The following is a 109,777-nucleotide window of genomic DNA, read 5'->3' as shown; positions in this document are numbered from 1 at the left end:
TAGCTTCTTATGTCTGGCGATTAAAATTAGGCTTCAAAAATCCTGAAAGTGGTGTTCATTTGTAAATATTATCTTGCTAAATAAAACATGTAAATTTACCACAGAGTTTATTTTCTGCAGTGATCCAAAATCCAATAGAAAAATCCCATAAGCTTTTTGAGGAGGGAACCAGGGCGACATTAGCTTCGAGGTTGGCCTACAGAAAAACGTCGTCCCTGGGGCGCCCTATTCAGATTCTAAAACTGGGTGAAAACATCCAATTGTAGATTCTCATAAAAAATGATGATTCTTTTCTTTGTTATTAAAAACATTTTGTAGGTATGTGTTTTTCCTCCAACATCAGCTGTGTCCTGTAATTGCCACACAGAAAGAAGGAGCCTGTGGCGTTTGTGGTTCCAACAGCAGCAGATTTAACCAACACACTATAAATACACACAGGCCATCTGGGCACTTGCAGGGTACAGATAACTCGCTGGCAACTGCTGCTGGTCTCTCTTTATGCCTGTTAACATTAGTATATTATTAATGTTTTCACCATTTTACAGTCTGCTGAGCTAATAATGGGGCCGAGGTGGGCTGCATGAGGAGCCCCTATAAGACAAACTGAGCGAGTTAAGAGTTTAATTTGGTTTTTATATGACAACCTTTTTTGTACTATTTGGTTTCCGGTTTTAAAAGTGATCTCACAGGTAGTCAGCCAAGTCCAGTTGATGGCAGCTGTGTGTTGGCTCTTTTCAATGTGTGCTGGCATCTGTAAACCAAATGTGGCTGTGTTCTGGCTAAAGTTGGATTACCAAGGGGACATCTGTACCAGGTTCACTTTGTGTCATTTGGTTTTTCAATCAAGAGCCACAGTTTTGATTATTAATTCTAGAGGGGTCATGTGCCAAAATATAGTTATTAAACCTTAGATTCTTTTTGTATTTAATTTTATTTTTTGCTTATGTTGTTCTTAAATGTTGCATAACCTCAAAAAAGTCATATTTAATCGAATTACTACAAGTTAACACCACACCGAAAATTACCACAAAGGCATATCTAAAACAAAAACATAAAGACACAAAAAGACTAAAAAAACAGCTGCAAACAGTGACAAAAGTGACAAGTGACAAAACAAACAAAAAGAGACACAAAATTACCACAAAGAGATGCAAAATTATTACAAAGAGATCCAGAGCAACTAAAAAGAGGCACAAAATGACTACAACAAGATATAAAGCAACTACAGAGACACAAAATGACCACCAAGACACACAAAATTACTACAGAGAGATGCAAAGCAGCTAAAAAGAGGCATAAAATAACAACAAAAAGCAACACATTGACTATCAAGATATGTAAAGAACTGAAGAGACACAAAATGACTACAAAGAGATGCAAAGTAACTAAAAAGAGACACAAAATGGCCACCCAATGGCTACAAAAATTGACAAAACAAGCACAAAGAAACTCAAAATAATTACAAAGATGCAGAGCAACTAAAAGGAGGCACTAAATGTCTACAAAGAAATGCAAAGCAGCTAAAAATAGACACAACATGACCACTTAGAGACACAAAAAGACTACAAAGTGATGCAAGGCAGCTGCAAAGAGACTCAAAGAGGCGAAAGAACCCCGGTCTACATGTCTAATGTTGTAGAGGTGGTGGTGGGTGTCTCATAATCCGCCCACCATCACTGATTAAAAGACTAACAGCTGGTATTCCAGCTGAGGAACAGTGGCTGTTTCCTCTCTGGGCAAAACTTAATGAAACTGCCATCTATATTATGTGCACGGTACATGATGGGAACTTGGAGGCAATAAGAAGCCCAACAATACATTTGCAACAGGGGCTCCAAACAGGTTAATCCAACCACAGTTTCACCACAAGTAGCCATCTGATTTGGACTGAATTTAGAGTTCCTGACTTGACTCAGTTAGCTGCTTGCATCTGCAGCTAACTCACCAAGCACCATGAAGCAAGCTAACATTGAGGAGCTGATGAGGACGCCATTAATGTTTAAATCTTGTGCTGTCAAAAGCTCAAGCCTCTCGTCCATGAGTAGATGCATGCTTCCCTCTGTGCAGTGATGCAGTTTGTGGGTGTATTGTCGTACAAAAAAAAGTAGTTGTTACATGAGACTGCTCATAACAAGGTCTGTGGATTACCTTAAGTAACTGAGTCGTGATTTCTGGTCAGAGAAATTGACATTGCTGTTGAGTTTTTTCAAGTGCATTTTTTGGCACTTTGAGCACCACGAGCTGAGTGCCAACTAGTTCCATTATATTTGGCAGAAGTCAGACATCTCTACGGCCAATATTTCCAGCACTCGTCAGCTCAAACCAAGGCAAGTAATCTAGCTCTGCAAGCAAGTGATTTTGGGGTAAACTGTCCCTTTAAGGGTAGGTGTGTGCCTGCGTCGACTCTGATTACAGATTCTGAGGTGTAATTCAACTTAATTTAGGAAACGTTCTGAGTATATTTGCCTACCTGGAATATCTTTACAGTGGCCACCTGCATCTTTGTGAGTTTCAAAACGATGATTTTCGTCATCGACTGCTCTTGGAAACATCACACCGTGAAGAGGACCATCGCATCAAGTCAGCTGCAGACTCTGAGGAGAAAACAGAAAAATGTGTTACTTACAAAATTAGTGTAGGATAAAATAATGGACTTGTGAAAAGGCATTTACTTTGTAGATATGTGCAACAGAAAACAAACAAAAAAAAAACTTTTCATTTGTGTTTTTTCTCTTTACTGAAACTGACAGTTCTTAAACCTTCAACAAAACCTACATAACAAGCAACGCTGTGGATTCTGGTAGGAAAACCTGTGTTGACACTCCACAGGAAAACAGAGGTTTTTCCCAAGTAGCTGCTTTGATGTGAGGGGGATGCCACATGTGATGGAAGGAAGATTTGAGAGAAAAGGGGAGAGGGGGCCAATATGTGGAGGGGGTGGGGTTGGTGAGGGGTGCTCCCGGGGCAGAATGATGAAAGGACCCTTCGAAGGACAGATGGGAATGAGATTCCCAAATCAATACCATCCAAGGGTGTTTTGTTATTAACGCATACAGCGAGGAGCCCACGTTCGATACTCCTCACCTGACTGCTCTGGCACAAGACCCCTCACACACATGCGCGCACACACACACACACACACACACACACTTTTCCTGTGCTTTCATCTCCCTTTCTTCCCTCAGTCACATTTCTTCTTTCATTTTTTTTGACAGTCGAAACCAGTTTTCAAAATACCCACAGTGCAAAGTGGAAATCTGCCGGGGACCCTACATCCCCAGGGGCCCCAAAAGCCTCAGGATCATTTGTAACTTTTCAAAACAATAAAGAACCATTTAATGGCAAAGCAGCAATCTTATGATAGAAACAGTGAATGTTAGTGTAGATGAGTTTAACTTCTGTTTATAGCAACAGTTTTCAGTAATTCTAACACTTTATTATTGAGACAACACTGTTGCTGCCAGCAGAGCTTTAAAATGCCTGCATGCATATACTGAAGCCCAACAAGACTTTATTTATTTATTTTCTTTATTCGTTTATCTATTTTACTGAGTTTACTGGGCTGTAAGAGTCAAGACTCGAAATTCAGTGCAGAATGTGCACAATTGTTTTTGTCTCAATGTTGGTTTGTTTCGCCGTTATCTATTTGTTATTCTGACAGTAAACCAAACAGCGGCTCCGAAAATGAAAATGGGTTTTATGTATGGAGTAATAACCTAAATGGATTTCTCTCTCTCTGTCTCTCTCTGCAGCACTCGGGGAGCCTGTGGCCATTTATCTGCCAGTGTCTAATTATTCATTAGTGAACACAGAGAATGGAAAACATAGTTGTGCATTCGCCGTAGCAAACCAGCATTAGTCTACAAACTCATGCTCCTCCTATTTGTTTCACACTATGTGGCCACAGGGGTCAACAATTTAACATTTTTTAAAATACAGCATGTTGTAGATGTACTGAAGTAAATTTACTAACAACACTTTGTATCACATGCAGTCAGATCAGTCAGTGACTCCAAATACCACATATAATGCAAGCCAGGGTGTTTACCTTGAGACAAGTTCAAATTGTCTGAGGTGGATTGATAAACCCTAAAGTCAGAAACTGTCTCTGTTAACCAAGACTTCCTGCTTCAGAGCGCCTTCACAGAAAACGAGCAAATGACTTTTTCAGCGCGTCATTTGACACTTTTAAGTTATCGATCACGTGCCGCCTACTTCCGCCTTTGAAGAATATAAAAATGTGTCACAGCACATAGCAGCACTGCTTCAGTTCAGACAAGAGCTGACAAAATGACGTATAGTGAATGCACAAGTTAATATAGGCTATCTATTACGGCTGTTATAGCACTCCATTATTTCTAATGTGACAGCTGTACATCCTGCAGCTCTGAAACTTACACATTTACGCAATCAAGAACTACAGACTATTTAGGTTTTATACTGTCCTGTGGGCCTAATGAAGGAGATAAGTACATCACTTTACTTTCTGGACAAATCAAAGTAAAATCATATCGTTGATAAATACCAACAGACTAATCTATCAGCTGTAATATACCAGCAGTTTATTAACAGAATTCGGCAAATCAGAACCAAGCATATAAACATTATAAGTGTAAATTACGGTATGATTTGAAGAAATTATATCGCATTAAAAGTGAAATTGACATAATCCTGACTGCAAATATATATTGACCTGTTAATGTATAATTCGATTTTTGGTTTTAAAGAAGTTTCTTTTAGAGCCACTGTGGGCAGATTGACCAGAAAACACCACACACACATTCAGTATTTCAGTGAGAGTCACAATCTTATGCATGAGGTAAACAAGATTCTTGCTCGGATTTTCTGCATCACTGATGAACGGTAGGTTGCTGTGTTAAAAATAAATATATATTTTTTAAAAGTTTCCATTTATGTCGCATTACTGCTCAACAAGTTGTGTAAAGTAACGCTTTCTCTGAGCTGACCGTTTGTATGGTTCATATGTAGACACTGATTATAAGGCAGAAACTCAAAACGTGGCCTTCTCCCGACCAGTTTCATTGTGCAGCATTAAAAGGCCAGCCATGGTGATCTGGCCAGGTTAAAAAAGAGCCACCTTCACAGTACAGTACCTCGCTCAGGCACTAATCTCGCCTCTTGGTTCACCCCTCAGGTGTTGCTGTCAGCAGTTGTTTGGACCACAAATCAACATAAATCACCTGTAACTGAGCAGAAAAGACAAAACACTGTTGAGTCTAATTAGGCAGCATCAAGACTAATCCTGTTCAGGTTTGGCAGAGAGGGTGCAGTGCTCTTGCCTAATGTTATCCACACAAGTGGCCAGCAGAGGACACTGTCTGCACAGTGGCACGCAAATCGAAATATAAGACAGCGCCTGATGTATATACGCACACACACAAAATATTGTTCTGTTTATAAGTTTAATACATTTAACTGAAATTAAAATATACATGAAAACAGCCGGTACATTTTAAACCAGATGCATATCCTTGTACAGACGATGGTTCGGATTGGTACTTCAGACTGTGTTTAAAACTCCAAATATTGCAGCAGTCACCCATAACAGCATGCAGCTACTGGGTCCCACTGTCAGCTATACAGTATATTGGGTCAAACAAATGTCAGTCATGTACAATATTGTATACTTGCTTATGGCATTTGTTTGACAAGACTGTCATCTAGTGGTGCTGTCTGTGCTGCACACATCTGCCTCAATGTGAATGGAGTGTCTTTCTACATAAGCAGCCTAAACAGTATTATGTAGTCGTTTAATTTCCCAGTTTGAAATACTGGCTGCTGGATAGATTCTATTTGGCCCTTTCAGTCCAATTGGGTTTTTTTCTAATGTCATCTTCATTCTTCTATGAATGTTTTTAGTGCTACGGTGCACTGAGGACATCACAGTATCGACTCAACTCCAACATCTTACAAAAATAATGCTACAAAATATGTGCTGGGACTGGTCCCACCAAGAAATTGTTGGTTGCATGGATGTTCACTTTGTGCAGATCTATACTATTTGTGTTTTAAATGTGAAATGGCAGGATATAAGTTAGCATTGAAATATTTAAAAAAACATATTTTGAGCCACCGCAGCAGCAAAGTTTCAGTTTGTATGCTGACTCTCAGCCAGTCAGTGTTAAGCATTTAATTGGAGCTGTAACAATAGTTGGATAAACTGTGTGGTGCTGGCATTATTTGGCCTGCAGGTGGCGCCACTGCTCTTTGGAAATGCTGAGCTTTCTCTGGCGGTTGTGAAATCTCTGAGTGCGTCTGTGTTGTGGGCTCAATACATCCAGTACAACCAGCAGCAAAAACGCGACCAGTCGAACATCGCTATAAACAGAATAATGTTATTTCAGTTTTAATGGAGGGAGAATTCATACTGGATTTGTAGATTTACAAGAAAAATAAGCTGTGGTCGCTTTCCTACCATCACCTTGCACGGCCCATATATTTCCTTATGATACATGGATGTGGACGTTTTTACATTTTGGATTTGATAATGTGGAAATAGCTAAATAAAACAGTTAAACCCTCTTAGGAAAAATCAGCCTAACTTTGAATTCCTTTACCTGTTTAATTATCTCAAACTGAAATGAATGAGCTTAAACTTTACACCTTTTTTGTTCCTGGGTTGTCATTGTGGTAGCTTGGCAATTTATTCGATTTGCATAATCAGCTTCTTCATGGATAAGATAGTTTATCTAAATTAGTAACGAAGATTTATCTAATAATCGGATTTAATTTAAATAGATAAATAAAAAGGATGTACAAATTACAAATTCAAAGGGCCTTCGGGTGGCCACCCGGCTGCTTATAAAAGTATTAAAAACTTCTGTTAAAAGGGGTTATTTATTTATTTGTTTGTTTGTTTGTTTATTCAATCTATTTGATTAAATGTTTTAATGCCAAAAGAAACGCAGTCAATTAAAACTTGAGCTATGTAATATCTCGCTTCCGTGTGCTGATGATACAAAAACCTCAAAATGCATCTGTAAATTTTATGTTTTTCTACTTCACTCTGATTCTGTAGAATAGACAAATAATACTGCAGCAATTCATGTGCATTTTTGTAACTATCTATCTATTTATCTATCTATCTATCTATCTACCCATGTATCCTTATTATTGCCTGATTTTATTACCTGAAACGCTCATTTCCTGCAGTAGGCTTTTGTGGATTTGCTGTCCAAAGAGATTTACACACCACAGGCCAAAATATCTAACTCATTTGAAAGGTTTTCAGTTTGTGCGAGTTGAATTTTTGATGCTCTCTTCACAAAATAAAATGTGTTGCATGTGGATGGTTTTGTCTTCAGTTAGTCTCAACACAAAATAATTATACTCTCCCCAATTTCTTTAAAATAACATTTATTTCCAGCATATTCACACAATGTGACAGCACAGCGTGTAACATTTTGAAGATGAATTGACTTGATCCAGCACGTTGTCACAAAAATATCTGAGCTGACTAACGGATAAATGAAAGGTCAAATATAGCATAGCGTTTCATATTACCAAATGCGATATATAATACAGGCAGTTGGAAATGAACTAAACAAAGAGGTGAGATAAGTGAAATCATACATAAGAGGAAAAAAGGGGGATGGCATTTATACATCATTAGTTCAACTTGTACATCAGGAGATAGGGTTAACATCCGTAATCTACATGTTATAATAACTTAATTTAGCCTCATTTAATATTCCATGTTTGGGTGAGAAAGAAATGCATATTTCAGAGTTGATTTGAGCATCATATGCACTTTAGTTTCACCAACCAGCTGAAAATGTGATGGGCTAAGAAGTCATAACTGATAAATCATTTCTTCGCTCTTTTATTTAAAATCCTGCAGAAATGACATAAAATTCAGCAATAAACGCTCGTTTTTTGCAGCTGTTTTTACTATCTCATTATGACTTATTTTTGGAATGTATAAATATCTTCTTTTTTCAGCTTTGTTATTTTATTGATCCTGTCCATACGTGGGGAATGTCATCCAAACGTTCTTAGTCAAACATATAAAATCATTTTTGAAAATTACACTTAAGTGAGTTTAGTTTTTTTTCCCCTCTCAGACCATTTGACTACAAGCCAGATAATCCTATTATATACAGCAGCCTGCAGCCAAAACACATCACAGATTTTCGCCAGAACATTCAACACTTGTGGCTACAAATACAACGCAATGTGTCTCTGCGCTCAGTCCACCGGCCTCACTGTTTCTCCGGCGTGTTGTTGACCAGAGGCCCGTACAGGCCGCTGGCATAGCCCTGCTCCTTGTGTAACATCGTCCTGTCCCTTATCAGGTCGCTAAAGGCGTAGTCCATCGGAGGTCTGAAGCCCAGGGTGGGCATCAGCCCGGTGGTGGAGTAGGGCGTCATGAAAGCCAGTCCCCGGCTGTGCGCAGAGTAGGCCAGGCGCAGCGGGTTCAGTCCCAGGTGGGTGCCCAGAGGATAGGTGCTGGGGTCGGCGCCAAAGTGCGGGGAGTTTGGCTGCAGAGGAGAAAACGCAGAGCGGTTGCTGAGCGTCATGGCGCCGGGTAACATGGGCCTCGTCGGGGCGGTGGTGGATGCGGAAGACGGCGGAGGCTGCTGCGCGCTCTGGAGCACCCTCTCTGCCGTCCACGTCTCATCCGTCCCGGTCTTGTTGGGGCCCTGAGCGCCGCTGTTGTTGAGGATCTGCTCGATGGCCTGCACCACATCTTTGCCGCAGCCCTGCAGGACGAGCTCCAGGACGCTGCGCTTGTGGCTCGGGAACACTCGGGTCAGGATGTCGATGGCGTTCATGTGGCGGGAGGCCGCGGAGGACGGGGAGGGCTCCTGCTCGTCTTTGTCGGTCTCAGAACCGGAGTCAGAGCCGATGGAGCTGACGGAGCCGGGAGTTTCTCCTCCGTCTTTTAGAGGCTTGGACACCGGTGAGTTGATGAAGGACTCGCTGTCTCCGTTCTCTGAACCCGAGCCTCCGTGCCGTCCGTCTGGGGAGGAGATGCCCGGGGCCGAGTCACTCTCGGTGGAGGCCGGTTTCACAGTCTGCTGCGGGGTGGCGGAGCCGGACAGCTGGCTCTTTGGAAACAGGTCATACTTCTGGATGCTCGAATCTGTTTATCAGAACATAGCCGTGTGTAAGATTTTTATGCCAAATATGCCAACATAGTAGCCTATAAATGTTTTTAGGCTGAATGTCCAGTAGCCTAAATCAATCAGCAACAGAGGTGTGGAATTTCAAACTACATCACAAAGGCCTTTAAAGAGGCAGCAGCTATAAGACGTCTATACTAACCCTCAGAAAATATTAGGAGGAGGCAATGATTGACAAGACATGGTACAAAACTTAGCAAGAAATTAATTTAAAAATAAAACAAACAGGAAAATGTCCTGAAAATAGAAAAAAAATCCATATAAAGCATAAAAACAAACAAGAAAAGTATATACATTTAAAAATTAAATAACATAAACATACATACACACATATATACACACACACACATATATATATATATACATTCCTCTAACATAATTTATAGGCTACACTTTTCCTCTCACCTTTTGCTAATTTGTTTTGCCAAGTTGCTCACTGCCATCTCAACGTTGCCACATGTTTTCGTTCCCTTTCATGTTTTCAAAAAGAAATCAAACCTATCTGCTCGGGTTTAAACGGGTTGAATAGCTTGTGCAAACTGTTTGAACGCATTAGGAAACAGGTTCAAAGGGTTAAACATTTACCCCCAAACTGCAAAAGTGGCAACGTAAAATACCTGATAAATTAAAACAACATAATATTAATATTAAATAAATTAATAAGCAAAAACAAACCATGATTCTAGTCACTGAGTCTCCTAGCAAAGCTCGCCAAACAGGCCATAATAGCATGGACAGAAAAATCATATTCAGGCCTATTTATTGAGATCTGATTTAATCTTGATTTTAGAACTCAAGTCTGCCAGATTTTAGACTTCTCTATCTGCTCTAATAAAATAAATAATTACACTTCTTATTCTTTATATGACTGATCATCAGCTCCACTCACCTGAGTTACTCTCGCTGTTGACAGAGGTGAACACCTCGTAGTTTGGCCGCGGTGGGATGATGCCGTTAGCCGCAGCCAGCGCGAGTCCCTCCGCCGTGCCGTACAGCAGCTGCAGCTCTCGCGCTTCGTTCTCCTCCTGCGCCTGCTGCCGCCGCAGAGCCACCTGCGCCGCCATCACCCGCTGCCTCTCTGCGATCAGGGTGCATTTGGCGCACATACAGTCCTTCCAGCGGCAGTAGCGTTTGTGGCCCTTGAGCGCGGACACCACGCCGTGGTTCCTGCAGCGGGCACACTTCGGGGTGCGAGGGTACTTGTCGGCGGCGCGCAGGAGGAGCGGAGGGCCGCGCAGGAGGTTGCTGGCCATGGACACCGGGATGGAGGCTGCCGCGGCCGCTGCTGCCGCTCCGGGGTGGACTTGAGAGGCAGAGGAGACTGTGGGGAGCTCCGGTCTCAGATCCATGCCCGCGTTGATGTTACTGAACTATAAACACGAAAAATGCGTTTTTTTTCTGACTTATCTGATTTGGTTTAACGAGTATTGAGCCGCTCACATCTGCTCAGCGGTGCTAAACATCTCTGGGCAACAGGTGAAGGCAACGGTGTCTGTCTACTGATGAGATTATCGTGCAAAACTCTATGATCGAAACTCTAACGTTAACTGTTCAACGAATGTACAGAAAAACCACAAATGCGAAGATAGTGTCGAGTTTAAATCCGAAAAGAGCAGGAGCGCAGAGGAGCGATCATTCCTCCCCGAGAGAAAGTTCAAACTGTCCAGGAGGAGCCGAGGTTGTTACTCGCCGCAGCCTGAGACACTAACTTCCTCCAGAGATTGTCAGTGGATACAGATCCCTCTCTCCCCTCTCTATTGTTGCTCCTACGTTTTCATTAGACAAATTTGACAACAATGTGGCGTCTGTCATTGGCCAAAGGGGGAAGGAGCAATCTGATTGGCTTGCTTCTTTTTTCAACTGTGTCCACCTGAGCTCTTATTCCAAATATCAAGTGTTAAGAATCTGAAGGGAGTTCCCGGAAAGCTAAAATCGATGCAGTGTATTTTAAAAAAAGATTTTTTTTAAATAGATTTAAAACAATAGCCTGTGTTATACCATTTATTCAGTTTTATCATGGAGCGAGATGCTTCCAAACAGGACACTAAAAGATCAAATAACAGCCCTAAATGAAGGAAAATGTTCATCCCTTCCAAGAACTTTCTTTATATTTCTCAAGAAATATTCTGTATCATTTGGCGACATGCATGTTGGGGTGTGAAGTCTCCATTCTGGCGTCTAGGTGTGTTCAGGCTGCTAATTATAGCCTAGTTTATATTTCCCCAAAATAAAGATGATGCTGACTGTAATCTCGTCAACCGGGAAGGTAAGTATCATTTATTTTATTGGTACAAGAGGAGGCGGAAAATGATTTGTCAGAAAAAGAGTCGATATTTGCAGTTATTGACTGCAGAGAGTGAAGCCATCGATGATGCTGAACGGTAAACGTGCTCGGTTCACTCGCTTCAGGAAAACGACGGAGGGTTTAACCCTGTCCAAATTATAATGTGGTCTCGTGTTAGCTTCAAAACATCGAACGAAATCTGTTTTAATTATACTTACATTTTCATTGATAACAGTTTAAACATTTAATTCATGAAGTCTGTTGAGGCAAAAAGAAAAAAAAAGCGTAGTGACACAGTAGTAGTAATACAATTTTACTTTTCGTTAATTAACTATTATTATATCCTACATCCTAAATATTATTTTTTTATGTATTAGGCCTATACATTGTTTAGAAATACTTTTTTAAAATACATCTCTTAAATTAAAAATTAAATGATTTTTGTTGAATGGAGTCTTGGATTAAATGGGCATGCAAAACCACAAGTTTCCTGTGTTTTTATTTCTTTTCCTTTTTTTCAAATTTGATAGTATCTTACATTAAACTGATCCATATTAACGATTTTTCGCTTTTACGCCTTTCAAGAACGCTTTGAAAAAAAGTTGCTCATTTTTCGATTATCCATCCCATCAGTCTGACACGCCGTGCCGCACAAGAAGACAATGTTTGTTAGTTGTTGTTGTTGTTGTTTTTTTTTATATATAACAAATTAGTTGGCTCTATTTTGGCGCACGATTGTGCACGTTTAATCATTTTAATCTTTACAGTAATATATTTTTAAAATCACGTTTTAATTGTATAACTATTATTATTATTTTTTAAAGCATATACAGATTATTCCAATTTGTTTTTTATTGTACAGTAAATATATGTAGGCCATATTTATTCTCATCCTAACTTTTATAATTATTTAATCTCAGCTAAACATTAAGCTTACGTTTTATAGCCTATACAGATTGAAAAAAAAAATAGGAGTGGGAATACGTTATATTATCTTTTGCATTATTATAATTGTTACTGTTGTTACAATTATTATTATTAACGAAAATAGTCTAATCAAAGTCTAATAAAAATCGAATTAAGTTAACTTTTCTCTTGCCGTCTAAAGGTTAGAATTAATTGCACTATAGGGATTTTATACAGGCTGTTGTTCACTTATTGTTATTTTTTAAACAAATTATCAGCAAATGAAATAAAAGGATTTGCCCATCATTTCCTCTGTCTTATCATTAAATTCTGCTGAATTAGTGTTTTGCCGCGGGGTGTCTCGTCCTCCCATCGCCTCCTATTAAGTGACTAACGATAATACTGTAATGCTTCCGGAGATTTAAGAAGTCCGCGACGCGCACAGCTATAAAAGGGCAACTCGCGCAAACCACCTGCTTCCTCACCTGTTCACTCAGGAGATAATTCATGCACGTATTTGAATTGAGATTAAAAAGTTATAGATGTTGTTGTTTTTTTTAAATCAACAATTGTAAGTCCCTTGGAGGACGATAACAACAGTCTTAGTGAGGAGGAACAACAACTTGAGAGCTGATGAAGAAAGAAATGGCTGCTCGGTGTGCAGCAGTGAGTCAGTGCGCGCAGCCCTGCCTCTCTCCCCTCCCAGGCTCATTGTTTACTTTCTGAATCACTGTAAGCAAATGCCATCTGTTTCCCTCGCCGCTGTCATCTGCACCTTAATTACCTAGCCAACAGGCTAATAGAGACGATATTAAAACTACATCTTTTTGACATTCAAAGTAATTATCTGTATGGGCGACGATCTCACTCGGATGAAAATTGCCCGTCCTGCGTGGTAAAGTGATAGTTGCAAACTGCAGAGAAGGCCCGGCGCTCAGTGGAGAGATTACAGGCGTCTGCTCTCACCTCAGGATGAATGATTGAAAAATAAAACAGCCTGTCCTTCTCATCATTAGTGTGGCTGCTCAGCACGTAAAGGCCGAGACAAAACAAAAAAAGAACAGTTAAAGACAAGTGACTGGAAGTACTTGCAGGGGCCAATTTACCAGCTCTTATCATCAGCTTCCAAGTGACAGAAGTGGATTTTAACTGATAATTACTTGGACTTAAAAGGCGTTTATTGCGCTAGCCTATATGGCTATATGTCCACAGAGAGCCACCGTGTTTAATATTATTACAAGTTAATAAGTCAGAAAGGTGTGCACTTAAATTAACAACAGTTCCGAATAAACTGATTTCATTCTACACTGTAAAATCTGAAAAAGTTGATTTTCCTTAAAAAAAAAAAAAAAATCTAGGAAACTGAAAATCTGAAGTAAATATCACTAGGCCTATAATTTTTTTAATTTATGTTTACTTTACATACAATCGTTAACTATAATACAAAATTTAGTTACATTTACCTAACATTGTGACACTGTTGCGACTTAAAAATGACAAGTTTAACTAAATCAATCTTTCTAAGTTTTTGTGACATCGGTAAACCAAGTTTACTGAGCTATATATCTGTATTCTGCTGCTGCAACACAGTCAGTCATAATTATTATATTATTAATATTTTGTTAAACACGTTAACAAAAAAGAACTGGCAGATCTTCTGCCTTTATCACTGGCAAAATCGTCTTCGTCATGTACATTTTAAGTCAGACTAACTTGGTTTACTGAAGTTGCTAATACTTAAAAAGAACAAGGTAATTCCACTTGTCATTTTGAAGTAGCAACTACTTAAAAAATAAAGTAAATTAAGTAAATATAGCGAAATTTCGAATAGCGAAAGTTAACTTACCACTCTTTGGATATAAAGTAAACATAAAATAAGATTTGTAGTTATATTTGCTTTTCTTTTTCAAAGCAATCGGTTTCCAAGATAATTTAACTTAAAATCAACATATCAGATTTTACAGTGCAGGCGTGCAAACTTTGCTGCTTCACGGTTATATTTTGAGCCTAACGGAAAGTTCACTTTAAAAAAAATATGCATTATGATAGGGATTACGCTCACTATTATTCCCCTGGCCCAATTAAAAATGCCCCCCGCGCAATTAAAAGTGACTGTGAGCACTTAGAAAATCCAACATTCTTTTAACCACTTCATTAGGCCTATGCATCAAAAAAACCTCGCAATGCTTTCATTTCTTTAAGGAAGGCTACAGACGAGTGGGTTTTTAACACCCTTTTAAGATCACAACAAAGGCCATGCTTGACCCAACATATGTAGCAGCATGTTTCCGCTGCCCCTGCACCCCGGTGCGGCTTTCTAGCGGCCTCTCCCACTGCCGCTGCCCCGCCTGCAGCCCGGCTGGGCCCGGATCCCCTCCCGCGCTCTCCCGCTGCAGCAGCCGGCTCCGGCACACAGAGGCAGAGGTTAGAGTAGCAGTTAGACAAGGGGCCGCGGAGAAAAGAAACGCACGGGGTTTTTCACTGAAGTATTTACACGCTTGACAGGCACACCGAGTAGGCCCAGGCTTATAGACAAGAAGCTGTTAACCTGCCACTTCACACCAGCTCCACTGCGCAGGGGAATGGATCAAGCTAAATGCATTCCTTTAAGGGCTGCAGAGTCAGCGGACACACGGATGGGGGAGTTTATAGCCTGCTTTCCCTCTGACTTACAACAGTAACATCAATTAAAGCTTTCCTAAAGTTCATTTGTAATCATATTAGGCGATGATTACCTTAATGTGCCACAGTGTGCTGTTATTATTTTTCCACCACAGAATCCAATAATTGCACATGAGGTCTGCAGGAAGTCATTATCAACATTTAAACTAATTGTGCATCATGACAAGGCCCTTTTACTTGAGAATAAGTAATACCAGTATTCAAAATGTAAAATAAATAGATAATAGTAATGCAAGGTGAAAAATAAAAGAAAATACATGAAATAAAAATTATATATATATATAATAAAAGAAAATACACAAAACAAAAATTATATATATAAATAGATATATATATCTATATATATATATATATATATATATATATATATATATATATATATATATATATATATATATATATAGGGTCATGCATTTTTCCCAAGCATTCAAGTTCAAGGAAAAGCATCTGTAGCTTCGGGGAGGGTCATGATAAAAACCCTTAGTCATGCCCCAACTAACTCTTACTCTGATAAATAAAGTACAGTCCCTAATACCATAACGTATTCCAAATGTAGGTAAAATCACAAAAGTAGTGCCTGCAAAAATATCCAAAGAGTACACATTATGCAAAACGAATCACTATAGGAGTACATTATTATGTATGATGATGTATGATTATTTATGAGAGGGGAGGGGATTGTGCAAAACATGGGAGGCACATAAAACAATATTTTAAGCACTGAGGAGGGAGTTATCTTTTTAGATTTGGCCTTGGGAAATGGCATTCAGCTTTAAATGGTCATATTTTGCTGACATTTTATACATGCGTAGAACTCCGAAACCTACGAATGGGTTTGAAATGCATGTTTCTTAAAAATCTCCAAAATCACACCATTTATCACAGCCAGAAACTGTCAAAAATGGTTATTTGTGGTGCGGGGGGGAGGGCATATATTTTCCAAAGTCACTCAGGGAGACTCATGGAAAAACGTTTGTGGCTTCAGGAGGCTCATGATATATTAAAAAAAGAAAAAGAAAAAGTTACACCCCAACTACCCCCTACACTGATATATAAATCACAGTACCTAATACCAGAAAGTATTAAAACTTTGATAATCCAAACATGAGTGGACATTATGCATTACAATCGCCTCTGTGAATATGAGTGCAGTATTTATTAAGGTGGAGCAAATTTTCACTACTATACCTCTTGGCTAGTTTGATTTAACCAACACCATATAGGTGGTGGGGGATTTGGGGTCCACGACTAGGAAATTTTAAGTGTCAAAGACTTTGTGAATATTTGCCTTTTTCTGCATTTTTCTGCATGTATTTATGGCAGTTTCTTTAATTTTAGCACATTAAAGTTCACTGGCTGCTACAAACCTTACTTTTGTTTTTATTTTGCAGGAGGTGATATACATCCATACGTGCCCCCTGTGTCCCCCTGAAATCTACGCTTTGTCACTCAGTAACAGTCCAACATGTTATATAAAAGTCAACTATGTAACTAATAGAGTAAAAAGGGAGCACTGCATGTAAATACTAAGTAGAAGGATGTGCACTTGACTACAATATTTGAGTAACTGTACTTAGCACCACTAGAGAATAAACTCCAAAGATTCTGTAAAGTGGGATTGCTCTCAGCCTGCAGTCCAGCCTTGCACAAGTCAAAAAGACAAACAGCCATGCAGGCTAAATTACAGCAGGATTGACCGGGTAATAAGGCCATGTGCTGCAAACACTTGAGCTGAAGAGGCAGAGAGAGGTCTCTCAAGCATCACTCTTCAGCCGCTAGAATAACACTTATTTGTAAATGGGGGATAACCCTGCCATGGCGTATGAATATTTCAAAGATTTGAAGGGTCCCTCTCTGCCAAAGCTGTTGGCCAGCACTCAGGCAATCTCTCTCCCTCTCTTTCTCACTGACACTGACACTGACACACACACACACACACACACACACACACACACACACACACACACACACACACAGAGAGAGAGAGAGAGAGAGAGAGAGAGAGAGAGAGAGAGGGAGAGAGAAAATACCGTTTTTGTGCCCCCGAGGTAGGTTTGGCAGGGATTATCTTTGTTTAATGAATGGGCTACAAGTGTTCATCAACACACGGCGAGATTATTGGGCTCTCTCGCTCTCCCTTCTGCAAGCCCTATAGTGGCATATAACTCCAGTGTGAGTGTGTTTGCGTGTCTATGTGTGTGTGAGAAAGAGAAAAAAAAAAAGACAGAGACAGACCTACACACTGCAGCCAATTAAAATGCACTCTCCCCTGCTCTATCCCTCCACATCTGCCTCCTTTTCTCCACCAACGAATGGCGCAGAAAAGAAGGAAGCTCATGAATAGGCGCTCATTGAGATCACAGATGGAGTATGGCTTTCTTTTTGCTAGAAATTTGAGAAACACCATTGTCCCCAATCAAAACTCAATGTGTTCGCCTACAATGGTGCCGGCTTTGAGCTCCGCCGCTTCAATTGGCCTTGTTTTTGAAACTTGAAGTGTTCAGCACAAAGACTTGGCCCTCCTAGATGTCACCACCGCTTCGCTCCTGTGTGTGTGTGTGTGTGTGTGTGTGTGTGTGTGTGTGTGTGTGTGTGTGTATGTGACTATGTGCGCTTAGAAAAAAAAAAAGAAAAAACACAATTAATATGAAGCTGTAATTACTCCCCTTCACGCCACTGCACCCATTCAGGACCCCACTGGCCCATTTATTGCTTTATCCCATGCGGCTGATAATCCGAATACCACAGGTTTTTATAAAACCTCTGCAGCGTTAAGGAGACGGACCTGGAGGTGCGCGTGAGGAACATAGTACTATAAATGAACTGAGCAACAAGCCGTCTGAGGCCGCGAGGGCTGCAGTGATTACACTTTTATAGAGAAGTTAACAATTTAATAAATACATTAAGAACGATTTTTTTAGTCATATTTATTTAGGTCAATTTGTAGTTCCGCACTTTAATAGCGCATTCATATTTAGTGATAGGCCAAACGAATCACAGCTGTGTGTGCGCATTTAAGTGATTTGTTTTTACCAACCTTGTGGATCAATCAAGCTGATATCAGTACTGTATCAATTTACATTAAACCACAAACAAATATTAATAAAATCAGTATTCGCTTTTCTTTGCAATTGTGAAAAATTGAAATAAAATTATTTTGATTCTTTTGTTTTATTATTTGAACATGTTTCTTTATATAAATTTAAATGAGCTTTTTCATTTTATTAATGATTGCTGTTTTTTTTTTTTAAATTTCTCATCTGAAACAATTAGTGAGATCAGGTGTCACAGCGGAGACGCAATTTCTCCCCTTCAGCGCCCCCTGGTGCAGTCCGCGTAAGTACAATCAGCATTATCAAAAAATGCGTCATGGGGAGAGAAAAAAGGCAGATTTTCGTAGTGGAATGCAATGAACTGACAGAATAACAGTAACGCCTCTATCGGTGTGTGTGTGTACACACACATATATATATATATATATATATATATACTTTCACTTTCTTCATCTGAGGAATATAATATTTCCTTTAGCATCACATATGAACAACTGATTGCCAGATGGCTTTAAATACAAAATTAATTACTGAATAACGCGATGTGATATCGCACCCTAAAAATAGGCTCAGCAAAGCCTATGATCTCGGGTTTTTTTCCTCTATTGCACATTGGAATTCTTAAAATAATATATAAATAAAATGCATGGAAAGAAGGAGAGCACTTTTCACAGCAAAAACATAAAACAAAGAAAGCATAATACCTAATCTTAAACGCGACTATTTAAGATTACCTCAAATACAAAAACGAACTAAACCAAAAATATATGAAATTATTGATCAGTGTCGTAGTTTTCATATTGGTAGAAAAAAATCATTAGGAGATCTTTAGGTATAATTAGCTTTAAATGTGATTTCCGTTGAAGAATAAACATTAGATTGGCTTCGCATGGCTTATTTATTTATGTTTAGTTTTCATGTCTGTTTGTTTTTTGAAAACAGCACGAGGGAGAATCCACAGGTCGGCTGCACGGCCAATAAATGCTCATAGTACTTCAGTTAAGGGCTGCACGCGCCTCTCATTAAAATGTTAACCCAATAAAACTGCACTGACCTCCACAACTCACGTCAGACAGCACAGAGACACAAGGTCTGGCTGCTCAAACTTACTGTGTTATTTTTTCCCATTATAGAAGCAGAAAAAGCTTTAACAATTGCAATAGTCAAAGTAATTACAACAGGAGGTATAATTACATCAATTTACGTTCATTAGCTTTTTTTCTGCTATTATTTGTTTGATTGATTGATTAAATTAGGCCTGTATTTTCAAAGTTTCAAATAGACTGGCCACCATGGAGTAAAATACATTTAATTTGGCATTGTTTGTCAGAGTTATATGGAAATAAGAGTAAAAGCTAAAAGTGCTTCTAAGAATTTAGACCTATTTACAGCCACATGTAAATGAAAAATCACACATGGCTGCAAGGAAAATGTGTTTTGTTTTTCCAAGATAAAAACCAAAGTCTTTCCATGTCTATTGTATCATTAACAAACAGCACTGTGAACAGGGAGAGACAGAGAGAGATGACCCTCCTTTTGTGCCCACCCAACAGTTTAAGCTGCATAGATTCTGTTTCTTTGGGCAGGGCCGGCGTCTCTGAGAAAGTAAACTTGGGGTGACCCTCCAGGTTAGGCCAGTCTGGGATACGAGCGGAGATCCTGTGATTCAAGGAGCCGCCGTGCTCTGAGATCTCAGTGGGTCCCACATCAAAAGGAGGGAGGAGAGATCACTTGTGTCAGGAATTTTGTTCCCTCGCCAGTGGGCTGCATTCTTGACCCCGGCGGAGCTGGTTAAACATCATGGACGCTTTCCTCTTTTGTCGCCGGGGAATCAAGACAGCAACCTGATGTTGCCACCACTGAATCTGCGGCAGGGGAGCCGGCAGAGTAAGCTCATTACCACACAGACACTTTCTCATCCCCCTGTGTCACGTTTAAGGGGTGCTGCTCAGAAGGCTCTGATTAAGACATCCAGCCAAAAGTTGACTAATATGTCTAAAAAAAGAAAGAAAAAAAAAAACACTGATGCCTTTTCCTTCATAAAAAATACATTCTAGGTTTAAGTAAAAATTTTAAAACCTGACTTTTTGTAAATAAGTATTAGAAACAAATTAATGTAACCAGTAGCCCCCTCCAACTGTCTGTTTTCTACGTTTTGATTCAATTTCTTTGTTTAGACAACACATCTATTTGATTATTTATCAATTAGTTTTAAATTCTTATTTTATTTAATTCTTGTTTATTTAATGTATTATTATTTCACTTATTTGTTTTATTTAATTATTTTTAACTGTTTTTATTTTCCTGATTTTTTTTTAATTTGATTTCATTTTATTTGCACTTCATTTCTGAAAGGTCTTCATGTTCAGCTGGTTGTGGACTTGCATCACACTTCCATCTCAATATTTAGAATGCATGCATTTGTCCCCCCAAAAGATAAAAATATGAAAGTAGCAGAGGAATTTTGTTTTGATGAGACATTTACACTATTAACTGATGCAGAAAAGGAACAAATTGGTGCACAAAAAAAGATTTCTAGCAAAGGACACAACGTTGAAAGAAAACCTATGCCACTGCATTAAGAGGAGAGTCCATGGCATTAACAAATTATTTTACTCTCAGAAGGACCCTGACTGTGTCATTTTCAGTGAATTGTTTACTTGAAAAAGTGCTTCACTGCTGCCACCCAAAAACTGACGTCTCTTCCTCTGTTGTGTGAAGGGAAATTACAAATATTAAATGTTTGAGTTAATACTTCTGTGCTGTATTCAATCTTTGAATTGCAAAAGCGAAAAGTGCTAATTTATCAAATATGTCTACAAAACCCTGTTACACAACTGTCATACATCTCTCACTAACAGTTAAATTCCCTGATGAGTGAAACAAAAACAACTATTGACAAGTTTGGTCAGGTATGAAGAGGAATATCATTATGTCTCATTGGCGTTTCCGACCTTATCACCGTCACGAGCTGCAGCGGCACAGAGGAACATGCCTGTGCACATTACATTCAAAAAGCTGCGTGATAGAAACTGTAATCTCACACTTGAGAGGAGCTGCACTATGCAGACTGTTCCCCGAGGAAGACTCTGACTCTGACAGATGAGCAGAGGTGCACCTGTCTGTCTCCTGCATAAACGCACCGAGCTTCACGCTCACTGAGCTCCCTGCCCTGCTCTGCTGTGACCTCACCCTCGCCCCGAGCTGCACGAGCCGTACGGCCAACACACACACACACACACACGCACGCACACACGACTCTACAGCCAACTCAGTGATCTATCTGTACCCTGTAATACAAATGTCATCCACAGACATTTAACATTTGCTCTCAGAGCTTCACCAAAGTTCAGCATTTCCCTTGAACCAAACTGGGCGCCAGCTCTCACTTGTGAAATTCAAGGACTCCCCACTGACTCTCAAGGTCTTGTTTGGGAGAAATGAGGGACTCTACATTGCCGTATTTGGGGGGAAAGACAAGGTACTGATTAAAGACGTAAAGGCATGATGGTCAAATCACTTTTAAACTGAAACAGCTCAGTTATAACATAACTTAAGCCTTTTCCTCAGAATTAAAAAATTCAAGCTGGAATAGAGAAACATTCAGCCACTATCCATGTTTACATGATAGAAAAAGTATTGTGTTAGTCTGACTAAAACTGGTCTTTTAAAATACAGGTAAACAATCAGGAAATTGTACCAAGTCGACTTCTTTAAGTCAGACTAACACACCTAGATAATGCGGTTGGGGTGGATTTACTCTTTTATGTATACGCGTTAACTGGACATGACCAGGTCTAGGTGTTCTGCACATGCTCCATAGTCCTGCACCAAGTTTTCACCAGGAAGTCAAGCAGCATAAATCCGTAAAAGAAAGCCGAGAAAAACAAAGTAGAAGAAGAAGAAGGGAAGAAAACAAAACAAGACAAAGGTATCAATTGTGAGTCCTGGAGGAAAAACCATTCATGACGAAATATACAGTGACAAAAAGTTATCTATGTTTTCATCGTTCGACATGCAACCCGTTTGCCGCTTGCCGCTTGCTAACTTGTTTGGTATGTGACGTAATAGGTCGACTGGAAGAAGGTCCAATAGCAACTACCTGAAAGGCATAATGACACCTACTCCTGCGAAGTCCAACATACATCCGTCAACAGATCGATTCTCCCTCAGTGCTTGTTTACTTGGACAAGGACAGCAGTCCAATTAAATTACCTAATCGAGTTATAAGCGTAGCTTGACTTAACTGTGCATGTAAAAGTATTCTCTGCAAGATCACTGAGGGATATCTGAACCACATTACCTGTTATGTCTTCTTGATGCCGTTGAAGTGAACACTGCATCATCCTTCCATCTTTTCTACAGCCAGCCAGAGTCAAGGCCACGTCTATGGCTCCCCAGGGCGGTCTCCGAAAAGGCTGCAAAATTTGCCACAATACATGGAATTTATGGATGAGTCAATGCCAAAGATCTTTAATTTTAATTTTAAAAATAAAAATCTACATTTTGCTTACTTGTGTACATTGACTGAAGTATTTTCAAGGCTTTGTTCTCAAGTTTTAAGGTCTTTTCAAGGCTTTTTCGAGGCATGGAAAACCTAAATTTTTACCTAAGTCTTTGGTTTATATGGCCAAATGTTTTTCTACTGTTAATTCCACTTTGCAAATAGTTGAAAATCAAGATATTATATCACAAATCTTTTGCCATAGCTTGTTTCACAATAATGCTTAAGCTAAATATGTTTGAATTAATAGAGGAAGAGAGACAGAAAGCCGTAAGAATTTGTCCTGCAGTGTTTCTGTCTCACCCTCTCTGTCAGCGCCTCAAGCAAAGTCTCTTGTCTGGTCAAACCCTGGGAAGTGCGGCTGGCTGAGCACATCAGGACGACTCATTCCTCGCGTGAGAAACAAGACGAACACAAACTCACGCTCACAGTCGAGGAGGATGCTTGTGCGATATACTCACTGTGTGTATTACGCAAGTAGTACCAGTATTTTTAGAGTATAACTTGCACTTCCAAAGAGAACTACATGGTTGATAATGACCTTACAAAACATTTTAAGACTCCTATTTTCCAACAATAAACACCACAGAGTTTGATGGCAGTATTCACACAGAGGTTCATGAGATAATTGTCTATTTTACCCACAAGGATTAAGGTGAAGCTCACACAACTCCCATTTGAAACAAGACGAACTCAAAACAGCTTGAACAGACTTGGTTTCCTCTCCTCATTAGTCTAGATTCATCTAAGCTGGTTCACAAAGATTAAACTACTCGGAGACCAAACAGGGTCTTACAGTGTTCCCCAAAAGGGACAAAGTTCAGTTGTAGTCAAGTAAAGTATTTTCTTGAAGAAGTCAGAGTTCACAACCAATTACGTCTGACTCTGACATGTGTAAGAGATTAAAACTGATGTGGAAGAGGCAGGTGCTGAATTTCACTGTTAATAGCTGCTGTTAATGGCTACATTCAATATCAATTTAAAGACTAACATCAGCTTTGTTCAGTAGTTGTATTAATTAGAATTATTACATTTCAGCCATCTTTAATACATGTGATTAGCCCACCACAGCAGCAGAAGCAACAGATACAGTTTGTTGTGAAGCTCAGCATGATGTCTTTGATCGAGCTGGCAGTTCAGCCGGCAATATATCTTCATACAATAGCTCTATGATATTTTATGAAAAGTTAGGCACACAGTTCGAATGATACCTTAAGAATAGGTGCCTCTGCTGGTTAGGTTATTTTAAGGTAAAGAATCATGGCAAAGTGTGTCGTTATGAACATACTTAATTTAAAATAACTCAACACAAACTTTTAGTTTGACACGGGACACAAACACAGGTCTCCTGGGTCGAAGTCCTGTGTTTGTTTGACCCATCTACCACTCCAATCTTTCTCCCTCTGCTTTGTTACTCTTTATACTACATCACCTGATGCACCCATTATATGTTTGATAAAGCCTGAAGCACATGGGTCACACAATCTCAGCCTCCTGGCACACGGTTACGTGGGTTATATACAGATTGTAATGATCATTTTGGGATGATTTTTGCATTTAATGACAGGACAGCCACAGATCAACAGGAAATGTGGGAGAGGGAATGACGCGTAGCAAAGAGCTGCAGGCTGGAGTAAAACCCCAGGCCGCTGCAAAGGCCCCAACCCACATGGGATACACCAGACGAGCCAGAGGTCGCCCAATTATAGTGCATTACTTTTTGTAGGGATAAGAACAAACAGTGAATGAGAACAGCCTGATTAAAGTAGTTAATTGAATGTTTTCATTCATATGATGAATACTGAATGAAGTAAAAAGAAAAAAGTATCAAATTAAATACTCTGTTGGTATCCTCATCACTTTAAGGGTGCTAGTATTGGGACTAGTGTCATAATTTCAAAAATGATATCCAGCCCTAATATTCTTGTATTGTTTCTTTCCCCTAAAAGCAGTTTGTCTGTGATGCAAGCTCTGCTGGGGTTCTCAAACTTTGCCTTTAGCTGACAGAGGAGCCCTGCTACAGATGGAGGGCTAAGCCTGCGTGATCTCTCGTCGCTAAGGCAGGAAATTAGCTGCGGTGTGGCTGATATTACCAGGTGGCGTGTGAATGAGAATATTAAAACATTTGTTAAGAGAAGTATGTAAAAGGTCTGCCGGTGGTAACAGAGATGTGAAGATGCATATTTAATCTGTTTGAACTGAACATGGACAACCTGGGTGAGATTAGCACCGTGTTCAGGTTATTTTGTAATCAAACTTACATTAAACTGACTGCTCAGATATTAATAAGGAGATGAACATCGCTGGGAACAGTTAACATCACAATCTCTAAAAGCCTGCGTGATCCACGTCTTTTGACTCAGGTTTTGGTTTCTGGTGTCTCACCAATTTAAGGCAACCAACTCTCAAAGTCTGTAGAGGGGGATTTCTTGGCTTATCGTTTAAACTTTAGATTTGGTAATAATGTAATCTTCAAGTCAGATAACTGAGGTCTTCTGTCTGTTCCAGAGTCCAGGCTGAAGGACAGAGCTTTTGCAATCAGGGCCGTCAGGTCTGGAACGACAGTGCCCGAGGATATCAGGCTTTCTGAATCACTGTCTTTGTTAAAGTCTCGCCGAAAAACATACTTCGAAAAGCATATCCTGCTTTTATCTGAGCTGTAGGTTTTATTCCTATCTTACTGATCTTGCATCTTGGTTATTATCTTGATTTTAGTTTTGGCCTTCTTGTATTTTTATATTTTATGTCATTTTAGTTTGTTTCATTGTCGTGTTTTAAATGTGTTTCAATTTATTGTTAAGCACTTTGTAGCTGTGTTTTGAAATGTGCTATATAAATAAAGTTTATTATTATAATTCTTTTGGTGTGTTATTTTTCTTTTCTTCGCTTTGCTAAAAACTTCTATTAATTTAAGTGATTTTAAATAACAGGATCTACTCTAGATGCCCTAAAATAAAGATTTCTCAAACTTTTGCATAACTTCAGAGGTTTTAAAGAAAAACAAATCACGTTTAAATAATTTGAATTGGATAAAACTGATATGTGTATGTATATATGTGTCAGGGCTTGTTTCAACAGATTTCCGGGTGAGACGAATTGATGTTCATATTCATATATTTTATATAATGTATATCAAACTAAAACTAATACAGCATCAAACTTAAAAAGGATCAAGAAAAAAAAAAAAAAAAAAAAAAAAAAACTGAAAACTGAGCAATCCGTTGGCTTGTGGAGCAGTGGATGTTAAAACCAGGGGGAGCGGAGACAGAGGGAGGTGCTGCAGATGCTGCAGGTGTCCCGTCACGTCTCATCCCCGCGGCAGACAGCGGACGGAGGGGTGAAGGGGTGGAAGATAGGGGCAGGGGAGGGTGGGGAAGTGGAGTTTGGGAAAGTTTTGGGAGGAGATACAGGTGGAGATGAAACAGCCCAGACTTCTGCCAGGCAACATCTCTTCTTGCTGTTTATTTTATTTTTTAGCATTTTTTTGATTTCAAACACAAAAAAAACATGTTCTAAAAAAGCAGCCTTGGTGTTTTGAATGTGGAATCGAAGGGGCAGTCCATGTTTTATTTATTTATTTTCCTGTGACAAAGATTTTGTCTTCTTAGTCTCTCGAATGCTGTTATCGTACTGTTTTGTGTATTTGTGTTGTGAGAGAAAATCGTGACACAGCAGTTGGGAACGTGAAGTCGTGAACAGAGAGAGAGAGAAAGAGAGAGAGAGAAAGAGAAAGAGAGAGATGGTTGTTAGGGAGGTGAATGTTTGGCTGTGTGCTTGTGATACTGTCTTTGCTCCTCTGTGCAACACGTGTACACTGGGGATTCATGTGCCACGACCAGGCCGAGGGCAGAGAAGCTTACTTGCACTTGTGTGTCACTGGACGTGCATGCCAGTGTGTTTATGTACGTCTGTGTGTGTGTGTGTGTGTGTGTGTGTGTGTGTGTGTGTGTGTGTGTGGGTGTGTGTGGGTGTGTGTGTGTACTGTAGGCCCGGACTGGTGGGGCCCATGCTCGGTGACTAGTGTGTGTCCAGCCAGTTAATAAGTCAGTCAGTCCTCTCAGCTATCAGACGACCAGTTCCTATTCTTTAGCCTCCAGGAAGAGCGTCTCCTGCGGAAACAACTTGGCCTCCAGCAGAGTCGATCCTGGATCCAACTGGGTGATCTGAAAAGACACACAGTGGTGGGAAGCAGAAGGAATATATATTAGACCATTGCCAATCAAATGACTGCGACTAATGATTCTTTTCATGGATTTTCTCTGATTAATCAGTCAACAAATTGTCAGAACATACCTATCAAAACTTACCAGATGCCAAAGTGTCATCTTTAAATTCACTTTTAGTTCAACCAACAGTCTATAACCATCCTAAAAATTAAATTTACAGTGAAACAAAACAAAGAAAAGCAGCAAATCCTCACATTTGAGGAGACTGAACTAGCAATGTGGAACCAGCAAATGGTTTGTATTAAAAAAAGGAAAAACAATCAACAAATTTGTTGGCTTACAATTTTCTGCCAATGGACTAATCCATCAATTGACTAACTGTTTCCTCACTGCTTAATGCCTTGCATTTTTCCTCTGTTTTGGCCTTCTACACTGAACCGCTTTTTTGAAGAACAGTGAAAGAGATTTAAACCAAAGTGCTCAGCACACTGGACCAAAACACCAGTCTTAGTAAGAATAATGTTAGACAAACCTTTAGTTTACAGGACTGTGCCACACAAGCGGCTATGTTTGGAAATCTCCGGTTTCACACCAACACCATCTAAACCACTTAAAAGTCCTCGTAAGATTTACCCCTATTTGTGTGCAGGGTTCCTGCAGTTTAAAGCATAATTGAAGTGTCTTCCAACCCAGAAGCTTTTTTCCCATGTTTTTGTTTGAGTGACTAATGGGATCAACAATGAAATTGGTCCAATAGTGAGTGAGAGTGCTGCAACTAGCAGCTGTAAAATAGGCTGTAGTGTAACCACTCAGTGCATTTCAGCATCATCAATTTAGGTCCACTAAAAGTACTTTTTTTGCCATTGACAGGCTCAGATTATTATCATAAATGTCTGACCACATTATGAAAAGGATCCCTACAGAGATAGACCTTTATGTCAAACAGTAAGATCATTTTTGTTTAACCAGGAACAGCCCCAAAATGCCATTGCCAAACCCACCAGACTCCATATCAATCAACAGTAATTTAAGCATCTATAGAACCAGCACATTTTCACATCTTAATGGGTGAATTAAGGGTTTATTTTAACCAAACCAGAGTGGGTGATGGTTGTAACAGCGCACAGACGAACCTAATTATTTTTGTAAATTTTATTTTGTTTCTGTCGATTCTGAATGAAAACTTTTTTTATTATTGTTGCTAGTAATTAAATTTAAGACCAATTTTACAATAACCAAAGTTAAATACGAGCATGAACTGAAATCAGTTACTTAGGGTTAGGGACAGTTTTGCTCAAATGTTTTTCATAATGTAAAACATTACTTTTTGGGGAATCACGTGGTGTTCCTTGGTGAGTTTTCTGGGCTGTCATTGTTTTTAACTCCATTGACTTGATTCCCATCATGCAGTTTGGATATATTTTTTGTATAAAAAATACACTGAGCTTCGGTCGGGTTCAGCCATGCTGCGAAATCTAAGTAAATAGACTATTTTTGTTGCATTTGCACTTCCTCATGTTGACCAGGGTGCAACGACAGCTAGCTAGCAAACAGTTGATCCAAAATATGAGTGTTGCTGTTTTTGCTCTGCTGATCTGTGCAGTGTTAATGTGACAGACATTTGGTAAATTATAAGAAAAAAGATATTTCCAATTATTTTGAGATTTTACGATGGAACGTCAGAAAATGTGACTCATTAAAACTGCTTCTCATGTGTTTACTTTTGAAAAACTTTTGAAAATTTGATTTAAGACATTTTAATACAAATTAAGATATTATTTTTAGATTAATTAATTTAACACATTTTAACACTTTTTGAGTATCAGCGGCAACTCTGAGTGTAGACAAAGCCTCAGTCATTCTGCACTACTGTCTCTCCATATAAGCCCTGCGATCCAGCCGGGAGAACAGTGTAGCTTTACTGCTGGGTTCATTGAATGTGTGTGTGTGATTGTAAGAGAGTGTGTATTATTCTAACATCATGTTTTAAAAAAGTCTAGGCAGTAATCCGAGCTTCGCTTCCCTAAGAGGACCATCAAGTTTGTTTTTTTAAAAAGGCTCCAATCCAGAACAAACTGATGAAGGTTACAGCACAGGAGAGAAAGAGAGAGAGAGTGTGTGTGTGTGTGTGTGTGAGTGTGTGAGAGAGAGAGAGAGTAGCAGGGATTGAGAGGAAAACTGTGTGTTTTTGATGGCTAATAATGACTAATTTCAGCTGTGACAAAGGTCACACAGGAACGTAGCTGATGCTGTGGAGGAGAGAAACATTTATCTGCGTTCAGTACTCTGCATGACAGCTATTGTGTAAAAGCAGAGGAATAATGCAGTGCCACCCACAACGGAGCTGATCGAGTTAGCTGACATGAAGGGGGTCTGACCTATGTTTTTCTCTTAGCTTATGTGAGCTAATCACTGGAGGGGTTATGTTACATCGGGCCAATCTAACACCTGGGCTGAATGGGCGAGGTGGTGTGACACTGAGATGTGTCCGGGGCTTATCTGATGACTGCTGCGTCAGCCCCTCTGATTAGGGCTCCTATTCTAACCTCACAGCGGGATAATTAACTAGCTCCCTGTACCTGCTGTAGAAGGTCGGGGGGGCAAGCTCGCCTGGTAAAGGTCGACCTCACAACAAGCAGAGTGATAGCTCTGAGACAGACTATTGTAGGAAATGAAATGTGAACTCTGACCATGAACTGAACCACAACGTCCTGCAGACTATATAACAAGTTCCCTGTTAGTGCTAATAGTGTCCTAACAAACAAGCATTTTAGAAAGTATAAATCCATCTTTATACACAAATCCAATCATTTTTAGGAGGGCTACTTTTGAAATGTTAAAGATTTCTAGTTACCCTGTTAAAAATCAAGTTCTGCCATTATGTTAATTACTTAATCAATTACATTTGATTACTTTTTGATTACTTTTCTAACAAATATGTTCAAACTGAGCAACAAAGCTATAAAGTTCTAAAATGTTGAGTGCATAAGTGTTGCACCTCCTTGTCACAATGGCTTTACTAACCTACGCTGAAGAGAAATATGCCAAAAACAAGGCATTTCTGCATGGCGAAAAGATGCGAAGTAACAGAATGAATGTTATATTCTATTCTTCGTAACCCCCTTTATGATTACCAACATGTAAATTAGTAACTGTAATTAAATTACACATTTTTTCCCAGTAACTGTATCCAATTACAATTCTATGTAATGTCTTATCTAAATACATAATTCCATGACGTGTTACTACTGTGGTTACTCCTCAACACTGAACACACAAATACAAATCTAACTTGATTTTGGTCATTTTACTTTTTAACCTCTAAGTAAAGAGCTGCCACTCTTAACTATTTAAAAACTCGATGAGACATGGAATTGCTCTTTTCATATTTTTTTAGTCATAAAGTACTAGTAACTAGAAAATATGCTGATACACATCTAGATACCAACAGCCGTTGGGCTTAAATTAAGAACTGAATTTGTCATGGGGTTTTTTGCCCCCATAATAAGGTTTTCTGGGGGAGTTTTTCCTTTGTCGATGTGAGGGCTTACGGACAGAGGGATGTTGTATGCCATAAATGCCATCTGAGGCAAACTGTGATTTGTGAAATGGGCTTTATATATAAAATTGACTTGACTTTGATTTGTTACACGTAATGTTTGTTTGTTTGGTTGGTTGGTATTTTTGTTTGTATGGCTGGTTTTTTAAAATTATTTTGCACTTTTTATATTTTTAACTGTAAGAGACATCTGTGTTATTGCTGCACTAATTATCAAGTGAGGTGTATCAGATATAAGCTTGTTGGCCAATTCTGATATTTTATTTTGAAGCTGATATATGCCGATACCAGTGCCATGCTGATATTATCATGTATCCTGACTTTTTCTCGCTGACCTCCATGTCACCTGCTGTCCCCGCCCTGTCGGTAACCTCATGTTTTCTCTCTCTCCCTTTATGTCCATATTCTGAACTCACCAGAGTGAACAATAAAAGTAATATTATTGGTAAGTGGTGCTTCTTGCCATTATGTTAATGATATGAATGACTAATCATTTCTCATCTGAAAGGCAATGATTATGATTATTATATGAAGAAACATTGATTGCTGTTCTGTACCTATCCACAGCAGTCAAGCAATGGCTTCTGCTGAGCTACAGCAACACCATTCTGACAAACCACACACACTGCAGTACACCATAATACTAAAACCAGTTGTAATAATAACAATAATTGCAAATTGTTATGTTCATTTATGATCCTGATTAAATTTGCGAATGCTTATTCCGGACAGCGGTGCCTATCTTTTATTTAATCATTATATTTAGGGGGAGATATTGAACATCTGGGATATATGTCCCCCCCCAATATATATTTCATAATAACAGCCTATCAATCAACACATTTAAACTTTTGAGGGTGTTTAAGGACTTAGAGAAAAACGTAAGGAAAAAAAAGAATGCAAGTAAATTGGGGGAAGGTAAGGAAGACACATCAGCATCAGACAACCAATCTATCACCCATGGGTGTTTGGAAATGTCACACCGTGTGCACGTCGGCGGTCTTTGACTCCACGTCTTTCATCTCCTTGTCCTCATTTCAACGTGTCATTAAGACTCTTGACTTTTCAGCAGGGTCCCTGGAAGCCCAGTGTGGGCAGGGAGGGGCTGCCACATCAACCTTATGCCCCTCACCTAGTCAGCTGCCTCATAGCACAGCAGGGGAGCGAGATGAAGGAGGTAAAATGGTGTGTGTGTGTGTGTCTTTATGTGTGTGCTGCAAACATATTCCATCCCAACGGTGGGGAAAACGACCAACAGGGCTGCTGCGTTCATTTTCCCACCTCAGGAGCAGCGCGTCGCAAATGGCTGCCATGCTAATGAACCCGACAGGCTGTTATGACACCACAGCATCAGGTAGGAGTAAATGAGGCTTTGGGGTGGAGCAGGTGTGTGTGTGTGTGTAGTTGTGTGTCTGTGGTCTACATATAAGCTGTGTGTGCGTGTGCTCTTAGTAAATTCGGGATGAGAGTTTGTGCTCGTCGTGCACCAGGGAGAGACGATGGGGGGAGAGCAGCATCTGAGTCTGAAAAAGAAAGTAGGGAAACAAGATGCCACACTGACACAGGAGACGGGCGCCATCGGTGATTGTTTACATTGTTATCCAATTAACAGACCATAAGCATGGAGGCATCTGTCAACAAACAAAGCTGTTGTTTTTCCTCTGCTCTGCCTAAGCCATTTTCTCTCCTCCTGTGCCTACACAGCCATGCATACATTCATACATACATAACATACATACATAAGACAGACACAATCTCCGCTTTGCAGTTTGTTTTTAACCTTGAGTCAATATAATTTCCATCAGCCAGTTTAGATCAAACCAATCAGCTAAATTAGGGGCCGACTATTTTTAAAGATGAAATTAATTTTCAAAGATTTTCATCTCACTAAATAGCATTTGTGGAAAAAAAGGTTTTCCAGTTGTTAATTAAAAATACACAAATGAAAAGAATAAAACTGAACTGAAAAAAATGGAATTGAACAAAAGCAGAATTTAAATAGATAATACAATATCTGGAGGCTCAGCATTAAAAAGCCTAAAACTGGAACCAATTAAAAAGACAGATGGTGCTTCTCGGCAATCTTTGATATTTTGTCTTCATTTCCCTATGAAAAATTGTATGACATAAAATAATCAGCTAATATCAACCTCATGTATTTGGCATTATCAAGCAGCAGATTTCAACGGTCAAAACCACATAATTAGCACTTAACGCGAAGTTTAAAATAAATACCACAATTGTAAGTCACTTGATTCAAATGAATAAAACACACTGATAACAGGGGAGGCGACACTAAGCAACGCTCCGCCGTGAAAGAAAAGAAAGGGAAAATAAACACAGGCCCTCAAGATGTCCGTTTCCAACATAATCAAACGTGCAGCTGAAATAACGCATTTTTAATGAAGCCATTACAGGCCCTACTATGTTAATTAAAACCAAATAACTTGTCTGTTTTAAACTAGTGTTGTCAAGTGTTTATTTGACCAATTACAAAAGCAGTGGGAGATCATTATCTGCTGCCAGGAGCGTTGACAGCACGTAGCGCTGGGGCGTGAACAGAAAAGAACAGAGCCGAATACGAACTTCAAAGGGAGTAATGCACCGCACAAGCTGGACGAGGGGCAAAACTGAGGGAAAAACTGAGAATGTGGAGGAAGAGAAAAGGAGAGAGTGGGCAAAATAAAGGCATAAGAATAAATAGTTTTTGCTTAAAAATAAATGTTAAATGGGTATTTTTGAAAAGGTAGAGAAAGAAGGATTTTGGAGGGTAAGAGTGAGAGGGCATATGGAGAAGGATACAAAGGCTGGAGAGCAAAACAAAAGTATAATTAAGGAGGGAGGTAGAGAGGCAGGGATAGAAGGAAAGAGGAGGGAAAAGGGAGACAGAGGGAGGGAAAGCTGGAAGGACGAGGAGACGGAAAGGGCTAAAAGTGAGGAGGGGGTTGAGATCCTGGGGGTAAAACTCAAACTCTTTTAATACTAAAGATTTACCCTTCAAATGTTTCAAAATGTATAAAAAATGCTTTGCTATGAATCATTGATTGTGTCTGGTATAGTTTTTCCACAAAAAATTCAATTACCTTCTCAAAAATTACTCAAATCTTAATCTTTTTCCCTCCTTGAAAAATCCAGTATCTACAAATATGCAAGGGGATGACATGAAGCAAAGGGACAAGGACTGAAATCGAGCCCGGGCCGCTGCAAAGACCTGAGTCTTTATAGGGCAAACACTCAACCAGGTGAGCTAGAAGTCGCCTCCATTTCATAAATTTAACAGCTGAATGCAACACATCTGCTTCATTAAAGAGTTCATTCTCAGTATTGGAGCAGTGGAGGTTTCATGTTTCATACCGGACCACGATGGAGTTCAAAACTAGTTGTGACATAAAATCATCTCGTACGAACATGTCATTGACAGCCTTCTGGTGTCAAACTGTGCATATACATCATGCTGCTCAAACATCCAAGAAAACTAACAAAAAGCAAAACATATTTTTAAGTGAAAGAGGACTTTAAGAGATCAGGGAGATACCAGCCTGTAGACGTGGCCTAAGATAGAGCCACATTTCACATTCAGAGCTCACGCAGACTGCCATGCAGCTCCCTGAAGCTGTGGGTTTGTGTTATGTTCAGAGAGAATATTATAAGAGCAATCCTGTGGAAGCAACTTTGAGTGAAACTGCTTTTTAAATAAACCGCCGCGGCTCTTCCTGTGAATACGATTCTTTCGTGATAGCAGGACAAGAAAAACAAAACACACCAGTACAACAGATGTAAAATCTATTTCAGTATAACACACAGCTTCTTCTGTGCCACTGTTTATTAGTCCTGCATCTCAGGTTTTGTCTAAGAATCATTGGGGCGAATTCACTGACAGAGCTGGAAGACGGATTAAGAGGAGGTGAAATAGAGTACAGTATCACAGTGAGAAAACTAATACACTGCTTTGACAGTGTTTGGGTATCTATGAACAGCCGGGCAGGAAGAGCCGACTGCCGATTATTATACCGGCAGTCTAAACATGTTCACCGCGAGCTGAGGGAAGAAGACCTCAGGCCTTTCAGCAGTGGTTTGTGCTCAACAAGTATCAAAGAAAAAGGAGGAAATTCTTGAATGGAAAGCTGAAAACTGAAACACTAAAAGTCTCCCCCTCCTTCCTCAAACTCGCTGACAGTCATAGAAACGGAGAAAGGGTTAGTTCCCTGAGCACGGCTAAGCCTAGTACAAATGATGCCAGTGTAAGGCCTGCTGTAGTGCTGAAGAGATAAGCCACTGATACCAAATGTTGGGGAAGAGACTGAGTCCAAAAATTGGAGACTAATAGACGGTTATCGGCAGAGAAATCCTGAATCAAAGACATCATCTGTCAAGGGCGTTTTATCTCAAATTGTCAAAAGTTGATTTATTATTAGGAATAAATCTGTGTTATCAGATTTACTTATTCGTAATATAGTACTTATTCTGGCCAATAATGTTGCGCTTTAGCCAAAAAAATATTCGACACAACTTGGGTTGTTTTACAGCAGAATGTACGTAACTGAAATAAAGCAGGCTGACGAGGAGGGAAATAGCAAAAGAAAGAGTGACACTGCACAAAGCTGCTGAAAACTAGAAAAGGGAAAGAAGGTTTCAACAGTTGTGCAGTATTACAAATGCAATAGTGGTCTATCCTCTATCCTCTGATCCTGGCAGAGCAACAGTGAGAGCGTCTGGACGGGATGGAGGCTTTCTATGCTCCCTCTCATTTAATTACAACACAGAGCTGCAGGATTAGACAGGGGCCTGTGTTCACAGCCTCATACTGGCACTACCACTGAGCTGCTTCTCTCCTCTCTTTCCCCAAATCTCTCGCCTTTCTGTTTTCTGGAATTATCTCCCATCTTCTTCTTTTTAATATCTTCCCCACTTGTCTTCTCTATCCTTTTCTCTTTCAGACTGTTTCTCTGATTAAATCTTTTCTTTGTTTAAGCTTTTGTCTTCTCTGTTCTCTTTTTCGACTAGTTTCTGCAGTCACCATCCTCTCCTCGCTTCTCTACCCCTCTAATCCTCCCATCCTGTTTTTGCCGGAATTTCATCTGCGATGCAGACACATCTTTATCTCTGTCTCAAACACATGTTTACTCTTGATTATAAAGAGACAACTGTGAATCCTTTAAGTGACAAAGTTGTGAGCGGGGCATGTGTTTGCTTGAAAATATTTGTGCATGTGTTGAAGTGTGTGATTGTGACGAAATGAAGAGTGTGAGCTACCCGTTAATGTGTGTGTTAGTTTGAGGTGTTTGTGCCCCGGCGGTCTCTACAGACTACGATGGCACACTGCCTGGGCAAGCCTACACACACACATACACACACACACCTCTATACAACCGCCACCACCCACCCCTCCTCATGCACTCCTCTCTTGATTAATGGAAATCCCATTTTTGTTTCCAGCAGCATGGCTAATTAAACTGGTAGTTAAAACAGCGCTCATTAGCTCTCTACCACAGAGCGCAGCGACCGAGACCCCTAATGACTGGATGAAGATGGCTGAGTGCTGCCGGGCGTCAGCAGAAGAGCCATAGAGAATACTACTGTTAGTGCTGACAACTGTATCCTACCACAGTCATAGTGTACTGTATTCACAATGGACTGATACTAATTAATATTCACTGAATAATACGTGAGCGCAGGTGGATGGATAAACAGTGGGCTTAACTTGCTCCATCACAGGTACGAGCAAACAAAAACGACGACACATCAGCGCTGCTGCAGCACACAAATTATGAAAACTGATGAGAAAATACAAAAGAAATCTAAATCATCAATCAGCCACAACAGATTGAATAACTATTGTCCCTGCTGCTTCTTCACTCACAGCCATCGCCTGAGGTTCAGCCCGGGCCTGAGCGGAAAAGCCAATTACAGCTGTGGATCTCTCCAGCTGAGATGTTAGCTGTGGCCGAGAACACTGCGTAACCTGCTGATACTCTTGTGCAGTGAGGATGAATTTAGTACTTGTTTGTGTAGGCAGAGAACTGTTATGAGAGGCATCACAAAGACAGAGGCTGGATAACAGGATGATTCAACTGCCTTCTGAGTGAGACGTCGTTTTCTCTACACTTTTGAATTTAACAGCTTCCATGTATTGGTCTTTTAAAAGGATAATTTGTTGATTTTCAGCCAGCTTTGTATCATAACAATGTGGTTAGTATGTTTAAAATAATTGTAGTAAACTTCCTTCCATTTTACCAGTGCTCACACCTCCCTGCTTATCTTTCTGCTGAAATTTTTGCTGGCTTTAGGGCTGTCACTCAAAGTACTTGCGCATTTTCGTATGACTGTACCACGGACATAAGGTATAAAAGCGTATCGAAAGAGATATCAGCCCCTGTTTCTGTCTCTCACTATCAAACTCAAACCAAACTATAAAACTGAGCAGTGCTAATCAAATATAAACCAAGGTTCTGTCACTATATTGATAATTTGTCCCCTTTCAATACCTTCAGAAGCATATTTTAGTGCACTGTTTGGCTGAATTTGTGAACAGGAAGTGGGCACATACTGTTTCCTGTATTGTAAAAATGGAGGCTGAAAAAACTGACAGCAAACGGTAAAACTGCGCATTGCTGATCAAATATGAATCAAGATTCTGTGACATTGTTGCCTATTGCGCTGCAAAAAATGTTTTCAGAAAAATATTCTAACTCACCTTTTCACTGTATTTTGATATTGTTCTTTAGCAGTCGGCCACCATACTGTTTTCCTTCCTGTGAAAAAATGGCCAAGCCCATATCCTGTCACGCACCAGCAGGAACGTCTACTGGTCTGGAGTGGCACAGAGTATTCTGGTAGTTGTAGGTGTTTTACTTACTGAGCAAAAAGAAATGCCACAACCCTTTTACCGTTTTCTCTTGTCATGTAACAACAACTTCAAAAGTTTTTGCATCTTTTTGCTGCAAAGACTGCCTAGTTTTATGAAAGGACTATCTCTCCAGCAGTGAAATACCTCTTTAAAGCCCTTTTGCCAGACATACATAAACAAAAAGGATTGGTTATTTTAACATGCAGACTTTCTAAGTAATAGAGTAAAATATACCACTGACATTTCTACGAGGGAAGGTGGTGAGGAGCTTGAACTCTTCAAAGGGGTATCCCTTGGAGGCCACAAAGTCGAAGAGGACCTGAAGCTTACAGCTGCCTAGGAAACGCCTCTCCAGAAACTCGCCACTTGGTGTGCGGATTCGCAGTTTGCTGATTTGCTCTCCTGAGTCCTCATCGGGCTCTGGTGGTAAGGCCTGCTCCAATGACAAGCGGATTGCCTGCAAGGGGAGGTAGAGAAAATCCAGTATTTTGGTCAGTACAGCACAACAACACCTCACAATCACTAGAAAACAAATACCACGAGAAAAGTCCAGAGTCCTATTTGGCACATGGTTGTAAATACAAACCAAGGACTCCTCAAACGCTTAAAAATATGACAATTTTTCCTCTCTTCACAAAATGATGCGTTCTCTATTCAATGAATACTAATCCATGAAAAATAATCAAAGAAATGAAAAGACTAACATTAAGTATGAACATCTCTTCCAGATAAAATGGTGAGTGTGTTGACTGAGGGCAGAGATGTTTACATACAGGTGCTGGTGGGATGCAGCTGTCATTACTGGTGCTGCAGTTCTTTTTCAAACCTATTAGCATTACAAAGTCTCTCTCTATTTTTTATTACCAGCCATGATAACACTGTGACAGCTGGTATTGTTTTTACCTTGTGAGTCTGTCTGTGTGTCATCATGGCAAAATGTGGAGACACCTATTATAGCAGGAACTACCACAGAAGCTGTTTTGAGCACTTCGCCAGGTGTTTTTATGTCTGTCTGTCTTTACGTGGACAGATTTTGTCACCGCATCAGCATCACAACCATGCAAGATTCAGAAACAAAACTCTACAGGTGTGTAGTTGAGATCACAATGAAAGCCAAGATGGAAGATGGGAATGATCCAAGCAAGGGGGGCTGAAGTAGGGGGGTGGGAAGTAGGAAAGGGGTCACTGCTTATTGATTCTAAATATTTGAAATGGTTTCAATGCTTACTTTCCACAGTATCAATACATCGGTACCAGCTGCACTCCCTTGCTCTCTCTTATTCTTAGTGTTTACTACAGTTTACAGCCGTTTTCTGCTATGAACCAGGATGAGATGAAGTTGTTGTTGTCATGTTATATTCCCTGTGATATTAATTATGGTATAAAATAAATATATTTTTCAAGATGTTGTGTCAGTTATGAGTTAGAAAGTGCAGTATCAAGACAACACTAGTTTGTTGACAGCAGCATCAGCAGCAAAGTAATGTTTTGACAAGAAGCAAACCTAAAAAACTTTATTAAAAATTACTGAAGGCATTTATGTAAATAATAAAATAAGTGGATAACTAAGTATTCAGGATGTTTACCTTCAACATCCTACATCCTGTAATTTAATTTATTCTTTTGACTGCACATTTAAAACACCATGGTAAGGGACACGCAATAACTGAGAGTAACTGAGTAAGTGCAGGAAAGACAGGAAACCAGAAAGCTTATACAAAGTCCCCTGGAAGACAAGTATAAGTTTTAGATTTAATAAAGTGTAACTATAAAAAAAAATATCAGCACTGGCTCTCTGTTTATAGTAAAATTTATACCAGAGATACGACAGTAACACTGGCAGTTCTGGAGATGACGACACACTATCCAAACAAGTACGAAAGACAAGCCAAGAAGTTGCTCCCAGAGTCTGATTGCAGAAGTGTTGCCTCACATTAATTAAAGGACCTTCTTGTCCTGAGAATGTTATTGAATTAGTTGCCCTGTGTCTCACCCTGTTCCCTATAGCTTGGTGGAGCTCAGAGGATTGCCAAGTAGTATATCAGTATGTTAAAACAGCCAAGTGTTTTCCTGGTGCTTTGAGGTTTTGTTTTTTTTTTTTTGCTGTTGCTGAGTCTGTTAGGAAAAGCTGAGATTGTGCCTATTGAATATCTCAGAGTCTACCACGGATAAAGCTAAGTTTTGTTCAGTAAGTGCTTATAGCTTTACAGACATGAGTAATAATAAAAATCAAATAATATTCAGCAATACTGTCAGCACCAGAGTATCTTATAGCACAAAGACAACTATCAACTGTCATCTTTCACAGCAAAGCTAATCAGCTCTCCTGTGCACCAAAAACTGCGCTTCAGACACTCCCTGGAGCCCTCCTCTTCTTTCTGCTCCTGCCCCTCACCTCCCTCCTCCCCCGGCTTGTTGTTCCTGTTTGGCCAGCCGGGGAGCATATGCTGTGACAACATGCCCCGGCTTTATTTACACACCATAATGCAATTATATTTCATAAGAGTGTACAACAGTAGCTCATTAGCAGCTTCTGGTGTTGGGTGGGCAGGGTAGCGCGCGTGCCGCTCCACCATCAGCTCCCTCAGGTATAAGAGCTGATGCTGACTGAGTTAAAGGGGCCCCCGAGGACAACCTTACACACAGACACACAAGTACGCAAAGAATAGACACGAGTGTGTGTGTGTGGTGGTGGACATACAAATGCAGACCGGCAGTCAACCACAGACACAAGCATAAACACCCGCACAAGTGAGAGGTAGCGTCCCTAAAGAAACCACAGGACACGCGTCTGGTCGAGCCTCGGGCCCAGGCTGCTCCACACAAATAATCACAAACATCTATCCGTCCATTTATCTGCCTCTCCTGCTCCGCTCAGCTAACCACAGAAAGCAAACAGATGACGGGTGGGAGTAGGGGGGTGGGGAGGTGCACCTGACAGCCACACAACTGTATGCTAAGACCCTCTGAAGGAGGTAAATAGTAATGTCAACCTACACACTGCACATGCACCACTCCCCTCAATTCACCAGCTCCTACTCTCATCTCACTCTTCTTTGCACAAAGGCACAAAATCACAGACAAAGCATTCCCTCTAGCATTGTCTGCTCTCAGGTGGCAACTAATGTTGTTGTCTGCAGTTTCTGTCACAGCACTAGGCTACTACCTCAAGACTCAAGTGAAAATAGTAAGCCAAAAAAGCAATAAAAATATATATCTTCAGTTGTAGGCTGGGTATCGGTACTTAAAACTCAGTGATGTAGTGGTAGTTTATGAAGTTGGTGCAGGATACCGTGGAGGAAGTGGGTATACTCTCCTTAATATTCCAATAGCTTCTTGGCTGATAGGTGGATATACTATAAACAGCCAGAAAAATAAATGGGTATACCCAGTATACCTGCTATCGACCAAAATAACCCATTACCAAGTAGTGAACCTGTGTTACCAGTATTGTATTGAATGCAGTAAAAAAAGGGTATCAAATGAGGTACTCTATTGGTATCAACATCACTTATACCGGTATGATCTATTTTATGTGTTTTTATGCTGTTCTGTTGATTGTTGAGAGCTTTTGGATGCAAGACATATTTCTGTGGAAACGGACAATAAAGTGTTATCATATCTTATCTTATTTTCTTAACAATACTCAACCCTTAAGTTCACAGGTACAGGTAACAGCTTACACAATGAGCTCTTTACCCTCTGAGGTTGAGGATTTAGAGTGCAACAACATTATAGTTTTATGATGTAAAAATATAAAAAAAACTAATCCTGGCACAGTCTTAAGATCTACTGATCTTTATTGGAGGATGTTCACAATAAGTGACAACATACTAAGTCAGGAAAGGTAAAATAAGCAGTTGCCACTATGAAGTGTTCAGATTAAGAGCATCATCTGTAATGCAAATGCTAAAATCCAATGCTAACTTGAATAGGAATATGCAAATGAAGACACTTTTTTAAAATTAAATAAAAACTTAAATAAAAAGCTATTGTAAAAAAAAAGTAATGTGTGATTCAAGCTGATGCGTGCAGCTAGTGCTTATTTGTTAACATTATTGGTATTCAAACTTTATGTGGTGTCCTATTGATACTCTTGTGTATGTTTGTTTTCTTTTGCCAGCCAAAAACTTTTCAGAAATGACACAACAATGGAAATACTTAAGAATTTGAATCAATGAAAAGAATTACTGCTGAAACTGAGAATGCCAATTCATAATAGTCTTTCAGTGGTTCAGATCCTGCTTAACACTTTAAGAAACCTAAGTTGCCATTGTCCAGATAAAGCAGCTGTTGTTGGCTCTAATATATATGGATATTTATTTATTTATTTACTTTGAAAAGGACAAATGCATAAAACATTGATTCATACTTCAAATACAAAGTAGATGTAAAGTATTCAGGTTTGTAGTCAAAGCTAATTTGCAGCACCTGTCCAGGTTCGGCTTTTAGAATTAAAATATGAAGTGTAGGAATACTGAGCTTGGAGTATTACAATACAAGAATACAACACAACATATACAACAAAATACAAGAAAAAACTAAGTGAAAGTGGAGACCAAAATAATAACAGAGACAAAAATATTTAACGTTTTATATCTAGACTATAGCACAAGCACAACAGTATGTTAGCACAGGAGACACCATGGAAACCACTGAGCTTGGGCAGAGAAAACTGATATAAGTAGGAAACACGAGGCCATAGTGGCTATTGTTGTTTAAAATACACAAGCGCACACACGCACTTTGGTTAGTGGACTACAGTGATATAATTAAGAAGGGCCGATCTGGGGCTCTTTTGTTGTTTTCTGTTTAACTTAAGTGACAAATCACCTGAGCGAGCCGAGTTACCCAATACCTCTCAGGGCCCTGAGGCTTCTCGGCTGTTGAGTAAACAACAATCAGCCAGGACTACACTGTGATACTATAGACTGTATTACAACATTGGTGCCATCCTCACAGACAATTATTGTTCTTCTTGCATGCGTGACAGTGCGTGTCTGCCTGTGTGTGTGTGTGTGTGTGTGTGTGCATTCGCCCCCTCTTCACATACAATAATTGTTTTCAGGTGAATGTGTGTTTACATAGGATGTGTGTGTGTGTTTGTGCACATGCCCCTGTACACGAATTGCCTCAGTCTTTTGTCCAATATGAGGCTGTGCGCTATACTAATGTAAAGCAGTCAAACAAAACAATAACTGTGTGCATGTTAGGTGACATTAACAGGGATGTGCATCACTGTAATTAGGATATTTCATTCTTCTGAAATGGCTGTATGCCTGTTCGCCCACGCTCCACACGCTCCACTGACTGGCAGGCTTCACCAAAACCACAATCTAATTGACTCATTATTGTGAAGTGAGAGCAAGACAGATAAAGAACGACAGCACAATGGCACAATCACTGTGTGCTGGCAAAACATATCACTGTTCAGCCTCGCACTGATCAAGTTGGAATATTAATTTAGGCAATTTGCATAATGTGAGTATGATGTGTGTATGGCTTTTCTTCTCACCTCCTTCTCCTCCTCCTGCTCCTTTCTCATCTGTTCCAGGCGAAACTGCTCGGCCTCTTCCCTCTCTTGGGCTTCCCTCTGAAAAAGAAATAAATAAACTTTATCATATGGGATGTAACAGCCAAAACAAAATCAAAATATGACATGCATTACTGCAGACTGCTACTAGAAAACAATGCACAACTATTTAAATTTCAGTGAAGCAAATGACCATAAATCAGAATTTATACCGTTTTGTCTCCATGAATGAGCACAGCATAGGTTACATTCATCTGAATGACTAACATTAGCTAAAGCACATAACAATAGTACTACACTCCGAATGTTAGCTTCATAATAACCTAACATTAGATGTCAGAGTACATAAATCTGAAAATATAAAGATATTGAATGATTATGCTCTTTTGTGACAATCAGTAGGTCATAAATCCCTCTCCTTTCACATTAGCACCTTGTTTTTACTTGGTGACTATTTTTGAATTTGGAAATTATTTATTTATTCATTCATGTATATTATGCACCATGGGGGATTTGCAATTTGGTTATATGCTTGTTCATATGATGACAAAGTTCTACTTCTATGAGGTGATGCCTGTTTAAGAAAAATAATGTAAAATCATAGTAGTGGTGCTAATGCTATTTCGGTAAAAACCTGTCCTGCTGCAGTGATTCAGGTGAAAAAGGTGTTTTTTTTAAAAATACCTTTTTACGGTCAGCCTCTAAAGACACACGGTAGGCCTCGTCCTGTTCTCTCTTCACCGTCTCTCTTGCCTCACGCTCGTCCTGGGTAGAGAGAGAGGGAGAAAGAAAGTGGGGCCCATTAACTAACAACATCATAAAAGGACACACAAGGACAAAACATCTAAGCTGAGGTGCCGGGTGTGGGAGCCAGAGAGAACTCAGCAAAAGAAAATGCAGCATGTCAAGTGTGGTTACGTACAAACACCAGGTATGAAAGAGTAGCACCAGAGGGGATTCATTGTGACCGGCCTGTCATTTACCATACCCTGAGCCTCTTTTATGTTTCCTCATCTCAGTTTCACCATCCCTTTCTCTTTCATTCACTCCGCCTCTCTCTTCCTGTTTGTACAGAGGGACGGGGACAGGCGGCCCTTCTCTTTCTACCTGCTGTGGCTACAAAGTGTTTTATAAAGACCGGGACTAAATACGAGTGTCCATTGTGTTAACAGTGCACAGCCATTAGTTTTCCATTTTCTGAAGGCCCACGCTGTGTGCCAGCCCGGATATGGCAAAGTAAGCTTATTGTGATGATCAGAGGGCTACTGTGCAGCTAAGCAAAAGGACAGTGTGTATTGTTGTATTCAATCAGAAAATGCAAAGGATACATTTGTGCTTTTGGCCCACAAAAAAGATGGACATTGAATGGAAACTGTAAAAGAATGGCAGAGAGGAACAAAAGCATCAAAGGTGGTCACCTTCAATGGACTGGCCCCGAGTCACGCAAACAAGTCGCACAGTAGTTCATGTTTGATACTCATTTGGTTGTAATGTGTTTTCAAATGCACCATCTGCCTTGAATGACCTGATGCGAGTAAAAGGCATGATGTGAAACGTTAATCTGCCATGTATCTGCTCAAACACAATGCAAATTTAAAGACCTTTTCTTTGGAGGAAAAACGAAACAGATTTTCCACATCTATATCTTGGCTACCCATCAAGTTGGCTAGACATGTGCTGTCTTATAGTAGTGCTAATAAACTCCCACTTCAGCGGTCAGAAGTCAGAAATGCAAGCTGTTACACATTTAATGTTTGCTCGCATAAGAAATAAGTGTTGCAAAAAAAAAACCCTTTTTTTAAATTTAGCTATTTTTAATTTTGGAACCAAGTGGCTGACTCAATTATTTGTTTTTGGAAGCACTGAGGCTCTGTCAATTCATAGCAACAAGGTCCATAATTAAATCTCAGCTCAAGTCCTTTCTGTGGACCTTGCATGCTCCTTTAATGTTAGGTTATATTTCCCCCCAGGTTTCCTCCAATATCAAAAGATACGCATGTTTGGCACTCCTAACCAAAACTGAACATTGGTTAGTTCTGGCAGCTCTTCACATGAAACACATGTGAAACGACCTAAGCTGAAAATAGCCTGTGATGCTGACAGACGCAGACCACAAAACCTGCAGTGAGTCGTCAGTCTGTTACTAACTACTAAGCTAAAACACAGACAACCGTAGGAATGACTGGCGAGTCAGTGAACTTGGTTGAAGGCACTATGTGGCTGTCCAGCTGCTCCGTTTCCAGACAGACACAAAAGTCACTGTCAAAGTGGAATGTCTGGTTTGGGTTGATGTCTATGTTCTTGTCTGAGTTTTTCTTTTAGGAGGTGAGGTGGAAAAAAAATGAAAAGAAGAAAAAAGGAAGGGAGCTAGGCAGAGAGAAAAACACCAATGCCTCGGAGCTGCGACAGTGAAGATGGGATTAGTCCAGTGTCAAGGCTGACTTCACCTTGGAGATGGGATAGGTCCCGTCAGATACAGGATATACTAAAATCCTGTGGTTATGAGTACTAATCATGAATAATCACACTTGAACATTATGCTTTCATCACCACTTATACTTTCTTCGATGTCTTTTTTTGACATTTTCACAAGCTATTTCCTTCTGGCTGGCACACTTTAATACCTGTCAGAACAGCTTTACTAAACTCTTATGCCATGGAAAATTCAATTTCTTAATTCTCCGACATATCTCAAGCCAGTTGTTGTAAAATATAACCTTTTTTTGTGCAGATGGCATAAAAATAAAAAAAACAAACAAATCTTATCAGTTTGTAAGAAAAGAAATGTAGATCATATTTTTTTAAGGGGTAGGCAGTTTCATTTTGCCGTCATTGGGTCAAAATCCCATAATAAACTTTGAGCATAACACACACACACACACACACACACACACACACACACTTTTTTTTTTTTTTTTTTTTTTTTTTTTTTTTTTTTTTTTTTTTTTTGACAGGTATATCAGACTGAGTTCTCGTGAGCCAAAGCTCTGGAGTCCAGAAAATGGTGTTCAGGACAGCCCTAACTGAAAGAAAACTAGAGCACCTCTCTGTGGTTCTGTTTTCAGGCTTTAGAAAATCTAGCCTGTGGCGGGAGACTTTGGCCAATCACAGGTCATTTCAGAGAGAAGGCATTCCTATTGGCCGTTCTATAAATGCAGATGTGCATACACGTCCCTTCATATGGTGAAAGCCTGATTTAATGGTGGAGAATTCTGCAGAGAAAGTTACTGCTCCTGCATTAGTAACAACTACCTGCACTGCAAAGCAACCCTAGAAAGTAAGACGCACTGATCAAAAATAGTCCTAAATACAGCCTGACAACAAACTAAATAAACAGGAGTTAATATACGAAAGGCCCAAGGCAACGGCTTCAAGTTTACAATTATGTAGCTAATGTCAGCGAGAGCCTCGAATCATAGTGTGTCCCCTGCCTCACACTTTCCATCACTTCAGACCATCTCGCGGGTAGAAGAATGGGTAGCTGCTCAGGTGCCGCTAAATCAACAGCTGTAGCAACCTGAATCCAGACAGCGCATATCCCTGACAGCCCCGACTCCTCACTGGATCTGCAAACTTTCTGTTGCTGCTGTTACCGAGGTTAGACCAGCTTTTCCACTGGCCACCAGCCAGCTGTGACATCCGGTGCTGGGGGGTTTGTGCTGGCCGTTTTTAACAGAGAGAGAACTCTACAATGAAATAAGATTGAATAAATCACTGTGTTAGAAACTCTGGGATAATGTATGGAGCGTGTGCATGTCCAGTCTTGCTGTTTTTTCCAGATTTCTGCCTACCCCATCTTAAATTTGTGTTCTCAAGATTATGTAAGCAAACATCTGCTACTATATTAAAATAATTCTAAAATAATGTTTCAATATTTACAGATACTTCTTAATAAGACACAATATAAGGTAGTAAACCATCTCAGTCATCCAGTGTAAATGTCAATGCTTTTTTGGTACCAAGCAAAATGTGTCTGTAACACAGATCATCAGAAACTGTCATGTAGAGAAAAGCTGGCGCAGAAAGTCTGCTCAAAGTCTTGTGTACTCAGTCTGTCATCAGCCTGGTCCTCATTTAAATGTAATTTTTAGACTGTATAATTTCAGCAAAGTTCTTGTACGGCAGCTTGTGTTTAGACAACATTTAACATTTGAGAACGTTGGCTTATATGTTAACTGAACTGAACAACATGAAAGAAAAACAAGCTTATATTAAAATAAGGTATTTAGACAAGTATCATTCTGGTATCTTTACTCAGGAATTGCATTGGCTCTAATATTAACGTGACTGAAATGATACACAGCCTGAAGTGTGAACCTTTAAAACACTTCATGACTCAGTCTGATGTGACGCATGAACTCTGAATACCTCTTGTCGTTTTTTGTCATTGATAATTATTTGAAGTGTGACAAATCCAAAACGAAGCCAGAGCATTGTAGCAATAATAACAACACGGAGTGAATAGCTGTCACTCATATTCAGTAACCCACCTGAGGTAGTCTAACCCTCGGGGAATGTGTGTGTGACAGCCACCGTTCCCACAACTGAAATGCTATGACTATCACATTAGCATTGTTGGAGAGGCTGTTTGGTTGACTGACTAGTTAAATTCATAATAAGGTGTGACATCTGTCATCTATAGATACAGTAGTTAAAAATGAGGCACAACACTGTAAGTGAGAGGCTGACAGAGGAGCGTGGGAATAAGAGAGACGATTTCATAGCTGACACAGACAAAAAAATATCTGTATGTGTGATATGATGGAAGAAGAACAGGGTCTTACACATGATCACACATCTACCTTAGCTACATAAATCCTTGTATTACTCATTAAAATACTTAAAATACTTAAAATGTTTGATCTCTGTTTTCTCTGCCTCCGTGTTCACTGTGCAGGAAGTAGTATGACACTATGGCGCCCAGTTCCTGTTAGCGAGGACAGAATTTAACTATGTTTCTGGAAACATTTTAGGAGATAAATAAGCAGTGCAGTAACAAAATCTTGATTTATAGTCGATCAGAACGGCCTATTTTTATTATTTGTTCGGATTTCGGTCTGAGAGAAAAAGCTAGAGAGGGTCAGGTAAGTCTTGATCAGCTGTATACTCCTCTTCTACACTGTTGGCGGCACGAGTCACGGGCAATACAAAAATGCGTAAGTACAGCCTGCAGTTCAAACAACCGCCCGAGAGCTGACTAAACTCCTCCATGTCATGTAAATTACATGATTTAGATACGTTTCGCTTCAGGGACAGAAAAGTTATCTAGGCATTGGTTACAAGGAGGAACGTTTAACACAGTTCATCTACACACAATATCCACATTGTTTTCATTCAGAGTTGGTTGAAAATCGGTGAAATATCCCTTTAAAGGAAAAGAGAAAAGAGAGGCTGGGAGGATTACTCTCATACTCAGCTGATTGAAAACCTGTGTAGACAAAAAACACATATTGTGTCATTCTTGTTTGATGAACTGAACTGAGTAAACACATCAGTAAGTGGTTAAGAGGTGAAAGTCTTTGACAGTGAGGGGACCTCCCCGTCATACTGTCCCAGATTCCTGTCTATGACATGAAAAGACTCCCTCCACTGTTCCCTCACTTTCTTGTATGTATGGAGTGTATCCCTCAATGGTGTTTGTCCACTTTGTATTGAGAGTAAAAGAGGTAGTCGACAGACACAGAGCAGCACAGTGAGTCTGAGTCGTGTATCTATTCAAAAACTAAACACTGTAGTTAGCACATTAAACTAGAACTAAAGGGCAATGAGGTGAAATGGTTGAGTATTCTCTGCTTGTCATTACAAGAATGCCACAGTTTAACAATGCTGTCAGATCTGTCTCAGCATGTTGTGATTTATTTCTTTAACAGGATGTAAAAGACCGCTCAACTGTCCCACCGGGGCCTTTGAATGTGGCAATAGTCAGAGGCTAAATAAAAGAAGGAAAAGACACTATAAAGATAAGCAGGTCTTTCATTTAAAGGCAAGAGGTTCCATTATAGATGAGTAAGTTTGGGGTAGTTAATTTTCAAAATTATCCAAAGCATTTTCTGCATGTTTAAAGGGACCCCAAAATCCTAAATACATATTTTTTTACTCTTGTAGTGCTATTTATCAATCTACAGTAATGTCTCTTTCCAGAAGTTATAGCCCGGTTACTCAGGATAATCCCCAGTGTGCAGTTTCATGTAGTAACTATCTTCTCTATTGAACTACATCTGCCAACTGTATCAATGCTCAGAGGAAAACGTGCATCTACTGCTAGCTCACTTTGCAGCACTGAGCCAGCTATCACCATTATACTGGAGAGAAGGCAGACATCTCTACGAAGGATATATCCAACACTCAGCGACTCACACCAAAACAATCTAGATTAATAAATAGCACTACAAGTAATAAGAAAATGGTATTTTTGATTTTGGGGGGAACTGCCCCTTCCAGAATCAGAATCTAACATTTGTGTTTCGCTGCAGTCAAAGGCGCCCTTATTGGACTCAAACCTCACCTCATCTTTGATGTCTTCTTGCTGTTGTGCTGTGAAGATCTCCATTGCTCCCATTAACCTCATCATCAGCTCGTCCACTGTCGTATTGCCTGAAATAAAACAGGATGAAATTTAATCTTCAAATTTTACATAACAACAAATGTTTCTATAGACATTATGTTAATAATGAAGTCGTAATTACCTTGAATAACATTTAGAACTTCATTGGATGTACGTTTTCCCATGACTATAAGGAGCAGGGGGAACTGGTCTGTCTTGTATGTCCGTATAGTCTGCGTCACCACACTGCCAAAGTGCCTCGTACACATGGTGAGTAGTCTGGAAGACAAAGAAATATTCAAATGTATCTTTTTATTCTAGTCAGTTCACCTCTTTTTCTTGAAACTGAATACACATTTTCGAAAGAATTTAGAATTGTAAAGCATTAATACACAAACACATGGATATACGCACAAATACTTTTACAACATATGGAGAAGGAGGCGTACACTCCATCTTTTCGAACTGCGGCAGAAAAGAGAAATACACACAACTCGTGGCATTAAGGACTTTAAATCCAATTCTGCATTTTCTTATTCCATCAGAGTGACATGCTATCTCAATTGGAACCGTAGGTGAATTAGTATTCCTCACCAGACACCTAGAATTGATAGGGCAAGAGAGGATTTCTTATTCCATTACAAAGACAGAACTTTTTAAATTAACATTTCAGAGAGGGAAAAGGGTAGCAGGCAGCCGGGGCCCCACCAAGCTCCCTGTAAATGTCATAATATTAATGAATTGCTATAGACTGAATGCAAATATAGATTAGCTTTTTTTCTCCTGCCTTTTAATAAGATCTACTTTAATAACTGGCTGGTAAAATAGAGAAGTAATGGAATGGGTGGAGGGACAGCGGGTCAAAAGAAGAAGATAGATGGAAGGTATGCTGTCTGTGAGGGGGTGTTACTCATTAAAACATGAAGCCAAAGCTGAGGGAGCTACTTGCAGACTTCTCAAACTGTCAAATATCGTGCTTGAGCTCACTTTGGTGCTTTTTTAAAGTAATAATCATACTAGTGCATGCTAAAAATATGGATGACAGACTGAAAGATGTGTGAAAAATATAAAAGCTACAGCACCTGAGGTCAAATAAATTTTAAGAAGCAGTGTTTAGGATTTAGTGGCTTCTAGGAGAAAGAATTGCAGATTGCAACCAGCTAAAACTTCTACCGTGTGTCAAGCATGAACTCCTGGTTAGGATTCCTTCATTGTTCAGGAGGTTTTTATCAGAAGATTAATTATGAACAGAGGTTTCCTCCTCTCCATGAAGAGGTGCCAGGTGATTAAGACTGGTAAAAACACTGAGCGAAACAGTTTAAAATGACAAATCGGGGTTATTTTGACATTGTTTGACTCGCCACAGACTGGTCACTCACCCAGCACCTGCTAATGTATGCTCACCTTTTTTTTCTGATAACTTAAGATCCAGACATTCAAGAGGTTTCACTGGTTGCAAAATTATCGACAGAGGTTTTCTCTCAAAAATAAACAATCCCAGTCACGTTAAATGCTAAAAACACTAAATAAAGAAGTTTCAAGTTTAAAATTGGTGTTTTTCAAATGCTTTTCAGCTTGTGGAAGGGCTTCTTGTAAGGCCAATGCAAAAATGCAAATGCCTCTATCAAGTAGCAGTGTTTTATTTGTCAGCTCTAGGCTGCAGCAGAGACATGCAGGTAGAGCATAGCTAGCTCCAAGGATGAGGACCCGCTACCTATGTAGATATAAATTGCTCATCCTACATTAACATAAACAGATTCTTTTTTTAAGGTGATTATACACTAAAGAAAACATACTTATTATATTATATTCAATTTCTACCATTTTATCCCACTGCATCCTACACACAGGACTTTTACAATGTTTTGAGACATGCTTCTAACACTTTTCAAAATGTTGAACTTTTAGTGACCCACATCTTGCAATGAAGAAGTTGGGTTCCCTAAATCCTACTGATCATTTTGTCCTGACATTTGTCTCCGTTCAGACCTCGACCCTGGAAGACTATTACAATAGGGCCACAGGGAAACTCTAACCTGTAATGAAAGGCCAGTGAACAATGGACACTAACTTGAAGGGTAACCTAATCTTAAATCTCCCATCAAACACAAGCCAACCAGCTTTGGTTTCTATCTCAAAACTGAGAAAGTCAGTCTCCCACAGTAAAAACGAAATCATCATCATGACATAAAAACTGCTCACCTTGTAACACAACCTTAACCTGAACATGTATCCACTGTAAAAATGACAGAAATGCTGTAAACGGGATATGAATGTACCTATAGAACAGGTATGAACACAACACTGAGGGCAAGAGGAAGTCAAGCTTGTGCAAGAACTAAGGTGAACAGTTCAGCAACGTCTCATCCAGCCATAACATAACACGGTAAAGAATGTCGGTACCAGACCTGAATGCCTTTAAAATCCTTTAGGGGTAACTACATGTAGAGGAAACACCTGCATGGAACTTGCAGCTAACGTGAGTTTAAGGACTCTGCTCCAGTGGTTAATGTGATTGACAGCTTCTAATTTGTCACCAATCCCATCTCCATCTCTCCACTAAACACCCAGACAGCTAAAATAGTTAATGTTACCCCGGACTGTCACATCACATTCCGTCAGATCAAAGTGGTGCGTGAAGATGCGAGTAGACTGGTTAGACCTGACATTTGCTCCACTGAGCAGCTGATGAGTCAGGCCAGTACAGTAGCACTGCAGGGAATATTTTTGCCAGCCACCTGTATGGGAGTTATGTATGAGAACCGGATGCTCCAATTGCTCACTGTGTCATACACACTTTGTTTCAGAGCAAACATGGACATGTTTTGATTTGAAAACGACATTTTGTTCTCCCTCTCAGCATTTATGTTTTCAGGTAGGAGGATGTCAAGAGGAGAAGTCAAGTGTGCAGAAAAGATTTGCATGTTGAGTTGTGCTCTTAGCAGTTAAGAGTACAACTTAAACTCAAAGTTCATTGTCATATTTTTGTGTCAGGCCCTTGTATGCTGTTGACAATTCAAATCTTTGTAAAAGATTTAGAAAAACAATAACGTCACTTTGACCCCCTTTAACCTTGCAATAAAATGAGTTTTGTGTGCTTAACCAAATGAAAGTACAGGTGTAAATGCACCCAAAATGCATTTAGGACAGACTGTGATCCAGTTGCCCAAACCACCTCTGGAGGTGGTGAGGGATGCATTATGAACATACGGAACACAAGCGTAAATGTAAGTGTGTTTCAATCCACATACAACAGCTACTAGGAATGGGAATCAAGAGGTGGTTCCAGTTGAAAACTGAAACTGAACTGAAACTTGCAACAAGAAGGAGTCATGGCAAACATTGTCCAAATCATGGCATCGTTTCAAGAAGAAAAATGAACTGCTGCTTGGTATGTCAGTATAATGATCATTTCAAATAAGGTTGAAACACCAGCAATATGCTAAAACATCTTTTCATTTAATATGGGCTTGAATTCCAGGACTGCCATATGTCTGACACTCTTTGCACGTGTGCAACTACTTTCCAACCGAGCAGAATGTCCCTTATTACGAGTACTATCATGTTAGAATAACATGACCAACACGCTGTTTGACATGCATGCCTTTTATCTCCTTTATTTCTACACTGTGTTCAGACTCAGAAATGATTAAACAGATGCACTGGTGCTGAAAATCTACATAGGCCTACATTTTTTTCCATGCAGGAAATTGATAAGGAATCAATAACATTAACATTGTCAGGTGGGGCAGGACCCACTTGGACTTCAGGGCCCCACTGCCATACCGGGACATGTCACAGTCAAGACGAGACCAATGGCTGCTTTCAATTTAGTTTGACAAAAGTAGAAATTTTGAACTGGACATGTGAGCTTGTTGGGGACACAGGAGACACGTAAAATCAGGTGTAAATATCACCAGGTTAAATCATATCTTGTTAAAATGTGGTTTCGATACATATTTTAAGGTGTAGAGGGGGTCTTAAGTTTACATTTTACAGGTGCTTGTACAGATATGTTAACATGGAATAAAGTGTGTAATAGATTTGAGGAAGCATGACCCTCACTGATAAAATGATCTACTTTCAGTGCGGTTATCTACTTGTAGTTTCAATATTTGCCATGTGCAATGACAGTACAGGGCCTGTACGATATATCAGATTCATTTCCCATGGGCGACAATTACACTGGCATCCAATCAGCGGAACTGCATTTATGCATAATTAATTATTTAACTGGAAGGCCTGTGAGAATACAGAGGGCTCAGCAACAGGCACATTCCAATATCAGCAGGTTCAACACCCGCGCAAGCGCACACACACACACACACACACACACACACACACACACACACACAACCAAAAAAAGAGAAAAAAATTCAGGATACCTTTCTAACAGCCTGTGTGATTGATGCCAATCACCAGTCACTTTGGATCAACCAGAGAGCGTGAGAATCCAGAGAAGCGGTGTATGTGTGAGTGAGCGAGTGAGCGAGTGTGCACATGTGCATGCATGCGTTAGCAGCAAAGCTGTGACTAGCTGTGTGTGATGAAAAGCTCCAGATGTTGCCTGCCTTTTAATGTGCAATAAAAAGGCTCAGCTGGGGCAAAAAGCAAAGGAGGCCAAAGGGAGAGAAAGGAGACTGGAATGAAGGAAGGAGTGAATTTCCTTAAAAGAAATAATGGAGGGGTGAGGTCAGGGTGCAAGTCTTTCTTAAATGGCTGCTACCAGAGGGCAGGCTTAACTCTGGAGTTTCTGGGGAGAGGGTTGAGGTAGTAGGATAAAGCGAGGGGAAATAAAGCGAGATGGATGGATCAGGAAGGAAAATATGTAACAGGAAGAAGGGGGGAAGAGGAAGAGAACACTGGGCACAACACTAATGAGCAAACCCAATCAAACCCTCAGCAGGTCCTCCTTTAGCTTCAACATGTCCATCATTTATTAAACAATGCTGACTGAATTTATTTTCAATTTAATTTCCAAGATTTTACTCCAAACTGTTCTATCCAGACAAAAATATCCATTCTAGTAGCAGGAGCTGTGTAATACACAGGTGCCGCATAGACCTGCCAGTTACAAACACAGACTGTTTGTGCGGCACCAAAACTTTGAGCGTGAATGGAGAGATAGAGATGTTTGGACTCTAAGGGAGTTCTTCGTCTCCCACTGACCCTCTATTCAGACAGCTTAGTCAAGATTGCCCAATCAGGGGCCTCACCGTGCAAACACAACGCCTTTTGTTAGCATGCAACCTCCGTGCTTCAAAAAGAGAATGAAGTAGAAGAGGGATTGAGGAGGCAGAAATGCAGGGTGTGAGCAATGGAGAGTTGAATGCCAGCAATTAAGGACATGTCCACACTAATGCGAATAGATTTGAAAAACGCTGTTTATGTGTCAAATGAGGCTTCCATCTACACTAACATTTTAGATCAATTTCTACAAGCTTGCTGTCGCAACTGAAATGACAAAACACAGATCTCATCTTCAGTCTTTGCAGGCTTAAAATATTAATAACTATATAAGTATCAAAAGTGATGATACTAAAACAAGATAACAGCTTCTTTAACAGGGTACTCTGGCAGTTTGCAGAGCCCTCTGCACACAATCAAGCTGCTCTCCCACTGAAATACATTCAATATCCTCTTTATTAGATACAACTCAGTATGCAAACAGTCCACTCCTCCAGACAGTAAGTCACATATAAATAAAACATAAGGATTAAGCATGCAGTCAGGGCTTAGAGGTTCAGTTATTGCTCTACTTTAACCTCATAGTTGGCAAATGCAATACAAAACTCAATATGATTCTGATCGGTGTGCGGATCTCTGAGGGGTCCAGAGACTTTAATACTTAAAATGCAGTTTATTATTATTTTTTTAAAAGAAATTGGTTTTGTTTATTATTCTGATTAATTATAAAAACTGTTTTCTCACTTGACTCCAGGGAAGACACCAGGGAATGCGACTGGACTTAGCTTTATAAAACATTGTGTTATATAGGTAATCATTTATATAATCAATTATAAATACAAAATATATTAAATATAAACTAGACTTGATTAAATTGTTCTGAACACTCAAGTGGCAATGTTTTATGGACTGTAGCTTAAAACTGTTAAAACTGAAAACTACCTGGTTTTACAACTGTAGTGCTAGGGGCTGAAACAATAACAGAAAAATGAAACTTGACTACTAGATTGCAATCCTATATTAAAGCACCATAAATTACAAAAGTTATACAAGTTGGATTAATACTGGTTGAGCATGGTGTCTACAAAAGTAAATGTCACTTAAGTGGTATTTTAGGGCTGAACTATTCCACCACTAATTCTACTTATATTATATTATACAGGTGTCCCTATCATTGTGTCAACCCCATGTAGTGTACCACATAAAAGTTTTATTGTATCAGCCCAATGAGTAACCATGACAAATTATTTAATTGATTAATTAATTAATTAAGTAAGTAAGTCATATCATACAAATGTAAGAGCTCAACAATAAGGGTTGCCCAACTGCCTGGGGCAAATAAAATGCCACACCAGGCTACTTAATTTAGCAGCTCACAAGCCTGACCACTGAAGTTGTAAAGATTAAAAATATTGTTTGTGGTGTTTTTGAGCTAAGAATAACAGTAGCTAAGGAGTGAGCCATCTTGCTTCCCTCTCATCTTTGTTGATTTGCACAAGCGCAGTAACGAAAGGGCACTCGTGAGAAAATGCTGGTGGGTAATGACAAAGTTCATAATTTGAAGTCTGAGCATGCTTTTTAGTTTTCCTGGAAACACAAGTTTTAAGGTTATTTTTATCTTTTATTGCAGTTATTACAATGCAGCTAGAGAGTGATTGCCACAGGTTAGAACTGAACCCAGGCCGCTGCAAAGGACACAGCCTACATGGTGCAGACGCTCTACACTCGCTGAGCTGAAGGCCACCCCACTACAAAAGTATTATTTGGTAAAGGCAGTGAGATACACAGACATGATGGAACAAAAGACAACATGACGCAGCTATTAAATCCTGCAGCTCTGAAACCAGCTAGTTGCTTGAAAAAAATCAAACTTTGGTACCTGGCTTTGTTAGCTTCTTTAGTGACATCCCAGGCCCATGTGATGAAGTTCTGGCTCAGGTAGGAGACAATGGAGTCAGCGCACATCATCTGGGAGCAAAAGACGTTGCTGAGGACACTGTCATCATTGTGGAGGTAGATGGCCAGCAGCTTTCTCTGCAGAGAGGAGCAGATAAGAAAAGAAGAAAAGTGAGTTAGAGAAAGAAATGTTGTGATCAAATGTGATTTGCTCTGGATTCTTGTCCTGCTAAAGTGGGAACTGATTCAGTTAAGGGGGAAACAAAACAATAAATAGTATGGTAAACTGTTAATAGAGGGATCAACAACTTTTGTTAAGTTTGACAAAGAGACTTAACAGATTATAAATTTGATGACCAACTATAACATAAACACCTCCAAAATTAATGAACTGTCAACTCTATTTTCTTTCTGTCTAAAATGATAAAAAATTAAATTCTAAAAATGTTAGCTCTTAGATCTGTGCAGATCCGCAGTGTGAGATCCGTCGGCCACGTGAGGGTGTCTCATCACTGCAGAGACATTCCCACATTACATGACCGTAAAATGACACGAGGGACCTCTGGGTGCAGCGCCAGCATGACTTCTACAGACCGCCGCACGGCCACAACTGGCAAAAAAGCAAATACCACGCAAAATCAAATGGAGAGCGGTGTAAATAAAACTTCTCTTGGAGGCGACGAAGATATGGAGAAAACAAAACAGACAAATCACTCTATTTATTTTACACCAAATGCCAGCAGCCTGTTCAGGTTAGTAGCGGCAGGGCCAGACAATATTGACGAAGCTCCAAATCCAAGGATATTGACACCATCATATAAGCCTGGCAGATTCTCCCTACTGACAATCTAATTAAAAAACAAACACACCCACAAACATAAAAGGTTCCAGGGGACAATGTTGGAAATAATGCTCTCTAAATTACATGTCACTTCTCTTGCTATATAAGAACAAATAAGAAAAACTCTCTCAGTCTCTGCTTGGTTCATTTTTAACCATGGCTGCCGAGAGGGAGTCAAAAGGTCTGTTTCTCAGGAGCAGTAATCTAGGCTACGTACGCCAAAAAGCAAAAAATCTACACAGGGCGTAAAACGTGAAGGGAAGTGAAAGGAGAAGTTGTGCTATACTGTGGCCTGTGTAGAATAGGAATGGGAGAGCACTGCTGTGTTTGCTCAACGATTAGTGCTTTAGAATAATCTCCAGGGCTCCTAGAGAGAAGGAGCCGGGGACTCATTCATTGGGGCGATTCAACGGCCTGAAAAGATTAAACACTCATGCTGAGAAGACAAGCAAATTCAGTCTTGAGAGAGGAATGAGTGTGAGGGGAGGGAGAGTTTTACAACATGAAAAAAAAAAACCTGATACACGCTCAAACACTGACGTCCCAACACACATGCGCACATGCACAAACTTAACTGTGTGGTAAAGTGAAGGACTCACACTCACACACATGCATGCTCAATTAGAGCAAGTGTAAAGACTAATCAAAGTGGGCATTTTTCGCCAACTGAACTCCTTCATCTTAGTTAAACTGTCCGTACCCCTCTGTTCCCTCTCCGCTTTCAAGTCAGATCTTTTGTATTGCCTGTCTGAGTGGGGAGGAGCAAATCCCTCAGTTCAGCTAAATTACTAGGTTCGACCTGAGTGAGATAGTGACCCCATAGCCCTTCCTCACACCTGTTCGCCTAAATCTGAGCTGGCTTTGTGCGTTTTAAAAGAGAGACTAAAGATTTCACAGTGTTCACATTGAGTCACTTTTTGAGCCTCTGACTGTATAATCAATATCTCTCTTACTCTGAAGATAGATCAATAAAGAGTTTGACTCGTGGATACATTTGATAAAAACTGTGAAATGTGATTTTAAACACCAATATTTTTCTAGTGAAACCAAACATCTTTTGCTGGAGCAGAATATTTTCTATTGTGGTGTGGTGTCTGCCTAAATGAGGCCCCTGGAAAGATGAATATCTGTGACACATAAAAAATATATTACTTACTGCACTGTGCTGTAGTTACTTGAGATGGGTATGAGTACTCGAGTACTTAATTTTGATGACAATGTTTGTTCAATGTAAAGAGTGATTGCATTTTTTTCACTTTGTGAAAGAAAACATAAATATAAGAAATTTAAACATAAACTGACCCTATTCTATACTAAAATATTCATATTGCAGTGCAAGCTTTGTAACAAACTTTTTTTTGTAATTCTCTTTTTACTGGTATATATATGAACATATAAAAACAAAATCCATAACCAAATGAACATCAAGAACCTAAAGGCATGGGGAAAAAGGACAAATAAATAAATCTTTTTTAAAAATGAATAAATTAATAAGGATATTTGAAATAAAAGGGCAGGGGGTAAATAAACAAATTCAAAAAATAAAGTAAAATAAGGGTGAAAAATAAGTAGAAAGGCAAACAAAACATTCTGTAAATAAGTATTTTGGATAAAACATACAAACAGAGGCAATAGGAGGCAGCTGGTTACACTATAATGTGTTTCTGATACTTATTCACACAAAGTCTGGTCTGACATTTCAAACATACACCATGTATTTTATCTAGTTCTCATTAAAAGTATACTTCTGGGTTTTCAAATTAAAAGCCATTCTCTCCATTACATAAATATTGTATACTAAATCAGTCCATTTGTCAACACTGGTTATTACTTTTTCATAGCCATCCTTGACAGGTTTTTCTTACAGGCCATCGATAGTATTCTTAACAAGCATTTATCCCTTTTCTCCATTAAAGTTGCTCCACTCTAACCAGATACAACAGTTTCCAAGTTGACATGAATTTTGTAGCATTAAACTTGCACATCTTAACTAATATCTACATTCTGTGTAGTGTGGAAAGGTAGCCTCAACCTCACCCCATTTGCATTTTTGCTTGTGTGTTCATTTCGGACCCTATTGTTACATTAGATTTTTTTTCAATCTTTCTGTCCACTGCTGATCAAATGATGCAGCCTGAACAACAGGGCTTTCTGATGGTAATGAGAGCAGTTAGATTTTTAATGCAGGCTTGCTGTATAAAAGATTGTGTCTAAAATCAAAAAACTCCTCTCTATTACTTTCTTGTGAAAATAAGTGCCCTCATTCAAACACTACTTATTGCCAAAACTAGATCTTAACTACTCTTCATGAAACCACATCCACAGCTGTGAAGGGCACTCTATATTTAATATGAATACGACCAAAATCCCAGGTAATATTTTGTCTCTTATCACAGTACCTAACTGTATAACTGATACATCCAGGCCTTTACTGTCACTATCACCCAGCATTAATTTAAAGCGTCGGTGCCAACAGATAAACAATATACTGTATTTGTGACAGTGACAAACAGTCTGACATTATTCTTAAAATTTGAAGCCTGTTTGTGAGAACTTGAAAGAGAACTCTGGTGTTTAAGTAGTATCTCATCCCTGAAAGACAGTTAATGGTTTAATCAAAGATCTGTCTTCTGTGGCTGACACCTGTTTCACATCAAGAGGAGGGTTTTAATCGCAGGGTTTTAACACGACGTGTTTAACAGCATTCAGAGGAGACCAGTGAGCGAGAAACAGACATACACAGACAGGTACAGCGGGAAGGAAGGACTGAGAAAACCCAGATAGTGATTGTTCTACAGATGGCAGGCTCAGTCTGGAAAAGCAAACACTTCAAAATGAAGAGCTCAAATGACTGATCTAATGACCTTGAACACACAGTGTGAAAACACATTTAGATCGATGACCAACCACACAAGAGGCTCTTCACACCTGAAAACATATTTCCTCTTTATGAAATAAACAACACCAAATTCTTAACTTTTTCCAAAGTGTTATTATACTGTATTAATCAAAAGCACTGTCAGCTTTGAATTACAAGCATTAAGACAAGTATGTATCTTTTGGCGATGTAAACTCGTGATCATGTACTGATGGATAGGAGGATAAAATGTAGGTTAAATATAGTCACATATAAGAAATGTATATCTATGGGACTCCCTAAAACTTTGGTATTACACTTGAATGGGTGTGTTTTTCTTGGATACAGCAGTGCGCGTTTCAGTGAGCTCATGGACCGTCTTAGCTTGTCTTCTGAGTGCGCACTCTTATTCAAATATCTGTGACAGCACAAACGTGCATATAATCAATCATGTAATCTCTGAGTTTGCTAATTGAGTTTACTTCCATTGCACATTGCGCAACAAGTCCTCTATTTCTAGATTTCCACCTTCGTTTTCTGCATTTTTACAATCATTCTCCATGAATTAACTCCACCTGTTAACTCCATTAACTCCACCAGGATGACTTTATTCTGTAGGCCAACCCGGAAGCTAATGTCGCCCCGGTTCCCTTATCAAAAAGCTTATGGGATTTTTCCATTGGATTTTGGATTATGGCAGAAAATAAGCTCTGTGGTAAACAAATGTTTATGATACCTACACATTATGTTCAGCAAGATAATCATCACAAATGAACACCACTTTCTGAATTTTTAAGCCTAGACGTAATCGACAGAAGTAAAAAGCTACTGTTAACCTACTAGGACTGACTGTAAAGCTGTGTTCGCCGGGACTTGATATGATTACGTAGTGTTAACCACAGACCTTATTTGAGGCTTCTAAGACTTTGAGACGAGGGAGCCGGAGGTGCTTAAATGCTACTTAATTTCCCAGTTTTAAGACTCATTTTTGAGGTTTTCTATTTAGGCATGACAGTAATCACTTCAGGTGCAATCGGTAAACTAGTGTTGCTTGTGATTTGCAGCCCTAGATCTGGTAGATATAAGTACACAGACCATTCTGAATTTCCAGTGCTCTTTCCGCTTCACTCTGCGAGGCTATTGCTTGGTTTTAAAGTGGATACTTGGTGGTGATAAATCCCTGAACTCCCCTCTCCAGCAAGGCTATGAATTTTGATGTGTCTTTGTGTGTGGCAGACAGGAGAGAGGAGTGGAGAGTGGAGGAGAGTGGGGTTAGAGTGATTAACCACTGCGTTGATGGGGATTTAGTGAGGATCGTGGTTAGTGATGGGTGGCCTATCTCTCTGTACGCTCTGACTAACCACTGATCCCCAAGAGGGTTCAGCTCAGCTCAGCTCAGCTCTGCAGCCCAAAGCATTTTCATTAAGGATGGATTGAGTCTATCTCAACAGTCCCCCAACACACACCTTCAGAAACACTTCATCAAATGTAGTGTTTTGCTTAGTGATTAGCCCCTCCCAGGCTTTGAGAGAGTGAGACTGATTCCTCTGTTTATAAACCCACTGAGTAGTCCCCCTTCAGTCAAATCTGCCCTTTTCCAATATCCCCTTAATGAAGTAGGCTTTTTTCTACGATGAGGACACAAAAACTAGATTCCTTTTCAAATGGATGCAAATAGCAAAGGATGGGATGGCTACGTAGATGGAAGAGGGGGCAGCGTAGTCGTGCGCATATGCTACTGTGTAATGAAACCGTCAAAAGCAGCATGTTTCGGCCTGGCGTCTAGGACGCTTGTGACAAAACAGGACAAACACAGAACAGATCAAATAGCTTCTGTTTTCATGCAAAATTCTTTGCACATATCCAGCTTCTCTAAAGCCACTCTAACCACGGCACAGTTGGCAGACTAAGTCAAGCTCACCCAGAATAAAACAAAATACAGTGAAAATGAATACTATTTCGCCCCTACGCTGTGTAGAGCACAGTGGTAGAGTACAGTACAGAGTGTGTGAACACCAGGGAGACATCGGCCATATTGTGCTGGCTTAGGAGAGGAGATCAGCTGGGAAGCAGGCGAGACGCCAAGCTTCTCTTTAGATTTTTTCCATCTCAGTTTATTTCACACTCTCTTCATCACACTTATCCTTCAACCTCTCATGCTTTTATTTCTCTCGTTCTTCTCACTCAGTCTTTTCCTCTGACATTCACTTTTTGCACCCTCCTCTCCTCTCAGACCACGTTCTCTGTTCTGTGCCCCCACAATCATCTCCTACACCCTCCCTCCCTCCCTCCCTCCCTCACTGTGAGCCTGGTGATCTGAACCCCCCTAACATCTTGCTGTGTCCTCACAGTCTAATAAGGCTGTAATCCACACAAGCTGTCAGTTGATACAAGCATCCTTAAAAGGACAAAAGCCAAAAAACAAGCGGGGAAAGTGGACAGCTAAAAATAAAGCCTCAGCTGTCAGGGTGAAAATTTGATGAGGGGTTTGATGAAATTATATCAATGTGGCTATAAAGCCCTCTCCACACAGCAGGCCACAGGGGGCAGACAAATAACAGTAAACACTGTAGGAAAAAAGGACCTCAACTTTCAGTTAATTAAACTATTGATGCCAATGGACTACAAACAAAGGTACTGTTAACATTAATCTGTGCCTGCTGGTTACATATCTTTTGTTCCTCTTTATTTGCTTGTGATTGGCATATGCTGTTATGATTGTCCTGACTGGTCAGTATATTTACTGCATGTATATATTCCAGCAAAAAAACGGATGTTTGGCACAAAAAAAAAGACTCATACAAAAGCGTTCCCCCTCATTCACCACTTATGACCCGAAAGAAGTGTTTAAGGGTGTATTCATCGACACAGACTCTGCCCTCTACCTTGTGTTGTCCCATATGTAGCACATTTCCAAAATGGAGCTGCAAAAAAAGCAGACACAGCGCCAAAAAAACCCCACAAATACAGCAAGATGTAACGCCAAGCGTACAAAGCTGGGGTTGGCCTTCACTCTGACTTTCACTTTTGCTTTCAATTATATTTACAGATAGTAGCTGACAATTTCTGCAAATCATACCTTTAAACTAACTTTAAACTAAATTTCAACGTGGTATACCATATATGACGGTATCACTGTAGGATGCTAAAACCCCCTCCTGAGTTTGTTACGTTCTCTTGGCTGTCTTGCCATTCTCAATGCACAACACACTCACGAGATGTCAACAAAAGGTAATATTCTTAAACCCATTTTCCTTACTAAAAGGAGAAAGACAACCATACACCTTCTGTATTCATGTTTCTCTCTTACTTAAACTAAAACTATCCTCTTGTTTTTTTTTTTATTTTGGGACCCATGTTACCAGGTGAGAGCAGCTGCACTGGCCTGTAGCAGTATACCACACCAATGCAGCCCATTGTCTGTTTTTTAAACAAATCTAATTTCAGTCCCCTGCTGCTCAGACCTCAGTGGGAATTCTTCATGATCTCATCTTCTACAGCAGTTCAGTGATCGCCAGAACCTGGTGAACACTGATGAGGACAAAAATCCTGACAAGGTACCCCACTCTCTTTTCTGCTCAGTCTTTAAACTGTGTGTATGTGGGTGTGTTTACACAGAGCTTTTACTAAACTAATATAATGATCACGCTAGAAGATCCATTCTACAATTTACTGCAGCCTGAAAAAGTACTTAAAATACTGAAACTGGTACTAATACTGACCACTGTGTCTGAAATTCCCACCAGCTCAGTAATGAAGGAAAAGATATGAGAAACGCAGTATCTCCCTTGACAGATAGAGAATGAATAATATCCTGCTCAGCCTGTGTTCCTCCTCTGTGTTGTCTTAAGCAAAGAAAACTGCTCAAAAAAAGCAGTGACTGGTCTCTACTCCAAGCAAGGATAACATGAGTGCTAGTGGACAGGGCAGAACTGGCAACATAAGTGTCTCATATATTACGCAGTCAAAATTAAAAGTGCTATCCATTTTTGTATGTCAGTAAATTAGAAACCTTCCTATGAGGCTGCGAACTGTTAATAAGCTTACTTACATCTCTGGCTTTGCCATAGAAGGCCTCTTGAGACGCTGCCTCCAAAGACCCAATGAAAAACATTGGGTGGGTCTCCCCATACCTAAAAGACACACATAACAGACAGTACATGAAAGCATTGTTACATGCAAGCCTTCTTTATTTTCAAAGTCCTTTGAATCAATATGAGGTGCGCCTGGTGTTAGCTCACCTTGAAGAAAATTCGGCAGTAAAGTGCAGTAAGGCATCAGCTTCATTCTCACTATTCTCTGGCACTGTGAAGGGATAAAAATCATTTTAAAGTCAAGTTTTAAGATGAATGTTGCTGGCGTTTAATACCTGGAGCTTAAATTAAAATCACTTAGCTATCTCCACTGGACTTACTCATAGGTGATTTCCGACAGGTAGAGGAGCCCATTCCAAACATGTCTGAATCATCCACACCAAACTCTGACGCATCCTCGAAATCATCCCCCTCACTGTCGCTGACCATATGGACATCTGCACACTGCAAACATGAATGATGCATTCATTTCTAGAATTTTTTTAATCAACAGACGTAATTAAAGAAATACACAAAATGATCATCTGTATATCAATAATTCACCCAACGTTAGGGTGTTTTCACTTATAGTCCTCTTAAAAAAAAAATCAAACAGGAAAAGGAAACAGTTTATTTGAAAGAGTATTCAGTTCTCTCTCACAAACCCAAACTCTCACAAAACTTGCGTCATATAATACAGTTCTCATTAATCCAGTGGTATGCTCAGAACTTCCCAAACAGGCAGTCCTATCTGACAGGGAACTGAAATAAAAGTGAAAAATAAAAGTGCTCTCTTTGAAGCCAGACTCCATTGACAAAAACAGTCATTATTTACCTCACTGAACACAGCAAAGTAGCTGTTTTCATCAGTGGAGTCTGGTTTTAAAGAGATAGCTTTTACTTTTAGTTCAGTCCCCTGTTGGAAAGGGCTGTCTAAATATTTGACTGGATACAAGACTTAGATTATACTGCATGAGTTATGTGAGAGTTTTCAAAAGGATGTTTTAATATAGTTCTGCTGTTATTAAACCCAGACCCCTACAACTTCAATTCATCACAAATTTTCTAAATTTTTTGTTCACCAGAGGCATGCAAGAAAATGTTTCCTTCATAAATTTAATGTAACAATGAGTGAGTAATTGATATACAAATGGTCACTTTGGGGATAAAGTATTCCTTTAACGGAAGCATTTCATTGCCATGTTTTATATATGAAGTATTAACAGTGGCCAAGGAGAAAGTAATTCACAGGACAGAGTGTTTCATACCTCTTCTGTGGGTTCCTGGGAATTGGCTGGTGAGGACCTTCGACAAACACTGAGGTGATGGCAAGGATAGCTGATCCCAGAGACAGCTAGTGTCATCTAAAAACAGGAAACATTATGAAAGAGAGATTAAATGTAGTCGAGCAAGCATGACCAACCACTTGGGGGACATTGTAAAGGGTGACTGTCAAGTTTAATTGAGTCCTATTTGTTTATCAGGGGAAGTGAGTGATTTCTACCAGGGTTCATACAGACAAGGGCGAGTAAAATTTTAGGACTTTCAAGCACTTTTTCAAGCAATCCTTTTTATGTACGAATAAAATTGTTTTCTCAAAAACCATCTGTTGCAAGAAAATGGTGCAAATTCGTAAAAGGAGCAAACATGCTACTAGGGCCTAAAATCAATTCTTTATTAATTAACTTCCAAATTATACTTAAAAACTCGCATTAACGGCTGATGCTGCTCTGGTGTGAGTGTTTTGCAGGCTAGCAAAACATCCTGGTGCCGACTATTTTCTGGTGTTTACTGATTAGCACCAATAAGGAATTAGCAAATTATTGCAACCACAGCCGTAAAACAAGTATCTAACAATTTATCATTTTGTTCTCCTCTTAATTATATTCAAGTACTTTTTCAAGAACAAAGTCAAAAAAGGCCTGCTTTTCAAGGTATTGCACAACTTAAATTTCTGAGTGACCAAGTACTTCAAGCACCTAAAGCACTTTTTACAAACCATGTTTCTACTGATTTCTACTTCTTACAAAAGACTAACCTTTAATCAGAACAAACCACAACTTACTTTCAAGTTGCACATCACGTTTCATGTTTCTTAAATACGTTGGTTAGCATTATTTAGGACAAGGTTTCCCCAGGCTGTAAAAGCATAGCCTAAATCATGAGATAATTAACAGCTTGCTCATCTCTCTAATTAGTGAATAAGTTTGATGAGGTTTCTATACACCTGCAGTAGCTGCTGATGGTATGATGGTGGTTGGTGGTAAGAGAACACCTGACTAATGAGCTCCCAAATTCAAAGCCAGGACTGTAAATGTCAGTGTTCAGCAGAGACTCATTACAGCTGTTGTCTCCAAGCATAGACCCCAAGGGACATCAACAATAAAGGCAAAGCAGCTGTAAGATGTAGTGATACTGGCTTTAAAAAAAAGAATGCAAGATTTAGGGGTATATCATATTCTCTCACACACACTCTCTCTCTCTCTCTCTCTCACACACACACACACACACACACACACACACACACACACACACACACACACACACACACACACACACACACACACACACACACACATATATATATATATAAAGGGAGTGGGTACTACTTTATGGAGATAAACACATTGCACCACCATGTTTCTACAGTAGCCTAGAACAGTCAAACCAAGCACTAACTCCAGCGCCAGCCATTTGCCTTTTCCACGTCAGCCACTGTGGTAAGAAGCCCAACAGCAGTGAACAGCACCGGAGTTCCCCTTTTGTAACGTGAAAGTGCTTTATTAAGTGTTTCTAGCTATCTAAATCACCGATGTTTGTTTTGGAGAGGAGGAGACCTTTGTGGATAATTCGGCATTTGATAAAAAATCTCCTTAACGTCTGGATTTTAAGTTATCAGAGAAAAAAAGGTGACTTTATTCGCATGTGTTGGACTAGCTGCCCACAGCGACATGCCAAAGTGCCTTGGAAATACATCGATTTTTAAACTGAAAGGCATTTTTTCAGTTTTTGATCAGTTTAGATTACCGGGACTTTTGGGGAGGAAGACTCCTCTGTGGATAATTCGGCTCCCAATAAACAAAGAATTCTAGTTACGAGAAGTTTTAGCAATCTACAATTCAATGCTCGGTGCCACTAAATCTCCCTAAATTTTACACACTTCACCTTTATGATTAATTCCCATCATGTAAAACTATGGAACCAAAATGCAACTCTAAACAATATAAACACTCAACATAAAAACACCTTTGTCAATTCCCATCAACACTGACACTGAGAGCATGACTGGCAACAATCAAACTGTAACCTACAGCCTGAATGCGCTGTCACAACTTGTCACAATAATGCGACAATATATTCACTGACGTAGTAATTGTTAAGAGTAGAGCCCAGATGCAAATACTTTTCTGGGAGAGTGAACTTCTGAACAACAGGGCTGAGGCAAGCTGGGTGTGATAAGAGCCAGAGAAGCTGCTCGTCCCCTGCTGAGGTCCTGTGATCTGCTCCATTGTCAGGTGCTAAGACGCACAAAGAGCAGCTGGACATGGTTGAATCAGGAGACGATTACATGCAACGCCAATTGAGTTTGAAAAGGGCTACACAGACCGCAGGGAGTTTCTCTTAAAATAGCGTGGTTCCTCATGCTGGCCTCAGCTTCTATAGCAGGGGAGAGAACAGTGTAACCACTAGACCTTGTCAGCAACATGGACTTACTCGTGAGTACTGCTGTGTACCTGGCACTGATAAGAACGAACATATCTGACAAAATGCAACACTATTATTTTCCATCCTTTCATACTACCTTATCTTCTCAGTGTTTTTTCAGAAAGTAAGTTCGCTGCAGCCAAAAGACCAAAATATTTGCACCAAACACATTTGGACAGTCGTGGCTGAGCTCCATGCAAGACTTGGTGCAACTAGTGTCAGGAAATATGACACTATGGGCTATAATAACTTTGGGTGTATTAGACCACGATGGTAAAAAAAAATCAATCATCATTTTCAATCAGAGCAGCAGATAACTGAAACACAATTCCTGCACATATTAGATAATGCGCATTTCTGTATGTTTCAAACACTTAAAACCTGGCTCAAGACAAACCAGTAGGGGTGCAAATCACAAGTTTCATCACAAATGTATTATATTGATTCTCTGGACAACAATACAATATTTGCTGATATCAGCCACAATAAGATTTTGACTTGATTAATACAGGGGCCTGCGGTCAATATGAGACAATATCAATAAATATCCTAATTTTTCTTGGCAGCTAACCATTACCTGCCATAAAACCATATCAGTGTATCATTACACCCCTACAATCCAATCATGATCAAAACTTTTTCAAGGAACCAACTGTTATTCTGAGACTGAAAAAAATGTATATTTAGTATGATGTTTTCTATGTGGTGTACTGCTTATAAATTTGCAAACCGTTTTACTTGCTAATGTTTTGCCTTTTCTGTCATTAGATAGGACAGCATTAGTATGAAAGGCTGAGAGAGAGGAGATGACATGCAGCAAAGAGTCACAGGTTGGAATCAAACCTTTGGCCACTGCAGCAAGGTCATGGCCTTTGCATATGGGGTGCCTGCCCCAGGTACAGCTGATACAAATTACCTATACAAATAACTGTGGCTCAACAGTTGTGCTGTGCATCACCTCTTTTAACTAAACTAAATGAAACTAAATTAAAATAAAATAATGAGCAGTACTGCTATATGGTAAAACTAACATTTTATATGATTTTTGCAATCAATGTGATGAAGCACCTTGATTTGTCAGGTGTTTTATTCACTTAGTTTACTAAACACAGACATGTTTGCCTGGTTTTTATATCTATTAACAATTTCCTTGTTGATTTTTCAAAAGAAAATGCAGTGTAGAACAATTATATAGTCAATGTATATATATATATAATAAATAAAGAAACAGTATACAACATTATCAATTATGCATCAACATTATTAGTCATTCTCAGACAGGGATAATATGTTTTGTGACTCCGACCTGCTCTCATCTAGCATCAGTCACCAGCAGTCCAGCACCTCTTTAACTCAGACAGTTTGGACACACATGTCAGATTCACTGGTAAGATGTCGAAAAAGTAAAGTGTGTGGAATAGTTTTAAAATTGATGAAGATGAACCCCAAAAAGCCAAGCGTCACATGAAAACTGTAAGAAACAGCTTGGCCGTCTTGCCAAGTATTATTTTTTCTCGCTATTATGGCTTCTGTAACTGTGACCTTAAAGCCAACATAGTGGCTTGCTGTCATGATATTTTAGGTGCATAAACTGACAACAAGAGTCAGACTCATATCATTGTCTCTTATTAATGCCCCAACCGTAAAAACTACATATATCATGATGAATGATTTTATAAATTTTTCCAAACCTTGGATGTGCTTTTTGTCTCTTAGATGTGGTTCTTCATACAGTAGGCTTCATGTTTGATGTTAGATCTATTGTTTTCAAAACTAAGACAAAAAACTCTAACTAATCCTCAGGAGAGGACCAACCATTTTACAGTTTATTGCAGAATCATAAAAAAGTTGACTATACTGATCACAATATTTCCCACTATGTCTGAAATTCCCACCCGCTCAGTAACTACGAGGAAGATATGAGAAACGCAGTATCTCCCCCGACAGTTCGAGAATGAATAATATCCTGATGAGTGTTCCTCCTCCCTGTTGTCTTAAGCAAAGAAAACTACTCAGAAAAAGCAGTGGCTAGACTGCCATGCAATGTTGAAACTACACAAACAAAGAATGACATCACCGCTAAAGGGACAGGCCAGCGGTGAAACACACATAACAAATACATATGAAAAATAGGACTCAGTGAATGAAAACCTCTCCCATGAGACCTCAAACAATCAGTCACCACAGAAACAGTGACAAGGGTGTACACACAGATAATAGCAGATTGTATTTCTTGTGTACTACCAATTACAAGCAAGTGTACTCTTGACAATTAGTAGTGTGTAAATGTCACAGCACGCACAGCTGAGGAACACCAACGAAGAACACTTAACTGAATTGCCTCGTCTTTTCTCATGTAACTTAACTCTAACTCATTTACTAGTCTGGTTTTGTTTACTAGATCACTGTGTTATTCATATTTTTCAACAGAACAGCAAAGTAATGGAGCAAAAACATCATTCCCTGAACAGTAAAAGTAAGCTAGCAATACTTTTTGTTTAGCGGAAGACAAAAAACAACAGTGACTTAAAGAAAAGCTATTTGAGACATGATGGGTCTCAGGCCTGAGGGCTGAATTAGCTCTGAGAGAGAGTTGTATGTATTGAGACGGACAAAGACATACAGCGTCTGAGCCTTAAGGATGTGAAGGCATGGCCCCAAGTCTATTCTGCCTATTCCCCAATCGAGTGGCAATCAAACGTGAGAATCTTAACAGCGGCTGCCGAGAGGATCCCCATAAACCCTTTACACCCACTACTCACAATGAGAGGCTTTCGTCTGAGGGCCTAATAAGTGTATAAATAAAGTTGATCACTTCCCCTGTCAAAGACAGCCTGGAGGGTTTGGGCTGACATGGATGCAAGGAGGGGAGGTGAAAAGGGGAAAAAAAAATGAGTTGAGTGCCTCTCAATCCTCTTCCTCGCTTTGACCCGATGGCTTCTCCCGATGTTGAGGTACACAAGTGCAGCTTGGCGGCTCAGTGGTGAAACGTGGAAACAAGGCTGAAGCGCCGCAGGGCACGGGGGGTGTGGGGGTGAGGTTAACCCCCCCAAATGACCCTCTCCCACATCTCCACACAAAGGAACTGGCTCCTCTTTTTTGGATTCTTTTAATTAACACTTGCATTGAGGCTCGAAGCATTCAGGGGCCGATACAGGGAAAGAATTTTCTCTCCCTTTCCCCCTCCCTCCTTTCCCCTCTTCCCTTCAACCCTTTCTTCCCTTCTCTACCCTTCTTTCTCTCCCTTCATTCTTTCTGTGTTTCATTTTTTCTTTTCTAGTGTAGGCAGTGTTTGGATTAGGTGTCTGGCTGTGAGTGTGAGATAATTACTGCTGACAGCTGCACTGACGGAAACCACAACCACAGTACCACCTTACTCCACTTTCTCTTTGATGGAGCAAAAAGAAGAACAGCAACAAAAGTGAGGAAGAGTCAGCAGTAAAGGAAAAGGTGGAGTTTTGATGGTTTTCGGGGCTGTTGCTCAAACTACAGGTTGTACTGGCTCATTTTCATTTTGCCCGACACCTATCCGCAAGTAGAAATAGTGTAGAAATCAAGAGACAGGCCCACCCCATCCGTCTCTCTAAAACTCTGACCAAAAATCCAATTAACAGTAAACTAAGCAGTGCTGATCAAATATAAATCAATACTATGTTACTGCTTTGCCAACTGATCGGCTCAAATGTTTTCAGAATCATCTTCAGCTCTTTATATAATAGTAAAAGAGATTTTCTTGCTGGCCGGTCACAATTGTTTCACACGTCCAAGTTGGCATTATGTCACCCACCAGCGAAAACCAAAACCCAAAATATCTGCAATTTTGTGGGCGACCTCTAGATCACCTGGTAGTGTGTGCCCCATTTGGCCGCAGCTTCTGCAGCGACCTGGGTTCGATTCTGGCCTGAGCCCTTTGCTGCGTGCGGTTCCCCCTTTTCTCTCCCACCTGTCCTGTCTTTATTAAGCTCGACTACGCACAAAAGAAAAATTATTAGAAAAAAAGGAATTGCATCTTTCTAATTCATAGACACCCTAGTTTTATTTTAAAGCTCTTTCCAGCAATGAAATACTTCTTTAATACATGATAGGGAGATGGAAGCCAAACAAGAAGATAGACCAGGTGTGCCCAACCCTTTAACACCTCCTGCTTTCCTTGTTTCAGGCTCCTTTGAGCCTTACTGAAGGTATATGCCTGTCCTGATTAGTGTCTGGGGTCCTGCGCAGTGTGTGTAATGTAAACACACATGCAAACAAATGCAAATACAGAGCTGGAGGCTAAGGTAGGCACAAACAAATGACTGTCGGATCAGTGGGATGCTTAACAGACACAACCATTTCTGTGAAATGTGAGCCTCGCAGAATGCATAAAAACAATTGGAAGAAATAGAAAATGAGACTAACTTTGTGCTGAATGTCACCTGAAGGCAGACGATTGCACAAGGGAGGGGGGCTCTACCTGGGCTTACTGCTGAGCCCCGTTGCTACGGAAACCACCTGGCCCCCCTTAATAAATCCTCGGTTTAATAGGCCCCTATCAGGTAGAGGAGGATTCCATTAATGCCAGCTGGGAACTGGAGGGAGGTGCTGGCCTACAAGGCAAGGCACCTCAGAGGCTCCGCAGCATTAATACATTAGCAAACACCATGAAACACTGCATAAATGTCAGCAATTACTGGCTAGAAGGAAGGATGGGTGGTGGTGGGGGCTGAAGAGATGAGGGGATGTAATAAGGATGTCCCACCGGCTGTCAATCACTCCAACAGGTGTGGAGGAAAGACTGCCAGTCAAAACAGCTCCAATGAGATGAGGCCTGTCTGGAAGCTGTATTGTTTAGGCGAAGAAATAGGAGAGAAGGACACAGAAGAGGCAGCGGAAGAAGCTCAGTCAGCGTATTTCAAACAGCACAGGAAGTTAATGTCCTGTTAGCCCCTCAAATCAACTGTTGCCAAAACCTGTCATAATCTTAAGCACTGCTCAGAAACAGCTTTGCCAAAGCCACAAGAATCAAGAGGAATTTGAAGGCAGAGCCAGATCATGATATTCGCAAATAATGCTGGAGTATTTGTTTTAATCTACTGAATTCCATCAAGTTTTTAACAACAGCAAAGTCCAACAAGTTTCGTTTTTTTTCTGATGGGGGACTTTTCCAGCCCTATCAACATTTTTGTGATGCAGTAAACCCAATGACAAAAGACATGCTAAAAACAAACACACAAAAAAGACTGACAGTATGCTTCTCCACATGATCCTCTAACTGACTACTCAAGAAAATACTGCAAACTGTGTTATAATAAATCTATGAGGACCATCAGAATCATGGCACCTGAAAACATATTCAAGAAATATTCAAAAATTGGATATGTGAACAAAAATGGAATACAATCTTGTATGGTTTGTTTTGGGGTTTTTTTTAGAGGCAATCTCACACTCTTGGTAGAGTGTGCACCACAAATAGGCTGAATCCTCTATGGGATGACTTGAGGCCCTGTACTGCATGTAATCACATTTGAGGGTTGCACTGTAGGAGTTGATGAGGATTAAAAAAACGTCATGGAGCAGAGAAAAATTATTGCTACAGTTAATGCGGGTTTTTTTGTTTGTTTGTTTGTTTGTTTTTTGTTGTTCTTTTAACATTTTTTTATTTCTATTCTCTACATTAACACTGACAAATACTTCAAAGCAGTACTAGAACCAGGTCAAGACCATCTGCCTGCTCGAAATGAGCATCACCTCACGTTGCTACTGCTTCAGTTAAACTTTGTGCCACTTCCTTTTACACTAAACTTCCTTGGTCTAACATAACATACAATAACACAGTGCACTGAATGAACTGATCTGTTGTCCAGTGCTACTTGAGTATTATCCACCCTGATCCAATTTCAACTCTCCATAAGACCTTGAACGATTCAGAGCACAATAAACAATGAAACACATTGAGTGGACAGTATCAGGGAGGGTGACGTAACGCCTAACTACTAGTTTCCCTGAAAGGTGAGAATTTCTTTCTGACAAAATAATTTCCTATTCTCCAACAATACATAAACAAACAATGCCACCACTCAAATATCTCTACAAAACAACTGACGGTTGGAATAGAGACTCTGACCAAGTAGATCCATTAGATGCCTGCAAACACATTTTTTATAACTTCACTTTGACTGTATGATGCAGAAACTGTAGCGACCAACCTGTCTGAGAAATAAAGAACAAGAAACTAGCAGTTCAACTGCTAGAGGATCCATTCAGCTGCAACTACACTGGTATTGTCTGTTTGTGCTGGGTATTGCCTTAAAAATGTTTCAGTACTGTTGCCAAGACAATATTGCAGTTTCCATTTCAATACCAAAATAAAACATGCATTTAATAGTCTCTAAAACATGTTTTCCATTGAAAAAAATAGTTTTTTCTACTAAAACCTAACATCAGCAAATTCCTTAATATTACGTCAGTGTTGCAAGCCAAGAACTTTACTTAAATGAAATACAATATTTCATAAAAACTGATCAAATCAGGACATGTATGACCTAAACCAGTCCCTGGCACATTTTTTACGGATATTTCATATTATATACAATGCTTAACAATAACAACAGCTGATTATCTGTACAATTAACCCAAATACTGAATGCAATTTGCGTAAAACAAGCAATTTGGATGAGTTTTGAGCAGATTATTTCCAATGAATATTGCTTCAGAGATTAGTTAACTACATATTTTTTGGAACAATCTATGCAATTCTCTGTCTTTATTATAGATGTTTAAATTTTGCAACAGTCATCTATACTTTATAGGTTTATTTTCTGATAAATTCATTTTCCTGACACTATTGTTCTATAAGCCATTTGGGTTTTTTAATTGTACTTTTCTAAAGGAGAAGAATGATAAGCAGAGAGTGAAGGCTCTGTGATTAGCACTATAGTTTGTGTTTAGTTCTTTACCATGCCCTCATCCAGTGAGATTTTTTAAGTTTAAATCTAGAATAATCATCTAACATTTAATGATAACAAAATAATTTACTTTTCTTCACAGAAATAAAAGAAATAAATGAAAAATGACATATTAGCCTTCAGAATAAATTAAGGGGAAAAAAAACCATTTTTTTTACATTCCTTAACATGAAGAAGGCCTTGCAACCCCCTGTAAAGGCTTGGCCAAGGTTGGGAACCATAAGGAAAAAAATTACAAATCATTCAATGGCAATTTTAAATATGATATCTGCAAATTCTGATCCAACAGACACAATTCTGTTGAAACCTATTAAGTATTGCAATCCAATACCGAGTCCTTAAGACCCAGTAAGCCCTGGTGTGCTTTATAAATCAGGCACATTGACAGTACAACAAACAGAACAGTGACACAAGTGTCACTTCTATTCTGCTGTATTGTTGTTATGCTCAGCATTATAATAACTTATGTTTCTTATCATAAAGGTCCAGTGTTGTTGAAGAACTGAAACGTCTCATGTGTGCCAAGCATGTAGGGGAACTACGGTGGTTGATGCGAAAACATACAACCTTATCTATAAACAGTATTTGATTTGTCCGTTCTGGCTACTGTAGAACATCAAGGCAGACTCAATGGAAGAGGGCCTACTCTGTATGTAGATATAAACGGCTCATTCAAAAATTCAAAAATGCCTATTTTCAGGTGATTATACACTAATGGTAACACAGTTTTGAATATTAAATACCATTTCTGCCAGTTAATTCACCCAAATCCTGCACACTGAACCTTTAAATGAAAATATGCGCAAAGAGCACACACAAATACAAACAGGCAAACACAGTTATATCACACACTTAGAGGCAAAGCAGAGTTAAGTAGTAATCGATTCCACTGAAAGTGGGCTAGTGTGCGAAGCTAAACGTAATCTGGGGCCTCTGGCTGTCGTGTTTATTGGCCCAAACCCCTGGAGATGAGACTGGGCTAATGAGCTAGACACTAACACTGGCTCCCTACCCACCTGCTAGGCCAGCCAAGCCTTGGGCTTTCTCTGTTAATACCTTCAGACGTTTCAATAAGAGGGCTGTGGCTAGAGCAGAGGCCATTATTGCACTTCTGTCTCTGTGCTTTTTAATATCTCCTTATCCAAGAAACACAGACGCTGAAGATGTGTGTTAGCCAGGTGCCAACCGGGCCTATGATGCCTCAATGAGCTGCAATCTATTCATGACCCCTGGCGATCATATCCGCGGCTACCTAGGGGTCCAAGCTGAGGTTCACTGATAACCACAATGCAGATCACATAAAAACACATCAAACTATTTTTACTTTGTCTTCACTTATCTTAACATTACATTGAGATTGTTAAGGCTTGCTTGAGGATGAAATTCACAAACTTGCGTGCAGTTCTGTTTTAAGTGATAAGATCACATATTTTTGCAAATGAATGCAAAACAACACATTGATATTATGTGAGTATCTTGATATAAGATCTTAGATTTTGGATATTGTAATATCATAAGTGTTGTATTTCCTGGTTTCCTGGAATGCTATAGCCAGTATTAACTAAAACAAGGAAAATGGATCACATTACCCTACTGCTTAAGTCACTACACTGGCTACCTGTATCTTTTCGAATTGATTTTAAGGTTCTTTTACTTGTTTATAAAGCTTGAAATGGCCTTGTCACTCCATATATCAAACATTTTCTTTAGTTTTATGTTCCCGCCAGATCACTGAGGTCTTCTACTGCTTTACCTTAAAAAGTACCGGTGAAAGTGCTTTCTGTTTTTATGCCCCTGAACTGTGAACTTCACTGCCTCTTGATATTAGAATGGCAAGTTTACTCTGTATTTTTAAAAGTAAATTCAAGAGCTATCTTTTTAATCTGGCTGTTAAATTTGGAGTAACATTAAGGTCTTCACTAAGCTTTACTCATTTATTTTATCCCAGCTGCTTATTTTTATTCTGTTTTATTTCTTTGTTTTTATTGTTGTTCAGTGAACTTTTAGTTACCTTTTTTTTGTTAGTTTTGTTTTGTTTACTTTTTTAATATTTTATTGTCTTTCTGTTGTAATTTTCTAATCTTGCAAAACATTATGTATAGTTGATTGTGTTATGCTTTAAACTGTATCTGTGTTATTTCAATTTTGCCTGTGAAGCTCTTGGGGATGCATATTATTTTTTTAACAATCTCATTTAGTAAATATTTTGTGAAAGCACCATTAGTCAATCCAACAATATGGTTGCAATATAAATATAGAGGTATTAAGTCAAATATATTTTGATATTTGATTTTCTTGCTCAGTCCGAAATGATAAATATTTAAAAATGCTTTAAATTACCTTAAAATGTTTTTAAGTATATTTATTTGACAAATGTTTAAAATTGTAGAATATATTTTTTTCTACACTGATTCCTAACAGTTAGTGAAATAATTTTCGATTATGAAATTCATGTATCGATCATAGATTTTTGACATGTTAATTTAGTTGCAAATTATCTTTGATCATAAATAAAAGATCATAAATAAAATAAATTTAAAGCTGAATGAATATTTTAAAACTTCGTGTTGAAAAATTGTCCCTATTCCTTTCTGTTTTCACATCACAAATTCTTGGTTTAATTTACTGCAGTTGGACAAACCAACATCCTGAACACAAATTTTAGAAATACATGTCTGTGGTCAATTCTCTTCCCCGTGTAAACAGGAAGATCATAAAGCACACGCTGCATGTTTTTGTTGCAAACAGGAAAAGACAGTTATTTGGTGATGATACACAAGCGCAGCACTGAGGTCAACCATGGCACCACATGCCCACAATGTGCCTTCAGATTTAAGAAGATTTGTATTTCTGTTGCAATCCCAGGCTGTTTACTGATCACATAACTGGATGTCTACAAAGATAATGCTAACAATGATAAATCTTCATCGTAGCTGTATGGTTTGTTTGGTGGTTACCAGCTTTACAATTGCACGCTCTGAGCTGTAATGGAACAAAATAAGACAAACAATCTCCTGTGGTGAAAGGACACATAACCTTTTGTCCTTTGCCCTTTTAGGCACATTAATGGTGTAATGTATTTGCTTTCACAGTTTATCTTAAATCTTTGAGTCCTAAAAACAGGTGCAGTTATTGTTCATTCACTTTGAGTACTTGAAACATGAAAAATGGGCGAAATATAGAATAGACTGTATCAAACAAAACTCTGTATATAGAAAAAAGCCTTCCCTTATTAATCACAAATGTGCACGACCACGAATAAAGAACAGGAGTTGTGTAGTTGCTACAGTAGATCCAGTTCTGACGGGAGAGGAATGATAACACTTAAAAAGAATAGAAACAAAGTCAATACCAATACTTCAAACCAAACAACAATCACACAGATCGAAAAGGAAAACGTTAGCTAGGGGTTAACACAAGAATGTGTGTACAACGGCTCCTCAATGTAGCATGATAAACCATCCCATACAATTAGCATGGGAACACATGGGCTGTCAAAGAAGGGGTGAGACAAAAGGGGTCAGAGGTTCCTCAAGGTTCTGTATGAGGGCCGCTTCTGATCAGCTTGACTGTGTGCAGGGTGAATGGCTGGGAAGAGCGACCCTGGGACAGGAGAGGTCAGCGGGACTCAATGATGTGAGCTTTAATGTCCACAGATAGGGGACACAGGATGGGAACCATCTTTGACATCTTAATTAGCTCCAACATCTTACTCTCATGCCTCTGACAGATGGTTTCAGGATGGATTACTGAGTGTGGAACAGTTTCCACTATTAGAACTACAATAACATAAATCAATTATCAGTGAGGCATGGGCTTTAATTAGGGCTAATCTTTTTTTAAGTTTATGTTTATTGGGCAAAGATAAATAAATACACATTCTGGTTGTTAGTACAATTTTCCTTTTAAATTCTACTGTATAGGAATCCAAAACTTAGTCTGTATGGATTTCCTATACGTCCCTATTCCTCTCCTCCCCACTGCATTCAAACTTCAACCCTACTTTTATCCACACCCACAGTTAAATATACACCCCTATCATCTCGACCCTCATCCACTGCCCTCATCGACTAATCACTACTCTAGGACAGAACCATCCACACACGTTTTTAAAAGACTATTATCGATCCAATAAAATAGAAAAAAAATCAACAAAACAACAAGCACGACAAACAAATAATGAAAATCATACACACCGTGAATAATATAAAAACTATAACCCTTCCTTTAGAAGGTGCAGTTTCCCAGTACATCTCCACAAAGCTACTTACAAAATTAATTGTTAAAACGCAAAAGTTTCCCAAGCATGCCTGGCTCCATGCTTCTCCCATCACTTCTAGCCAAGGACACCATTGGTCAGTAAATTGTGCATTTTGCCGTCTTAGCATGACGGTTATTTTAATTCTTTTAACTACTGACTGCCGTGTGTTATAGGTTAGAGGGTCCCTTTTAAGCCATTTAATTGTTCTGGCTTTTTTTAAATTATTTTTGAGAGGGCTGTCTTGGATCCAAGAAACCGTGATGGCAACTTATAGGCAGATTTTACAGTTAAAAGGAAAGTGACGATAGATGTAGATTTTTCCTGTAGAACTGCTATAGTACATCTGGGTGACAAATGTTATATTTGTGATTGTGTTTTTGTGTGGTTTGTACAGAGCTTCTTACAGAGTCATCAGACGCTGACGCGGGCCATCCTTCCCACTGTTGATGCCGGACTGGGATGTTAGTCAAGTCTGAAATGTTCCTTTTCACCTGTAGATGTAAAATGGAGATAAAATGTTTAGTATCATTCAAAGCACACAAAAAATACTTGCACAACATCAGTGATACAAATTGATAAAAATACAAGAACATTACTAATAGTTTAACTATAGATCTCCACTAAGAATTTCAGGTTTATAAATATACTCCTTACGTCCTGCCATTATAAAGTAATATTAAATCTGGAAGTGGAAACTACAACTTATTTAGCAATAAATACAATGTTATAAATTACAGCCAGGGCTACATCAAAGCATCCTCCATTCAACCGCGTGAGGAAAAAGTAGGATGAAGGCAGAGGAGAAGGAGGAGATGAGTCAAAAGGAGGCAGGAGGAGAAAAAAATAAAAAAAGACAGCCAGTGTTATCAGCATTCTTCAGATGCCATAGCTAATGCCCAGCAACAACAGCCCCACGCTCTGAAATGAACAGTATTTCTCTTTTCCCATTCATGCGCGGACGCTGTATCTGCATCACTTAATAACATTCCGTGCTTTTAAACAGTTAGCAGCCAGCAGCGCCTGTCCCATCGAGCGCCGTGTTACACCGTCCAGTGGGTTGTTGGTTTAAAGCCCTAACGCCAGCCTGATGTGCGCCAGCCGAAGGTGATCAAAGCCCAGTCGGCGTCTGAGCGCTGGCGGCCGTGGATTCTAGTGCATTTGTTCAGCAGAATTCTGCCCCTCAGGCCTGCAGGGCTGGACACTGATGCTGAGAAAACTGTCAATTGTGGAGCAAAGATCCCTCCACACACGGGTCAAATCCTGTCTTTGTAAAAAGCACTGAAGAGAGATGGATCCTTGGGCATATGCAGGGCTGCTGGTCATGGAGGTGGAAACTTAAATACGCTACAAACACAAAGTCAAAGCCAATGTGAGGCAAAGCAGGAAAGCAGCTGCAAAACACTGCAGTAAGAAGACTGCGGGGCAGACTTTGCCCGGGCGCTTTCACCTAAATACTACACTTTGCATCTGTATATGTACTTGTGTGGGTGTCCAAAAGCACAAACAAACCATGGGCTGCTTGCACAAATAATTATATTGAAATCTGAATTCATCCCTTCATCAAGGCAACAGTAAATATTCTTTATAAGTTAAAAAATCTCTCAAAGAACTTCTATTTTATTTGTGCTGGGCCTGGCACAGCAAAGCAATTTGCAGTACAAACAAGCTGAGAAACAAATAAAAGAACAATAATAACGGAGTGGCACAGTCCATCCTTTGTCTTTCTATCGTAAATCCCACACCACACTGCCCGGTGCCTATCCTTATGAAGAGAAGCTATGGCCAGGATAGCAGACTGGGGTCAGAGCGGGTGGCCAGTGTTATTACAGAGTGTAATATCTATGTTTGACCAGCCGGACTACAGGGATTTGACTGACCGGCTGGCCAGCCGATGAATAGAGGGGAAAAGGGAGGAAAGGAGCGGCATAAACACTAGTAATGAAGAGGCTGCAGTCAGAGGTTAAAGCAGCATCAGAGAAACAACAAACTAACGCCCACCACAGAGAGAATGAAGGTGAGAGGTGGAGGAGGAGAGTGGAGACAGACAGTGAAAGGCACCTGGCAGAGGACAACCTGATCTCAACACCAAAAAAAAAAAAAACACAGCTACACACCAGGCCACCTGAAACTACACAACCAGCACAATCGGCAGGCAGTCACTCACACAGGCCTCTTCTGACCATGAAAAGTATGATGCTATTATGAGAATCTGATGCAACAACAAAAACAGCACAGCGCCTTGCCCTCACTCTTCCAGGTAGACCAAGTTTTTGTTACAGCCCTCAGTTACAAAGCATTGCATGCGTTGGCCATAGCAGCCAGAATACAAGAAGCAATACTGTCTAATGCTGCCCCCTGTCTGCCACAACAGCCATCTCTGCTTAGACTGCAACAAATTAAAGCAATCATATTTCATCTGTATTTTTACAAAGCAAATTTGACCCAAAATTACTAGCTACATATTGTTTGACTGAAAACAATGTAATGATGTTGGAAATGCCATTATTTGGTTTTATTTCCACCCAATTATCAGAATATTTTGTGACATTTGTCTTGTGTTCCAGGATGTAGATGTTCCACATAAATACAAAACACAACATTTAACCAAACAACAAGACCATAATGCAAATGCTGAATATTAAATCAGATATTAAAGACGACACATTTCTATAATTTAATCACGTCCTTTGAAAATAGGTGTTCAATCAAAGTACACTGGAGGCTATTTAGAACCCAGTTTGCAGTTTGACAGACTTACAGTCCCGGCATATGGGACTCTAAATCTTCTGTGTGATATCAGATATTTAAAAAAAAAATGGAGGGGTCAGTCGTAATTTTACAAGACAGAGACAACAATCTTTTGGTGTATGCAGTCTGAAAACTTGACTTAAGCATCTGAATCACAGTCTTTAAGCAGATCTATATTAGTTGTATAGCTTAATAAACAACACATCACCTATGTTGAAAAGTGTCTTTCAACCCTGACTTGGACGCACAGTAGCTAAAATGTTAAGGAAATGTCTTTAAGTAGTAGCAAATACAGCGCTGCTGATTTGTGTGTTGCTGTTCGTGTTGAGATGAGGCCGCGGTGTACGAGCCAGTTATACACAACATTAGCTATAGCCTGGCAGCGGTGCTGAGCTGCTGGGCAATACGCCTCACGGCAAAATTAATGATCCAATCATTGTAAATGCCAATTGCCTGTAATCCCTGGCTGGAAGCAAATCAAAGAAAAGGAAAGGTTTCCGTTAAACAGTCACAAGCTCTCTCTCTCTCTCTTGCTTTCTTTCTTCATCTCCCCTAGGCACCAGATGCCTTTCTTTCATTCCTTTTTCGAACCAACCTTCCTTTTCTCAGCTCTGTAGCCCTGTCTGCATTTGGGTCCTATATGTCCCCCAGCTGCGGAGTGGAGATGGGGCCCTGGCCCAGCCCCGGGGGGCAGTAGAGGAGGGAAATCCCCAGGACAACTGGTCTGGTCACGGACAACCCAAAACCAGCAGCCATCCCTATTCTACCCTCTACTTCCCTGGCAAACATTTGCTCTCCAGCTTAGCTCAGAAGCTAGCCAGCAACTTACCCCCACACTCTTGTCTGGTAATGCCAATCAGAGTCTACACAGCCCTGTGCTCTAGAGATGGAGAAGAAAGAAGGAAGAGAAGGGACACTGGGAGAGTGAGAGATGGAGAATGAAGGAATAGAAAGGGAGGGGCAAGGGCAGCTCCCTGAGAGCCACAAGGCAAAGCCAGAGCCTTTGGCAAAGACAAACAAGAAGACAGGACTCTATCCCTATTGATATGCACAAGCAGGGACCATCGGCTAGTCTTCAGCTAAGACAAAAGGGAGAATGGCGAGAGAAAGGTGCTCTGTAGTGGAGTCCATATGTGTCTGTGAGTGGACACAGTATGAGCAGAAAGGGGAGTCAGGCTGGCTGAATATGCTGTTACTTCTTTGTTGCATTCTTAAGTCTTCTTGCGATGACAGAAATACACTCCTCCAATTGTTTGTGTCCTTTGTTATTGTATTTATCTAAAAATTTCACAACGTAACTCCTCATTTTTACTATGAGCATCACAAATTACTCCAAAGCACTTTCGCCGAGATCATCCATAACTAATATTTGACTACAGGTGCACCTGTAGCTCTCCACACTGCCTCCTGAATCACTCCCTACATAGTGTGTACACATGGTTTAATGACATATCATTTCCTGACACATTACAGTAATGAAAACAAGGAGAGACGCCTGTTTCCTGGCTAAAGAGTAAATATATAAAGAGCATGGTCAACATGGGGCAAACAGAGTCCAGATCTTTGGAGGTTAAAGTTCTGGGCCTCATTTTCACTGCAGGGGGCCTTGAGATGCCTAAAGACAAGCATGCGTAAGGAAAAGACCGTGACATGGAGGCCTGTTTAAGCCCACATTGTCCCTTTTCCATCCCCTATGGCCTCTTACAGCACCCCCACCAAGCCAACAGTCCTTTGCCTCCTTTCTGTGTCCATGGTTCCCCCCTCCCACACCGCAGGGACCCCTCCCCAGTGTTTGTAATCCCAGCAGAAACACTTAAGGTTCACAGTGGGTGCTCATCAAAACCATCTGCCTGAGAAGAGGGTGAGAGAGAAAGAGAGAGATGAGGGAGGCGAAAAAGGAAAGAACGAAGGGAGGAGAAGCGAGCTGCCTCCTCCAGTTCAGATGTTGGTTGTACTAATCTGTTCAATTAGCACCATTACAAGCCCTGCTAGTAGCCTGATTATTATTAGTGTAATCTTCGCCCGCACCGAGGAGCCCGGGGCTGCAGTCAGCATAGAAGTTAGGAAAAACAACTTTCACTGCAGCTGGAGAGTAAATAATTAGCTGGAAGCAAAAAACAAAAAACACAAAAAAAAAAACGAAAACAGAAAATTAAAAACTGCCACAGGAATGAAAATGGCTAAATATTGATATTTTCATTCCATTATAATTGGTGCTAACATATGATGGCAATGATGACTTAAAAGGAAGGGATTTTTTAAACCTGGACCTTATTTATCCATGTTTTTGTGTCTAAATGAGACAATAGCTGTTTTTAAGTTGGTCGAGCCTCGAGAGAGAAACCGCTGCAGCGAGCACCAGTGAGGCAAATTGTTATTAAAAGTGCCTGACAACGTAACAGTGTGTGTGCCCAAGTCTTGCAAGAAGAGTCTGGTTCTAAATATTATCCACATCAACTAAATATAAACTTTTTTAAAACATGGGAAAACCTGCTAAAATAGGCCTAGACTGCTTTCCCACTGCTGGTGGACCAGAGCTGTGCACATGGTTCTGCAGCAGATGAGTATGCCTTGAGTGTGTGTGTTTTTTCTAGTGTGTCACGTTCAAAGTCATGAACAGGCCGGAAAACAGGTTAGTAAACAGTAGAAACCAACATGGAGGACAGAGAAAATGCTATGGTAGTTACTTCTTATTTATATCTCTTACTTATTCAGTCTCTCTTTAAAACTTGGTACAAACTAAAATTGAAATGATGTACTGCTTGGACTAAGATGGGCGGTAGTTTGTAGGGGCCTGCCACTGCATATGTCTCCGATTTCGCTTGCAAAGGAACTAAAATTAGTGCCTTCACTCAGGTTACATCGAAGCCAACTGGAGCCAGAGCCGATAAATACCTGTGCTGATTGTGACCTTTCCCATTACATCAAAAAGACAGATGTTAGCAGGATTTAGTGGGCTTTTTTGTGCAGTAGGAAAGGGGCTTTTTCAGCCATGACATTGAAAATATTTTAGATGACGCTAAACTACACTTTCTGTACTCCAACACATCAAACTCGTCTTGGCACTCTGCAACTCTCAGTAACATTTTCACAGTTTTTTTCCTGCAACACGTCACCTCCTATGAGACTCAAAACAAGACTTGAGTAAGACTTTGTCACAAGAACAAACAAACCACATCAGTGAAGGAAAAACTTTTCATTGCTCTGTAGAGTCTTTTCCCAAACATTTCCAGACATAATATCAATATGAGCATGTCAGCAGTTAAAAACAAACGCTTTTAGTGGACGTAACTGCTGGTGTGAACATGCCGCAAATGGTTATATTGCAGCCTGTTCCGTCACTAAGGCTGCCACAGTCTCACTAAGTACTGCACCAACTTCAAAAACTGTTGTCTCCACTTGACACTTGAAGACGAAAACATGAAATAACTGGATCCAGATTGAAAAATAATGACATTTCCCTTTTTTATGTGAGGTAAAATGAACAGTGAATTATCTCCTCTACCTGAGGACCTCTTTGGGGAGCTTATTTCCCCTCACCTGTGACAGCAAGCTACCCACTGTGAATAACAAATGATGCCTGCTCAGGTCTCCCTCTGCACAGGGGGTTAGAGCAGGACAGTACAGGCAGTGATATGTGTAAGTGTGTGTGTGTGTGTGTGTGTGTGTGTGTGTGTAGGGGAGTGCTGATCTAAAATCACATGGGGCCAAACATTGATAGACACATACACCCTCGCTCATCTACATAGGCAAGCAAGCACTCATATTTCATGCTCTAATCCATTTGCAGATGTAATAGTAATAACGGGTGGACAGCGGGTGGACTGCCTTCACACTGGGTCCAGTATAAGTTACTATAAATATTTCATAGGCTGATGAATCTACTGTTTAGTTTCAGATGGGGAAAATGAATAGACTCTGTCTCTTTCCATTGCTCCCGCATGCCTAAATCAAACAATGTTCAGTATTTAAAGCCCCTCCTAGACTGCTGAGAGAGGGAGAAGGACGCAGCGTAGGGAGTGGGGAGAAAAAGAGGGGGCTGTGCCAGACCGCAGCTGTGAGAGTAATTATGTGCTCGGAAATGTGATCATTTGTGATGAATAATGAATCGATGGCTGAGATAGACTAGCAATGTTTGGCAAATGGAATGAAAGCTGTGTTATGGGAAACTGAAATCAGGTACAATAATATTATGTATGTGAGAGTCTGAGGGTGTGTTACTGAGAGCTTGTGTGTGTGTCTGGGCATATAAAGTGACTCTCTGATGGCTTGTATGGTCTGTTTCTGCATGCATGCTGGTGTCATACCTCCTGTATGGTTCTAGACCCGGGGAAGTTGAGACTGTAGTCCCTCTGGGCCTCACGGTGGCTGATGACCAGCAGAAAGTTCTGGTTTAAGGACTCTTGAAGACCACTAAATGAGAAGGGAAAAAATAAAAATTAAGAAAACAGTTAGAAATAGGGATGAGCACAGCAGGAGATTAAAAATAATACAAACAGAAAAGGAGGCGAAAATAGGCGAGGCAGAATAATGAAGCAAGAGAAAGAAGGGATAAGGACACAGAAAAACAAACATTATCACTTAGAACCACTCAGTCAAGTTAAGGGCAAGCTGAAACTTGTCAACTAGTGGTAACCTGCTGGCCCGCAGGGGGGTGGGTGCCTCCTCTGGGGGCGAGTCGCCCACTTCACTGATTGTGTCTTAACAAGCCTGGCCAGAGCTGCACTCAGCACAGCAGGCTACCACAGCTATGACCACCTGCACAGTAACAGCATGAGTCCATCAATCTGCAAACCTGGCAGCTATTATGAAACAAACCCAGGAGAGCCTTCAGCACCTCTCTAACTACAAGCACTAAAGATACCCTAAAAGTAATTTTTTTACTACAGTACATACAGTAGCACAAAACTGTACCACCAAACTGACCACACCTGCAGAGTTTGGTTTAATGACCATCACCAATGACTCAACAAGGACTGCTCCAAGTGCTGAGATTTCTGCCTTTTTCTTCCCATTATGGTCCTGAACTAACCCACATGTCCTAAAGAATAACAAAAACTTCACATGCAGCATGCTGTCGAACAAAAGTAAACATGAAGGCCACTGAAGTGAGTATGGTTTCATGTATAAGTTGATGTGCAGTGGAAGCCAAAGAATTGTAAGCAGATCATAACGAGGACCAGGAGAAAGTGAGGCAAATTTGTAATTATGGCTTTTTGTGAAGCAATGGCTGCCACTTCTTTATGAAGGGTGTGTTTGGATGCAGAGTTGGAGCCAGGAGAGGGAGGTTTGTGACATGAATGGCTCCACTGAAACAGATTTCATTTAAAATTTCACAATGTCAACGGCTTCTTTTAACCACACCTGACAGCACCTCTCAACAAGACTCTCTCTGCGAGTCACTCACTTCAAGCGAGGGATGTAAAAGTAGCGTGAATCCTCGTATGGCTGTTCAGACTGAGGTTGTGCTGCAAAAAATCGGTATCTGATTCAAGGCCACATATGAAAGTGGCCTAAATCGGAATTGAAAAGATCAGATTGCATGGGATCTGCGCTATTCGCAGTGTTTGAAAAAACAGATCTGAGTTACATAGGAGCAAAAACTAAACAAAAAAACTGCAAATCATATTCCAGATGTAAGGGAACAAGCTGGTTTTCTGCAGAACCCAGCAAAAATATATTTTAATATATATTTTCAGTGAAAATTTATTGTAAAAATTCCCATTCCCGCTGAAATCGAGACTCATATCGCAATTGCAATGTCAAAATAATCACAATATGTTTGTTTTTAAGTAATGCAGTCCTATATTGGACAAACGACTACATTGATTCTCAATTCAAAACACAAGAGCCATTATTGTGCATCATGATACACTACCTCTTCAGCAGATGCTGCTGGATTACGGCTGTATTACTGCTGTACTTCCCTGCCTCTGTCTAGCTTCTGAAACATGACTGTATGGTGATTATAGTCATATCAATTACAAGTCATATCAGTTCATATCAATTACAGGCTACTGTAAGCTGTGCCAGACACCTGAAGATGATTCTATGATTGTAATGCTCCTAATCTAAGCTACAATCTCAACCTGCATTAGGTGTAACATGCTGAAACATTTTTCCATTTAAACAGAAATCCATAGTATTACAGCATGGAAGTAAAACAATAAGAAAACTGACAGTTAAACAGAGTAGAGAAAGACACTCAGAACAGGACTGTTGATAAAACCAACATAAAATTATGGCCATTTTATCTCACCTCACAAACATTTTTTTCCTACAATTTAATATATTTTAATCTTAACAACATGCTAAAAATGTGATAATTCAAATTATTTTCCCAATGGCATAAACAGCATTCACTGGTGGGCAAAAAAAAGACCGATGCAAGCTGTTCATGGGTGACCAATGGTCTCAGATGTCCACACTCTCACAGTGGATGACATATGCTGATTACACTGTGGGCAGGGACCTGACAGTACAGACACGATCTGTCCAAAGAAGCCCTGAAGGGTCAGACTTTCTGGACCGGCAACACAGCTCACTCAGCAGCTTACAGCTGTGACAGAGACGCCATGAGTGACGCAGACACTTTGTGTGCTTCACGTAGAGAGGAGGAGGTGGGGGAATCAACTTTTGGAAGCTTCATTTACAATAAGCTGTGAGGTTAAGTAGCGTTTTGAGCAAACGCTGGGTCTGTGCGGCTGAATATCAATGGGAGGCTTAAGGGCCGAAGCAGGCACTTAATCAGGGCTCAGAACCCAAGGAGAGGAGGAAGAGTTGAGAGAAAGAGAGGGATGGGGGAATTAATATGTAGCGCACACATTAATTATGCAATCACACCCTTAATCTGCGCAGATCTGGACGAGCTTATGTTAACAGAAGCTCAAATTTACTGTAATGACAGCATATTTACATTGACTAAAACTACGAAATCAATATGTAAATGTAATGTTTGTTGTAGCTAACTGGGGAAGATTGGAAATGTGTGGAGTGGGAAGGATGGATGCATATGTAATAGGGCTGAGCAGAAGGATGTGTGTGCATGTGTGTGTGAGAGAGTAAGTGTGAGTGGAAAAGAGCGAGAGAGAGAGAGAGAGAGAGAGAGAGAGAGAGAGAGAGAGAGAGAGAGAGAGAGAAATGGAAGGGGTAGGGACACATAAATAAGGATCTAGCTAATATCATGATTATGTTTGGACACAGTCCCGAGCTACTGCTGGCAGGCAGCTAGACTCCTAAATAGACAGAGATAGAGGGTAAACTGAGTGGAAGTGTTACTCTGTCCTTCCAAGCAAAGAAGGAACATCTTATCAGTCATTTATGGCAGACCGACGAGCCATTTGGTGCGTGTGTGGGTGGAGTTCTGTTCAAGATTTACTCTGAAAAAGCGGATCACTCGTTGTGCTCTATAGTACAAATATAGCTACTCAAAATATCAAATGGACTCAGAGGGGAAAAATGTCCCATCTGTCTAAAGAGGCCTGCTGGTTCATATATAAACAAAGCACCCATGTTTCAAGTCTAACATCCCTTAGTCTCGACTGTTTTCACCACTGATGTTCTCAAAGCAGCCGTCTTCTTATAAAAGCAGGATCTTCAAGCAGCGCAAGGTTGAAATGTGGATGTCTAAGTGTTTGCTTCTGCCTTCAGAGGTCTCTTCCTCACTCAACACACACACTCGTGACATCCAGGTCGGCCTGCAACATCTCTGGAGGTACTTGACATGGCATAAGGGTGCCGGAAGGAAAATGTCATTTAACTTTATGGACAGAGAAAATGGAGCGTTTTGCAGGGGAGAAGAGCAGGCTAAACAGATTGGTTTCATTCTGAGGTAAGCCCATCGCCTAAGCTGTGAGTCCCCGCGGCACAGAGCAGACTCTAGACCTTATTAAACTAGCACTGCCAGACACTGACACACACACACAGACACACTCACATACACAAACTGTGGCATGTGCCTGCAAAACACAAATACCCGTACACACACATTCTCCCCAACCTGTCACACAATGACACATACTCACTACCATCATGCGCATTTCATCTGCTCAGAGACGCACATAAAAACACACTGACCAGGAGAGGACATGCTGACGGACCATGTTGCCTCTAACAGGTACAGAGGAGGTCATGAAGAACACACAAGGTCTTCTTACCTCTTCCACATTTTGCATCCACAACAAAGCAGAAGGATGCGAAACCGTTGAGGCTCTGCTCTGTTCTGGTCTGCCATCTCGTCCCAAAGTTAATCAGCATGCTAATTGTTAGAAATGTCACATCAGGGCTGCTTTAGCTAACAAGTTAGCTATCTTACCTACAGCATCTGTGAATCTGCTACCGGATAGCTGACGCACAGAGGGAGAGGTGGAGGAGGTGCAATAAAAACACACAAAACCTAATGAATCATTTTTGCAATTTCAAATTTCTTTTGAGAGTTCAAATTAAAATAACCTTTCCTTGGCAAACACCCTTCCTGAGAGCTGAGCGGAGAATAAACGAGGAAGGAAACAGGCTCCATTGAAATATTCATCAGGCCCTCATCATTTATGCAAGAGATTAGGTCCTCCTCGACACCCTCTTGTATTCACAGGCAGTCATCAACATGGCCACAGAGAGAAACCTTCTTCAGACGGGGCTTTGACACCGTAGTACTAACTGCACGTCACATCACTAACTAAATAACTACCTGAGATGGATTGGTGCTCACAAGAAAATCTCCCAAAGCCTCAAGATTTATTTCTAATCAAACAAGACAACTAAGAGGAGTTTACTCAGTGGGATCATAATGACAGTGCAGCACTATTTAATCAGTCGGTTTGATTTAGGTGTGTGCGCCGCATGAGCCAAGCTCTACAAAGTAATTGCCAGGGATATTACCATTTACGGGACATTTGCATTTTTACTCAGCAACAATATGAAGCAAATAAACACTGTGAAATTAAATTTGGGTAGATAACTGTTTTTTTCAGACTGCAACTACAAACTAGCAATAGTTTAGTTTAGGTAACAGTGGTAGTTTTATTTACAGTCAAGATCTTGGACAATAGCATTTGTGGCCACAACACTGCCTTTACTAACAGTAGTAACAATAAATACACAGTTTTGGTGAACGATTAGTTATTTCTCATAGTTTGATTACAGAATTACCTACAGTGACATTTGAATCCTATAGGCTCAACTGCAGTTGCGCAAATTTGGTTCTTTATCACTGTTAAGAAGATTTTGCAAAACTAATCAGAAATTGTGTTGCCTTTTCTGCCACTTTCCTATAACTTAAATGAGGTTAAACTTAATTATGGGAACCTGTGTGAAAAATTAAGATCTTCTTCTTCTTCGCTGTCAATATTTAATACAAAAAAGCAGCTCTTTTTGCAACTGTGTTCTCACCATGAAAAACCACAGAAAAACTGTGATCTTTGTGAGACAGTAAAATCATGTTTGAACAAACTTTACTTGGATGTATAAGGAAGACATCAACACCAAAAACACTAGCTCATGCAGAAATTTGAAGCCGACATCATTGTCAGCCGCATGTGTGAAACAGCTTTAGAGTGTTCAACATGCCTTCCACTTAAAAGTCCAGTGTGAAGGATATGGAGGGATAAATTTGCAGAAATGGAGTTTAATATAAATTGTATGTTTTCTTTAGTGTATAACCACCTGAAATAAGAATAGTTATGTTTTTCTTAACTAAGAATGAGCCATTTATATGTACATAGGGAGCGGGTCCTTGCTTATGGAGATCTCAGTGTTGCACTGTCATGTTTCATATCAGCCAGCATAGTTAGAAGCCCATTTGCAACGAATGGCGTCCTAGATACACTGATTTATAACATGCTACTGCTTTATTTGTTTTGGAGAGGTAACAACCTCTGCAGGTAATCTGACTCCGGTAAAAACCTCATTAGCATGAACACTGAAGCAATGAACACTGAAGAAACCATTGCCTCTGCAGTACTCCTAACTGCTGCTCCGTCGCTATGGCCTCTCTCCCCCTCCTTTAGCTGCAACCTCTTTAGCTCAGACTGATTGATGTAAAACGCATCACTTCCTGTACACCAGTGCTGAGAAGTAGCCACAGACATCAGAGCTCTGGTATACTGTGAAATACAGAGAGCTTTCCCTGGCAGTGATAGGCTCAATAAGCAGTGTGTGAACTCATTTGGCAAAGGCTTGAATGTAACAGATGTTCATTTAGACGTAGTAAGTCCTGATCTCCAGCTTTAAAAGGCATCCGCACCACAGCCTGTCTATTAGAGATATGTCTTCAATTGCAAGTACAGATTTAAGGAGTCATACTGCCAAACTGTGAAATACTGTGAGAAAATACGTGTAACAGGTGCTACTTTAAGCAATACTGAGAGTGGGAAAAAATTTTAAAATACTGCAATTGTTAGCTGCTTAAGTACACAAAAAACTGATTTTAAGGAAGAATTTTACATTTGTGATTAATATGTGGGGATGTAATATGCGCACAATCATTCGATTTGTCAATAGCTTGTTTTCACTAATACTTAATCAGATAAATGTACTTTATCAAGACACTTCAGTACCTTGTTGGTATTGCGGTAATGATGTGCAGCCTTTACTGGCACTGAGTTCTGTCTACTGCAACAAATTTGCACACACTGCACACAAATTGCACTTGCTGTGGATTTACGGTGTGACCACAGTTTATTTTTACGGCAAGCTAACAGCTTGTCTGGTCCCGCTACAGGGGACAGCTCCCCCTCTTCACTGTGATCTGTCACCTATCCTCTCCCAGTGCGACAGCAGGGTCACCATACACACACATTCATACACAAATGCATGTGCATACACACAGAAGCCCACCCGCTCCATTCAGCCCCAACTGTCCCCCACCAAAATAGCTGACAAAGAATAATGAGCTCCTGACACCCAAAATGATATCGATAACACTTGGAGAAATGGCAACGGCGCTGCTAAAAAGACACAGCAGTAAGTGTGGGAGTGAGAAGACGAGGAGAGGGAGGGAAGACTGGGGAGATGAGGGCCATTAGCTGCCAACACAATATAACTACCACTTAGCCTGACTAGCAGGCAATGAGGCAAACTGCCAAATGACTTCTTTTACAAGTGTTCTTGTGACATGTGGATGCCTGCTTGGCTGCTCACATGAGGAAATGTGGGGAGAGTTACTATTTTATTTTGAATTCACTGTCAACAAATAAACATATGTGAGGCTATAAGCAACTCTGGCTAGGAAAGGCAATGTATCTTTGAGAAGTATGACTGAAAATTGTCAAAACGTATGTTATTATGATCCTATTGTACTGTAATTGTATATTATATTAACCTGGTAATCATTAAAATATGCTTAAAACTCTTAAAATGACATGCAAACATACCAGAGTCACTTTACATTTCGTTAAGAAACAAATATTGTTAATGCGTCACGTATAAAACACATCTTTTTTTAACGTCCTTTTTATTTAAGAAAACAAATAATATTAAAAAGCCAGGCTTTTTCATTGACATGAAATGGAATTATAAGTTTTAATATTACATGCCAATGCTTCAGTCAGATCTTTTGCGTTTGTTGAGGTTGGTACATACGCAGCCCACTTTTGCAGTCTTTTTTTTACTGTTGATTGCCTGGCAGTCTATTCGGATGCTGCTGGCCATGATATTCACAACTACCCCAATGATGGAAATTCACCAAAATCTACTTATTGTGTTTTCTATCATGATTTGTGAAGAATTTGTATATTGTCCAATCCCCAGCATACACATTCCCAAACAGAGAAAGTCCAAACATAGAAGCACCCTGAGCATCTTTTAAAATCATATCTTCAGACCATTGTTGTCTTTAACAAAATTTATAAAATCACTGACAAAAACATATACTACATAGTAATGGAGAAATAAGAATAACTACTAATTAAATAATCCATTATACCTTAATTTTCAGGCTTTTGATACAAAGTCAGCAAACTTCAAAATCAAATTTGATCAACTGTACAGAATATTTCAGGGTGGTGTCAAATCTGCAAATCTTAAATGACTTGTAAATCACTGATCCTACAAATCTCCCAGCTGAGTCAACAATAAGCCCAACTTCAACCACAGAAGTCCTAAACGCATCAAGAGAAAAACGGTCGACATGTTGTGCAGGTCAGACTAAACAAATGAAATCATATCATCAACATGAAATAAAATAACCAGTTTAATATCACCCAAGCATGTGCTTAACTTGAGTTCCCCAATCTTTGGAGCTAGGTCAATTATAAATATTGCAAAAGTGTTGCAGAGACGATATCCCCTTGTTTTTCTCTAAAAGGTTTACCAAACTACTCACTGACCATAACATTAATTTCAACTCAGACAAGTGGGCAACGATACAAGGTCTAGATTGTTTATAAAATCTGCCATATACTGCCACTTTCATGAATTTACAGACAAACAAATCTCTACTAATCAACTCAAAGTCTCATGAAAGTCAGCAAGAGATGCAAGAGCCTTTATCAGTTCTAGTTCTCATAAAAGTTTCGACTGAATATATACGATTGATGCAAGCATATTTCCATCTAAATTCAGAATACTGCATCATTTCTAAATGCATGACCTTGTTCTTAGTACGTATATTAAAATACAATTTGTGAGCTGTACTCAGAAGGCTGATGACCCCATAGTTAATTAATATTCTGGGGTCACTTTTCAATGAAATTGGACCAGGTATAACATTGGACTTGTACCGTGCTGACAGGATTATATTCCAGACATGACATAGAAGAGGAGCTCTAAAAGGCAAGGACACTTTAAAGCTTTATTTGCAATACCTTCTATTTCAGATGCTTTTTTTCAGTTTTGCTTTGTCTAAAACCTTTTAAATTCCTCTGTAACAACGTCTCAAATCAGAAATGTATTAAGGGCTACAGCCGACTCAATTTTGTAGCACTGACATCACTGAAAAAGGCATCATGAAAGTCAGGTGAAATATGGCTTTCTGATAATAAATCTACCAAGTCTTTTTACCATTTTCCATTCTAACTTTTTTCTTGGTTGTTTCAGTGCCACGATTATTTAATATAATTTCTAAAGGAATTTTCAACTTCTTAAGACCCAATTTATTTATTCATTTCCAGAAATGTTGTTGGTGGTCCCTTTGTAAATGACCTAGTCGTAGTGCTTGTCCTCTTTTACAGAGTCGTACGTACAAAAAGTAAAGTTTGATTCTATTTTTTCCTAAATTGCAGACTTATCAATGAGTCCTTATATTTTAGGAATTCCCTTAATGAATTTTTGGTTCAGCTGTCAAATTTGGCTTAGTCCTACTCGTTGACACACTCATACATACACGCAGAGAAGTATGTCAATCATTCATTTATCTATTTTTACCAGTCCAATGCTCTTATCATCAAATTAAAAAAAAATTAAGGATCTCCTTGGTCACGCTACAATATGCAGGTGAAATGAGAGGAGAAATATGACGATGTTTACCTGACACTGACGAAAGGAAAACCACATGTTCAGCCGGCACCTGTGATTGTATTACTGCTTTGGCTTTACACTCAACAGCCTGACATTTCGCAAGGAAAGGTTGCTAATACTGCCACGGATTCCCTGAAATGAACAGAGCAAACTCTGGATGGAGAACACCAGCCAAATGAAGCTTTCGCAACAAATCTCTTTACTCACTGGGTGCTATCAATAACGTGACAGACTGGTGTGTCTTAAAAAAGTTATATATAATAGATATGAAGTGTGGAAATGATATACGCAGGCCATGAAGAGTACAATGCAAAACAATCTTAAGCAAGCAACAATGTCAGGCTGAAAGAAACAAAACTTGGGCGGTGGGATTGTTATTTACACAACAGAGATTGCGGTGGTGGATGTTCCGCTCAAAATGTCACAATGGATGTGAGAAAATGAATGTATACCAGCAGGTCAAATGTCTCTTAATATACCAGTGAAAATGGTATTTGCTGGCTGGATTCTGGACTCATCTTCAAACATAACTGGACATAGACCGCCACCTGGTGTTCACCACTAGTTACTGCACTATACCACTACTTCATAGTTGCTAGTGTATGTGTACCATGATGGGAAGAGGAGGATTCATTATGAATTCACAAATAAAAGTAACAGTGCTGAATGGTTTGTTGAATACCTGTTTTTGCTGGTGCTGGCAGTTGGGGCGATGTCTGGGGTCAGGACATACAGGCTGTTGTTCTTGGGCAGGTGTAAACTTCTCATCACCGTCTGATGACCACACACACACACACACACACACACACACACACACACAGATACAACTTCAAAATAGTTCCATTCAATAGAGAGGATTTATAGCTGCAGAGATCATGATTTGATAAGGGAATACATTTGTGCTCAAAACATACAAAGGCATAATTTATTCATTTGAATGAATAAATATTTTGAGGAAAATCCATGACAGTACTGGAGATATTGGGCCACATTCACCGTTCTTAGGAAGAAACCTCTTCTTAAAATCAACTTACAGAGTTTTTACAAAGATTCTGACATTCACCAGTGATTTTTTTATTTGGGATTTGTTCTTCGGTAAAATCAGCATACCAAAGAGCAGAAATCTGGATGCTGACATGTTTGTGAAAAATCATTTGTTACTGAAGCAGGATTTGAGATCAACATCAATTTCATTTCTTCTTAAACCACGTTTAAGAAAAAATACAATAAATTGCATTTTTTTTAACTTCGACAACTGTATAATTTTTAATGCTTTAAATAATTTATTTTATTATTTTACAAAGCATAATTGTATTTTAAAACAAATAAACAACAACACTAACATCAAATGTTATTTGGGAACCCATTTCTGTGCCCCAGGTGACGAAGAAGAGCCTGCCCACCTCCAGTGGTCAGCGTCTCCCTGCTGTTTGGCAATATTTTTTTGGCCTCAGATTTGATATCAAACCTTTTTCTTTAATTATAAATCAGTTGTGCAGCCTTCTCCAGATACAACTATCAATGAAAGAGTCACAGGATCTCATGCATCTTTTTTGTGTATCATTTTATATAAGCTGCTTATGCTACTATAAACCAAAGCTTTTTTTGCAGAACTATTTAAGTTTCTCCATGTCTGGAGAATCCGGTTTGGGCATTTTTCATTTAATTCTCTCCAAACTCTTCTTTCAACTTCTATTTGTGCACACGGCCTTGCAGTCTCATGCCATTTTATGGGATCTGGCAGGGCATGTTGCTATGCTAATTAGGGTCAACTGGCATGCATTTTCTATGTATGAGGACAGTGGGATTCATCATAGACAGAAAAACAGGTACAAACAATTCTGAAGTTTAAGAACAGTTAATGAATCTGAATTTCTGAAGACCTTTTTTAAGAGCGATTTTAAAAAAAATATTAGGAAGATATTGGGGAACGAGGCCCATTTTTTAAGCATATCAAAGAGGTTTATTACCATGGGGAAGGTATAACATTATTTAGACTAAGACACAAAACACAGAGCAAAACAAAAGACGAAAATAAGACTACAGGCTTAGCTTCTAGCACAAGTTCTGTTTTTTTCTTCTCAATGTAGCATTGTTTTTTCACTTCTCACAAACATTTTTAAGGTTTAATAACTCACACTATCAGATACATCTCCACTCTTCCATCCTTTCAGCTGCATTTTGGACACTGGAACCCCGAGCTCTGACTCAAGGATTTGTTTGATTTCCCCTGTGAATTACATTTATGCACAGGAAAATCAATATCATGCATAACAAGGCAGATATGTTGAATATCTAGTGAATGTAAAGTGTGTGTATCAGTGTGTGTGGTGCTCACCCACTGTGCTGCCTTCCTCCAGTACCAACTCTACAGTGCGCTGCCGGTACTCCACGCTGAAGTTGAGCATCCGGGGCTGGCGCTCTACAATGTGTCGGGAGGAGGGGTTAATGGGGCAAAAAGCTGAAGTCGAGGACGATGGCGGAGAGGAGGACGAAGACGAAGAAGAGGGGGGAGGAACCGCACCTCCTGCTGCTGCATCGGCTGCTTCTGATTGGCTAGGAGGTCCGAACATGCTGGACTGGCTCGCCTCACTGGAAAAGTTACTGGACAGAGGTGACAAGGTTAGTGATGGTGTGGAAGAGTGATTTAAACTCTTTATTTAATACCTTAAAATCTTTTTCAGATGATGAAGCACAAACAAAAAGCAGAGAAGAAACTGTCAAAACATAGCTGATGCAATCAGAAACAAATTATTTATTTGTGATTTGGATTTATTTGTAGCCACATTAAACTTATCTTTGCCGTTGTCTGTTACTTGATGGTCTTAAACCAACAGAAGTAACCACAAGACAGAAAATAAATCAACAATGAATTTTCCTTCCATCCTCCCTTACAATATCTGCTTACTCTGTCATACTTTTCTCTGCTGCTTGTTCAGTGTATGACCCATGTTTCACACAGCACAGTAAATAATGTCCTTTTGTCTCACGGCCATGAACAAAGCGTGTCCTTTGTTACTTGAAGTGTAAGCAGCAACTGTCTCACAAGAACAGAGTGCCAGACTCCGGCTTTTTAACAAAGGCTGTAATTCATTTGGCTCACCACATTAGAGGGGCCACTGTCGTGGACTCCTGAGACGTAGGTTGACTGTCAGCAGCCACAAAATCTCTGTATATACAGAGTGAGGTAACAGGGTGGAAATTAACCCAACTAAATGGTAGTAAGAACAACTTTTGTCACACTAAGGCCCACCCATCTGTAAATCAAAAGAAATATGCTCCGGATATTCAACACTAACGTCGAATCAGTGCTGCTCTGCGGTTCAGAAACACGGAGAATAACAAAATCCTCTACCAACAATGTCCAGGCCATTGTCAACAAGTGCCTAAGAACCATCTTGAAGATACACTGGCCAAACAGCACCAGAAATTACAATTTGTGGGAGAAAGCAAACCAAGAGAGAACAGACACCCAAAACCAATATAACCAGACAGGCTCTGACAGGGAACCCACAAGGGAAGATGGAGACCCAAAAAACAGCTGGAAGACTTTAATAGACATGGAGGCAAAAGACCTTAAGTGCACCAGGACTGAAATGAAAGAAGCTGCCCAAAACTGAAATCAACTGAGAACAATTGTGGATGAAAGGGTTTAAAGGAAAGATGATTGCACATTATAACTGTCTCCTCCATAATTACTGACTGTTATTGATTCCTTATTATTGGATAAGGTGAGTGGAAACTGAAAAAGAGTAAGCTAGTATTTAGTTATCATATACTTTTTTATTCCTGTATAAATACACCTGCACCTTATTCATGACTTGCCAAGTATTTTTCAAGCCTTCCTCAGACATTCACTTCAATTCCACAAGACATTTTAAGGACTTTTATTTCCCGCATAGTCTGACTTCCATTAATCAATAATTATTGAAATACAGGGGAACATCTCTTTGGAATAGCCTACATCCATCACTACAATCAACATCTAGAAAGAACATCTGAAAAGGACTCTAATTTGCAAAGACTCATGGCACCTCATTAATTCATTTTTAATTTAATTCAGGTTGTAAATTAAACGTTTATTGTTATTTGTACATTTACATCTTTTATTTACTTCTTTTAGTCTTGAAATTTTGATTAACTGTGCAATCTTTGTTTTTCTCCTTTTCTCTTTATAAAATGGATGATTCTTATTTAACTGGGGATGTATTTCCATATGTCATTTTTGGCTTTTAACCTCTCCTGCACAATGTTTAAACTTTGACATTTTTCTTTTTTCTGTCTGTTTTACACACGTATGCGCAAATACAATAAATTAAATTAAACTAAACAAACTGAAATCACTCTCTACTGATCTTTTCTGGGATCAGTTTTTTAAAAAACCCTCAAAGGCAGAAAGTCATCCAATTTAAACCATGAGTGCGGATATGAAAGGACAAATGAATCCCTCTTTGTGACATGAAAGCATCTGAAAATCATCTGAATGCTCAAACCTGCAGAGTTGTCGGAACATGTCGCCAAAAAGAAAATAAGTCATGCCATAAGTACATGTAAATATGCGGATCATGTAACGGCAGTATTTGCAGGAGGCTTCTGAGATAATATTAATCACAAAATGGATTTGCCACTAAAATGACTCAGGCAGATACTGTCATCTCACAAATGTACTGTGTGAGAGATCCTGCCAAGCGGATTCTGACACTTCTTGAAAGCATCTGAGAAAAAAAAAAAGTTTATAGCATAATTTCTCACAAGTGGAAAAAAAATCCTTAACTTTCACCTAAACTTGGCACAATAACACTGAGGGCCGTTAAATTGTCCGTTGTTCCTGTTTGGGTGTAATTCCATGCTGCCCTACATCTAGATGGCACTGTTCTCCTGTTTGGTCCTCGAAGTGTCCCAAAGCCAACAGAGCTGCTGCTGAGCCCTTCACCCACTGACAAACTGTCACACCAGTGACCCAGTTCAACAGGGGATTCAGCATTTTTATCATCTCCAAACAGAAAATCATTTTTCATGCCCTGACGCCGTTAGAATTTTGGTTACTGATCAACAAAGCAAGCTTCTTATAATTCCCAACCTGCCTACTAAAGAGGGAAAGAGGGAAATGCATTTTAGCGTTGGCGTAGACTCCAACTGGCTCCAGCTCAGGTCACGTCATCAGAGTCTGTTTACTGGGCAACGCCAGCCTACTCATACCAGTGCCAGCCACTTAGTAAATGTGCTGGCTGCTGGTAACACTGCCAGCCAGCCTCCATTCATAGCAATGTGTGCCCTTGAGAAAGACCAGCAATATTCTCATGGCCCAAGGGCCTGAACCACACTAGAATACATGCATGCATGCGCACACATGCACACAAGTGTGTACACAAAATAAAACGGTTTAACAGAACATCTCCAGTTTGAGAGGGTTCGGATCAGCCCAGTGCATTCAAGAGTGTAAACTAACCGTTGAGGGAAAGTGAAGGGCTCAAAGCCTCTTAAAGAAACCTTTTCTATTCAGAAACTGTGTACAACTCCACTCTTGGCAGAAAGTTTCCTTGCAGTTGCAATGTCTTTTATATTATTCCTCTGTTAAACAACAGAATAGACACCGTACCAGGAGCAATAACCTCCAACTCAAGCATTTGTGTTAGTGTTATTTCCTGAATATCTATCATACTGAACATTTACTTGAATGTTTAACATCCAAATGTTATGTTTCATCATAGATGGAGGTGATATTTGTAATCTCATCAGTTTTGCTCTATCCAAGAAGTGTACAAACTATCCCCACTGTACACCGGGCAAAAGCAAAGGTCATGGAAGCATGAAATTATATTTCCAGCAACCACAATCAGGCTTTGGTTTCACATTTCCTGCACTGTTTGAAAGTCGTGTTATGTGCTAGTCTACATTGTAGATGCACACTTTCATCAAAGGGACATAATTCTCAGTGATTATCCCCACTCCCATACCAACTATTCATATTTCCAGTGCAATGTCTCATACTATTTCCACAATCATTCTAGTAAGACAGAAAAAAACAACAGTGCGTTGAATGTGTGGTCAGGTAACATTTGTTCAGAGCTGACAGCAAGGTCAAGTGATCCATTTTTACTGATTTACAGTAAGTGTGAGGCAAATATGTTATTACCTTTGTAAGATCCCATTCTCCTGTGGTATCACTCCATTGATGGCTGCCTGTAATGAAAACAGAACTAAATTCAGCAACAAAAATAAATTATAATGCAATTTCCCTGTTTTAGTTTCTATATTGTATTAACAGTCAGCTACTTGCTAGGGAAAGTTCTTGATTTTGCACTGAAATCCATGAAGTGAAACCTAATCCTCCTTACGTCACCAGTCATCAGTAAATACATAGGGAGCATGTTTAAACTGGCAGATACTGCAGTTTAAATTTATTTACAGGTATTCTGACAGTAATTAGGAGAAGTGCAATATATTCCAAGCTTGCAATAAATTCGGTCATGGAAAGCTTTTTTTTTCCAAGACGTAACTCCAACTCACAACAACGTAATACTTTACATGTATTCTTTCAAAACAACTTGCAAACTAATTATTTTGAAAACCCTTCAAAAAGAAGAACAGTGCTACAAAACTTTCTTAATTTCTTGCATACTTTTTCAAAAAGACTGGTGCTATGTTATGTAATCATAAAACTCACCTGAAAAACAATCTACAATCCAGAAAAGACAATGTAAAAAATGAACGTCTTTAGTTAAATAAACACTGAGAGAGCACAATGTCATAAAATCCTGAAAATATTTTCTGGTCCAGCTGTCTTCAAATCAAACAGCCACTTCAATATGTTTAATTTATTTTAATTTATTTTTCTATTTTTTTAAATGATGGCTGATTACCTTCAAAGGTGATTCCCTGGAACATGCATTTGTGTATCTTGTATATTATGTAATTTTTTATTTGTGGGGGTTATTGGGGGTTTTGTATTTCACCTAAATCATCACGACAATCATGTGAGCACTTGTATTTAAAGATGGCGTCTTTATACATACAGCTAAGTCTGAAGATCATCAGCTCGAAACATCACGTGTGGATGTGCTGATAAATTGCACTGAAGGAGCCACAGTGTGCAGACCTTTTTTCACGACTGCCATCCTATTTGTCCCGCACCTGCTTTAAACTGTTTTTGGATATAAGCCACAATGTTTTTATGATTAGTTTAACTCAGCAGTCTACATGTAACCAGGCAAAATTCTCCAGTTATATTTTGGTAACATTATGTTTGTTAAAGTGTATGTCATGTTTGCTGGCTGAGAGGTTTCAGACTAAACCCAACAAAATGTGACAAAGAATGATGGAATATTTAAATAGCTTGGCTGATCAGAACAAAGAAAGCTGAACACACAAACATGACAGTAACCACTGAGCTTGCGCTGAGCTTTTGTATGAATAGACAATTGATTGGCTTTCTCTCGAACATTCACTATTCTTCACTGCAAAACAAGCAAAATAAAGTCAGCTGTTATGTGCTGGCATATTCATATACCCCATTCATTTTTATATTGGGTGAAAGAACTATGTAACGGCAAAAAGTGTTGGTGGTCTGCTTTGGTTTGAAAGATTTAAGAAACATTTAGGGTGCCCTGCAGAGTTTTCTAGTGAAGTAACTAGAGTTATGTTAATGTCCAGTGTTTCACTCTGAAACACATTTTGTGTTTTCCTGATTTCCTGAAAAGTGAAAATAAAAGGCAACCCTTTGTCATTTCGCTATATTTGAGTTTTTGAAGCTGTGTCTCTTAGATGTCTTCTGCTTACAATCTGTCACCAGGTCACTTACTTTTATAAATCCCCGACCTCACCTGAGTGCAATAAATGTCTTGAACACAGAAAATAAAAAGATAATGAAAAAATACAGGCAGAGTCTCTGCAGAAAAATACACCACCACACAACTGTAGTGGGTTAGAAGTGACGATTAAGAGGGATAAATTCTATATGAGTCTACACCTTGTTTTGTTTTATCTCAGAAAATCCTGCATAGTGTTTCTTTAAATCCAGTATTGTTTACATCCATGTTTACTTGCTGCAAGCAGTCCTCATCCCTGCCTTTGCTGGCACGCTGCTGCATATCGTTGTGCATTACTGCCATGTGTTGATCATGGAATATTGTGAAACCATTATCAAATTGTGAATTGTCTGACCCACAAATGTGCATCCTTGCACATGTGCTCAAGCTAAACAAAACCATTTTGAATGATAATGACACGGCCACCACCACCCTTTCAATCATACCAATCATCTTATGGCTGACCTCTAATGTAGCATTAAGTCGTGATCTTAGGGCACTGAAATAAAGCATTGATGTCTGCCTGATGACTTCACCCGCAAGCAACAAATTCCTTGTTGGTAAACTTCAACAAACTGTTGTGACAGTGATCAGGACATTACTTGGTCCAATGAAGTGCTGAACAAAAGTCTTTGGTCACTGAAGATTACACTTGTCAATTCACTTGTGCCTTGTTTAATCATTTTGTTTATTTTAAAAGGAGGAATAGCCTTGAGTTCCCCAACTCAGTGACACAGCCCTTCATTTCTGTGTCTTCTGTGATCTCAATAAATGTTTTATAATAGTTCCCGCCTCATTGCTTTTATCTATCGGTATAGGATTTACATTTAAAAAGGAAAGGACATGCCTTTTCCATGAACGAAATTTTGACATGTCACTAAGGGAGAAGCATAGGTGTGAAAAAAAGCGATGGCTGAACTTCATTTGGCAGTGTCAGTTTTAGAGTGCTGGTTCACTGTCACACTGTTGTGGCTTAATTTGACATTTGAAAAGAACATATCCATTGTCAAAGTGATTTGTGACATAAGTGCTTTTCCACATTTGACAGGGAAAAAACCCTGCAGTCAGGAAGGTATCTAGCTTTTGAAAACCACAATGTGGTGTTTTGCAGTACCAAAAGCTGGACAAAGGCATTTATATTTATCTTTCACAACAGATGTCAATTAAGAGTACTAAATGTCTATCCTCTGAGTATTAAACATCATCTGTAGACTGCAGAAAAGTGCCTGTTTGCTTCTTCAGGGAAAAAGAGGGTGTAGTCCTCTTTAGTCCATTTTCTTAGAATATATCAGTTTAGAGTATCATTTAAGGAACAAGATAAGTAAACAAAAATGTAATCGTGGGGCAGCTAGCTGTTTGAGCGTTTGATCGGAGTGCCGGGAGCTCATCAGTAAACTACAATATGAATTCAGGCTAAAGAAGACACCTGAAGTGGGATGGTCGAGACAGCTTATGCTAGGATAGAGAGGGATTTGAACAAACTGAGCGTGACGTAGGCACTCTAATTTGCTGTGTATAAGGATTGCAATAGAAACAACGTATTTAGTCATATTGTGGCAACAATTTGACAGCTTTGGAGCATACTGGCCATACAACTGGGCAGCAAAGGGGTGGATTCTATTGCAGGAGTGGTTTGTTTGTTTTGTTATTTCTATTTTGTGTATTTTTGCCTCTGTTATCTCCCCTATTACAAAAACCAACTCCATTTTTCTGAAATAAGACGTTAACAGCCAGAGGAAAGGAGCAAAGGCAGTATTTCATTCAGCAAATACCATTATTGATGAATACATATATTGTTCAAAGAGTTGTTTACTAATTATATTGATCATAAGACAAGATGCATCAAGATATGGGATGGATTATAACAATTTCCTGCTCTACTAAACAACATCCTGTGGGGAACGCTGCACAAGAGTATCCCTTTAAATCTTTTTTTTACTGCCCCACTCTCCACCCACACCCCACATACACAAGCAAATTTGTTTTGTCAATGTTTACAGTCCAGGAGTCCAGGCTCCACTGTCTGTCCTGCCACTGCTTGGACTGCTGCTGCTGCTGCCTGCTTCGAACTCCTGCCAGTGTAGGTCTAAATATAGACTGACCCCCTCCCATATGCACTGCACTGTAAAAAGCTGCTTGTTTTTCAGACTCATCATGACTTAATACAACCTTGGCAGAACACAGTCTTTCTCACAATGTCTCTCAACTCAACATGTACTCGACCACACCTCACACACACAGTCCCACTCACAGTCGCCTCATCGAGGGTGGCTAAGATGCTGCCTGCTTCACTAAACATACTGGGTAAAAGGAAGAAATAATTTGGCCATAACACAATTACATGGAATGTGTGATATTGGATGTTAAGTGCTCTCTTGAAATCATACTCTGGATGAACTAAGCCTGTCTGTCAAAGAGCAAAGCCCAAAGCCTACAGATAATGGACTTACCACTAAATCCCAGTTATTAAGCTCTAACAGAGTGATTGCCTCTGCAATGTTGTCAATTCCAGTGCAAGCCTGTGAGGGACAAAGACAAAGAAAAAGGAATTACAAGAGAGAAATGCAGTGTACGAGATTCTGCTGCAGTTTGTTTTGTGAAACATTCTGATGTCTGCACATGAGAAAAAAAACATTTCTTGACAAAACAGATGAAAAAAAATAAAATCAGTGAAATCATTATAACTGCTATGGAGCCACCTATAGCACCAAAATTTAATGTGGTGGCAAAGAACAACAGCCTCTCAGTGACATATAGAAGACCACCAATTTTCATCTGATTTTTCACCCTGACAAAGCATCCATAATACATTTTCCATTACCATTCACACATGAAAATTGCTCTATCTCAAAAATGCAGTACAATATAAAAGCAGTAATAAGGCATGGGTATGGAGACTTTGGAATTTATGACTCTACATGTTAAATTGTACTGTCAAAACATTATTTTTCTCTTATTCACAGATATCAGATTCAAACTCTATTCAAACATAACTCCAGCTATCTTGCATAGATGGAAGGAGAGACAAAACACCCAGGGAAAATTATAAAAGGTTAGCTATGGTAAACAAACCATCACACAGACACATCTTAGAGCTACATTACATCAACAGCTGCAGAGAAGTTTACTGTAACAGTGAATTTCATTACACACAACAAAATTACATGACTTTTCCAAATATTTCAAGGATTTTGCTACTCCCATGACTTTCTCAGGATGGGAAAATGAGACTGTAAAATGCCAAGGCCTTTCTAGGATTTCCACTGGAGTGGGAACCCTATGTATAATAAGGCAGGCAACCCAAAGCCAAAAAATCCTGTCCTTTTTTGGATTGATCCTTGTGTTGGTGTAACTGACAGAATTAAAACACATTTGCTGATAAAGCAAGAATAAATTGGCACCAGCAGTGTTAAAAAGCTGTTATTCCTCATGCAAGTGAGAAAAGGCCCAGAACGAGTTAGACCTCTGAAAAATTGCTTAAAACTTGTGCAGAGAAACTGAGCGACATCATCTGCTAAGTGGTTCCCACCTTGTGGAAACAGGGTTTTTTTTAAGACAAGGGCACCAAAATTGTTGAACAGTTATAGATCAGTTACCTTGACCTCTTTAGTCAGGAAATCATTTCAGAAGTGGGACAAAGGAACAAATAAGACAATGTGCGGTCTGACTAGGGGGCGGGTTTGAGAGTTGACAATGCAACTGCTTCTCTGCTTGACCCTATTTATAAATGCTCAAAATATCTGTAAAATATGTCAGTTTACATTTTTTACACTATTTTTGGTTGCAGAAAAGGCTTTTAAATGGCTTTATCTTGATTAACATTGTTGGCTGGATTATGGATTTTTTGTCAGGGAGATTGCAGACCACTCCAGGGTGATGTTAATCATGTCCACTCTCATTTACATTGTACACTAATAACAAAAGAAGCCAGTAGATGCATATGCATGCATATCCTGAATTATTCTGATGATACTGCTGATATAAGTTTACGTTCATTTATTTTGGTAGGGGTGTAGTGTTACCCCTCCTCCATCCACAATTTCAGTTCAGCAGAATGACACAGTGGACAGTTACAAGTACTTAGGCACCAATGATGACGACAAACTGTGAATTTAACGCCAACAGTAAATCTCTAAGTAAATCTGTAAAATAGCCCAAAGCAGACTTTGATTCATGCAGAGACGACATGATTTCACTTTCTGTCTTTAATCTGTTTTTTAAGAAGTTTACCACCTTGTTCTTGCAAAACAGAGCAGTAGATTATCTGGTAAACATGGTCATATTAATGTTATCATTGAGCAGTAAGTGCAGTTGAAATTATCCACTAATGAAAGATTTTCAGTTTTTGATGTGATGGTAGATAAAGCTGCAAACAAAAACAAATGTATGTACTGTATATTGTTGCTGTCTGGCAGTATTCAATATCTTTTTCTTTGGCTAACTAGTTTTTGGTGTCTGCTAGCATTTATGTTGATGTGTGTTTGATAGACATCTTAAATAGTGCAGGTTTCTTTGTGTTTATTAATAACTGCAGTGAAGACAAGAGGTATATTTTATACACTGGGTGGACCTTTTACCTGTTTGAAGTTCATGTAATTTTACTTTAGCTCACTGCTGTTATGGATTATACAAAATAACTTTTTGTTACTTTACTTTCTGCTTGTTTTTTTTTTTTTTTGTTATATGCACAGCATCTGTCTCATGAGGTATTTCTGATACAATGCTAATTCAGACTCCCCAGGAACAACACATAACAAGAACCCCAAGTTTCAGATCATATCTCATCTCATGTGTATGAAACAAAATCTAATGAAGCTGCAACACTATTTGCAAATGTGGAGAGGTTCATAAGTTAAAACATTAGGAAATATGCATAATATATGGGCCCTGAGGATGACACAACTTTGTGAGTGTGGTGCCTCCTTTAGAAATGTAACAAACAATTAAGTGTAACTGTGAGTACAAAGTGTAAATGCACTAGATTCAAGTTTGAGCCCTTTACAAAATGTGACAAGGTAGCCTAATTGAATAAATATGACTAGTGTGTCCTGGCCTAATCTGACTGGATTGTGGAAAACTACACCTGCTGCATGCACTTTATATCATGCAATGACCAAAGCCACAATGCTGCCATTTATTTATTGACATGTAAGACACACTTCATATTATCACTATTATTATCATTTATGCTTATAGGTATTTGTCACTGTTTATCGCATCATTATTTATGGTTTCATATTGATTTTGTCTTATCTTAATGTTTTGACTTAGCTTTAATTTAATGTTGTTTTTGAATGTGTGTACACCTGTGAGCCGGAGAGTAACTTAACATAATTACCTTGTACATCTGCAATGACAAATAAAATGACTTATGAGTGCATTGGTCAGGTCTGTTGTAAAATATTATTAACATGGTTGAATCAAAACACAAGGCTACAGTAACAAACCCTTCAGACGGACACCACTAAAGACATGGTTAATTTTCTAAGTGTAGATTTAGAAGAAGGATGTGTATTATTTTGATGTCACTGAGCATGAGGACAAACCAAACAAGATGCTAAATAATTGACAATTTTAGGAGGAAGCATAATTTGGCACCTTACATTTTCACGTCGTCAAAATAAACTACCCTACCTGAATACTTGGCTAAAAACGCAGTATCTTTGAGGGACACACCGTCTCTGTCGAGCATTTAAAACCCGGACGCGACGACTGGTGATGTGTAAACAAGTTGACAGTTAATGTAGCTTTCCTGTTAGCTAACCAGGTCGTCGTTATCTATCAAGCCGGCAAACTTGAAGCCAGCGAAAAATACACATTATTTCACTGTGTAGGTTGGCAGACTTGGGCAGCCGCTATATAGTTAGCGAGGTCCCAGCTAATAATTACATCCATAATCAGTTAGCAAACGGTCAGTTTGTTAGCTAGGTGAGCTAACCACAGTGAGCACAGCTCTGCTCAGGTCTGCTGTTTACGACGCCAGTCAGGTCCGTGTGTGCGGCGGTTGTTGACAGCATCCCGAGACATTTCGACAACGGCAAACAGATTACCAACCGCTGAATGTAAAATTTAGGAGATATAAAAAGAGACACACCTGAAAGTCGGCCAGAATCATCTCTCTGTCCATGTTGCTCTCGCCGCTTTCGGAGGCCATGGCAATGACTGGCTAAAAGCAATTCTTCTTCCACTGGCTCTCGTCGCTTTCTCGCCTCACAGAGCGACACTGAGTGTTATTAAAATACTTTGCTCAGGCGTGGCGACGAGTGAGAGGTTGGCAACTTGAAAATACTCAACTTTGTTGGGATTTAACGCCCTCGTATAGAGAAAACTCAGTAAAGTAACGTTACAGTGTTCAGTTATCTCATATCATTATTGTCATCTAGCTCGTGCTTTACGGCAGACGTAAATGGTCGTAAAAACTAGAGATGGCAAATTCGTCACCCAAGATCCAAGCCCCCAGGAAGTGCGCCAGCTCTGATGCTAAAGTTACATAGCGGCTGAAAGTGGAACTACACCGTCACGTGATGCACACTGGCCCAGAAAGACTTCTCCCCATTTGCTTAACATTGGGAAAGAGACGTCTTTAAATCACTGGATATTTTTTTTTGAGACAAATTAACTTTTCAGAACGCCTTTTTAAATAGCCATTATTAAAAACATCAAGTCTTTAATAGGTTAAATGCGCCATTTTCCGAATTTAGAGGTATTTCTCCAGACATAGAATGAACGCGCATCGGACCCCGGGACTTCACCGCGTGCACGCGCATGAAACTCTTGGGGT

General features: G+C 39.6%; 2 protein-coding genes across 2 annotated transcripts; both read right to left on the bottom strand.

Annotated features, from left to right (window-relative positions):
- Nucleotides 1–7,423: 7,423 nt before the first annotated feature.
- dmrta2 (DMRT-like family A2) lies at nucleotides 7,424–22,808 on the bottom strand. Its single transcript, XM_042512138.1, has 3 exons — nucleotides 22,375–22,808; nucleotides 10,036–10,516; nucleotides 7,424–9,106 (listed from the first exon to the last, which is right to left on the bottom strand). The coding sequence occupies exons 2-3, from the start codon at nucleotides 10,493–10,495 to the stop codon at nucleotides 8,223–8,225; spliced, it is 1,344 nt and encodes a 447-aa protein (XP_042368072.1). The 5' UTR covers nucleotides 10,496–10,516; nucleotides 22,375–22,808; the 3' UTR covers nucleotides 7,424–8,222.
- A 2,863-nt stretch (nucleotides 22,809–25,671) lies between these two features.
- Nucleotides 25,672–109,408, bottom strand: faf1 (Fas (TNFRSF6) associated factor 1). Its single transcript, XM_042480971.1, has 19 exons — nucleotides 109,091–109,408; nucleotides 105,447–105,515; nucleotides 101,325–101,371; nucleotides 97,527–97,792; nucleotides 97,327–97,418; nucleotides 95,871–95,962; nucleotides 86,044–86,149; nucleotides 79,393–79,479; nucleotides 65,347–65,442; nucleotides 64,420–64,543; nucleotides 64,247–64,310; nucleotides 64,057–64,138; nucleotides 56,291–56,445; nucleotides 49,367–49,503; nucleotides 49,186–49,274; nucleotides 43,365–43,445; nucleotides 42,663–42,740; nucleotides 37,389–37,604; nucleotides 25,672–26,738 (listed from the first exon to the last, which is right to left on the bottom strand). The coding sequence occupies exons 1-19, from the start codon at nucleotides 109,148–109,150 to the stop codon at nucleotides 26,655–26,657; spliced, it is 2,025 nt and encodes a 674-aa protein (XP_042336905.1). The 5' UTR covers nucleotides 109,151–109,408; the 3' UTR covers nucleotides 25,672–26,654.
- Between the last annotated feature and the right edge of the window lie 369 nt (nucleotides 109,409–109,777).

Source organism: Plectropomus leopardus, chromosome 3 (genome assembly GCF_008729295.1).
Source record: "Plectropomus leopardus isolate mb chromosome 3, YSFRI_Pleo_2.0, whole genome shotgun sequence".
Taxonomy (NCBI): domain Eukaryota; kingdom Metazoa; phylum Chordata; class Actinopteri; order Perciformes; family Serranidae; genus Plectropomus; species Plectropomus leopardus.
Note: the sequence above shows the minus strand (reverse complement) of the source record. Positions and strands in the feature narration are given on the sequence as shown.

Bases quoted from the DNA above. Each gene is read 5' to 3' on its own strand.
- faf1 (XM_042480971.1), bottom strand. From the start codon at position 109,150: ATGGCCTCCGAAAGCGGCGAGAGCAACATGGACAGAGAGATGATTCTG. The intron at 86,150-95,870 runs GTATTCAACAAA...CTTCTCATTTAG, and splicing joins GCCAGCACCAGCAAAAACAG to TGGTCTTCAAGAGTCCTTAA. The intron at 64,311-64,419 runs GTAAGTCCAGTG...ATCCCTTCACAG, and splicing joins CTGTCGGAAATCACCTATGA to TGCCAGAGAATAGTGAGAAT.
- dmrta2 (XM_042512138.1), bottom strand. From the start codon at position 10,495: ATGGATCTGAGACCGGAGCTCCCCACAGTCTCCTCTGCCTCTCAAGTC. The intron at 9,107-10,035 runs GTGAGTGGAGCT...TCTGATAAACAG, and splicing joins CAACAGCGAGAGTAACTCAG to ATTCGAGCATCCAGAAGTAT.